The sequence below is a fragment of the Neodiprion pinetum genome, chromosome 2 (genome assembly GCF_021155775.2).
Source record: "Neodiprion pinetum isolate iyNeoPine1 chromosome 2, iyNeoPine1.2, whole genome shotgun sequence".
Taxonomy (NCBI): Eukaryota; Metazoa; Arthropoda; class Insecta; order Hymenoptera; family Diprionidae; genus Neodiprion; species Neodiprion pinetum.
In genome coordinates, this window is record NC_060233.1 from 39,588,944 (window position 1) to 39,694,220 (window position 105,277).

At 44.1% G+C, this 105,277-nt stretch overlaps 1 protein-coding gene across 6 annotated transcripts; it reads left to right on the top strand.

The window, feature by feature from the left end:
- Window positions 1-227: 227 nt before the first annotated feature.
- LOC124212075 (uncharacterized) lies at window positions 228-103,259 on the top strand. 6 transcript variants are annotated; one of them, XM_046611806.2, is made up of 7 exons: window positions 228-368; window positions 7,001-7,917; window positions 45,088-45,202; window positions 69,381-69,505; window positions 99,668-99,912; window positions 100,362-100,494; window positions 101,109-103,259. In XM_046611806.2, exons 2-7 carry the CDS (start codon window positions 7,668-7,670, stop codon window positions 101,885-101,887), a joined length of 1,647 nt encoding a protein of 548 aa, XP_046467762.1. In that variant the 5' UTR covers window positions 228-368; window positions 7,001-7,667; the 3' UTR covers window positions 101,888-103,259. The 6 variants fall into 6 exon arrangements, with proteins under 6 accessions (XP_046467762.1, XP_068989722.1, XP_046467761.1 ...); XM_046611805.2 differs by having other exon boundaries at window positions 240-456; XM_046611811.2 differs by lacking the exon at window positions 228-368 and adding an exon at window positions 1,217-1,385.
- The last annotated feature ends 2,018 nt before the right edge of the window (window positions 103,260-105,277 follow it).

Here is a 105,277-nt window from a genome sequence, read left to right on the forward strand (position 1 = left end):
ATGGTTTCCCAATTTAACGGACCAGCACCTGCAATACCTATTATAACATAATTATATAGAACGGTATACGGGGTGTGTATGTGTCCCCGATGTGCAGCGCGGCAATCGCGAGGCTTCGCCCGGTCCTCCGGATCCGGAGGGTGCCGGGGGTGAGTTTTAGTTCGCTGATTCGTCGGCAGGGATCCCTCGGCAAGACGGGGTTGCGCGTGCCAAAGGCGAACAGTCCGCTTCTGGCTTTCGCGTACGCACGGTGACGACATCGCGTTTCGAAATAATCGCGCGAAAACCGGCCGTCGCGAAAAACTGCATTCGCGATAAGGAATCCCAGCCAACTCGAAATACATATCGGGGGTAGAAAAATTATACCGGTACAAATAGCCTCCAGGCAAAAACATTTTTGACAACATTTTTTTCTCCTGTTAAGGTGGTTGGACCGAGGTCTTCGAGGGTGGAAAAGTAATTATTCGAATCGCGAAATAGACATATAAATTAGTTGCATAAAATTACGTCGGAAAATTTGTGCGAATAAAAAACACACGTGGTGATCAGCTTTATCCGGCGAAGTTTTGCGCTGTGTGACGGTTTTGACGGTTGAATCTTAATCCTGGAACGGAGAGAAAGCGGGATGAATGCTGGAGAAAAGTAGTGGAGAGCGATTAAAATTCAACTCGTTTGATCGCGTGTATACTTTAGTTTCCGCGGTAAAACGCCGCCCCGGATCCCCGTCCTCCTCGTATAATTTGTTTACGTCAGGTTATAACTCCCGTTTAAAGTAGCGAAACTTTCTCACGTGCTGCTGCAGTGCTTAAGGTTCCCGGGGTTCTCGCTGCATTCCCGATTCTCCCGCTCGATCCGTCTTTTTTTTTTTATTTCAGCCCCTCAGGATCGCCTTATTCAAATTTCTCTTCGATCGAACCGCGTCAAAAATGCGAAGACACGGATGGACAATCAGTCACTAAGTGGATAACAGAACCGGTCAATATTGAAAGCTTAGTGTCGTACAGGTGAAAAGCGATAACGGCGAGTCGGATAAAATTTTGCCGGAAGATTTTTTCTCCCCTTCCGACACGTGCGTTTTTCGCTTTAAAATTCGTTCTCTTCCGAGTTCGGGTTTCGGTCTCAGACCGTCGATAAATTTCAATAGTTCCGGGCGATTTGTTTCCGAATCAATTGGGCGGCGCGAAACATTTCTTCCGTCAAAAGTTACACACACGCGTCTCTCGGAGCTGAGTTAGCCCGACGTTAATAGGACGTGCAAATGTCCTCGGGCTAATCTTTCTCTATTTCTTTCTCTTTCTCTTTATATTTATCCTTCTCCACCTCACCCCGTGAATTTCAGCCAAACGTCGTTACGGCGATAAATATCAAATGAAATGGAATCGAAGGTGACAGGAGCTGATGAACGTGGTGATTACTCGATATTGCAATTATCAGCCGATTTCATAACACCGGAATAAAAAAATTGCGAGTCAGTATCTTCGTGAAAATGAATCAAGTGACTCGAATCCTTAGTTCGGTCGACTCGTTAGATGCCTTTTTTTCAAATCCAGCGATTCCCGGAGTCGTTGTAGATTTATGTTAGAACATAGATAAGCCACTCGCAGCTTTATTCGCTGCTCGTTTTTCGCTGATTGCAAATGATCTCTCGTAATCTCTGTCCCATTTTTTTGCCGCAATTAACTGCCTCAGTCTTCCGTTTCTTTTTTTTTATCGTCTCCTCTTTCGCTATCTCTCCGAGTTTCCCTTTTCGCATTGCATTGTACCGTCCGCTACTACGAGGTTGATTTTTTACGATCGAGTGAACGGGGATAGAGATAAAACGGCGACAAGGAATCGCGACGGCCGTTAAAACGTGTGCACCATATTTCTGATTTTTTTTATTTATAATTTTGAATATCTTTTCCTACAATCCCTGCTCTTTCTCTTCTTGCTCGCGTAATAATTTTCACTCGACGATAATGACGTCACTTGGGGACGCAGACAAAAGAGCACCGACTACGGGAACAAAGTGAAAAAGTTGGCAAATAGAAATAATAAAGGAAATGCAAAGCTGGCGCGAGCGATGCAGCTGTCGGTATACCTGCGGTGCATCTAATATACTTGGAACATTCAGAAACTCAAGGTGAAGGGGGTTGGTTCTGTTCGTTCGGGCGCGAATCGTGGTCGCGCTCAAGTTTTAATTAGTACTTGAAAAGAAGGGCGAGCACTGGAGAGGGAGAGAGAGGAAGGGAGAAAGAAGACGGGGACCCGTAAAGACGAAGAGAGATTTTAATCACCGCGCAATCTACAAGCCGTATCGGAGAAAATTATAAAAGTAGAAACGTCACCGCTACGCTTTTCGGACGATAGAAATACGATTTTCATCGAGCATCGCGTCTACCCGTGTACCGTAAAAATACAGACGTGTATCCATGTATCTGAGACGATGCCCGATCACGTACTCGATCGGGGTTTACGTACCCCATAAATAGTAAGTCTACGGTGGAAAATATCGGGCCGATCTGAAAAGCGGCGCTTCGACTTACCGCTGAATTTTTCACTTCTCAGGATCACTCTCATTTCTTATTCGACGGAGCATCATATCGATCTGACTCATTTCCTGTTTTTTCAAATTTTTTCCCCCCCATACATTCGAGAAGATTGAAATTGGATTTGTGGCGGGCGATTAAAGTAACGAGGATTCCCCGCGGATCCGTGAACCCGTTGAGATTGCCTCAGCTAGCTTGTCTATTTTTGCCAATTTCACATCACCGGTGATAATCTACCGTCAATAAAATATCCCCGGTTGAAATTCGACGCGATCTTGATTAGCCGGGGAATAATCGGTCGCTGTATTTTCATATTTCCGTAATGAAATAAATAAAAGTTTGAACGCAACTGATATATTATTATTACTTATCACCACTTTCCTGTTTATTTGATTGACATATTCACGTCTGCGATACGATGGACGGTGAGTTTAAACGATGACGATATTTCCACACCGGGTGCGGAGTGCGAATAAATAGATAAATGAATGAAAGCGGGTGAGAGGAGAAAAAAGAGAGAAATAAAAATAAAATAAAAAGTTCTCGACCCCTCGCGCGTGTGCGGCCAACTCCGAAATAGGGTAGAACGGAATTTGAAACAAATTAGCTAACGAGATCCACTCGCAGAGATCAAAGGGGAACTGCTGCAGGTTTTTACCGGCCAAACGTTTTAGGGGCGGCTGTGAATTCGGCAGCTGGTCATCCCCGTTGTGTAGCATCGGAAGAAAGGAAAATAAACGAATACGATTGAGGAGAAAAAAGGCTCGAAATCGAAATTGGGAGAAAAAGGAAATCAAGCTTCGTCGATATCCAATCGAATTTTCGGTCGTATGAATTATTTTCGTTTTGAAACCCGGATTTTTACTCACTCTCTCTCTCCCTGCCTCGCTTTTTACTCGGCAACCTCGTCACCCGCAAGAATTTATTCGAGCGAAATAAGAAAGAGGAAAATAAAGAAATAAAGAATGACAGAGAGGAAGAAAGAAAGAGCCTCAGATCGGGGAGCGATGAATCAGACCACTTATTACCCCGTGTACATAAAGAAAGTCTTTCTCGTTTCCCTCCTCGCTGACTGTTAAAACAACATTTTTGGTAGCAGATCGGATTGGCCCGAGCCCGAGCTCATTTCTTGTCTTGGAAATACGACGTTGGGTATATACGCCAAGCCACCCTCATAAATTCTCTAGCTTTTCCCTTATTAATGCCTCCCGGGTTGTCAGGGTCGTTGTCGCCCCCCTCGCCCTTCCGAAACTGGTCCGTCAATCCTTTTATTCTTATTTTTCCTCGCTGTCTCGCTGCGCCAACAACAGGTGAAATCAGGGCGCGTGGCGTTTCGGGGATTAATTAATCCGAGACGTGATAGCGCTGATCCAAATACCGGAGAGAGCGGCTTGTTACCTTATTCTTATTTCAATAACAGACGTTTCAACGATTCCGACTCTCGAATTCCACATTTCTTACAATTTACGTGTATTGCGAAAATTTTCAATCACAGATATTCGACGTTACATTTAGCACGGTAAATTAGTTCATACAATTGGTCAAAATACAAAATTATTATCGGACAAAGAAACGCGTAATTCTCTTTTACCATTATCTCAAATACATTTTTATCCACATCGAAACAGAATCCTACCTTGTACTAAAAGCCTCGAATGTTTTCCTGTTCGCTAAATGTTCGCCGAGCTTGAATCGGGCAGATTTACATACAGACACGTGGGTATAATTGTACTATAAGGTGAAGAGCAACAATCGGCCGGCGTTGGTTGCCGTTTCGTTGATACGGTTCGGATTGCAGCCGGGCTGGAGGCGAGGCGAAGCTAAATGTTCAAGGGGTGGGTTTTAGCACTGAATCGGCCAAGTGCCGGCGGTTATATCGCCACTGCGCATTCATAATGTCGATAATATCCCCGGTTACGGGGGCATGTATGCATAATCCGTTTCATCGCGTTGCGGGAATTTGTAACGGTACGACTGCATTGCGTATAAAATTTTTAAACGCGAGTACGAACGTAAGTAAAAAACAAAATGAAATAATAAAAAAGAGAATAACCACGAAACAGGAGGGAATAAAGATAAAGATAAATAACATCCGTCTCCCTCGAGCTTGCAAAGTGAGCTTCTTCGTCCCGGAACTCGGGTTGGATCAGGCATTTTTACGCGTCTCTCGTTGTCCCCGAGCTTGCATTAGCGAGGCTGAAGCCCAACCTTAGGGATTTTTAATAGCTCAGGTAATCCTCGACCTCGGGCTGCAGGTGCTCGTTTCAATTCCTTCGTATTTTATCTTCCCTTGTCTCCTCTCGCCGGGAACTCGAGGCGCGTTGTCACCGGCTCGGCATTGTTCAAACTTTTCCAAAAACGTGATTTTGAAAATGAATAAATTTAGCGAACGGTGAATTATGAAGAAAGGTAAGAGGTCAAAGCTTCGTAAGACGCGAAAAATAAAACGCGAACAACTGTTTTCCGCGTCAGGATAAATCTCCGCCTGTCGTTTTCAGCGCAATTTCCTTCCCTGCGATTCCGCAGCTGTGAGCTGCAGAGCCGCTCGTAAAACTTGCCAATTTGTGTAGGCCTGTTAACCGCGTAAGTGAGTCGCATGGGAATGCACCGGAGTGCAACCGGCGGTCGAGGGTTGCGTTAAAAATAGATAATCCGATTCGCGTAATCAAGTTATCGAGTTTTATTGAGTTTGACCAGCCGCCTCCGCGTGTTGCCTCGGGTTGTCCCGGACTCGCACTTCCGTCACACAATTCCTGCACAACGCCACTGCGGTGACTGCGCGCATCGCAAGCTTGCAAGCACGAAACTGCCTTTAACTCGGTGTTTCCTCCGACTGAGAGTGAAAATTTTCACCGTATACGATAAACGGAACTTAAACGTACCGTTTCTCATGATTTCAACTTGCGGATAAATTCTCGCAAATATACCCTATACGTAAAATACGCGGAAGATCGCCTTGCTGAAAATGTTAAACGGTGAAGTTCGAAACGCGCGGTCCCGAACAGTTCTGCACAGGTGTGGCTGAAAGGCGTGACGAGTAGTGAGGTAAATTGGAACACTGAAATTACCGGCATATGAAATATGCAGGCTAGAATTGAATGCGGAATCCCCCGGTTTTAATGTTAAATAATTCAACACCGCCAATCGGTGAATTATACGAAATACCGTTCGAGCGTATCCCGTGCAGCTCCGACACCTGCCCCACACCCTCGTTTCCGGAAATCGATAATATATTTTCCGTACGCACATACAGGTAGTTTAGTAATTAATCGCGCGGTCAGAATACTCGGATAATGAAATCGAGTGCCGTGAAGTGAGAGAGAAAAAAGAATAAAATAAAAAAATGAAGAAGCAAAAGCGGGAGAAATATATTAGCGTTTGGCAAAGGGTGTATTCACTTCCTGCTTCGTAATAGCTAGTCAAATTGACCGTCAACTTCCGCCCGGCACTTGACCTTAGACTCTGATAATTTTGGTTTAACATCGAGGCGGGCTTTCCGTTTGTTAGCAAAGGGTCAAAGTGGAACGGATGGACGTCGCGTGGGGGGTTTGAGGGTATGGAAAATGTGGGAGGTAGCCGGACTAGGCTCGGGCGAAAACTGAGCGATTGACCCAATTTTAGCCACGAATTCAGCCGCCCCTGAAACCCTGAAAAACCTACTTGTTGTAATTTCCTTCGAGAAAGCTACTCGAGTACGACAATTTTAAAAAATATGCGTATTTTCGTCGCGTCGCTGCGTCGAAAGGAGTGAAGGTTGAAGATTCGAGTGCTCTTTTCGTCGGCGATGGTCAATTTTCGATAATAGGCTGTAAGCTGGAAATTGTCATTGAGATTTCTGTTCATCATTATGCGAAGTAACTCAATGACCGTCTCCTTGACTCGACGCGAATTATAACTGAGATCAAATACGATTTTGTATCACGTATAGATTCGTTTCGCCGGGTTGATTTCCTTGATCGAGGCTGTGACAATTAATCAAACTCCAATTTTCAACTTTGACCGATTCCAATATTGTATAAGCCTCCGAGGAAAGTCTTGACGTTCACTTGACAAATCCCTTTTGTCGTGAACTCTGACGAAGGTTCATTGCTGGGCGAGTTTCGAGCAGGATTATGTAAGAACCATTTGGGATTTTTCTTTTCCTCGTCTTACACAGGAATTTTATCCAAGTTGTCGAGTTTTCGGTAGACGAGAGAGCGCCTTATTTCAACCTCAAATATATATTATAGAAAAGTTTTCCGACACACGCATTTCCATCGAATACTCAATGTTTTTGAGATCAGATCGTTTTTCAGATATTCAGAATAAAATGCTGTTCCCGTTTCTATGCAAAATTAGCATAAAATTAGAGCAAAACATTTTAAAATTGAGATGAAATTAAAAAAAATAATCTTCGAGGTCCTCGGTCCCCGTAACTTAAATGTACCAGCCGCCGATATAATCAAGCCTTGCTAATTTCACGTTATCAACAGAACACCGTGCGGAGGGCAATTAATTCGGGATAATCGTAAACGAAAGAAGAAGGTGGAAGAGAAATAAGAACCTGTTAAAACACTCTCGAGGTGTAAATAAGCTCAGGATACAGCTCCAGGCTCGTCGAGAGTACATAGACGTACATATACATATATACATAGGTATGTACGCGGGAGATTAAAGAGTAGAAGCGGGTCGAAAGTTGGGGAAAAGTTTACAGTGAAAGTACCGAGCATGCGGGAATCCGCGTCAAGCGATGACCGGCTCGCTGCCGAAGGACACGTTTAGAGCCGTTTAAAGTTATAACCGACGGAATAAAAAAAGCTGCGAGCCTAGAGCTTACCGCTATTTTCCGTGGGTCCCAAAAGAGTGAAAAGTGACCGTCCCTCTTTCCGCGTAAAACAGGATGAAAAAATGATGTGCTTTAAATGCGGGGGTTCGATTAGTTCGGAAATGGGTTAAAAACTGTGGTAAAAAAGAGAGAAAAATTTCAAACGAAAAATCCCGCCAGTCCGAGAAGCTTGCAACTTCGAATAAGGGATGGAAAAAAACGTGGCTATTTTACCTGACACCTAGAACGGGTCCTGAGGGATCTCGACGCTGCAGGAAGCTGGAAGACGGACTCTTGTAGGAAAAAGGGAGACGAGGCCAAGGAGGAATCCAGAGATGTGCTGCTCCGGCGAAGGGCCCGCTGGCTCTGGAGGGTCAAACATGACCCGATGCGGCGTCGTTTGCGGCCTGGCTGCCCTCGCCGCCCTGACAACGGCGCTCCTTGGACCGGCTTGGCTCCACACCGAGGAACGTCTCTTCGTTCCGAATTTACCCCAGACCTTTGCAGCCTCCGTAACGGTCCGATTCAAGCTCGGTCTCTTCAGAGCTTGCCCGAGTATCGTCAAGCCCGCAAATTTGACCGCCGGTAAGTCGTCTCTTGTATCAATGATTATTGTTTGATCGCAGGCGAATGGGAACCTGGTACTATTATATTATCGATTGAAATTGAAGGTAAAAAATCTGTAATAAATTCAAGGACAATTCCGGGATATATACAGGACATTTTCGGGTTATTTAAGGACATTAAAGATAGAGTAATTCCAGGACGCAAGAAATATTCAAGGGTAGTTGGATTCCAGGACTTTTGAAGGATGAGTAACATTTAGGGACATTTTCAGAACCTCTGGACACCATTTTAAAGCTTTGGGTGTTGAGCTGTGCTTTCACCTTCGTCACTTACAGCTTACTTTAATTGGTATGACCTTTGCGATATTTGCCAAGCGTGGCAGTGAAAATGTGCCTGATGAATTACCGTTAATTGACTGTCGAAGCACTTCGAGGCTTTACGTTATAATTAGCACAAATAAGCTTACAGTCTTAGAAACGTGATGAAAATCTTCAGATATTTGATTATTTTATACTTGAGGTATACTTCTGCGATGAGAAATAAGGTTTCCAGTTTTCGTGCGATTTTTTTTCACAATGAAGCAAACACCGGAAACAAGAAAATAGTCGAGATTTTAATAACGTATTACCGATCGTGATTACTATTAAAAAAATACCTTACCAGGAACGTTTTAATATTACTAATAAAATTTCCACCAATTTTTCAACGTGACTGAGAGTTGAGATACGGCGAAATTAAGATATCAAAAAAAGATACCTAGTCTTAAAAGTTTGTTCTTATTGAAAGTAGATTAATTCAACAAGTCTGTCTATATACTTAAGTAAATCTGTGCAGTACGTGAAGATTCCTCAAAAGAAACTTACGCAGTACGATTTTTGGTGGTTAGGCCGTGCAGAACAGAAAGATAAAAAAAATAAAAAAAAAAAAAACAGATAAATTTAAAGCTCGGTAGATTTTTCCGAGCAGCGACACCGTGTTGAATTCCTTTAATACAAACATCGTCAGAGGAAAACGACACGTTTCGTTTCGTGTAACTGTCCATGCAGGATCGGGGCGGGCAGGGAGAGAGCTAATCTCATCCTCGCGGCCACGTTTGTTTTGCTCAACTTTTTCTTGTTTGGCGCAACGGCGAAAGGGGGGGGGGAGGGGGGAAGTCGGGGATTTGGGGAAATTTCACGGGGTAGAGAAAAGGCAGCCGAAGCCGGGGGCGAAAGGTAAAAGGTGAAATACAAAAATGACGAGATACGTAAAAACAAATGTCGTTGTAGTCAGCGGGGGGGCGCGTACAAGCCACGGAGCCTCGGCTCAGACGATGACAGCGTATTTTTCTCCCCCTTTCACCCTTCGCCACCCCTTCCTCATCCCCGTTCTCTTGCTTGCGGGATCTCGCAGCGCTCAGACTGCTTCCATCCCCCGCGGAAGCTTTTATTTTCGCTCTTTGACCGCTCGGCCAGTTCGCCGGGACAGGTATAAAGATATTTTCTGATCAACCTCGCGCAGCAGCGATCTTTCGTTTTCTCTCAATTTCCTACCTCCGGTTAGCGATGCCCCTCTACTTCCGTCCAGCTGCTCCTCTTTATTCCCTTTACGATTATCCTTTCCCATAATGGTAGGAGGAAGAATTCCCATGTACCGTATTCTTGTATAAGCGAGTCACCAAACAAAGCTTCGGCAAAGCCGAACACCGATCTGACAGTGGACGGAAAATTTGACGGACTCGACACGCTGTCAAGGTCGAGAGTGAATTCAGACCACTTTTCGGCGTTAATTGCAAGGCAGTTGCGTAATCGAGTTTAGCAGAGTTTCCAAGTTTAAGCAGAGGGCTGCGATCATCGCGAGCGGTCCGAGCTTACAACTTTTATTCCCTTCCCCCTCCGGCAAGTTCCGATTCGCTAAAGTAGCAATCTCTTGTTTCCTTTATTCCTAAACTTTTCCATCTCTGTTTTGTCTCGTTTTTTTTATTTCTTTTGGTTTTTTTTTTCTCCACCCTCCTTCTCCGCCTCCTCGGTCCATCTTCCGCAGGAAGAATGAGGGCAGTTAGAGTAAGAAACTCCTCGGCTCGTTCCGCGACGTTCCTGCATTGTGTATCCGGGTCCAGGTGGAGGTGAATTCTCCGTCTTCTCGGGCGGACCGCGGATTAATTTAAGACACCAGCGAGCAGTGGCTCGCCGGTCAAATTGATTATGCAGCCTCCCCTGAGGGAGGGAGGGAGGGGGGGTGGGGGGCAGAAGAAATCTTGCTTACAATTTGGCGGAGCGAATAATTTTCAGAACAACGTCGTAATTATGAAAACCTCGGTCGCGTCACGCGTGTCGCAAGCACAAGCTCAAGAAGACGTCGCTAATTAGGGAGAACGCAAGCGCTTGACGCCGGGTATTTTAGTATAATTAGACGATTTTGGTAACTCGTGTAATTAACACGAATAGAGAGCGTTCGTCGAAGCGACGACGTTGCAGGGCGTTGTTTCACTCGTAGCTCGACTTTCATCGCCCTCGGCTGATGTTGTAGGTACTCTACGGGAAAAATTGCGCCTCCACTCCCTCCCCCCCAGGAGTTTCGTAAACCTCGGGCGTGCAAAATTTTCCAAGCACAAATTTCCGCCCCTCCCGCCCCCCTTTCCTTAAAACCCTCTTCGTCGCTTCTCTCGAGCTATGCTAAATCCGCAAGTTTCTTCGCGAGGGTGGTTTAACGCGCGCGCTTTGTTGATCTTCCCGTTATTTCCCCGGGGCCAAAGTGGTTTTGTACAGATCTCCGTACCTGCAGCATCACCAAGCGATTGCGCAATTTGTCAACGAATGACAAATTGCTTCGCTCGCTCTTCGCTTTTACCAAGAAAATGTGATAAATTATTTATAGATGCAGAAACAGCGGTGACCAAATTAAGAAAATTCGATGAAGTTGAATTATCCGAGCACACGGACGACGTTCGCACACCGTTCGATATCACCTTTCTATATACCCTTGTGGAAAGTTTACCGGATGGTGTTTCGCTGCCCAGGATTCTCGGGGGACTTCCTGCTGCCCGACGGCGAAGACGCGGAGACGCTATGTTTGGGATTCCTGAAAACCCCACGGGACATGTTTCTTTCGGCTGTCAAGAGGCAAAAAGTTTATTCGATCCTCCAAGTTCTCTTGCAGCGGGACTCGGTCAGCGGCCAAAGAAATCTCAGACAATTAGTATCGATCGGAAATTACTGATCTCGAAAGATCAGCGTTCAAAGTTCGAGTCGTCGCTCCGTGGAATGGAGGACAATAAAGAAAACACGTCATACATCCTGTTCTTTCACATTATTCACTTATCATCGCCGATTTACTGATTCTGACCAAGCTTCGCAGGCTTTCGGGAAAACTTCGTTTTTTATGATCACATTTTATGTCGACCTGACCCAAGCGTGTTATTCGGCTAGTGCACAGACGACAAAACCATTAATCTCTCTCAAGACCACCCCCCTCGTATCGATGGAAGAAACAATTTATTTGTAACTCATAATTCTTTCCCTGATCGTGACAATTTGACAGCGTAATGAATTTTTTTTTTTTTCTTTTTTTTTTTTTGAATCGATTCGTGCATGCGTGGGAATTTTTTTTTATCAGTTCAGTTCGACAGTCCTCGAACCCTTCCGTCACGCACGTAAAGCTCTGCGCGATTATTTCGTTAATCCCTCTACAGCAATGATTTTCTGAATTCACATTGAAAATAAAACTCGTTTTTTTTTTGTAATTCGTCACTGATTTTCCATTCAGCATGGAGGACTTGTTAAAGTTTTCGTGACAAATCTTACTCAAGGATTAAAAATGTACGGGTGGCTCGGTAAAATATACACATGTACCTAGTTTTCGAATTCGTTTTTCCGTTGAGCTGGAGAACGTTATTTGAAATAAAAAAAATAGATAAAAAAAATTTAACAACGAAGGTCTGCAAATCCTAGTATCCATTTTCGTCTAATTCTGAACGATGTTAAAGGTGATAAAGTAAAACAATTGAATCCCGACAGGCTGGGGGTTTAGTTTGAAAACAACCGCAGGGTAGGAGAGAAACACGAGGAGATCGAAGTAATGGCCGCAAAGCCTTTCAGACCTCTCGTCCTTCCTCCAGCGTTTGCAGGCTTGCTCTTCTATCTTTCCTTCCGTTCCTTTTTTTTTTTTTTTTTTTACGGCTCCCGAATCCCGCCCAGAGCTCTGTTAGCTTTCATTTCCTTTTTACTCTCGACGCCCTCGAGCCTATAAGCATCTTCTGTTCTAATCAGCCCGGACTTAAGCCAATTAAACGCATAGCTGTGGATAAAAGAAGAAGAAGAAGAAGAATCGGAGAGCATATATTCTCCGTTTGATTACCGAATAGGAACAATAGCTGATTTTGATATAGCGTGGTAGAGAGTTATCGAGAAGAGGGTTAAATTCCGCTACGACTTTGTCATCTATCATTTTTCCTATCATTTGAAAATTTGTGGAAATCTTGATTATTGAACTCAGGATGCGGAGGATTTTCACAAACGACTGTCTTTTACAGTGAGAGCTGTCAGAGTGAATATAACCTGCAGGGTCCAGAGTTTGTACAAAATATGCAGAATTAGCCTGACGGGGAACCTGAGTACCTAAAAGTTTTCGTCGTTTCAAACGAGAAGGACGTTCATAAAGGAAAGCAGGACTTGTCGCCGTGAGCAACTGGGCGTCTGAATTAAATAAAATTTCGAAACTTTTGAAATCCAGGCACACACCGATACCCGTCAGAGAGAGAGAGAGAGAGGGAGAAAAAAAGAGTGGCGAAGTGTACGGGTACAGCATTTTCTCTTTTTCTCTCTATCCGAACAATTCGAAAAGTTATTCGCAGAAGCATGGAATGAAAACAACAGCAAAATACTTTCAAACAAAGAAGAGAGAGGTTCATAGCTCTCCTTTTTCTCCCCACCTCTCTTCTTCTCTTTCGACGTGACACCGGTGTCAGAAAGGAACGGGAATGAGGGAAGAAAAGACGGTTCCCGGTTAGCGAAGCTCGATCTGTTCCTCCTGGTCAGATGCTCACCACCGCATCCGGTTGTTTCTTGCACCGGAAACCAGAAACGAAAAATAGCGATTCCAAGTTTCCATTAACTTCGAATCTGCACTTCCACAGCTGAATTTCGCGGTCAGCTTTTCTTCTCGACAGATTTTCGTTTCCTAGTTTCAAAACCAGACTTCTCTTATTCGCTTACTTCCGACCAACAGTCGGGGAAGAAAATATTCGAATTATACAAACTTGTAGCATTGTGTTGTAGATCCTCTAGAGGATTATAACGAGTTTTGATTAGCTGTGCTTAAAGAAGACTTTGGCTGGATTGAGTCGTAATTTTTCCACGCTTCAACAGCCTTGGGAGTAGGTTTAAGTACGGATTATTGATCAAGGACAGCGTGTCCTGATTTCGCGTAAAAATTATCGGACGATGAGAAAGCGGTCGTAAACTCGAATTTTATTTCCCAATGCAGAATATCGTTATTGCAGAAAGAAGTGTTACCCGCGGGGAAACGACAACAGCGATAATAACGACAATAAAATTGTCGTTCTCCACTAAAACTCGATTTCAAATCCTGTTTAATGTTGTTTCATAGCTTAGCCCGATTTGCGACTCGAGGTACAGTTTCATTCGCAACGTCACACTTTTCGCTATCTGATTTCTACAATTTTTTTTAATAAAACTTTATTCAATTCGGATACCGGAATGCGCTGTAAATGCATTCTTTGTTCACCTAGAGAAAATCCGTGGTTGGTTCAAAGCAAGTCTGAACAGGGTCTTTTGAATTTTCAAAAAAAAAAAAAAATCGCGACATGTATTTCAAATGACGAAAAAACAAATTTGTTCTTACACCTTTGTTTTCTTGTTCTTGTTTCGATGTAAGAAACTCGGGTTTTCAAATATCAAAATCATATGTATGTAACAAAAGCGACAGGAACCACCTTTCCGATTATCTTGTCGAAAAATATCCCAATGCAGCCAAGAAAATGAGGAAAACATATTTAGAAGTTGAAAAATAATCACTCATTGGGTCCAGTTTCAGTTTTTCAATTATTGCGAGGCCGCACATGATGCGATATACTAATTAACAATATTCAATTGTTTCAAACATTGAACTAGAACTTCAATCTGTAGCACTGCTCGTTCCGATACTTATCTAGCGGCGGAGACACGAGCCATGTGACAACGAGGACACCTTTTCCCTCAGCGACAAAATAAGGGAACTTTGCTCGGAGCTTTTCCCCCGAGAAATTGCACTGCTTCCCATACCGCGGAGGAATTGAACGGGAGAACTGCAGCGTGCGATCAACTCGCTAATTCCGACTCCTACGGGCATCATCAACACCGATTCAACCTCGTCTCTGCAGGTATTTCGGGGGCGGGGGATGTTGTAGCGAGAAAAGCTCAGCTTTTATTCGGTCAATTTGCTCCGTGTTCTCTTTTCCGTAGCCCTGCTACCCCTTTCTTTCCCTCCGCTCGCCATGGTTTCGGCGTCACAGCGAGCTATTAACGTTAAATTTCATCGGCTAGCTTTTAGCACTTAGCGGAACGAGCTTATCGCCGCCGGGATTATTCAAATTTTTATTTGTCCAACACTGGCGGAGACCCGTTCGACTAGCTAAAGTCCGACCCGAACCTCACTGGCAGATCCGCTTTTTCCTCTTCAATCCGAATAAAATCTCGACTAGAAAGCAGCATTCAAACGACCCTCTTACACCGAGTGAAGGGTGGAAGAGAATCCCAGATTTCGAAACAAGGGATGCGATCGCCGTCGCGATAAGGGATCATCGCGGAACTAAGGAACGCGGATATGTGGCTGCAATACGACAAGTCCTGCAGGATCGGATGGGAAGCCGACATTTTTTGCGGACACATCCCCCCGTCAGGAACAAGGCGCCAGGCGTTAAAACCCTCGCTCCGCGCGTCTGCGAAACTTTTTTTTTAACGATCTTCAAACACCGCCGTCTGCTACTTTAGGCACCATAAAATTGGACGGTTCCCATTTCACAGGCTTATCGACGACTGTAAACTGTATCCCATTCTATTCGTAACACTGCAGAGACAGTGTTTGCAAGCCAGGCTTTACAGTTTTCGAGTGTAATTTCCTGTTTTCGTAAATTTTTTAAAATTCGTAATAATAATACTCGTTGTAAAATATTTTTTTCCTGAATCCGAAATGTACATTGTCTCATCTAACTTCACTATCATTGGCGCAAGTAACACGACTGGAGATCTTTTGAACGGTCTCTTGCTAACTTTTGATTCGCGGTGTTTCATCAGATCCAGCGATACAGCGAAAAATGCACTGCAGGGCAGCGGAAAAACTCGATGTCCACTTTTCTTATCCCAAAACACGACGATTTGCTCAGTAATTTCCTCCGCGAGTCGGATAAATTTTCATCACCTTAATGTGTAGCAGCCCTTATTTTTCCCCCCCGAGTGAAGATTGAGATCGAGGATCCAGAATTTCGTTTTCGAGTTTTAGTACCTGTGGCTCGTTACGGGGTTGGAGTTCGTTCAGGTTCCTCGGTCGCACGTAAGGACATTTTCGCAAATGATCCGGGCGCTCCGGGAATTCGTCGGTAGCGAAGTAACTGCAATTTTCACTCCGATCATTGATATTCCGGGGCGAGCAAGCTGGCTCTGTCTTTCTCGAAATTTATTCGGAATTAATACTGTTCTTGCGTGTTTAACATTTATCCTCCAAAAAAGTTCTCCGTCTCTCTCAGCCGGCGCTCGTCGCGACGTCTAGGCTCGGAATTTTAAGCAACCGATTTCGGAAATTAGGAAGATTTGATCAGCCGCTTGAATTACAAATAACCCCATTACCGCTCCCGCATCCCCTGTTCCTCAAACCCTCCGCTTAATTTACCCTTCGAATTTCCGATCCGCTCAGCTGTTCTCCACGAAAATGGAGACCCGTTGTCTCTCGCTAAAGATCATCACCCACGATGAAAACAACTCGTCTTTTCACGTCGCTGTCTTCGAGGCGTCGCGCCGTCGCGGAGACAAGACCATTCGTTGCTTTCACACTTTTAATGCACTCCTCGAACGAGCTTCCGTTTTTTTCTTACACCGAGACGAGCTGGTCTCACCTCAAGTCGAGTTCTCAGAATTCATGTCATCGAAACCGAATCTTAGACGGTGATTATAATTCCTCAGGTATGGCTAAAAATCCAGATTCGAATCGACTTGAACGATTTGACTGACTGATTTAGACGTAATCATGAAAAACTTGAACAACTTACCCAAAGAAACTTTCAAAAATGAAGTTAGAAAATTCGGAATCTCGACCTACGCGGTCATTCCTCAACGTCTCCCCGACAGTATAACCTGAATTCGAGGATCACCTAATTATTCGCATTCAAGTGAACTCGGCGTTTCGTTTATATCCGCCTGTTTGTACTCGTACAGGTATATATAACGTGAGTAGCGCGGTTAACATGCAGATTATTCTGTACCGTATTTACGTTCCGAGTTCTCTCTGCAGACTCCGCCTACCAACGAAGCATTAACATAACATTAGCTGTTTGCATTAATCTGGAATACATCAGTCGGCGGAGCTGCAGAGAGCGAGTGAGAAAGAGAGAGAGAGAGAGAGAGAAACCGCGGCGTTTTTTTCCCCCTCGAAAATCAACGAAAACGAATGCACCGCGTAGCGGTGGCCGCAAAAACAGCCAAGAGCACATCGCACGTACGCTTTTCACCCTCTTTTCTCCCCCTCACCCCACCACCACCGCCATCGCCCCATTTGCACCGCGTAACCGTACCGCCGTGTCTTCTTCTATAGCTGCATCCTCGCTTCTGTTCCTCGCGACTCAAACGAGACTGCTAAAGCCCTCGACCGTTTCCGCTAAGCATCTTAAGTTTCCCAAGATCTGTTGTACCTTGTAGGTATATAAATTGCGGTGAGGGGAAAATTATACCCATTTCTTGCTCTGGTCGACGCTCAGACATCGTTGCTCAGGGTTGTTCGTACTTTTTCTGATCGTCATAAATTATACTGACGTTTCAAGTCCCCTGAATTTTCCCGCTATTTTGGGGTTTATATTCAAATTTTGTAATATATATGCATCGCAAAGTGTGTCAAAATAACCTGTAATCTTCCAATCTTTCAGCAACCACGACGACGATCTATGGATCGAGAAAAGTCTGAGAAAACCTAATCCATCGTCCATAGTTTTTCCCCAGTATAAATCATCGATTCTTTATATACAGAAAATCATCGCATTAATGTGAGAAAAAGATATGGTTCACTTTTCTCTTTATATGAATTGTAGTCAACATGAGCAATGAAGTTTCATGTTACAGACATCGATATGATCTGTCTTCACTTTATAGTAAGAATAACGAAACAGGATATTTTTAGGAGACACGTATTATATCCCTTTTCATTATTCAGTAGTGATTCACCACCGTTGAAGAAGTAACAGCCAGCACAAAGTAGAAACGAAGCTTCTTTGTAGATCCGTCAAAGTTTTCATCGGGGAGTCAATATTGGCTCACGCGTTTCTTGTACTATATATATATATATTTGTACGTATAGAGAAGAGAGGAAGAAAAAGGAGAATCGAGTAGCTGGAATAAAATAACTATAACAACTAAAATAATGGAATAAATGTTCTGCAGGAGGTAATTAGCCGGCGTAACACTGTTCCTCCTTCATCAGCGAGTAATTTTATCATTTCCGTAGTCTCTATCATCCCGAGGCGAGGAAGGACTAACTTTTTTCCCCAATCTAGGGCATGCAGGCGGGTGTTCGAAGGGCGTCAAACGGACGGACGCAGCCCCGTAGCAATAACCAGGTTATCGCGAAACAGATTCAGGGGTGACTCTGTAATAAGACGGGAAGGGCAAAAACAACTCCCCGCGATATGAATATGAAGAAGTAGAGAAAGAAGCCGAACTCGGGGGAGGAAATTTGGCGATCCGCGTCTCTACGTTGAATAAAGTGAAGTATAGCTAACGAGCGGAAGTGTTATCCACATTCCTACGAAAGGTCACGTAGCTCGCGCCTTTTCCTCTTTTTTTTTTCTTCTACTTCTTCTTCTTCTTCTTCTCCTTTGGGATTTAGAAATTCGACGTCGGGTGGTTTTCCCTCCACTTCTACATTTCTGCAGGGTGTGCGAATATCTTTCCCCCGAGAAATGGACCAGCCGTCGGTTCTTATCGCTTAACCTTTTCAGGGTTCAGACTTCATCTTGATCATCTTCCCACGATTCCACGACTTCCTGCCAGACGATTCCAGCCCAATTATCACTCCCACTTGTTAACCATTATAAATTGCGGGTCGAGTAGAAGAATCACTTTTGGGCTGGTCGGAATTACGATTGTTCGTATTGTAGCGTTATTCTCGCGTGCCGAGGTGCTTAAGTCAAAGGCACATTCATTCGTGTACGCACAGCACAATTGAAATTAGCGACGATTATAATTGCTGGCTAAAGCGAGCCGACGTCCCACGTTTTTACACCCTTTTGTTTGCATTTTGCTAATCTCGACGTGACGGCCCCTCCCTAATTCTATATACACACCGACTTTCACAGAACTTTTAACCAACGACTCAAACGCATGCATTTGTCGCGACGTTAAACTTCAGACTAACTCCACTTTTGGATTGTGTAACAATTACACCGCATATTACGTAAATAAACTTTTGTACGAATCCATCAAATTTGTGGTTTCCAAAATTTCTAACACTCGCCGCATAAATCTTTATCTCCGACAAAAATTCATATTTTTCGTAAGCACCTGTCATAAAATGATTTCACGGTACAAATTGCAATACCGGATGAAATTTCGCCGAAGGATCGATACTGCGCGTATAACACGAACGTACACGTATAGGGCGTTCTGCATATTGCTGGATTTTGCAGAGCGAGTGCGTATTGACGGGCGGTGCTATTTGGATTAGCATCGGCGGTGCTGTATGGCAGGGATCCTGGAGAACTGGTCTCTGATAGTCCCAGCGACCAGAGCGCAGCGTTGTTCTCCGTGTTCCGTGCAATCTGCAATCGCACCGAACCTTGTCGAGTACAGACGAGGAGGCAGATGGTGCGACTACATTTATAGCTCATACGGATCTAGGAGCAGCTTGCGCGTTATAAGCACCGTGAATTTATCCCGCTCTGCAAGCTCTTTGGAGTTGGGAATATTTCACCCGCACCGAGGGTTTATTCTCTTTGATCAAATGTAAAACCGGTGCGTCATTACGCTGGAGAGCAAAAACGGATTCTGAATTAGTGTTGATTTCTTTTTTTCTCACACCCTTCGCAGTTTTTTTCGCCTTTCTGAATTGTGCAATAAAAAAATTCCTCCGAATATCACTTTTTCGTTACGTGTATTGCTGCACTGGATATTTTGGCTTTTGTTTCGGATTCTTGCGTATGATTATCCGGCTCTTTGAAATATCGATGATCGCGGTTTGATATTCTGTGACCGATAGCAACACCATCGATGAATGACTTTGAACTCTAGGTACAGACTTAAATATACGTACATAGAATGTTATTATAAGAGAAAATTCGATTCCTATAGGCAAGTAAGTAACTCAATATCCCACTAAAAGCATCGACACACAAATCATCCCTGCCAAATTCGCGACGCGTTTATTCTCCAGAGTTTTTAGCCAAATACGCTACGGAAACCGCGTGATCCATCCGCACGTTCCGTAAGTCGATAACAGACGCGTCAATCTCGAGCAAAAATATGAAAAGTGGTTTTGTGTTTTATTTTTTATTTTTATTCTTTCTTCATTCACTTGAAACTTGGAAGCCGTTTGGTTCATCATGATTCAATTCCTTCTTTCTCGCACCAAGCCACGCGAGACATAATTTTTTTTTCTCTCGTCTGGAGAGAAGTTTTCAAATATTCCGGTGAGATCTTAGGGTTGAAGCTGATTTCTTCCACCACATGCGTCAAGAAAATTCCACACCTACAGGCATCAGATACAATGCAATGTAAAACGCAACGCGTCATTTTCATCTGTCACACGAACGCTGAGGCTTGTGTACCTTTTTCGATCGCGTGTGTATTTTACGCGAGCAAAGTCAGCGTCTCCGCCCGGCGTTACGTATGAAAGGATAATTTTTTTGACGCTCAGCCGGGCGCGCATATTAAAAGGTTTAATATCTCGCGGATGAATGGCGTGGCTGCAGTCCGGAGGGCGGCGGCCGTCGGGGGCTGTAATTTTATTAGAAAACGGAAATTACGAGTCGAGAGTCCCTCGGTCTTCGTTTTTCGTTTTTCGGTCTTCGGCCGTCTGCCGAGGCGACGCCTTGCAGCCGGGCAAATTTTTCCCTTACGCCACTCCGCGACTGGAGACTAATAAAAGCCCTTTTATCCGCCTCCGGTTTCTCTTACTTTTCTTTTCCCGTTTCGGCCGCGCTTCGTCTCTTGATCGAGAATATTTTCACCGATCAGCAGATGTTTTCGGCATCGTTTCCAGCTCAGCCTGACTCGTCTTTCTCATAAAAACGATCGGTTTATACAAATTTTATCAACATTCCCTTCTTGACCCACGCTTAACGGGTTCCCGTAAAGGCATGCTTTCCGCATAGATCTCCTTGTTGCTTTCCAAAATCACGTTTTATCGCTCCCCGAAGGCAAACCACTTCTCCTGCGGCAGAGCTATAAACACACGTTGGACGTGACGTCGGACGTGTCCTCGAACGGGATGCGAATGCCGGATTCGCTTTGCCTGAAAAAAAGCTGACCGATATATTTCTCGCGCAAAAACAAGAAACGAAACAAAAAAAAAAAAAAATCGTCGAAAAGAAATTGTACGCGGTTAATTCTTTTGTGCTGATAATTTTCGATCGGACTCGGTGATTTAAGGCATCTTGTCGAGATCACGTTTTCTTTAATCTGACATTGAAATTTTTAGGTGGAAAAAAATAAAAATTTCTACAAGTTTTCAATCAGCTTTAAATAAATTCGTGGAAAGTCGTGTCATGTACAGGAAAGAGGTTAAGAGAACGGCGGTAGAAAACCGCGGGGAAAAAGCTTGATAAATTTGTTTCTTTCTCTTTACTTTTTTAGGTAAGGAAAGAAAAACGAGAGAAGAAAAAAAAAAAATAAAATAAGAAAATTCCCACCGAGAGAAGGATTCAATATTTGGAGACGGCGGTTTGGCCGGGAATCGAGACGATTGATCCTAACGTAACTTTTCGGGGAAACAAATAACTGTCCGAAAAGCCGAACGCAGGCAGCGTCAGTCAGTAAAGAAAGTTCGCAATATATTTCACCACGGCAACGCGGGGTTTATTTGTACGTTTTTTGCGATGCGTGCCGAGACGAGATCTCGGCGGGTGTGTGCATTTAATACATATTACATCGAGGCAATATCGGTGGTTAACTGTCAGGTACGGTCAGTTGGTACCGGAAGAGCCAATAAAGCCCGAATTCCGGTATATACATATACGTACGCAACGCCGGCTGATTGGCAGAACGGGAAACGTCAAGAGCGTTGGAGTAATGAAATTCCAGACACTTTCCAGGACTCCCTGATCCCCGTCCGTAAATGCCGTTCGCTCATTTTCTCAATGCAGGCGCTTCCAACAGGCCTGAGATCCAAGTTGCAGAAATCGTCTTCGCCCAGCGATCGAAACCACGTTTTGTTCCAAAAGGTTTCGCCCCACTTGTTTTCGTTGGATGTTACCTTTTCACTTCTTTGCTTATCGCCCCCGATATCCACGTACGTGTAAAGCTGAATAGTTAATCGAAACGCGCGCAGATTACTGCGAAAGTAAAATTGCAACTGTAAAAATTACCGCCGCGCTCTCGGGAAAGAAATGAAATTCGAAGGAAGTAGAGAGAGAGAGAGAGAGAGAGCTGGATTATTGGCTTAGCGTTTATTTTATTCTTTCGTTGTTCCTCTTTCGCTTTTCTTTTCCACAGATCCGCGGGCTTAATTTGATCGAATTCCTTTCCTTCTTCCAATCTTGTTTCATTCTCATCCGCCAATTACTGTGTAGATTTCCAATTCACTTCTGTACCCATAACCCACCGAATTCAATTGTCTCACACTAACACGCACCAACCGTTTTTCCGCTAGAGTGGCCGCGTCGACTCGAACCTCTATAAATCGGCGCCGATACGTATACATATACAATATATTTATATACATATACATATACAAATTGAATCACCGGTATGAATATACATACGTACATACATATATATACAGTATATATATATATATATATATATATTCATAACGGTGATTCAATTTCGAGCTTGAGTAATTATTGAAGTTGTACGATCGAATTTTTCCTGGAGGTTTAAACTCGCTATATTATAATTATTATCATATCTATAACCTACACGTTGTAAAATTCACTTTGGAATTTTACTTTTACTTTATCTTAAGACCGTGAAAAACTTTCGCTGCTAAGCACAAAGAAATCAATTTTCGTATGGAAAGCGTAAAAAATGAACAAGTTGTGGAAAGAAGTATTGAAAGCACAAAGTTTGTTTTGCACCGTATGTAATCGAGGTCTGCGGTGGAAGCGGCTCGGCGGCAGGGTTGAAAAAAAAGAAGAGAAGACGAAGAAAAAAAAAACAAAGTAAGAGAAAAAGAGAATGAGAGGCTTAAATTGATTGTAGGTACCTCTGTAGGAAAAGTTTCGACCATGCGTCATCTTAATTGGCTTAACGCTGACAAGTTACAGCTATGCGACAGACGTTTTTAAGTGCGAAGTTGAAATTATTACTGAATTTTTCTCTCCTCGTTTTCCAACTCCTCCCGCTTCTCCGCCTTTACCTCCGACAAATACCCTTGTAGGCACATCATAAGATTTCTCTCAAACTTTTTCCGAACCCAAGGATTATAACGGACGAGAGTTTCGCTCAAGAATCATCCACAGCTGTTCGACATTACGATGCGGTTTGAATTAACTCGCGATTCAGTGGCTTGAGTGTTGAATTTACGTGAATGGAAAAAAATTTCGTTTTACTTTTTTATTGCAAACGCTCCTGGCAGCAGCGGGTAATCGAATTCTATGCGAACTGTGTTTGCACGTAGTGATTTTTATTCATTTTTTTGTCCTCCAGCTTTTCACCGACCCTTCGTCCATCATGCAGGCAAAAGAAAAGTATTTTCCTCGGTTTTATTGGCCCGCCTTGAGGTTTGAAAAAGTCTCGTTTCTTCTTTTATTTCTTCTTATTTTCACCCTTTTTTCACCTTTTTCTCCTAACCCACGGTTATCGAGCTTGTCTTGCAAGTGTCAGAACTTTGGCGCAAGAATCCTCGACGATTCCGTTCCATACGCAGACATGCCGATTCCCCCAATGCTCAAGGTCCCGTCTTTTCCCCGAATTCCCCGGGGAGAGTTTTTCCTTAAGTTTTTTTTATTTTTATTTGCCGATATCCGCCGGACCGATTCGTTCGCACTTCCTGAATCGTCTCAGCAACGCGAATATCTGGTGTCTTTCAAATTACGTCTTTTCACTTCCAAGAGTATAAAGAAACAGACGCAACGGGGATGCAAAAGAAATTAGACGTCTCAAATTACGTCCACCGTAATTTCGAGTGACTTTTTTCACTGATAAAACTTATGGAAAAAAATTCATCACTCAGCGACAAACTCCCTGCATGACGCACAATATGCATAAAGCCCGCGAAAGCTCATAAGCGGGAATTGTTGCCGCCGCTTTCTCGGAGCGTGGCGTCCTTTTTCGATATAAGGATGTATCTGACGTCAGGTACGGTCAGGTGGAAAAATTTTATAATAAAAAACATGTCAAGATTAAGATTCAAAAAGTGCAACCGAAGCTATCTTGAGTTGGATCTATTTAAAAAAATTCTTATCATCTAGGCATGAATTCTATAGGTAAAAATTATTTTACCAAAAAATCTATACAGTTCATCCAAATTTAATAAAAAATAGCGCATTCTATTCATATAAATGAATGTCGTTCGAATCCTGCCACGTGAAAAAAAGTAAATTATTTCGGGCGTGTCAGTTGCTGAAGAAAAAAACCGTCATGTACAATCGTTATAAATCACGGATGATAAATTAACGATTCAAACTTAAAGAAAAAAAAAAAAAAAAAAACGCTTTTGTCTACAATTCAAATCACGACGATTTGTGGGGAGAATCTAGTCACAAACGAAACGAGCTACTGTTCATTGTACGTAGAATCGGACAAACGATACAAATTTATGGGATATAAAAACTGTAGGATAAAGTGATTTCTCTGATGTTGTCGAGGTATCTAAATGATCTCGTGTTTATCGTTGAAATTGAATGTTTAAAATTTTTTTCTACACTACGGTGACGTTTTTTTTTTTTTGAACAAACGTAAACCAGACTGGCATCGTTGACACCTTTGTAACTTTCATGTATTGCCAAGTGTTTTCTTCGAATACCATACCTCACGTCCCATTCGACCTTAAGGATATCCTCGAATAGTCTTGCTCTTAGAGAGGCAGCAGCAGCAGCAGCAGCAGCGGCACTTCGTCAGTCAAGTCATTAATACGGCTGAACTGGAACGCTAGGTATTGTTTGAAGTTAGTCTATTAGTTTGGCTGTGTAATTAGGGCTGTCAGGTCGAAGGCGGGAGTCGCGGCGAGGCCGGGAAAAGGGAGGGAAGATCGGGCAGCGCCTCTGTCCTCCAGGGTTCAACCTGCTCCACTGATTGATGATCCTGGGGGCGCGTGACACCCTTACAACTCCCGAAGGCGGCTGACGGGATGCCGGCGTTTTCCGGGACGCGGACCGCCGGCTGCACCGTCAGAAATTCGGCCAATCTTTGCCGTTTAACGTTCCTCCTTGTTAATTCACGGTCCGTCGTTGATTGATACTCGTGAGGTAATTAAGCGCGAGCGCTGCTCATTGGCTTTAATTGGTACCGCGTATGCGAGAAAGAGAAAAAATGTCCTCTTCGTTCGTTCGTGCATCGAATGCTCGGATGCTCGTCGTCTTGTTCGACGACTTTTATATACACCCCCGTGAAATAAACCTGCGTTTATAACGCATTCCGTTTTATGTATAATTAAAGTTCGTCCCGCTGTCAATTTCCGGGAGATCAGGGATTTCCTCTTTATACTCTCCTTTCAGCCGGAAGCGACATGTGCTTCCCCGCAAGCTTTGGGACGAAATTAATACAGCTTTGCCTCTTCGCTCGGTAAAGGAATTTATATACATTATATCTCCCCGCCCTTTACGTAATTGAAATAACTAACGCCCGTCACAAGCTGCACGCTGCACGGATATTAGTTTGTTTTTCCCTTGCTCAATTTTTACCCGGGAAATTTATATATTAATCCTGCAGCAGAAAAACGGCAAACTGCGTTGAATTTATCACGTCTGAAACGATGTGAAATTATTTTCACGCTGCTTTCGGAGTCGGAACGGTGTTGCGATAGTGGATAGAAGCTTCGTGTTTACTTGAGGCAAAAATTGAACTTTGTACAGGTGAATTTTGAAGTTCACGTTATACACATGGGTAGAAAAGATTCTCGGCACTGATCCCGGAGCGAAGGGCTTCGCTTTTCTCGTCCCGGTTAAATAAGAAAGATGCGATAGTGGTTTACCAGACTGACGTATACGAGGAAATATAGTGAAATTGAAATTGTGCCGCAGTAACACACATCTAGTGGATTGCCTGGATTCAGCTTTGCGCCGGAGATTGTTGTCTGCAACCGATGCGGGGAAAAAGTTCAAGAGAGTGCATCGCAGACAGTAACAAACAAGCAAACAAATAACATACAGACGGAGGAAAGGAACTGATCCAAACTTTACGCGAACGCTGATCCATCGTTTGATTGAATGTTTCCAATACTCGAAGTGTCTGAGTCTTCGGAGGACATCCTCGATCTCGAAAGTTGATAAAAATCGCATTTCTCAATCAACGAATGATCAGTCAGACGAATCGAACTTTACAATGTCAGCTGAACCGCGTGCATAGATTGCTCTGGAATTGAAACTCTGAAATATTCAAAGAAATTCTGTGATCGTGAAAGAGAGTTGTAAGCAAAATGTACTATCCTTATGTCTAACTATAGGTTCATTTCCTAGTTAGATCCCTCATAGGAACACAAAGAGAAGAACGTTAACCCTGCCTATCGCCATTTTGTGATACACACGTTAAAATAGAGTTTCTATTACCCTAAAACATCCACGTCTGAACAACGCTCTCAGATATTACACGAACTATGGTGCCTGCGGCGATAGTTATCGGAAGGTTATCTATCCTTCAGCCTGGTTGGCACGAGAGGTGATCTGTTCGTATGGAATGTCCGCACTCGACGCCACGTCTCTCCAGTAATTATAAACTTTGTCTTTGAGTGTACAGGGCTGGTGTGTCCATTCATCGGACGAGTAATTAGTTGGTAGTTGAACAGGGTCTCTCTCTCTCTCTCTCTCTCTCTCTCTCTCTCTCTCTCTCTCTCTCTCTTCGGTACGCAGCAAGTGTACACGGTATTCCTATTTGCGTAAGGTTAGCGCAGAGTGCGCCGGACCATCGAATTATGTGTAGATACCAACCTATACTATACGAGGGCGTAAACTTTGTGCCTTGCTCTTTGAAGTTTCCTGACGTTATATTTTTCCCGAGAGGCGATCCTGGAGGAAAGGTTACTTTCAGATAAAAGCGTCTATAGCTGTATTGTAAACAACGAAAGGCTGCTTACTGCGCGATGAACTTGATTATTATAGGCATACAACGGAGGGCCGAAAACATAGCCGGGGCGTATTTGAATTTCCTTGCTGACTGGGAGTTACGGACGGGTTATGGGGCGATGACTATTCCGCGTATTATCATAATATCATCCCCTCTTGATTTGCCTGATTCATGGACGGATGCTCCGCATTATCGTGGCAACGTTCCTGCGGCTTTGAACTCGGCGACCTCGGCCTACAACGTCTCTCTCGGATTGTGATTAATTGAGACGTATTATAGGATTAATTATTCAGACCCAGAGGGAGACTTGGGCCCCGAGTTTCGAGTCTGGGAGTCTGGTGAAAACTTTTTGAACCCATTATCAGGGGACCAGATACTCGGATGGTACGGAAATCGGGGCGTCTGATGTGAATGATGAAAAAGTGAAGTTTTAAGATGCTTTGGAAGTCCATGTAGCGAGAATGAGGGAAAAAGAAGACGCGATAGCGAGGGTGAGCCAACTCAAGCAATGTCCTCGTTTCGCAACGACAGTTTAAAAGTTTCCCAATGTCTTGCCGCCTATAAAGAAATGCCAGTCTTGTCCTCCCGCGTTCTCGGCAGAATTTCCATTTTCTGTAGTGGTAGCACCGCACGGTGCTATGTAAACCGAAAAACTTTCTTTCCGGATAGGTACATCCACTCTCCGCCTGGGTGTAAAAGTACATGCATACATAGGTATGCGTCATGTATACATATACGTACGTTGCGTCGGTCCGAAGCGGGCTTAAATACTTTTCAACATTTGAACTCGACTGTTTTGAGAAAAGAGGAGAAGAAAAAACAAAAGATCTCACCTGGCGCGTATTTCCGGTTTTCCTTTCGTTGCCTGGCACGGATTTGGTTTTTAATGGAGCTGGGAACGTGAGAGCATGTGAGAGACAGAGAGAGATAGAGAGAGATATAGAGAGAGATAGCGCGGCCCGTGAGTCCCGGAAGCCTTGAGCGTGGATGAAAGCTTCCCTCCTCCAAGCTCGCAAGGAAATAGTCCACCATCGTGTATCCAGTGACTGGTGGTGGGTTGAATTTCAAAAAGTCAAAAGCTCCTTTGAAGCCGTTGGCCGGCTGGCATGCAAATCAAATTCCAAAGAAGCAGGGATTCAAAGAGCCTTGTGCAGACAGCGCCGTTAACTTTGCCGTAACCTGAGACTACTTCTTTGACACCAACATCCTTCCGACGAATAGAAATACGCGTCTAAGTTGCGCGTACATAGCCTAGAGAAATACGGTCATGAAATAATCCCTCGAGAGTTTGCACGGTTATGTTTTGTCAAAGAATTCTCAAACGGGCAAAAAAACAAAAAAAAAAAAAAAAAACGAACAACATAAATATTTTTATTCCTTCCAAGGGCTCCAACGGAGCCGAATAACTGCGCAAGGATGAATGCACGAGAAGTAAAAGACTGCATAATGCATGTCGAGCGAAGATTTGCTCTCGGACCTGCGGTTTTCCGAGTCAAGTCTTCCCTCTCTCTCTTTCGCGTTTTGTACAAAGATGATCAAAAGTTTGACCCGACTATCACGATCAGTGCCCGAGCATCTGACCCAGAGCTTCGTAAGCATTGAGCCGAAGGCACTTAAGCTGCCACGCTAATCTACTAGCCGCTGTCTACAAACCCGGCGGCATTGCCACTCGACAAAGTTGGAACTTACCCGCCAAAACCGGGAAATTTCAACTCGAGGAATCATCGGAGAAGAATAATAGTGAAAGTCGATTGAGGAAATTTCGTTCGAGTAATTAGACACGACGGCACGAAGTTGGTCAGAATCCGCGAAATAAATTACCGGTGAAAAATGCACTTGCATTAGGGGATTCCGATAGCGACTGGTCATGCACAAGATCCGTGGCAACACTCAGCGAACTTCCGGTTCGGAGAAACCGCTCGAAATATCTTCGTTTCACGACCAGGAAACGTTTATCGATCCATTTAATTCTATGTAACAGATTCCTCCTCCTTTCCTTTGTACGTGTATACATATATTGATGGTATGTATTACATAAAAATTGAACGTCTATCGGAGTGCGGAGAAGAGACTCGACGTTAAGTCCGTAAAAATGTTAATCGAAATCATTTATTTATTCGGTCTGTAATACGAAACGAAATGGACGACGAGCTTTGGACGTTCTCTGAAGTCTCGGGAGAGAGATTGGAAAGTTTTTCAGTTCAAAGTTGCCCCGCCTTTGGGGCCCCTGACTACGTTCCTGCAGCGTTAGCCTATCTCGTCGTCTCTCTTGAAAATGTATACCTGTATTCATCGGGTCCGCAGATTCAGCCGACACTATTCCTGCCCCGTTCCATAAAATCTTCACGGTCCGTAATAAATGATTGAGAAAGCCGCGCAACTGTCTAAGACCGAAGGAAGAGGGTCGGAAAAGGAGGTATGAAAATTTGAAAATATGCAAAGGAGAGCCACGCGACGACCCTTTAATACAGCCTTTCTCTCCCTCGTCTCCTCCTTCTGTCTCTCGCTCTCTCTTCGTCTATCTATCTCTCTCTGTTCGCGGGCCATACAAAAAAATGAATCATAATAAACAAGGTATATAAATTTCAATACATTTGCCCCGTCATCAATTTCCATCTCCCCTCGAGTTTTTCAATGCGGCTTCTCCTTTTCCTTTTTCCTATCCCTCGCTCTTTCTCGCTTCGTTTTCTCGCAAGGATCGAGGCTCGCTTGAAATTTTTCTTCAAATTCCTCCACCTGACCCCCCCTTCGTTCCCCTCTTTTCATCCCCCGTGCCATGTTATATTTTAATAATATTTCACTGCAGGGCAATTGCTCAAGGGAAAGAGAAAAAAAAAAAAAAAGATTCCAAAGGAAAAAACAAATATTTCTCAACAAAAAATAAACACACTCGGAAAAATGTTCAATTCTGACAAGCGAGATTATGCTACCGTGAATAAATTTTCATTTTAAAATACAGCTGACAAAAGTCTGCCTTGACGTCATTGAAAAATTGTCCGTCGATTAATTTTACACAAAACAAATAAAATTCGGTATCCTTTCTGCGAAAATAGTCCTAACGCGATCGCGAAATTGGATCTACGCAATAAAATCACGTGATAAATATTGTAAAACGATCCTTCAGTTGTTTATACCCGTAAATATAACATTCAATACACGCCGTTTTACGATTTGCTTTCATCACATATTATTGCAACCACTTCCAACTCATCACATCTTGAAAATTCATTAATCTCCATTCGAATATAGCGTTTGAAATATCCGTGAGACATATTTTATCAAACAGGAAATAAAATAAAAACGTTGACAGAAAAAAAAAAGAAATAGTAATAAAAATCTGAGTTGGGCATCGGGCTGTTCAGCGTCTCGATAAATAGCGATATTTCTCGTCCGTGAAAAGCTTATAACGCACCGACACGTCGTACTTGCGGAAACCCAGCCTTATTCATTTTTGCGCTCGGGGGTCGCCGGGGCAGCGTAAGACGACGAGCGACGCTCCGAGAGAATATATCAAGACGGATCCTCGTCGTTCTTTTGCCACCGAGCTCCCTTAATATCGTGCAAAATACATTTTCACACCATCGTCTGGCGTCTCGTTGCGCTGTACGAACTCGAAGGGGGTGAAAGAAGGGGGACTGGAAAGCATTTCCTTAATGCAGTTTTCTTGTTTACTAAAAACGCTGCGGTTTATCACACGAGCTTTGCCTGCATTATACTACGCCGGATGCGTTGCACCAAAGTGCTTGCCGGGCTTGCACGCCCCTTCACCCCCCCCCCTCCGCGGCCCCATCCTTTACCACCCTTAGTTGCTGTAAACAACTCCGAAGTGAATTCGCGCCTGTCAATTCGCGATATGAACAATTTTCGAAAGAAAATACAAAAAGTTGATCCGAGTCTTCTGAAATCGATGATTGATTTTCAAAGACAAAGAGTAAACGCGTTATTTGTGAGATATTCATTTTCGGAATATAAAAGCTCCTTTCTTTTCGACTTTCAATTAAAAACAACACACAGCAAACTTTCACCAATCAATTAATATTTCAAGTCTATTGTTCTTCGGAGCGAAAGATTAAAAAAAAAGTTTATCCAATTCTGAATTCTTTCTCCTACAGCAAACGTAATAGAATGAAATTAAGGGTATACCTGTATACGTGGAGAGAATCATTGGCTGATCTCGTGCCGGAGAAAAGTCGTAGTGGTCATATTTCCACTCGCCTTAGAAGACGGCGTCAAAACACAGACGAGGAGGAGCGTAGGTACGAGGGGGCAATGGGACCAAGAGGGGGGTATTGATTTTGCAGCAACAACCGGCGGCGGCATTTCATACCGGCCTAGTCGGCCTACGGCCGGGTTCGATGGCTTGATTAGAAAGCTAGCGAGGTGTGCGATCGTTTTACGATCACTGCAGGAAGAACAAAAAGTAGAAGAAGGATAAGAAGGAGAAGATGAAGAAGAAGAAGACGGAAAAGACGACGATCAGGACCGCCGTCGTCTAGGGGGTGGGATTAATTATCGGCCGGCCATTTTCACCCCTGGAGAACGTCAGCATTGTCTCATAAAATCAAAGACCTCGGGGACCGGCAGAAGCGTTTTTTAGTCTCCGCGGGAACTTCGGAGTCTGCGAGGGGTTCGCAGCTGAGAGTTTTGCGTTACATTATAAGGGGCTGATCGGGTATACGGTTGTTTGGGAGGGAGCGAGTGCCGGTTCGAATCCTTTCCTAGCTCCTCTCGGGTTCGCGAGAGAAGTATGATCGGTAACATAGGAGGAGGGGAAAGAGAGAGAGAGAGGGTTTCGGGCTCTGGCGGAATCGAGGCGGCGAGCGCGAGGCTAATAAGGAGATTATATTAAGCGCGATTTTCCATGCCCCAAGTCACGCCGGGTCGAATAGTTCGCTGTTAACGCTGGGCTGTAGCAAATCAAGGCGTCGGTGGATCGGCTGTAATTAAACTCGGATTTCCGGTTCGATTGTGTAGCATGACGCCATTTTGCATCACGTAGGATGTTTTGATGAATTTTTTGGAAAAGCGGGGCAACCCTTCTGTGCAACGATTAAAGCTCGACCCTAATCGCAAGAAAGTGTTGAGCTCCGGGCGAGGGAGCCAAGACCTTTGATATTGTAGAGGGTCGCGACATCCATCAGCGTCCATCCAGCATCCATCATCTTGGATAATAGAGTCCCGGCAATCCCGCGGCGTCGCTTTCGAGTCTTGGTAATTCTAGATGGGGTGAAATCCTAAGCTGCGGATCAGAAATTTATAGGGTTTTATCATCAGCGATGGTGTGTCGGACGAATATGCGAGGTGGGTCCTTGAACCGACGTGATGCTGAAGAATCGGGACGCTGCATTTTGTAAGCTATCGTCTGGTGTAATTATTCGACAAACTGCAGCCAGCCCGTGTCACAGAGATCGCCCCGAGATTTTCAATTGGTCGAGCATTATTGTTTGAGTTTTATGTTGTTAAAAAGTTTTGATCAAAACTGAAAAGTTCTAGAAATACTCGGGGACGCTGCAGCGCCGCGGCGGAGGAAAGCGAAGGAGTGTAATCTAAGTTTAAGTTCAGTTAAAGTGCAAACTTTGATGGCGTTCATACTTTCACATTATTTTCAGGTAATTGGAAAAATGCAGAGAATGATTCGTTCGTTAGTCAGTCCCGCATTTTCTCTCCTCGCTTTGTATTTCGCCGTAGATTAAAACGAAGTTTCTCAGCGAAACTATAAGTCCAAAGAGAAGAAAATATCCTTGGACCCGCTTAAGTACGAACAACCGAGAGAAAAAGATTCCCACCTTCAACCTCAACATTCGAGCTGTCCCGAGGTTAATATAAACGCAGGATAATATAAATTCCGCGGAGTAAGCAGGATGAGTTAAGACTTGGCGAGAGAAGATTAGGTTAAGCCGCGAAGCCGTTGCAGGCAAACAAGGAGGGCAATTGGAGGCGATTAAATTTGAAAATTTGATAACGCAGCCTTCGAAGAAGACGGATACAACGGCGGGAATCCCTTCGAAGGCGGCCGGATACCGGAGCTCCTATCATATCAGGATATACAGTTTCGCATGCAGGGAGCCCTTAAGGGCGCCGTTAACAAGAAGCAGGCAGGTCCGGGTTTCCTCCACCACCCCCTCCAAGTTTCCCGGGATGACAAAGGGGCGGCGGGGAATCGCCGAGGACGAGCGAGAGGGCGAGAGATCCTTGCCACCGAGACCGAAACTCGCGCCCGAGTCTTCCACGGCATTGTCTCGTATAATTGGCTTAACCAAGCTCCATCTAGCGGCTCGTGCCGACCAACCCTTGACCCGACGGTGACCCCTGCTTACCTCCCTGCAACCCCCTCGGTATCCATTCGCGTTTCTTAGCTGTCCAAGGATCACCGAAACGCCGACTAATCCGCCCTGGAGTTCCTAGAATATACTTCACCCCTGTAGAGTCGGTCTCTTGTTTAGTGAAAAAATATTTCCATTACAAGCTTTCGATTGCTGTGTAAATAATCTCGCCTCTCGGATTCCTCAGACGAGAATGAAACAGGAAAAGACACTCGCTTTAGGTCACATGCGCGGTTTTTTTTCACTGAAAACGAGTCCGGAGATCTCGTTTGGGATGAAATTTCCATTAAGAAATATTTATCGTTTTTAAAGTAGATCAAAAATAAGGAAATACTTCTTCCTGGGGCCTCGGGCAACTGTTCGAGTCTGGATAGCGAGATGCTTCAGGTCGGATGTCGGTTGGACAAATACCTGACGCAGGCCTCTGAGATTGGAATTTCGCACCTGGTTTCAGGGTGATTTACAGGGAGCGTGAACCGGCCGAAATTCCACTGACCATCCCACGAGGTGTTTCCGCATCGCCTTGGGATATCATGTTTCGGGAGAATTTAACGCCGCGTGTGTTAATCCGGGGCGTGAAATCGGCAAGGGTGAAATTAAGCGATCGAGAAGTTGGGCGAGAGGAGAAATCGTTTAACGGAGAGAATGTTTATGAGCCAACAAAGCTAGGGGCTGTTGTATATTGGCTCGAAAGCTCGAGTCGTGCGCGAAGCTCATTAGCGGAGGAGAGAGCTTCGGCAAACTTGAGAAGACTGTTGTATAACTAACCGCGGATGCCGCTGCTTTCTCTACCCTCAAATCTACCTGTGTGGACGCGCCGTTTCTCCTCTGCTCCTTTAATTTTGCTACAAGGGAAGAGCTTGATTAATCAAGGACCAATGTTATCCTTGCGCATAGGCACGCGCCGCTTCGTTACTCCTTGAAATTTTATTTCACTACTTTTTATTCTCCGTTCGACTCAAACAAAGTAGCAAAAAAATGCCAAGCAGAAGCCGACTTCATCTCGAAAATGCTGCGGTTACGACGCGTAGATGTAATCAATCCGTTCAAGCGAAAAAGTTAAATTAGCGTCTAATTATATTGTTTGCTGTCGCAGAGCAAGACGCAAACCTCGGTTTCTGTAAGCTTTTGGAAAGCGGTTGTGACGTAACAAGCACCCTCTCAAATTAGAGTAGATTCCCTTGTACGTTTGATCTCCGGTTTTGATTTACTTGGCAAAGTACATGAGTAGCTGTAGCAAGGTACTGTTTTTCCGCACGAAACGCAAGTGTGATTTAAAGCAAATATGCATTGCTGACGAACATTTCATCGTTGAAATCTGAATCCGCACCAATTCGAGATTTATTTTTTCTCGCTTCGCCGCCGATCATGATTACGGTAGTTACGTACTTCTGATCAAACACTTGCCTCGTCAAAGAGGGAAAATTTTATATCATATTCAAATAAGACTTGAAAAATATAACGATGATAATTTCAGTAGGTAAAGTTTTATTGCTTCTTGGAAGCAAATTACTTTTTTTCAGGCACCTTGGAGCGAATCGTAGCTGTTGAAAGAAATGTTCGAGCTTTCGGAACGAGGCTCGGCAAGGTTACTGATAAAGCATCTACAGCGAAAAGCGACTAAGGTTTTTAGATTACTGAAAAGCACCATATTCTACAGTTTATGTTGGTATAACCGGGTAGGCTGGAACAACAATGAGTAATTTAACGTGCTTTAGAATTGAAGAAACATAAGAGATGAATGTCGAAAGATCGGATCTCGCGGAGGGCAAAAGCTCTCAAAGCCGCACAGAATCTGTAGAAATTTGATGATTATTAGTCTCTCGACGCGTAAGGTTCTTCAGCCCAGGATCAGGAAGTTGGGGTTTTTGAACGTTGATTCCAAGCGCGTTTTCCTCGTATTTGATAATTATTTGTTTACTGCATGATTTTTCACCTTTATTTTTTTATTCTTCCCACCGTCACGATTAGTTGCCAAAGTTCTTTTATTATTGCCCAGGAACGGGAAAAGCGGGGAGGACGAAAGTCCCCGCGAGTCGTTAACGAACTTTTTATTACCCCGATAGCCAGGCCGATGTTTTAGACGGGGAAAAGTACGACCCGGGTTTAAAAATTCCACTCTCAAATTTATAACGCCCTTAGCGATTCCGAGGACGAGGAACAAAAAACTGATTTCTCAAAGCCACGTTAACGCCACGCTCTCGTTAGCCGCGAGACTAACCTCGCAATCAGATTTAGAACTGAAAAGTTGATTTCACGTCAAATTTATTCAACAACTTTCCTCATTGACGCGACGTACCCGCACGTTATTGTGTACTTTTGCCGAATAGTGAAAGAAAAGCGAATTAAGGTATGCTGGTTCGAATTGAGTAAAGGCCTAGCGCTGAAAAAATTTATTTCAAAGACCTATGAAGGTTTTTTTTTACAAAAAGAGTTCCAATTTGTAAATATTTCGACTTTTTTTTTCATCAAAATACATTTTCGAGATAAATTTTTCAACGGGAAACGCGGTTGGAATTCTTCCCCTGTCTTTCAAGCTTGATGTTTTAAATCTCAGTCAATTTTTCAACGAATATCCGAAATAGAAATAGTCGTTTCGGTATAATCTCCGACAATTTTTCATCCTAGCGGTGTAATAAAAGGCCTGCGGTGGTTTCCGAGACGGGGAAATAATATATACCGCGGAATTGTTATTATCGTCGAACGGGAAGGGGATGGAATAAAAAGGTATATAAGTGGGAGAAGTCGAGCCAGAATCACTGTCTTAAATCATTTTAGACCTTTTATTCCCTGCAATTATCGTAAAACCCTTCGCTAGTTTGAATATAGCTATATTCGTACAATACTCATTTATAGCTATCCTACAGGATTACGTACCGAAGCTGTGCTTGCGCAATGTATAATATTATACCTACCCAGCCTCGAACAACTACCGTCTATTCGCTCCCTCATTCTTCATTCTCTGTTACAACGATGGTGGGCTTTTTAATTGCGATCGAAAGTGTCCTCGGCACTTGGAGCTGGCTTCAGTTTCTCAGAACTTCACTCAAATCAGGAGAAATTGAAAATATATTTGTACATCTAGCAGGGTTGAATCAATGATAATGTTCGAGTTGATTGCATGCCGATCTGTGACTGGATTAGTATATGCGTCAAGAAAAATTTGATTTGTTATCGTTACTAGAAAATTAGTCCAAAATATCTATCGTTTCATTAAAATTTCAACTATAGTTGGATTGACTGGAAAATGTGATGCAATTAATTATTTTGATATTATTGGTGTGATTGTAGCTGTCAATACTGCATGGATATTCTGGTTACAGCTTATAAAAAAAGTGATTTTAATATAATGTCGTTCGGTGATGGTAAAAAATGAAATAATCAAGAACCGTGATCACAACTATAAATATTCCCAGACGTGCGTCTGTTGGAAAAAGAGACGGGAAAAAAATGAAAAGGAAATTCAAAGAAAGCGATCTTGACTGAATTCAAATTCTTCGCGTATTCAACAATGCGGAGAAATCCTGAGGTTTTCTCGGCTTTGGTCGAACTTAAAGCGGACTAGACTCGAGACTTCGACAGCTTTGTGATGTAGGATGCGCTAAGTGATCCACGATATTAAACCACGTTGATGCCGGTTCCCGCGGTGTGTTGAGAAATGTTTGCCAAACTTCGGGGGAGTCGGTATTCGGCGAAGAAGAAGCCACACCGATACACGTACCTCTATCCCTGTGGGAAGTCGGCGAGCGATATCCAAGCTACAACTTTTAAGAAGCTTTCTCCCGCGAGGTCTTTGTAGTTTCTTTCATTTCATCGGCTAAACGAGTCCGAGCGTACTTATACCCCTAAATGCGAAACCCTCTCTTCTCCCTCAAGAGAGAGAGAGAGAGAGAGAGAGAGAGAGAGAGGGACCTACAATGGATACTCACCGCCCCCGACTCTTCACTTTGAAGCGGCAGCAGGATCAGACCGACAATGAGAGAATCTCGACAAACAAAAGAGCGAAATTCCAACTGTGCGCGAAATTTTCATTCTGTTGCGAATAATTATATTCCATCTGAAACTTAATTAATTTTCAGACCAAAGTAATCTCAAACTTCAAAAAGCAACGGAATTGATTTTTTTTAAGAAAAAATTTACTTGCACCAAGATGAACGACGGAAAAATATAGCACAGACGGGTTATAATGCGAGTCTTGTTTTGCTGATGATAACTGCAGTTGGGTTTCTGTAACGTTGGATTCGCGATCCATTTAATTGACAGTCATTGTCACCGCGTATCCCGTGGATTTTAAACTACAAACTTCAGCTGCAGCTCGATTGTATTCCAATCGGCGTTTTTATCCACCTGAATTAATCAGAAACCTCTTTTTTCATCGAATCCGGTCGGAACCGGAGTTGCGTGAGTATTTTTACCATCGGTTTTCTCTTCCACCGCTCCGAGCAGTGGGACCGAAGAAGCTTTGTCTCCTTCTACTTTTTCCATCAATCGTACCGTTATTTCATTACACGCCAAGTTTTTGTCCCCTTTTCATGTAAATACACGGAGAGTTGAACGTCGACTACCGAATTACGCCGCAGCTTGCAAACTTTTTCGAACAAGTCCCTTGCATCATCCGCAGGCATCGATTTACCTTGTTCAATGGACGCGAGGTGGAAACTTTCAGAGTTACGAATACTCGAATGAATAAATCGGACAAAAATAATAATCAACAGACGTCAGGGATGAACGAATTTGGCATATAAGCCTCGACGCCACCGTCTGAATCAAAGCGCAATTGGCTGCAACCGAGCATCCCCGAACAAAACTGACGAATTGGGTTGAGGTTTATTTTATTTTACTTTTTTCTCATTCAAGCTCACAAAGGGAATTCTCGATATATGGGATGAACAAAATACGGAATTCTTTCCGCACGGTCGAGTTAAAATAATAAACATTCCCGATCGACAGTGCGCAGAATAAACCGGCGCGTCGCATTTTGGAGATAAAGTTATACCGGAAAGCTTGAAAATGTAGAAACTCAGAACACCGATACTCCCATGTAATTAAAATCAGCCCCGAGCAAGCCTTTTGACGCGGAATTAATTACCGCCGAAGAGTAAATTATTATATAATCGTTACCAGAGCGTGAAATGTGACGTCTTGATGTAGGAAGTAATAATTTCCTGACAGATTATTACGAAAATTGGTTCGCGACTCGATTTCTCGTCGTTTAAAACCGCCCTTCTTCTTCAAAGGATGAAAAATATTTCGCATTTACAGGCGAGCCGGCGTGTCTCGCGTTCGGAGAGGAGGGCTCGAGTTTCGTCAGATAACAGCCAGCAGTCCGCGCACGCCCGATTTACTCCATCAAGTTCAAAAAGTACAATGTAACGTGAGCGCCTTTACAAGGGTGTGCTCGCGGGGCAGGCGCAGCTCGCGTTACGTCGGCGAAACCGTTTTATATCCGAAAATTACGCCTCAGTGCTTAACAGAAGTTCAATGCGTTATTTCCAAAAGATTAGGCACGACCCTCCGCCCCTCTCAGACTTGAAATTATATTTAAACTTTGCCACGTAAACGATTCGCCCGACCCTCCAACCCCCGAATGCCTCTAAGCTCTGCCGCCCTGCACACGCGTATAAAGAATGCGCCCGTCGTTTGGGGTGGATAACGTTTATACCCCTGCAAGCACCCCGTTTCATTGCGCGTCGCGTTGTTTCGTCGGCGAAAGCCTTGCGCTGGTGAAAAATCGTTGTTCGAATTAAAATTGAAATCAATGCTTTTCAGTTGCGACAAAATATTTCGAACGGGACTATCATTGTTTAACCGAAATTAAAAAAATCTAAAGCAATTGACGACGAGCCGTTGACAACTTGCGTTAAGAAACTCAATTCTTTTGACGTTTTATCTCTGTCAATATTAGTAATCATGTGGACAGTAATGTTCATTGATAGCTTTCCAGTGGCTTACTAAATTTTTTTCTTTTTTTTATTCAATCAAAACTGGAACGAGTTTCCTTTCCAATCAAATTTCATGCGCCAATGACTAGTGACGCATGTGACAGGAGAAACAAAAGATACGTTGATTATTGAGACGTAAAATTTCGTATATAACGAAAACTCGTTTCAGTTTTGATTCCAAAAAAATAGCGAGTTGCTGGGAAACTATTAACGAATAATACTGTACAATATTACATTTGTCGTAAGAATTGAACAATTTTTTTACCAAGCAATTTCTCTGCCGGAAGAAACAACTCTGTGGGGAAATTACGTGCAAAGAACTTTTTGCGAAAAATTTTTGGCACGAACGGAATTTTTCAGATATCGTTAAATAGTTGCTGCTACCATTTATAAAGCATTCCTGCACGCCAACTCGACGTAACGAAAATTTCTTTTTTTCAGATGATTCTTTCTCGACCTGTTATGAAATCAATTATTATTGTCATTATTATTTTATAGCTTGAGTGTGAACTTAATGATATTGAAAATGAATAAACAATTGAACAAATGATAGAGGGAGTACGGTTGTACGTTTGCATAAAGAAATACGGATCGGAACAAAATTTCTCTTCACTTTGCGGCTACTCTCTGCGTCATGCACGCGAATTCGATTCTACGCAATGCGCGAATGATCTTGACACTTTCCGCGAATATTACTCGTATTATATGACATTCTCTAGTCGTAGATTATACCTGTAATCTACGTATATAATACACGCCCTCGGGGTTTTCGGGGAGTCGGCTCTGCAGGCTAGAGGAACGATGTATCATATTCACGGGGCAATATTGCATCTCGAGTGGTATCATTAGATCAACTTACGAGCAATTTCGGTCTAGCATGGTAGTTTGTTGTTTCCCCTGTACGTACGTGCCTACACATACACGGAGTGCGGGTCCCCCGTCCCTCCGCACCTTAATTCCCGAAGGGATGCATCCCCCTCGCATAGAGCTCAACTTCTGAGCAATATTTAAATTTTCCTTCATTTAAAAATTTCAAGAAAATTGAACGGCGTCTGTGTGACTATTATTTCGAAACCGATCGCGTTGGGAAGGGAAAAGATAGGTATATAAGAGTGTTTGCATTGTGCAGAGTCGGGTCGAGAGACGGCCGAGAGGCATCGAAGTGTGAGTTGAAAAAATATTTGGTCTTCTTCAGAAGCGATCAAGAGTGTCAGGCAGCCCCGAACAACCGTCGATATAGAAAAGCAACGTCGAGCGCTCGGTTTCACGACGAGCTGGGAAAAATGTTTTAGTATTCAAGAAGGGTTTTCGCGGGTTCAATCCCCCTCAGCCCCGCGTGCCTCCACGAATATATAGTCCTATATAGTCCATTCCTGGGGTGGCCCCTGCAGGTCGTCATATTAATACGTCTTTCACCGTCTGCATGACGAGCGAGTTATCGCGAGAAATCGTGCCGTCGTCGAGTCCGTCGGAAATTCAGGGCGGTGTGAAATATCGCTGCAGGTTGAAAATTGCAAGAAAAAGGAGGTGAAACGAGAGAAAGAAAATCGCGGCGAGTAAAGAAAGAAGCGCGAGATCAGTCGCGGGTCTAATCGAGTTGTCCTTCGGAAGCGGGGCGAAAGAGGGCACCGATAAAAGCTTTCGCGCTGTAAACGAGCTTCGCCTCGTCGGGCGAAACGCTCGGTGACAATTCAAAAGCAGTTCGCAATTACGCGGAATACAATTTGCTGTCCCCGGTATTCCCCCGCCTCGCGTTTTTCCCAAATTCCGCATCCGCGTACGCACGGAGCCCTGCCTTGCAGCCAGCCCCGTTTCGCGGGTTAAAATTGAAGCCTATTTCTCCCCCTGAGGGCCTCCGTCTCTCGTCTCGCTTAATGGTAACGAAGTATTCTCATCTTCGACGGAAATCCTTGTGTACCGTTGCTAAAGGCGTCCGCGATTTTAGGGAGCGTTTTCCCCCTAACTGCTGGACTAATAAAAGCGTCACTTTTTACACGGACTTCCATTTGTTCCTCGGCCGGAAATCACTCTCGCAATTTCGCTGTCCCTCCGCTTGTTTCTCAACGAATAGAGAGAGAAAGAGAGAGAGAGCTGCCGCTGGTGGTCGTTTTTTTTAATCAATGCATTTCACTTTCGGAGAAACAATTCGAGGAATCTCGACTCTGCTGCCTGAACCATTTCCTGGAGAGGAGTAAAAAAATATATATTAAAAAAAAAATGTAATAATAATAGTAATTTGCACACCTCTGCTCAGCCCCTCTGCCGTATCGCGAATTCTGTATTGACTTTGTTTTAATAGGTTTCGCGGCGAATAAAAATTCGAAAATGATGGGCGACGCCAGAGCGCACACCCTTGTTGGCAGCCAACGACTATTTCACTTTCTTCCCTCGGTCACACCTGCTTACTCTCGTATAATCGACGTCAGATTTTTATTTCCACGTTTGAAAGAAGCCAGACGTCGAGGATAAGCTTCGTAATCACAATCGGATTCGGATTTCTGACTGCTGAAATTCATCGCACGCGAATAGAGTCAAGTGCTGTTGTCATGTACTTTGGACAATTTAGATTCAATTGAGAAAAACATCGAAGTTGCGTTTTGGAGTTCCTTGCCGTTGGCAGAGAATCCGGAAGGACATTCGGGCGAACGAGAATTCATTGACCATGTGCATCGTTTCTCTGATTGGATCGCCGCAGCAGCCTCGCGTCGCAAGGCGTGTCAAATGGAATGATTAATCACGCATTATTGGATTAGACGATGAGAGTAGCTTTGACGTTTCACGAGTCCGCAGGGACCTGCATGCGGGTGCCTCCGTTCTATCATTGCAGGCTTCTATTAGATAGAATGATACACACATGCGCCACGCTCGACGTACGTGATCACAGTTAGCGAGTAGATGGATCGCGTGAGATGAAAAATAGGACGAAAATTATACCAGGTGTAACAGTTTGGTATTTTCAAACACCGCTTTATGGAAAATCAAGTTCAAGCAGCTCTGAAAATATTGGAAGAAAAAAAGAGAAGACGCGAGTCGTAGGAAAGTTAAAAAGTATGCCGTCAAAATCAGCACCCTTTGATTAGACCTGCAGATACAGTCATCCAAATTTTATAGTTGTGGATTTTGGAAGAGCCAAGATAACACGAGTAGAATTGCTCGAAATTAATCGACAGATTTCAACATCCTCGCGCGGATGAATCTCAACTTTCGAAAATCAAGCTGTTCTAGCCGCGTCGAATCGCTCGTAAAAGAGGCATCATATCGCCGAGTTGGCACTCGGCAGTCTTCGCGCATATTCCGTATAAAAGCGAGCTTGCATTGGCGAAAATTGCAGTACCTCTACTTGGGGGAGGGTGGTAAATAGGGGATGAGACGCGGCCGGCGGTTGGAAGCTCGCTGAGCGAAATCTGATACAAAAGAACATCGGCTAGAACTGGCTTCGCGAACAAAGTGGACGGAGGGGATGAAGCCGAGCTCCCCGCGGCCCCCGGGGGTGCGAGGGAAAGTAATTTTCCATTCTTTTGTTTTCGTCACCGGCACCGTTCCCCGATTGACTCTCACGCCTGTTCCAGAATCTCCCGGCTACACCCTGAAATCGGCTGCAGACTAGTTTCCAGCAGTTTTACCCCCCGCGTCGTGCACGTCTCCCCGCCTCCAATTTACTCGTCTCCAGGCCACGTCCCCGTTTTTGCATTATTTTCCCATTTTTCCAACGAACCTTTCTCTCTATTTATTGCTAATTTTCGTTTTATTCACTTTCATATATTTTGATCACCTCTTTGTTATTCTTTTCCAACTTTAGTTTTAATCTTGTTGTCGGTTTTATTGTATTTTATATCTGTTCACATTTTACGTTTATATTTATGTTCTACATACTGCCTGAGGGGACTTGTCCCAGGGCGAATAAAATTTCACTCTCACTCCTCTTTTATCTTTATTTCCTTCATATCCTCTATTTTCTATTTACGTTCTTTATTTTTTATTTTGGCACAGTAGTATAAGTTTGATAGCGTCAAGTTCATAGATCGTAAGCATATCTTTAATTTAAATTGTTTCAAACGTTTATATCCGTTACGTATTTTCTTTCATAAATTTCACGGAGACTATCATATTCATTGTACATCGAAACTGTTCTTAGGGTTCTTAATTTCTCTGTTCTCCTTTTGCATCTTCATTTTTATCTTGTTTGTTACTTTCTGCATTCTCTTATTTATCCTATGGCCTTAAATAGGCTATACGGCATCAATAAACGATCTTTTTCGCACACTGCCGATGCATATTTTTCGATGCACAGCCGCACGTCATGCATTCTCTCTTCGAAATTGGGGATTTAATTTTTTTCTTTTGACACACACATTTTTTCACATTTGTTCCGCGAAGCTCGCTGCGGGTTTGTCGTTTTACAGAAGAATTTTCTTGAGCTTCGCCCAATTTTGTCAGCTTATTTTTACGCTACAAATACTCGTCTCGATCGTGAAATCTGGATCGCATATTTCAAGTTCCGAACTCGGAACTCGTGAAATAGTTCGTAATCTGCAGTGAACAATTGACCGATGACCAAATACCTCCGGCTCGAATCACGTAAACTTTGAGGATAGTTTCGAGGTGAAGAGGGTCGAGAATTCGAGCCCGTGAAAGCGATTTCATGGACAGCTGGTGGTTGACAAGCGCGTTATAAATGGCCAAGAAACGGAAGGCAGGATTCAAATTCGCCTTCGCGTCTTGTCTGGTAGAAAGAAAAAGGAAATACGAACACGAATATATTATAGATTCGAGGCTTTCCCCTCGGAAAGTAAGAAACACATCATATTTATGGAGCACAGCGAAACATTCCATCAAGTTTAAGACAGATCATTTTCGGGTTACAAGCTGGTTTATGCCTACCAAGCCGAAGTTTCCATAAATTTCGATTCAGGTTTCGCGTTCAAGATTCTTCGATGCCTTCAAAACAGGCATACGTATTGTATACTTCAGGTGCTTATCGAATGCGCTATTCGCTTTACCCGAAACACTTCCTAGTTACGTCTTGTGACAAAGCGTAGCTTGCAAGCACCGTAGCACGCTACGGAGCTTCACATGCATGAACATCAACGAACGAAGAATTCTTCGAAGTGCCTTATACACGAAAAACGTGCGTGAAATATTTTCACTTTCTTTCTGCATTCGTGTGTTTTCTTTACTATTCAAATAGCAAAGACCTCACTCTCAATTTCTACCCGTAGCGTTATGCGTGACAAGAAAAAGAATAATTCGAAAAGAAAAAAAAAAAAAAAAACCAAAAAGAAAAAAATAAACGATACATAGTCACATACATGCATGAAAATGAGAATATTCTCGCTGACGCAACGCGCCGAGCTTGTCACCTCCAAAGGCAGTAAGTAAACGGGCTTTTTCCATTTCCTCAGATATAAATCCTTCCCCCCATCCTCCCTACCCTAGCAGGCAACAACGTTAACCCGATCTTTAAGCCGTAGCCTTATACATACACGTATGTATGCACACCAATGTACATGTATATAATATGCGAGAAACTCATCTCATCTTCCTGCAGCTCAACGCGTGGGTATTACGTATATAATGTGTCAATATTTCACGTGGTATACATATACGTACAATATATGGAAGCACATCGCTACGAGATACTTGAATTCGTGATCCTCCGGCCTTTTTAGGAGGATCTTCCAGTTTTTTTATTAATTCGAAAAGTATTGCAGTAAAGCAATTGAAGTAATTTTTATGAAAAATTGACCTCGACATGTACTCTGCAGTTTTGTATATAATATGTATACGGCTCACAGAGGAGGATGAATGCTGAGTCGTGTGCCTATTTACGGTGTATGAATCGAATTGATATTTGAGTTTTATTAAATTGCTCGTACATTGATGAAGAAATTGATGAATTTGCATTGGTTTTGGGGGGACGGGATTGCACTCGATATAACGTACCCATAGTGTGCAATCAATTTTAACCCTGCAGCCGCATCAACAAAACTGGGTGTAACATATTTGATATTAACGCAGAGGCTTTCAAGCAATTTATTGCAAAATTTCAACCTCGGTTAATGCACGGTCGTACACATGAACGAAATTACGACCATGTGTGTGTGTGTATTAATTAAATTCTGTTTGCCCACCTTGCCTATATAATATAACGCGCATGCAGGCAATGTTAATAATCGGTCAATAATTTTTGCCAACCGTATCAGTTTTTGTTTTTATTTTTTTTTTATTTTTATTTTCCCTCGACTGTCGTTCCCGATAATTCCAGCCAAAATCCTCGAATAAAATTCACGAATTGTTGTCCTGTTCCAGATATAAAAACGCCGCCGTGCAGCAACATCAGATACAACAGCACCGATGACGTTAAATCGCCAGAGCTGGGCTTCGGTCACTTGGACTTTGCGCCGACGGTAGTTTCTAGAATAAGGTGAGTTAAATCGAACTCTCGCGAAATTACGGACCAAGATTTCCTCGGTCCAGTGATCGCTGTATATTAAAGAAGCGCCCTCTCACAATTCCATGGGGACATTTCTCCTCTCTCACGTAAGATTTGAAAATTGCTTATAAATTGAAATTCGCCGCGGAGCGAATACTTCAAACTCTGCGTGTATACTTTCACTCTCCTTTTCTTCCCGGTTTTTATCTCCTCTCCTTTCCTTCCCCCCGCCCTTATACATCTACGGCTTAATTATAGGGGACGCAGATTGAAGCGGAAGAATAGGTAGAGAAAGCTCAGGAGAAAGCTTCGTCGCTACGTTTGTTTAAACCGAGTGGTAGAAGCCACCGGAAAATTTCATCCCTGTCTCTCAGTCTCCGCACTAATTCTGGCTGCGAGCCTGCTCGAGCGTGAATATTTCATAAGTAATCCTTAATCCCGAAACAATATAATGCCACCCCGAAATGAAGCTCGTTCCTGTCCTCGAGGAAAGAGAAAGAGAGTAAACTTTCAGGGGGTGTTTCACCCCGATTTTGTTCGCTCTAGGAAGCGTCCTCGGACGCCGGGTAAATCGCTCGGTTAATAAAAGTAAATTTTCTAATCTACGCCCCGAACTCCCCTATCCTCGCGGTGAAATGTCCTCGTATTTTTTCAACGGCAGGATCTTGCCGGCGTTAAGGGGAACAAGTGCAGGGGAGAACGGGCGAGTCTTGGGGGTAGAAATAGGAGAAAGTTTAAGAGAACGAGAGCTGCGCTGCGTGGCACTGACTCCGCCGAGGGGATCCAGCTGCGAGCGAGCTTGGGCATTAAAGGATAAAAGGATTTAGGCAGGACGTATTTTTGGTGCAACTTCGAGCCTCCTGATTCCCTACGGGAGAAAATTTTCCAAACGAAAACTTTACCACTGAACACCACGACCTTTTCTTTACATCCCGTGAAGAAGTCGTGATTCACACGCGAACTCGTCCTCAACCAATCGACGATAAGACGTTTCGGTCGACGAACAGAGACTTCGACATGTTTCAATTTGCAATTATCCGGGAAGAATTTTTTCTTGTTCTGTTTTATAAGTGCTGTATGTGTATCGAGTTGTAACGGCAGGTCATAGAATGTAAACTACAGGAGAATGTTACGCCTGGTTATATATGAAAGGGGCGAAAGGGGGGGACGGGATCGGAGGTGAAATATGTGGACAACGGTCGAAGATGTATATTCGCTCTCACCTCTGGACCTCGATGATTTGTATCTCATACCGACGGTTAAGGGTTGCCGTGTCAGAAATATATCACGATGTACATTTAATACGTATATAGCTGTACGTATTCGTTATAATGTATAGTTTATTTAGCGGTAAAAGGGAGATTTTCAGAGAGCGAAAGTGAAATACGAGTACGAGACACGTCGCGATGTCATTTCAGCGGCGACGAAACCAACATTACCCACAAAAAATAGAAACTTTCGTTGATTTCGAGTGACGAATTCTTTTCAATTTACTTCAATTATTCTACCTTCGTTTCTAACAATCGTATTTTCGGCAGCGAGTAACCGTCCGTAAAATTTCAAATTATCTGGAAACGTGGCCGCGATTTCGAGCGCAAGAAAGTATCCTAATAATATCGGAGTGGATGCGAGGTACTATGTATGTACCTACATCCATGCGTTATACGCTCGGGATGGAATCGTATCCGGTATAATCTATTTTCCCCGTAACCATTTCGTCTGCTACGGGTTGTATATTTCCAACTGGCTTATCATTTCGGCCAGAACTGAAAGATATATATATATATATATATATATATATATATATATATATAATATATGTTAGCTCGGCTTCGTGCAGCCTTCATAAAGCTAAGAATGATATAACACAACGGGGGAAACCACATGGCTTCCTTGATGTTGAGACATCCTTTTGTCCGTCCCATCTGCCTCCAGATAAAACACAAGTCTTGAGCACCGGACCATAACGCTACTGCAGACTCTACTGCCGGGTGTAAAAGCGAATAAACCGAGTGTCAAGAACGGTCGATGTTCTCTCGCTTCGTCGAGTAATAAGCGAGTTGCTCGTCTCGTTGAGAAAAAGCTCGTTCTAAAATCGAATAGTTTCTTTAATCGTCAGTTACAGTAATTCGTCGTTCAAGTACAGCGATCCGGATTTTAAAATGAAAACAGGGTTATCGACGAGATCGAAAACAATAACAGGATGATCACCACTATTGGTCATATCATCGTCACGTGGGTAAAACATACACACTTCACGTCTGGATTGCGCCAAGATTTCTTTGCGAATACCGGTACTCGTTAAACGCTTAGGAGGTATAAGATGCCCACGTTTGATAATACATTCAGGAGTGTGAGTATAAAATTGAATCTCCGAACCTGTTGCATCGGAAGAGCAAAGCTCTGCTTTGAAATATACATATACCTACAGGCATACTCAGCCGTGCGTTTTACCCTGCACACTCCGTTCCTTCCTCTCTGTACTCCATTAGCGATCTGCGATATCGATAAGCCCGAGAATACTGGAAAATTCACTCCGACAATGCGCACTGCTGTCCCAATTAGCTGTTGAAAAATTGCAAGCGAAAAGGCGGTCCAATGCATCGGATGCATCGTTATTACAAGGTAGTGTACCAGTTATCGACACGATTAGACCCAATTATAAACCCGTTTATTTTTCAAAAATATAATAGCGAATTTCTCGATAACTAAAACGAATTGCTAGAGGGTTAGACGCTGCGAATTTATTTCTTGATAATTTTAGAACTGAGAGGCTCAAACACATACACAACCCAAGAAGGTCAATAATTGGGACAGGGTCAGTAACGCCACTCTCGTCTTACCGAGAATTTGGTTGCTTCTTGCGGGAAACGAAACAGGCAAATTTCCTCCAAATCCTTGTGCGGCAGAAAACGGCCAAAGGATGAGTGAGTCTTCCGACTCTGGCAGTAATCGCGATACAGGATACGGGAGTTGCGTTGTGTGCAGACGGCGAGGATCGATTTGGTGGAATGATGTTTTTATTGCTGCTAGCAGTGCAGGCTGGAGGGGATAAAAACCGGGTTTCCGGTCGCTGCCGCCTCGCGTCACAAGCAATAACGAAGAGAAAGACATTGCCATCGCTCACCGGCGGTCGGCAAGCTATACTACACTCGCCATGTACGCGTGCAGTTGAGTCCTTTTGTCACGTTAAGCTGCCGGCTGATTTATGTCGCCTGTAGGATTTTTCCCAGGCGGCGTAGACGCTTTCCGAGACGCACGTCGCGTCGCGTCGTTTACCAATCGCCGAGAGGACGAAACGCGAATTGGTGCACCGCGTGTCTTGACAAATTCCAGCGATTTCCGGTCGTTTCCTCGTCTTCGGCACCGTCGCGCTTCCGGTTTGCGAAGGCACAGCTCGGGCCCAAAAACCCGGAAAGTCGTGGGCCCAGTCATTTTTACACCCCCTTCAACCCCCGCGTCGAGTTCAGCGACCGCGGGAGAATTATTGACGTCGACGTCGAATCGATTTTCGAGCGGTGCGTCTGACGATTATTATGCGGATCTTTCCCCGCGTGCGTTTTCGATGCTTGATACTCGTGTTTAATTTTTAATCTCAGACTTTCCTCTCGTCTCGCCCCCTTTTTCGTGGTATTTTATTCGATCTTTTTTTTTTTTTTTTTTTCTACTCACACGCGTCGGATGACAACCAATTTTCGTCTCTCGATTGCATTTGCAATTCCGATTCGAATCACGTATGTTTCGCGCCTTTTTTACGCGACAGGGATTCCGAAAATCTCGTCTTTCGGCTTGCGTGCTTAACGCGCTTTTCAACCCTTCAAGAATTCTGTTGATGTCGTGCATCGCGAACGCGGCCATGTTTCACTTATATTTTATTAGTCCCCTTGCCTCCACCCTTCGTACGCACTTTCAGGGTAAAACTATGTCGGCAATTACGACACAAGTGACTACGTTTTATACACATATTTTATATACGTATACGTTTTATACATTTATTGATAAATGGAACATCAACGGGTGGAAAAATGGCTATTCGATTATTGTTCCGATTGCTATACAGTCTAGTAAATGCCATGAACTTTCGAATCAGAGCCACAGACTTGACGGCTGTATGAACAAACACTATACAAGGATAAGTGTCGGTACATTTATCGTCGAGAGCTCTCCCGAGTTATATTACGCTTCAGAGTTGTTGGGGTTAGGGTTACTTTTTCCCTTTTCTTTTCATAATATGGCATTATATATATATATATATATATACACCTATATAATATCTGTACGCGAAGCAAGCACTAGGATGACAAAGAGCCAGGGACCGAAGCTCTTAAAAATATAATTCCACTTCCTTAAGAAGCAATTAATTTCGTCCTCGAAGGAACAATAAAGGGCGAATAGGAGCGAGGGTGGTTCGTTGGCTTTTGGAGTGGGTGGAATTAGAGCATTTAAATTAAGTGGCTTCCTTCGAAATTACATTGGGGAGAACGGGCTAGAGCAAGACTCGACTCGCGAGGTATTTTCATTTAATTGCGCGTTTCTTTATCTCAAATTTATTCGTTGCCGTTATTACCATTATCATGATGATTATTGCTGTTATTATTATTAGAGTTATTATTGTTATTACTATTACTGCCACACGAAAATCTCAATCTATAATCCTTGAGTGTCTGGACTATTTCACAGTGTACCTCGTCTCCCAAAGTTGACGAAAAGACGTGCATTAAGTAGCGTTAAAGAGAAGACGAGATCAAGGGAAAAAACGACTCATCTCACCGCCGTACAAAGAGTAATAAGATCAAAAAAAAAGAAAAACTAGAAAAACGCGGATCCACTGCAGCGAAGAAAAAAAGGCTGCAGAAAATGTGCAAGTGAGAGAAAAAGCACGAGGGAAGAACGTGAGAGCATATTTCGAAGCGTTTCACAAAGCACCCGTTCGCCACGCGCTTCTACATTTTTCGTTGGTTTATTTTTTAATCAGGTTGCCCTCGTGGCATCCGCCGAAGGCAACGAGCCAGCGGAAAGCCCTCGGCTAGCCGAGTGCAAGTGGAAGCGCAACGCGTGCAACGCGGCGAACAAAACCCCACGGCTAGGGCTGCCCATGCATCACGGCTGCGGTTCCTGCACGGCAAATATGGTGAAAAGTTGAATTTTATGTTGCGCCATACGCGCGCCGTCTGCACGTCTGCGGAAAACGTATACCTACCGGAAACCCGTTCACACGTTCCTGTTTGCAATGGAACGCTGCTCTGCAAAGCTTTAAAGCAATTAAACACTCTTTACGGCTCGACGAACAATTGTTTAGTCTGCTTGTTATGTCGTAAAGAGGACTCATGCGTTATTCAACGATTAATGAAAAACTTTGAACTACCTCGTTCGGCGAAATCGGCATTCTCGCTACTCGATTCCCGTCGAGAGGCCCTCGCTAATCAATATATCGGTGAAATTTTGTTAGTTCCAGACCTGCGACTGGGAGTGAGAAACAGGGTTTATTTTTACCGTTGTTTAGTACCTTTCTTTGTTTACAAACAAAGTGCATTCGGTAATCGGGATTCGGTGGAGGAATGTGAAGTTTACGAACGGAAAATGTAGACAACGAGTCGTTGATTATGTAACGTATTGCAGAAGTGGCGGTAAAACGATTTATTAAACTCTGCTTAGCAACGATCACCAGAACTCGTTTATCATTCGTTTCATGTGTAACAGGGAGAAATGTACTTTGGCACGTTTCGCGGATATTCATACCGAATGATTTACATAAACTCGCGCGGAACGGATCCCGATGCTTATTGGAACGGACAAAGTTCGACGAAGTACAATTTCCCGACTCTCGACTTAGCAAAAATATCGCTCTTAAATTTTTACAGAACAAAAAACCACAAATCTGTGATCAATAGTCAGCAATCTTTGATAAGTTACAGAAAAATGTTGACGCAGCATTAAAAGAAGAGGTGCGTAATCGTTTGAATTATACATCATGAAATATCTGATCGTTTTATCTGTCGGCGATAACTCTGGTTTCGTTTACAATATACGTATATGGGGGTGGAGGTTCCTGGCGAGGGGTTCGAAGGGATGGTGCGGGTATAAACGAAAATTGTTTTTAGTTTCGGCAGGCACCCTGCGTGCATCACGGCCGGGGTTAGGTAAGCTTTCCGCATCTATTTTATGTTCTCTAAGCGATTTATAACGATACAGCCTCTTAACTTTCCCCGGAAGTGAACCTTTGAATTTTTTATTATCACCTCTCACTCCCCGCCATCCCTCTCCTCGATTTTGCCCTCATTGCGGTGCTTTGCACTTTTTTTCAAAGTTTATTCAAAATACTATACTTTTAACGTCGATCTATACCATTCATTTTTGTTACGTCTTATCGCGGATATAAACTGAGGCTGATCACAATTTTCGTCGGACTAAATATGAAATACCCTGCCTGAATGTACAGGTGGACAAAATTTTTAATTCCCGAAGAGCGAGATGTCAGAAAAAATTGAATACGATCCGTTTTACGAAAGGCAGATGAAATATATGGGAAAAATTAACAATCCTCATTACTTATTTTAGGCTATTCGCTCTTTCGCGTTGTGGTAAAATTTTTCGGACAGAATTAAATGAAAAAAAGAAGAACAATTAGCGCCAGTAATTAGATCGGGTAAAATACGAGTGGCTACTTTTAAACTCCAGCCGAACAAGTGAGTATGCAAAAAAAAAAGAAAAAAAAGATGCGAAGCTCGCGTTGTCAGTCAAAGTAAAAAGCGGCAGCAGCTGCTGTTTCGAAGCAAGTATTGTTTTCGAAAATTTTTATCATCAGAGCTTTTCCGCCCCTCTTTCGACCTTCCGCTAAAACTCACTACGCGTTTCATCCCGTTACATATTATTATATCTTTGTAGATTATATGAAACTCGAAATGCATACGACAGGAGTATTCCCGAGCGGCAAGTGCAGCGTAAAATCGTACGAGTTGTTGCAAACGTACCAACTGCAACGCGCCTTTACGCGATGGTACGCAGAGGTGGAACGTATGAATCACGATACCGCCTCGTGAAAGTGCTTCTGGGTTTCGCCGTTTACCAAGTTCAACGTGCAGCTTTCACCGAGCGTTGCTAATTTGAACCTTTACCTTTACTCCCCCGCTGAAACTACGCTCGGTAAACAGAAATGAGTCCCTGCAAATATTTTCATTCCACCCAACTATTATTAAACCTTTTTTTAACAGTAATTTCCCAAGTACCCGAAGCAGTATATCATTATTCCAATATCCATAAATTAAGTATAAATAGGTAGAAAAAAGCTCACCAGGCTGACTCGCGTTCTCCAGAAGCCTTGCCACTCGATCCGCACACTTTACACCGCTCCGCTGTATTCCGTGCACTGAATGTAATTGTCGACGAGCCGTCGAATGGAATTGAATTTTAGTGTAAACAAGCAAACACGGACCCCAGGCCTCCGGGGCGGTGATACTTTGAACAGTGATGTCGACGTGGTCATCGCGGTTGTTTGATTTGTCGGTCACTACGCGGCTGTAGGCAGGTAGGCACACAAGTGATCGTTGCTTCTAACTCACGTCATACGAACTAATATTTATCACCGAGTGTTCTTAAGGTTAAATAAGACCTGAGAATTCCGTCAAGGAATCAAGCACACTTGCGGTTATTGGGTAAACATAAACACCCAGCCGGGAAACTCGGTTGATAGTTACGCAGTGGATTCATTCAGTGTTCGATAAAGTTGAGGTTGATCGAACCTGCGAATATTGCGCAGAATTCGAACAAACAGCGATAAATAATCGCGCTTTTTGATCGGACGAACCCGGGTTATAAATCATCATCAGGTATTCGGTGGAAATACCGAAATCTGCACACGCACCATCGAACCCATTTTTCATTTTACGATATTCTGTCATGTATCACGATCAATGCCCGGGAAAAAAACCTGACAAATTAGAAATCGTTTATTTCTCACTTTATTCGCAGTGCAATGCGATTTTTGCCGGCCGTCTTGTTATCGGCCAGGAACGAGGAAGGGGAATTAATAAAGGACGGATCGGTGATCCTTCACAGCGTTAAATTCGGCCAAGTATCTCCGAGACGCGGTAATAAGGAGAGACCTAAGTATTTCACCGGGGAATGGAAGATCCGTAATTTCGGGCTCATACAGCGGATCGTTTTTGAGACGCAACAGCTGGGTCTAAGTGCCTCGATGTAAATCAATACAATGTGGGAATAGCTGCTACCACTTTGGAGTGGCGCGAGCTGCTTCCTACGCGAAGGTGTAGGTGTAGGTGTACCTACACAATACCGAGCGTGCCTATTCATCCGTCAACGGAAATATATTCATGCCTTATCTCGTTCGGATAGTAAACGGAGCCCGTACGCAGAGTGACTAACGGCTCGTGCCGCTTTGTTAACTTCTCGTTTCTCTGTTTTCAGGGAAAGAACGAAGTTATTGCAATCACACCAAAAATGAAAAGTTGAGTTTTTACTAAATCTCGACGCTTCGAGTTACCGGATTTCAATGATTTCGGCTTTTCGAAACTTGTACCTGATTAGATATTGGCTTTGATCGGTTCGTTACTTTTTGAATCGCACAGATAACAAAATTTCAAAAAATAGAATAACAATTATGGTATCTTGAGAATGGATGATTGGATTCGAATGAAAATTGGTACAGTAAGGTTTTTTGGGTAGCTGATCACGAATCTAAAGTCAGTTCTGCAAAATTTGAAATGGCGAATCCAATATGGCGGGAAAATAATCTAAAAATATTCGGATTTTGGTAGAATCTAGCAGATAGAGGTTTTTTTGGTTGCTGATAACAAATCCAAGGTGGTGGATCCATTATAGTGGTTGAAAATAAGATAATTGTCATATTTTCATTTCGTATTGTACCTCAGGGATTTTAAATCGTTAATCACGAATCTGAGTTTGTAGTTCGAAATTTAAATTGAATATTATTAATTTTTTTTCTGTGAACTTGGAACCTGCAGTGTGAGAACGGGAGGTTCGAGTTTTTGTTTTGCTCTTCACTTTACGTCTAACTTAGACATATTTTCATCGATCGAAAACCGTTCGCTACCAATTTTCCTCTCGCGAATATTGTATCAACATGTGTTCGCACCATTTGGAATTTTGAAAATGAAAAATCGGGGCCAGACATGACGTACCGTTTTCCATCGCTGGATCGTAATTAACAGCATGCGTCATCAGGGTAAAATGTCACGGCTCGGTAGGCGTTGCTAATTTTTAGTTTTTTTTTGCGTCTGCGAACACGAGGGTCAGAATACCGGAGATCACGATTGTTATTCAGAATGAAAAAAGGCAAACCTTTAGCGCCACAATGCAGGACCTTGCAGTACGTCGACGGTCGTGATATAAATTTGGATCGAGTACGTTTCGATTTTCTCTCAAATTCGTTAATGGCGTTCCGCAAAATCTGGCCGCAAAACCCTTTTTTATTTGAAAACGTGGTTCATTACTACGACTTCCGACTACAACTTGGGTGAAATTTGAACATTATAATCTGTAAAAAATCAACGATTCCAACGAATTTCAATGAAGTTTAGAGAAAGTGTAATGATCACTAGGGTCTATGTGTTCTTCTGGATCCTCAATTCTTTGATCGCGTATCGATCTCTCGGTATTATCCTCTGCGAGAAAATTCTTCGCCTATTCGAAAGACACCGTCGCTATTCGTTCGAGGTTTTGCTAACAAGCCGTGAGCCTGCAGTTTGAACAAAACACGCGACGATACAGGGTAGTAAAAGTAACGTTACCTGGAGCACAGGGAGTTCAGAGAGTGCAGAGACGATCCATTTCCCAGTTCCCATTCGCTCGTTGGACGATCGCCGGCGTCAGGCCGAGGAGACAATGAAGCCGAGAGGACAATGCCTGGAAGAGAATCATGTACACCAGGGCATGCTGGGACAGGGAGACGATTCAGTCAACCGGGAGCAGGTCGATGATGAGTTTCGTAGCGCTCGGCGCTCCGCAGTCGGATTTTCCATCCGGGATGCAGTGCCGGCTGCGTTCTGCAGAGAGACGAGAATAACCGTCGTCGTCCAGCGACATGACGCATCGAAATACAGTTTGGAAAACACGCAGAGGATCCAAGCTCCGATTCTTCGCAGGAGCTGCGTAACGATTAAGGGTCGAAGACGCAATGCGACGAAGTTGCGTCTTGTTTGTTTACCGTTGTTGAAGACAGCGCTGAACAACCGCATCGTCTACCGGACGTAAAGATCGTTGGAAATTGATGAAAAATCGAGTCTCACCTCCCGATTGTTCGCAATTGTCGACGAATTTCAGGCGATGGATTTCCGCAACGGACCGATTGACCAGTAATTTGCTGATTCGGGGAACGTAATTGATTCGTCGATTGCTTCAATTATCCGCAACCGATCCCGCGGCAATTGTTACCCAACTACGTATCCTGTACAACCGTGCAACCGAATATCACGGGTTAATTGCTAACCAGATTGTTGTGTACGGTAATTCTGCTCTCGTTCGCGATTGGACCGTAAAAGTCAGCGATCAACCGCGTCGGCTGATTGTCTAAATGGTAGGTTAGGAAGGATTCCGTCGTTCCCTAAGACGGTCGGTTCGCGGACCGTCCCTTGTGTTCGGGATCGAAATAGGTACAGAAGTTTCTTGATCGTGGAAAAATACGAATCCGTTCGATTAAAATTAGCATTCTTCCTTTGTTTGTTTGCGATTGTGAGTTGAAATCGTGAGATACCGTAGCGTGCTTCGGGATTCCGCAGATACGTTACAGCGGAATATTTTGAATGGCAAGGGTTTCCCGCAGGAGCGATGGAGGGTTGCGGGTAGCATGGTTGTCTTAGGGAAATTGGAAAGTCAAGTGACAGGCCTGGCGGGACTCCGCAGTCTAGACTCGACTGCGGAACTCCGCGGGAAGATTCAGGGCGGTTAGGCAGCCATGGCGGAAAGTAGGGTTGGTGATGTTTTGGGTCACGCTGTCGGAGCACTAAGTGGAAGGTCAGGAAAGGTTAGTTGACAACAAGGACACTTTGGAGCGTTCCGCCATTCGAGCCCCGCGACGCCCTTCTTCTGCTCCTCTCGTTTCTCTCCCCGTCGCCGTTACACCCTCGAATCTTTATCCCCTCGTGAAACGCGGCGTTTTCCACGCGTCATGACGGATGACGGACCCTCGAGCTTTGTGCGCTTTGCAGAATTTTCAAGAGCGGAGAGTGGGACGACATTTGACGTATCCGGAGTCGCTCTAGCGTCGGTAATTTGGAAAAATTTTAAACGATCACGTGCGTGTAATCACCGACGTTCGTGCGTGCCTTCCGTGGCACTAATTGCAGCACCGCGAACGTCGAGCGTGTTTCGCTCCGTTTGAAAAGTAAAACCGTAAATACGAGTCGGGAATTTTCAAAGCTTCGGTACTGGCAGGTGGGACGCGATGAGTAGTGGAAAAGAGAAGAAGGCGACCAACCTGGCTTTGACTCGTGGAAAATATCGGATATCCGCTTCCTAGTTTTTTACCGAGAGAGATAACGTTTGCTGCACATAAATTGGCGACGGATGACGCTTTCAAATTTGCCTTTGAAACGATCGCTGCAGTGAGGAAATTTTGTACCGGAATTCTCAAAGGGTTATCGGCTGCTGTTTTTGAGCCGCTGAAACCGCGCGGGCGGAACTTTAATTGCAGTTTTTGCAACAGTCATCGATTGCAACAACGTAATCAATTTTTCAGTTATCTATAATACGAGGTCGCTGAGCCCCCGAAGATCGAAACCAATCAGTGAACACCGATGACGCGTATCCCCGAGGAAACTAAGTTCGTGTTGGTGATTAATTTCAGCCGCTAATATCCCGATCGAGCCGAGAAGATCCTCCTTCGCACCTCGTTAGATCCGAACGAGAAAAAAGTGATACAAACCCCGCAGGCGGCGAAGAGCTGGAAGGAAATGGTGAAAATGTTCCATAAATGAACACATCTCTGTGTTTTATCAAATATACCGTAAGAGGTTACAAATGGTCCTCGGGAGAAATACTTTTCGTTTCTTTTCATTTCTTTTCATGGAAAAATAAGGGCTGGCTCGAGTGATGCGGGGAGATTAATACGATTTTTGAGTCGTGAAAAGCGGCCGGGCACTTCTCGCTCCTGTTACAGGATCCCCGGGAATCCCGTAGCCTAAACAATAAGCGTAATGGAAATAGAGGGAAAAAGTACGGAGTAAAGAAAAACGTTGCGAATTCCTTTCTTTACCTTGCTTTATTATTTTCTATCTCATTATCCAGCTCCTGTCTTATAGTGTATAATTATTTATCTTCTCGATGTAAACAAAATTTTGCATCTGGCGATTAATTGAATGAACAATATAAGGAACCTAGCCGTGAAGTTCAATCATATTTCTCATCCAAGAGAGACTGATGCGTTTTAATCTCGAGCCGTCGTCCGAAATTTACGTCCATCTCTTAATCGCGAGCGAGGAATGAAATGCAAAAGGTAACGCGTAAGCGGAAATTGAGGAAATGAAAAGTACTTTGACTTTAACGAGTGGGTGCCTGCGTTTTTAATCACCATTAGCCGAACGACTTCGTGACAATAACGGTGCTCCGACACTCGGAGTAAACAATTAGGCTTGCAGGCGAGCTTTCGCCCCGAGCAAACACGCCATTACGCAGCTTTGCTTAATTTCCCTCCCTTGACAATTTTTTCCTCTATCATTCTCCCTCCCCCTTTTTGTTTAATTCGACGAACAGTTTCTGGTTTCAATTATTCCTACCGCTCGGCGGAATCTTCCGATTCTTCTCAACTCACTCGTAGCTTTGTTGTTTTCTTGTTCGTGGTAATTTCGCAGCGTGCCGGTACGTTTACCACGTTAATTCGTCGCAGTGGGAGCTCCAGGACCTCTCTGGAATTAGGCGGTACGACCTGGAAAGCGGAAGTGGCGAAACGACGAGGATCGGGAAGGGTTTCTTCTCCCCTCCTCTCGAATCGTAGCCAGAGGCCGCACCATCTTCCCGGCTTCCTATCTTAGCTTATACGGGGTAGTTGTTACGTGATTACGGGCACCGCTTGAAATATCCGTTACCATAAATACACCCTCGGTCCTCCTCCTCCTCCTTCTCGAATATCGAGATAGTACAGCTAGCTGTACGCTCCAACGCCCAGAGCATCTATCTTTACCTCATAGTCCGCTGAATCCTCAGGCAAACTAGCCCAGCGATCCAAGGATCAATGCTCATTCTTGGCAAAGTTCGAAGTTCAAAGTTGGGTATAAACCGGCGGAAAATATGTGCATAAGTATTTTTTCAGCTTATCCGAATCCGTTTCAATTTTGAAGTTTAACAAATTCATACTTTTAATAGTGTCATCGTCGCCCTGGCTTGATTTATCCATAAAATAAAGGGTTCAATGTTCAAGTACGTTTCGTCGCATCCTTTTTCTCTACTTCCACCCGCCTTCTGTGTATACACTCGTAACTCTACCCTTGGCTGAAATCCTTTTCCCATTCGTTTACCCCGCATCTTCGGTGTCGTCGCGGGGTGCTAACAAAGGAAGACAAGAATTGCGACGTTAATCACCCTTATCTCCTGAGAAGCTTAGGGGGCGGCCTGCCGGCAGTGACGAAGGAAAAATCAAGCCGAGAGGCGAGATGATGACCAAAAAGAGGCCTAAGCCTTATAGCCGCACGGTGACGAGCGAGCGGTGGAATTTTGCCGTTCCTGCTTTTTCCGAACTGCAGGCCTCGCCGAAATTGAGATTGATGGTAAATTGGCCGTAATTGTAAGGGTAAAAATAAATAAAGGATTGATGAGGTTGCATCGCGATGATGGAGAGAATATTATCACTCAATAGAATTAATTAATAATAGGCGGTGATCGGCGTGGGTGGAGAAATTTCTCTTCTACCTCGTGGACGTAATTATTCAATTAAATGAATTGTAATTGGCAGGAGGATTTCTGATTCGTTAATACCGCTAGTCGTTACCGAATTCAGAGACAATGACTGACAAGTCGTATCGATTTGGATGCGAATCACGCGAATGGATCAACCGCCGAAGTCACGACAGCAATAAAAGGGAGGAAGAAATTCCTGCCGTTATTACAGCTGCAATATTGAATTTCTTAGCGCCTCGAGCTATACTCTTTGTTATTTGATCAGAAATCGCTGACCCTTGCGGAGGCTGCCGAATACATATCTCGGTATCTATATTCCGGCTGTGACGTCGGCTTCGGAAAAAAATTACCGTGATTCGATAAGAATGGAGGACAGCGTAGAAGAAATAACAGGGGAAAAAACAATTTACCATCCAAGTAAACTATCCGAGTATTACGAATAAATCAATTTACCCTGACGGCGATAAAAAAAAAAAAAAAAAAACGCCTCCGACAAAAACAGATAAAAAAAGATGTGTAACCATTCGAAAAAATTTTTGTACCCCTTTGCCACAGTTAACTTCGACATTGCGCGTAATTTATTTAGAATCAATTTCCGCTCTCCGTATAATCTCGAGTGATTAACGTATTCAATCAGCAGGTAATGCTGCAGTTTATCACCGACCGCAGCACACGTATACGTATATACGACTATTAAAATCGAATGAATTTAATGCATAAAGTAACGTAGAACCGGGCGTGGCATAACCGGTGTAATATTTGATAAGTAAATCGTAAATTTATAGAGTATAAACATAAATTATCAGAAAATGTACGGGACAGTTTTATCGAGCACATGTCCATTCGGTGTACCTAATTGTGAAGCGAAATCGTTCTCATGATTTTCGGCAATTAATATCCCGATGCCAATGCCAAAAGGGCGGACAATTTTTTCTTCATTGCCAATGGTTCCGAAACTGAAAAAAAAAAAATTACGCCCTTTTGGCATTAGCACCACGATCTTATCTTCCGCGGGTTATGGAAAAGGATTTTGGCAGGCTACAGGACAGAATGAAAAAAAATCAGCGTTTTACGGTCGGTTTTGGGTCTGCTAAATTCTTCCCTTAATCGTTTCGCTTATCCCAGGGCATTCGGGAGATAAGCGTGTTGAATTTTCATAACGTCCCTTAACTGCCCGGCGATCGCCGCAGCAGCACACGCCGCTTTTTGACCCGGGTCAAATATAAGCTTGCACCCTCTACCGAACCAACGAACCAGCCAGCCACCCTGCCTTCGAATCCTCGCCACTTTTTCCCAGGCCGAGCTTTCGCGGGTGAAAATATTAAACGATCCCCATTAGACGCAGGCGTAGGACCCACGGCCTCTGTTTTTTTTCCGGTTTATTTTTATTTTTTCATTTCTCTTTTATTTATTTATTTTTTTTTTGCCACCCGTGCGAAATTGCCGCGGCTATTGGCCAAGATCGATCCCGATCGCCCTCCAGGCCCTCCGAGCTAACGACCTTGCAACAGGACACGTGTTTCGCACAATTAGACAATAATAACCGGTACCGCTAAGCTCCCTTTGCACTCCAATAATGCGTTGTGAATCGACTGGAAACATTAAATTGTTCGTGCACTACTATTTTCGAGATCAAGGAGAATTGGGGAGGGGGGGGGGGAGAAAGCGAAGGAAAAATTGACGTGTTTCTTCCACGTGGCAGTGCCACTACCACTTCCGTACTTGAGGGCTCTCACAAGCTTCGAAAAAGTTCAAATACTTTAGATTGAGCTATTTTCGAGAATCGTTTTTTTTTTTTTTCCTACTAGAACGTAGGCTTGAATTCTGAAACGTGACAGTGGAGTAGACGCTGCACGAGTCGTAATTTCACTTTTATACAATTCAGCATTTCCGTATTGCCACTGATCGTGAGACATCCTCAAACAAATACAAACTTGTATGTACAAGTTTTTCTCCCAAGTTTCTAAAACCTAACATTGGAGAGGGATAAAATGTTTCCATGGTGAATTGGGTGGAGTGTGGAAGGTAATAAAAGGGGGAAAACTGAACGGCGTAAATTCCCACACGAGGGGAGAGTAGAGAGAAGGAGGAAATATGCTACTGGGGGGAGATAAATAAAATATGTCTCTTGAATTAGTTGCACTCCGTGGCAAATGCAGGCCAGGGGTATAAATCCCGTTGTTACCAACTTGCCGGTGTCAGAGCTGTGCGTTGAAATTCTGCGTTTTTATTATAATATACGGCGTGGTCGAGTTGCCGGAGCATCGTGCATTGCATGCAGAATAATGCCTGAACGTGGAAATAAATTAGATGAAAATGAGGAGTTTCCGGAGTGCAGGGATCGAAGGAATTCCTTTCCGCGAAGCAACGTTTTACCAAAAATCATCATCCTCGCAAGTTTTTTTTTTTTTTTTTTTTTTAATCTCTGGCTGACTTTTACGCTCTCTACAGCTGCAGTTTTCATCCGACTGCCGTATAAAAATAGCGGAATAAGAGGGCCGATCCCGTTTCATTCAATTCCGAGGTCATTATCGTTCAGGCTGGCCATTGCGATACAGAAAAAGGTGATCGCCGTCTCCCGATTTTTGCCAAAATAGCTCCACCCTCTCGTTTCATCATTTTCAACCCCTCGTGTTTCTGCAAGCTCATACAAGGGCGATTCGAAGAAAGTAAACGAGAGCGAACATGACGAGTGCAGAAACCGGAAGTACAGAATTCGTCCGACCGGACTCAGCCCCGAATATGCGAATCGCAACGCACAGCGCGTGATATCACGGCTCTAATGCAAGTTTCAACCCCATCGTCAGCGTCGTTCACGGTCTGGTGGGTCGTGCAGAGCTCCTCGAGATTGTACACAAGTGCTCGTCGCTATGCATTTCAATCGGCTACTTAACCACAGCCCGAGGATAGCCGGCTTTCGTACCCGGTGCCGGTGTAATTCCGCGGCATTATTTCCGCTTTCCCAGATACAATGGCTGTTTTCAAACTCGCCTCGTCCTTACCGCAACTCGCGTATTTACGCCGCGTATCCCTTCGATCCAGATCCGTCGTGTGGACATTCGGGCAAGGAGAAATCGGGTTTGAACGTTGACACAAGTATACCTGAGATGAACGAAATTGATTGATAACAAAAGTAGTACAAAAAAAAAAAAAAAAAAAATCCGCTTACGAGGCGATTTCGATCGCCTTCGGATATCCCAACAATAAAAGCCAACAAAGAGCAGCTTCAACTGTGAAAAAATTAGAAACGACAAAATGTCAGGATTTCTGAGAATACGTTTTAACGCGTGGATGGATGAGACAGAATTTTAAGGACCCAGGGATAGGAGAGGAGGCGAAATCGTGTCATCCTCCTTGCGAGACGAGAGACAGTCAAAGCACGAGTGTGCAAGTGCCAAGGAGCTTAGTCAGCAAAGCAGAGACAACTGTAAACTGTGCAGAGGTGGTACAACGTCGTCTTGTGTAGCCGGGTTCTGCACCCCTCGTCTTTCCCGCCCCTCGGCCGATCCCTGCATTATTCATTGCAGCCGGGAATTATGAGCTACGAGGCGTTCTACGTTTAACTCATTGTTGGTGCAAACTGCAGTGAGAGCATTCCTTAGCTCGTTTCAAGCGATGATGTTATTTCGCTTAAAGACCGGGAAAAAGGTCCAGCCTTCAAGAACGCCTTGTCTCTTCAATAATCCTCAACGTCTATGAATTTTCTGTTTGTCGTTGAGCAGGTAAACCCTTTCCTGTAATATCAAGCCATTCAAAGTCAAATAATCATGCAAGGGTGTAGTGGGCGAAGAAAGATCAAAAAGATCGTTGATCCAGCGATTTGCAATCCTCTAAAAATAAGTCAACAAAAGTATTTATCGAGAGAACAGAGGCTTGGGAAATTCGACGAAAATCTAGCCGTCGGACAGGTTCGTTTCAGCGTGTGTCGCATGACAACGTTTCTCACAGCGAACCAATTTCCGGGGGAACCGCATACCTACCCCCGGTGACCAACGATATTATTTACTAATTCAATGTTGGTGGCAAAATTGAATTATGCGCACGAAACATGAGCCCGCCTAGCTAGCGCCTCGGGGTTAAATTAATAGTTTTCACGAGGAAGGAACATCGCGCGCCGTTGCTGCTGCTCGACGCAGTATGGATATTGGACACCGACTGCCAGCCACCCTCGACGCCCTGGCAACCCGACCGGCAATACATCAGACCTGTCCAGTGGTAATATACCGCTTGGTCAGCCTGTTTAGTAGTAATAAACCGTGCAGTCAGCCGGCCCGAGTTCGCCGTTCGCATTCGACATACTCTGCAATTCTTTGCGGTCTCTGCAGTCAAGGACGCATCGGCGTACGGTACAGGAAAGAAGTAAAAAAAAAGAAAAGAATGTATATAGTAAAACGACGGAACATGGCCTGAAATAGTAGAATCGAATTCTATGTAGTAGCATTTTTCGACGTGGAATAGAAGATCCAAAGTGTTGTAGAATAATTCGTTAGAAAAATCGCGTCATTTGAAAATTTTTTTTTTTTTAAGTATTTAACTGAAAAAATGTAATAATTTATGCGCTTTTGGTGGATCAGGGCTAATTGTTTCACTTGTTTACGAATTCTTTGCAAACTGCGTGAAATAAATATCTGACGACTTTCGTACGTTTTTTTAAACACAGTAGTTTAGCAATCAATATTTTTATACACCCAAAATATTTTCTAGTAAATACAGGAACTGTGTTAAGAAAATTCGTCGCATACGATTCGAAGAGAATTCGGATGCTAAACAAATGAGCTAGAATTCATGAAAATTTAGAGTTTCTGTTGCCAGAAGAGAACTACAACAGCTACAATAATTCTCATTCATTTTTAATTACATTCAATCGGATTCTCTGCTGCCACATGCTTCGCATCGTTATTCCAATTTTTCTTTTTTTACATACTCTCGACACGTTTTTTTGATCACAACGTCCAGCCATTGCGGCTTTACAAGAGTTTGTTAACCGTGATGACCAGGGAAAAATTTGTCGATTCGACATCGGCGACCGCTGTGGCGGTTCTCTCTCCGTCTCTCCTTCTCTCCTTTCCGCAGCGTTATCTGTACTCTTTATCTCTCCGTTCGGGGCTTGTTTTCTCTGAACTTTTTCACCGTCGAACAAAAGCCTTTCGCCTGGCTGCGATTTGTTTCCTTTCGATTAGTATCGAATCGAACCGAAAGCGATATTTATCGCAAGGCTCTCCGCAAGCCGGGGGCTCTTTTTCCCGGGGATAAATTCCCCCGAGCTGCCGCCCGGCCGTCCTCTCTATACGCGATTTGTTTCCTTGTCCCGCTTTTCCGATCGCTTTAACGCCCCCATCCTCCTTAAACCCCGAATCTCCTAATCTCACAAATAATTGTAGATAAAACAGGTAGAAAGGTCCAACGATCCGCGTAATAAAGATTTTTCAGCACACCTACAACGTATAGAAACAAAAAGTGCTAAACGAAAGATTCAAAGGGTCTGCCCAACGATTATCTACACAGTTAAAATAATTGAACAAAAAAAATAAAAAATTCACGTGGTAACGGAACAAATTTTAAGACATTGTATTTTTCTGTAAACACCTGATTATATTTTTAAAACATTTGCGTTAAATTACATTATTCTAACATTTTTTTCACTGAAAAATTCAAGAGCATGAATTTCTTGAGAAGAACTTGATGAATCACAAGATCGTCATTTGTCAATTGAAACGGTTCTTCATACTGGATTTTTTTTTCAACAATTAACAGGTCCAAGACTAAAATCTCTCAGATAATTTACAGCTAATTTAATTATAAACAAACCGAGCTATTTCTATTACAGTCGAACTGTATTCAACTTATGCAGATGAAATTTTCAGTTCTTTGAAAATTTGTTGATGCAGTTTCGACCGTTCCATCGTCTGACCTTTCCATTTTTCTCCCCACACGAACAACACGATTCCCTGTGATTGTGACAAATGTCTAGAGATTTATAGATTAAAAAAACAAACGACTTTCTCTTATACTCGTAATGAACTTGATCTCCCTCAGTTATCCGTTTAAACTTTTGTCCCGTCACGTATTTTGAGCCTGACTACAATTCCCGCCAACTTCGGAAGCGTCGCATGCCTCTGCAGGGGGATGAAATAGCCGGGGGTGGGGGAAAAGGCCTGTAAAAGTTTCCCGAACACCGAACAACGACGATAGTTCACCCATAGACGGACTCCGCTCGTTCGTGCGTGTTCAGCCTCCAGCCTCTCGGCTGTAATACGTAACCCCGGCATAACTGGTCCATGCATTATGCCGGATGGCCGTGCTGGTGCAGCATCCGCGATTCTGGCGCACCTATGTATGCGCGTATGTACGTGCAGGTACAAAGCCATGTGTTAGCGGGAATAACGTCCGTGTCAACGACTCCGTGCCGTCGGTGCACGAGGGTCGAGTCCGCGGTATGTTTCTGGCTGCAATCCAACACCGGTAACTGTCCTATTAATGAAGTTTTATTATTATTTACTGCCGACGCCCCGTAATTAACGAGCCAAACTCCCACGGACTGGTCACAGTTATTCTCCCCGCGATATCCGACGACGCCGGAAACTAAGTCGGGCTACTCAATGGACTCGCCGCGGTGCTCTGTTACCAAAGTTTTTGTAACAGGGAAATACGCGGCTCATTAAGGGGGGGGGGGGGGGGGTACCTATTTTTACGATTTTTTTTAAAAGGAAGCTGAAAATATTTGGAGGAATTTGAGTTTGAGGGATTTATTATTTACAGTTTGAAGGTCATTTTTTCATTTTTTTTATTCAAGTTGTTGTAATTGGTGTAAATAAAGTGTAAGCGTTGTCATTTACTAAAAAAAAAATTCCTAAAAATAGGTATGATTTTAGAATTTCACCTCGTCGCTCACATTAAATTGTAGGTGCTGTATTAAGGTTAAAAAATAGAGAAAATTGATCAAGAGATTCGTTTAGTAAGCTTCTGTTTCTTTTTTCGGGTTTCGTTTATCGCCACGTTTCCTGCGCAAGTACAGATCAAGAGTTTTTTTCTTTCGTATACGGTGTCGGGAAATTTAGATAAAAAGTTGCGATCTTATCGGTCGTTGGGAGTTTCTTTTTACGACGATTTAACCGAGCGAGTTGTGTGCAGCTGAAAGAAACTTTCAACTAATTTACGAGATGGGGGCTTAAACGTATAATTGAAAAGAATTTCACCTGATTTGAGACTGCAGGAGTTCTTCATTACTGCGCAAAGTCTGCCCTGCAGTATAATGTAAAATTACTAACCCGCTCTCATTGAAATACCAAGCATCGATTTGCCCCCAGCTCCCGAGCCTCGTATTGTGTACTTAACCAAAAAAAAAAAAAAAAGAGAGATGCCTATGTTTACGACGCTGTCTTAATCTCGCAATCAACCGCGATTATCGCGCCCGATCGATACAAAAGTATACAAGCAACCACTTCGTCGGCTTTGCAATCTACTGGAAGGAAGTATTATACTTTGATGACATTCTTTTTTATTGGCAAACAATCTACCGCGTAATGGTCGAGAAGAATCCTCTGGATATACTTCTTTATCCCTCTTCGTGCAACAAACTTTCGGCATAATATCATAATATCCACGGGCGTTGTTTCGCTGGTACGTATAAGCATGAAGCACCCGACGATGAATTGATCGATTCTCGAACGTCATACGTATAGATCGGACGGTTATTTTCAGAATAAACTCCCGTATGTTGATTCAGCATAGTACAGGCTTCGGGGCTCATAGTTTTTTCAATCAGAGATAATTGAAAATAAACCTTGTGTTGATTTTCGTTGAAATATTCATCCAAAACTTCAGGCTTCCTTTTCTCACAATAAAATTCCTGAGAAATTTTACAAATAACGGAAGACGACTTATCACCGAAGGAGTAAATTTTTGGCCATTTTTCCCTTGTCAGCGTTGCCAGATCTCGAACGGAATCCCGGCTCTCTGCAATATCGCGTACACCTCCAAAACGCGAGTACATACTTATCTGCCACTTGAACGGAGATATGGAGCTGAGTTATGGGGGTGGGGCAGGATGTACGCATATTCCCATTTAACGTGGATGCACATAGGTATTGCATATCCGAAGCAGGTCTGGAACTTGGCGTTCCTGTTTAATGCGGCGTGTCTAGTCTCTGCGTTATAAGCGCGAGTGCCAGAAGCCGTCGATCAATCTTTTCCCGTTGCTGCTTATAGGGGAGTTTTGATTTCCGCGGCTCTCGTAAGTCGAGTCATGAGCCATTCGACGCAATTTCATTCCGGAATCACTGCCAGGATCGGGATTAAAATGTTCGAATACCGAGCACAGTTATACTCCCTGATCATTGCCTTCCCCTTGGTTCGAATTTTTTTAATTAGATCAAGATCGCGAGCGAAATTAGATGATCGGTTCCGTCAAACTTCTCCGAAGTTTAATTGCCGCGTGATTGTACTTGCGGGGTGAACTTTCCAATCGCGGTTGTGGAACACGTGGGTTCGTGTCACTGTTTTGCAACTAACTAGCTGTTGGACCAACCGTCAATTAGCAGGGCTGAGTTGACGTCAATTAGTCACCTTTTACCACGCTGCAACGAAGTAATTAAAAAATTAAATTGATTAAACTCCTCGGAAACTGAATACCGGGTTTAAATTCTCGGGTGTATCTCACATGTCAGGTTGAATTAAATCGTTGCAGCTTACGCTTGGAGCTTCCACCTTGAAATGAGTTATGAATATGAACGAAAAATGGCGAACACCTTATCCCTGTAAGCTCGCGACTGCGTCACGAGTGAAAAATGAGCCTCACACGAAATTGCATTATTTCTCTGAGAAGATGCGAGATATGCTCGAGTCGCGACGGGCGAAGGTCGCGTGATCGAAAGGCGCATAAGCGTGAGTTACTCGCATGGCAGCAAGCCATCCTGACACCCCGTCGTCCAAAAAGGACAGGAACAGCAGCCGAGAGAACCGAGTTAGGAAAATAAACATTTTCCGACGATTTACCACCGCGAGTTTAGAATCCGTCAAATTCACTTCCACACGACGTGACGCTTCGCGGAACCTCGTACACTTCGGAGTTTCCCTGTATAAACTCACTCGTATCGCACGGCAACAATTGTTTCTATTTTAACACTCCGGAAAGTTCACCCTCGCTTTTCCAGCAACGATGTTAACGCGACGTTAAACTCGGCATGATGCTTCAGTTGTGCCCTCACGCATAGTTGCTTCAAAGATTTCAATTGGAAGGCAGCTCTTTCATTACACCGTAAAACATGTCACTGTTGAAATATTGTAAAACGATCTTCTTGTCGACTTGGTAATTCAACATCGGATAGCGGTGGATTGACACCGTGTTACAATGATCCACAGGAGTTCCTAAAGATTCTGAGGAAATTTACCGCACTGGTAGCGTCGTTGAGTATTTTAATGATAATGATCAAACCTTGACCGTAACCATAATGCAAGAGCAATTTATCTATGATCAGCGATACCTTGAATGATGGAATTTTGTTTAAATTACGAACAATTTCTTGGTCCAACGGGTGAAAAATGTGGATGAACCTGCGTTCCACTCTGCTAAAGTTCTTCAGTTCCGCTACCATGTCTGAGCTCAATTTTCCGTACCGATAATTATCCGTCGTAGACACGTCATGTTACACTGATCACGAGGAAGAGCACGAGGCTCACCCTCGTCCGTCCCTTCGTCGATTCACTCGGTCGAAAATCCCTCAGAGATCCTCTCCGCGACGCCGAGGGCAGAAATGGTTAATCAAGATTTGTGGGGCCGACGACCGAAGGCTGTACGGTCGGGTCGCGGAGTTGACGTTGCGGCATAGGGTTGAAGGCGAGAGGGCAGGGCGTACACGCGTGATAAATTCTGATTGATCTTCTCCCCGCGCATCTGAATCCGAAGAGAGAGATAAGAAAAAAAAAAAACAACGATAACGAAAAAAAGAACTCCTTCCGCTGTTAGGGGGGTGACATGTTTCCGGAAAGTGGCGGCTCGGGGATGTCTAAGTTGGATTTATCACCTTCTTACCAAGGCCACCGTCAGATAACCGAGACGCGAAGTGATGTGGGAGCTTCGAGTCTCGGAGTATGGAAACTCCATGGGGAAAACGAGGAGCTCGTTACTTTCACGGATTGAATGCTGGGAATTGGAATTGAACCCGTCGCCGACTCTGAATCTAGTAAAACTCAATTAATATCGTCGAAGCATAGAAATGTGGAAGGGCTCTTTCACTCCATCAGGATCATTCCTCGACTCCGTGCAGATTCTAACGGGTCTTTTATTTATTTTTTTCTGTTACAGGATATCAGCGCCGTTCCAGGTTGTCGCAGTGGCCCTGATCCTCGCCGGTACCATTTCCGCCCTAATTGGTCACTGCTACTCTGATTACAGGACCCTGATTGCCTGCGGCCTGTTTCTTCTCGGCGGTAAGTGATTACACGTGCTCTTTCAAAGCCGGGCTGGTACCGGCTCTTCATTATTCTCTCTATTGACGGGGAAGATTGGATAAACGGCTTTCCATTACCTCCAGATGCGTGAAAAATGAAGCACGATTAACGGTAATGCCAGCGAATTTAACCATTCGTTTTATCTTTAAACGGAACCTACGTTGCGGATTTTCTCCCCTGGGATGGAATGCGTCGCAACGACGATGACGCGGTAAATTACTGCCTGCAACTTTTTCGTCACCGGGGAATTACAGGAAGAAGAAGGAAAGAACAAGACGCGTCCGTTTTCAATCGGTGTTATGGTGTAATTATTTTTACACGAGATATCTTCTTCGACGAATCAACGACACAATTCCCTAAGGGATTCATCATCGGCGGGTCGATTAATGAAATGAGAATGATGATTAATGTCTGAATTCCCGTAATCGGTTCGTCGACTCTTCTCCACCCGAGAAAGAAGGTTACGAGCTGTTCGACGGCGACCATCACGGGCAGCTCGAGTTGAAAGATAAAAGGAACTGCTTCCGTCTGAGAAGCGAAGTAAACCGAGTCCAAAGCCAAGTGAAAAAGCAAGCGTCTGGGCAAAAAAGGAGTCGGTGGTCGTTGCGATCGGGGTGCTGGTCACGTTCGGCTAAAACTCGACCCTCCGCCACCTCCACCAGAAACGATCCGTTGTATCAGGCTCACTTTCGGTTGCGGTGGTGGCAACGATACAATACTTGATCTTTCGCACCTACGGTGCCCAACGCGAACTCTTTTGTATGCGAGGATGTGCCTTCGCGGCGTTAACCGTCGGTGTGTATTTCACCGCGTTCCTCGTAGCCGCGGCGGGTCGAGCCTCCTGCAGGAACAATACTTAATGGCCCGACACCCTGCGCCCCGTACAATAGACGAGAAGAGTTAACCCTATGAGATAGTGTCTTCGGCGTGCGGTCGCACAATGCGAGTGAATTCGTTCGCAGCGCCGGAAGCACGGATACGTTGTTATAACTTATCCGGAACGAGGCGTCTTGGCGGGTGAATTTTATCTCGAGATCGGCGGACGATCTTGTCCCGAAGAATCGGATCCTCGCTGGGAAGCCTCGCGGTTTCGGCGTCGCGTCATTGCCGTTATTAAACCTGCTTCTATTCGCCTTTTCGTCGCTCCTAGCTGCTCATTGTGTTTAATTATTAATCAGGAAACTCGGAGGGTCTTGTTCTCAACTCGACGCGCAGTCGCGTCGCTCGCCTTACGATCGAATATTATCGCCTCTACGGGCAGAGAACTACCCCTTTAATTAGTAAAGCCCCGCGGATCATCGGCGCGGCCTAATTACGCCGGCTGCAGGGCGAGACGGGGCGAGATAGTCGGAGGGATGGGAATTGAAAATCTCTTGAATCGGGGTATTCTTACAGCCTGCAGCGTCCGCTTCGACCTATTCTTCATTGGCTTCGATAAAATGATTAACGAGCTCGTTTGGACACGTAATGCTCCTGCCGTTCTTTCCAACTCCAAGACTTACATTCACCCGCGGAATTAATTCATCTAATCTCATTTATTCAAGCTCCTTCAAACCGAACACTCCACTCTCTCTCTTTCCCTTTTTCTCACTCCAGATTTTTCAGTGCCACATCGACTATGGCGGATTCTGCATTATTATAACGTAGCTGGGCTTAAAGTAGATCCGTCGCTGTTACGTTTTTAAAAATATTTGCGAAACCAAATCAGTTCTAAGGTCAGGGTCAAAAACTTTTCCCTCTTTATTTCGTTTTACACCGAGTTATTGGAGAAGAAATTAGACAGAATCGATTTTCCGATTGCTCCATGAATCCGTGAATGAATCGAGTGAATATTTTTTCGCTGAGAATTCAGAGCTAAACGCGACCAACGACATTTACTTCCTGCAGGTTCCTATATCCGTGTTTCCGGGGCGAACCGAGGGATCTAGTTGGAGTACATGTCGCCTATCTAACTCGATAAAGTTAATCCTCGGAATCCGAGAAATTCGGACGCAATTCTTACGCGAGGAGCAAGGAGGAAGGTGGAGCGGAAGGAGAACCGCCCACCCTTTGGCGGGTTGTAAGCTCGTTATAAATCAGTCCGACTGAAGCCCCGACGTCTTATCCAAGTCCGGATACAGTCCAGTTTCCCTAGCTTTGCTGCCGATAAGAGAAATAATTACGAGGAACACCCCGCGGGGCTGCGGGACCTAAAATCCGATCCTGTAGTGCGAAGGGGAATGGTTTGACCTGGTCCCTGCAGCCTAAAAATCATAACTTTCTTGTCGTAGGGGAAAACACAAATTACGGGAAGACTAAAGAAACGCAGCGAGCTGACGGTACGTGAGCGCAATTTGGAGCGTGTATCATCTTGCGCTGCCATAACTTTGCATTACAATAATATATATTAGCGAAGACCAAGGATTTCCCACCGTACATTTATATCCTCATGAAAGCCCCGGCTGAACTGCCCCCCTTGGGCTATCCATTTCAGCCCATATATTTCAATGTGCAAATGTTCCGGACCAAAGATAAACGCGAACATTTTCATTAATTCTTTTTCTCTCTTTCTCACTGCAGTGCGCTTGTTACCCCATTTTTGTTCCCTTTTTTTTCACTCTCCGTCTCTCTCTTTTTCCGCCTCTCATTATTATTTATAACCACAGTACGCCCGTTAAAGCCGAAAACATTTCTCTCCTTTAATACGATCGCGTTACATTGCCACAGACCGCAAAAACGTTAGTGCGGAGGTAATTCCTGTGGAATCGATTCTGGTCCTTTGTAACTTCAACCTTATAGAACGGTAATTGGAACGGATGACCGACGGACCGATCGAATACCTCGAAACAAACCGAGATAAGAATGCTTGTGCGGTAAATCCCTGGGAGATATCTCGTCAAAATTGGTATTCACGAATGCCGGAGGAGTGTGAAATGACGTAATCGAATTTCGGTACGGGAGAAAGCCGGGATGACGAAGGAGCCGAGGGACGTGGCAGGTAACCGAGTACATCCTTGCTAAGTCGATTAGTATTTGTTAAGCGAAGGACGAAGTTATTTCACGGGGAACACACGCGGTCCCGAGGCTTGAATATCGTTACGCACACCGCGTTCCTTCAAATCAGCAAATCAATTTTACCAAAGTTCGTAACGTCGTTAGAGGAACAACAAGCCGACTTCGTCCCGCGACGAGGAGACGACGACGCCTCGTCCATGCAACGCGAGTATGAATAAGAATACCCGATCCGACGGGAATTAGGTACGCTCGAGTCTAGCAAAATCTCTGTTTCCCCCCGGCTTCCTTGTTCTAGATTTCCACTGTACGTTTGAAAGGGAATTGGCATGCTCCGAGTAGCACAATGCAACAGACGCACAATCAGTTCACAATGCAGTCACAAGCGGAGTCGGGAGGACAACGACCGTTCGTTCATCAGAGCTTGCATTCCTCATTGCGGGGGCACGGAGCTTACCGAGTAACCGAATAACACCGGCGTTTAATCGAGCGGGAAAATCGAAATCGAAATCGAAGTCGAGGGAGAGTCGATATCATTCGCTGTCCCGGGACGTACGTTTCTACAAGACCGAAGAAGGAGGCGAGCACAAAAAAAAATACGAGAAATTCACTCGGCAAGGAATTCCCCAAGGAGGAGAAATTCGAGATCCGATCGAGAGCCGCGACGCTGAGAAATCGGACGCTAGACTCATTTTTGCGTGGGTGGGTGGCTGTAACTTTCCAGCTGACCTGTATACTATTTCAGTATTTCTGCTCGTTGGATGCCCGGTCTGTTTTCTCCGTTACACAATGAAACCACCGTCGTTATCCGCGATGCGAAGACGAATGCGGGAGCCGGAAGAGTGCTGCTGAAGTTTGGAAGGGTGGGCACTCTACTCGATTGTGAAGCTTATACGCGGAGATCCGGCTTTCAAGTCCCGTTAAAACTGCATCGCCCTTCCGACCCTTGAACCTTTGTTCGAGCGGAATCGAGCAAGTTGGTACATCGATGCGAGTAATATCGATCTCGCAAAATGAGGGGAGGAGATAAAAGCTGCACAGCATCGACGGGGTAAAACCGTGCGAACACATTCTCCGTACGGCGAGGATTTAATTAACGGGAAAATTTCGTCTCTGCAACTGCAGCAAATTGCATGTCGCGTGATAATAAGCCTGCAGTTAGCTGGCGGGACGAAAATATGGAGAAACGAGTTTCCCTCACCCTCGCCCTTTGTTCGTGCCAGGTACGTACACATAGGTACACGTCTACCCACTCGGGGCTCGGAAAGCTTCGCGCTGCGCGTTAAAGCTCGTATTAAAAATTTTAAATACCATATACGGAGTCCAACTGCTCGTTTGGTACACGGTGAATTCTATGCGGAAGAGAACAAGGAGATAATTCCTACCCTCCGCAGTCTTTTCACAAATACCTCTACACGCACGTGCCTCTCGTGCTCCTGCCATCGACAATTGGCGCTCTCGAGTCGCCCGTAAAGCTTCGCGTGTACGTATTTTTTCATACTCGATACGGATAGGTAGGTAGGTATGTGTACATGTATATGGGAATTTTTTTCATTATGCACAGTGGGTAATAAACGTCGGAGGCAATAACGAACGCGAAAACGATATGAAAAAAGTGGAGCACACACGGCGATATATCGAGACGCAAGTGCGCGAGGGCGGGGGGAGTGAGAGGGGGCGCTTATAGTCGGTTACGCCGGGGTTAAACGGGGAAAATTCTATATCTGCGGGCGGTTGGGCGAGTGAAGTAACGGCGTTTAGCCGGGCATCCCCGGCGGAGGCGTGGAATTATAAATTGTTTCAGCATAGTTACAATTGTTTCTGCGAAGGGTGCGAAGGCGAAACGGCAAGCTACGCGAACCGCGGCCCTCTCGGAGTCTCGCTGATTTCACCGGAGTGCGGTCGCACAAAATTGATGTCTGTTTGCTCGCTTCTAATACCCACCATCTCCTAATGATAGATCCACGGGTCAGATTCACCGACTGTTATGGTTTCGACTTGACGCGACGCAATGAGCCGCCCTGAAAATTATCCCCCTGACGGAAATCGTACTCTGAAGATGTTCGACAGACCAGTTACGGCGTTTGAATGAAGATCACAAATTCGTTACGATATAAAGAAAAACAAATATGTATTCTACCGTTGTTCGTCGCCTGGAATTGAGTTAGAAACGTCAGGTTTTTGAGAACTCGATTTTTGGAAGTTCGGTGAAAACTCAGACCAAAAGAAGAATATGTCTCTACGAAAAAGAAAAATGAGAAGAGAGAACGATTGGACGAACATCCAACAGTTGATGCAACGTTCGGGGATGATTTCAGTCGAACGAGCAGTTTCTGAGAGTTGATCGAATTAATTCCTGAGATCCGATTCAGAGATCGTTGTACCGAATCCTGCTTTGCGTACATATAACGCGATCGAAACTTGACGCTGATATGTACGATTCGATGTGTAACGAGCTGGGTTTTGACTCTGGCCGAATATAACTTCCCCGGTTTGTGTTCGGCTCGGATAATCCGAACACGTATCACTGCAGATACGTACGGATGAATAATTATTTGCAGAGTGTTGCGGATCGTTATCTGAGCCTCAAACTCGGATCAGCTTGTTTGTTGGTCTATAATCAGCCGAATATAAGCCGGGTGAAATCAAGCTCACGTATGATGGTCCATGCGGGCGGCTGGCGTTGCGGTCAGGATGCAGGGTCCACACAACAAACCCCTAATTTCGAGGAAATTGCTCCGATTCACGATACCGCCCATCAACCTCGGAGGGGTTCCTCCCCCGACGGGAGTCATGATATCTCCATTACTGCAACTAACGTATTTACCGAACGCTGATTTCAGCCTTGTCTCTGCACGCAGCTATAATCATTGCACGTGGTAGAAAATTAATCGTACGAATACACACACGCGTGTGCAGCGTAACTCGATTTCCGTCATCTGATCAAGCGATGTATCCAGCACTTAATATTTGCATGCACGTTTCAAACGAATTACACCCAATTTTTCCCGTATACAGTTTATTCCCGGCAACTCGAACTTCCTGCAAAGTGGTTTAGGGAATAGAATTACTCCGAAAGTCTGTTACTCAGTTAATCTGTACCTACTCTATCACCTGAACACTCTTCAACTATTATATTTTCTACTTGTGTTTTTTATTCGAGTATCAATTTAGCCGCGATAATGGACGCGGACTTTCTCCACACTAGCCTGTTCTCATTGCGATATTTTCATGCGGTATTGTACGGGGCAAACGCAAGTTGGAGGTGACGTGGGTGCCTGCTCTGTTGGCCGGCGAACGCTTTGAAAACTTGGCTAATTACTACGTGATTGGTAATTGCGGAGGTGAGTGCACGGCGAGGCAGTTCCAATTGTAAGCGACGAGACATCGCGTGTGTGAGGAACCTTAGGTTACGTGGAGGACGTGCCAACATTTTACGATTCGATTCTTTGCCTTTGGAAAAGCTCCGGCGTTGCGTTAGGCGCGTAAAAATTTCGTCGAAAGACTTTTTCTGCGTGGGGTGATCAATGCGACGGTGGTGAAAACAAAACGAGCAGAAAAATTCGAAGGAGAGAAAAAAAATTCAGCCGGTACCGCGTCGCTGATTTACGCCCGGGTGAAGTTAAGCTTCCAGTTTAATTCTTCCATGGTATAATTTTTCTCAAGTCAGGCAGGTACGCCGAGTCGTTTCGTCGTAATGATTCTTGATCACTTTGGGTTGTTCGGTGTCATTAAGCCCGGTCGCGATCATTAGGGATCACGGTCCATTAATTTATAAAAACTTTCCGAATTGCTTCTCACGGTCGCCCGTCGCGATGACCCTCGACTCTAACGACTTCCCACCGCAAACTTCACGCGGTACTTCGCGTCAAAGTCGAAGGAAAATACATTCTTTATCGCTTAGCGCGGTGCGCCATGATTAATTCTCGGAGGACAAACGCCGCCGTCGTTCATTGTCGGTGAGAATTTCTCAAAACGACGACACCGAGTCGCAAAAACTCCTCTCTCGAAGACCTCGAGCAGAAATAATATACCGCGGGTGTAAACCGAATGGCTCGGGAATTCGATCGCATCAGGGTTTGAACCGGGCCCGGCAGGTGGCGATGAGGATCCTGGCTCGGCTGGTCCTTGTGCTGCTCCAGATCCTCGAGCGAAAGCTGCAGGAGAGACTGCCCTGCGGTTCTCCAATGCCCGATAGATAACTGCTTGAAACCGCTTGGTCAGTAGATATTGGGAATTATTACCCCGGCGGTGGTACAGTTCGCCAGAAAAGCACCACTCACGTGCCAAGGAAATGCGGTTTCGCCCCGTCTCTTATTTTCCCTTAGCGGGTTGACGGGGGTGGGGGTAGACGTTGCTGCGGGCTCCGTTTTTACGACGGAGAAGGAAAATCCAGTTTCGTACGATTACAAGGAAACGAAAAATTCCCCGGCTTAAGACGCTGCGCGATTCTGATCGCTGCTTGCGAAACACTCGTGGGTACGAAGTGGATGGAAACCGGTGTTGTAACCATAGAAACCATAGCGTCAGTCCGATCCTTCCTCGTCTCTTGGATTTTCGTCCTTTGTACATTAATCCTTGGCTCTGGCGCAATGATTTTAATGCTCGACCCACATTTTTGAATCTTTACGGATCTGGGTATATTACATTCCCCTTCCTGATTCGCGAGAAACGATCCGCGGAACTCGAGTCGATTTCGAAACACACTTTTTTTTTGGACTTTGCAAACCTTTTCGGCACCTGAGCTACCCCTAAAATATTATAAGCAATTTTGAATACAGTGAAAGATTGAACGCTACCGCTTTTTTATCGTTGCGCTTTCTCCTGCAGCGTGACGTCATCCGCGTCGAGCGAATCGCGAATGGGTTTTAGTTAAAAGGCGGGTAATCAGAGGAACACATGATCTGTAACTTGTATATGAGAAACTCTACAAATATGAGATTGGGGGACGATCATTCGCTCGAGAAAGTAAATTTAACCGTCGAAAGCCAAATTGTAATTCTATCCAATTCTGAAATCACTGGAGGACATGGCCTCGACCATCAGGAAACGATGTTCGGAAATCGGGAATAATATTAAAAATATATGACAAGGTATGACATAAATCCACATAGATCGCTGGGAATCAATGATAACGAATTGAAGTCATTCATTCAATTCCCACAGAGCACAGATCGCCTATCGGCCGAGACAAAAGGGAATTGAAATATACACGGTAAAAAAAAAAAAATGTCCCAGCAGGTCCGCTAAAATTTTTCGGTCGATTTAATCATTTTTTCATGTATCACTAAGTAAAAAAGAAAGTACTAAGTACAAATTAAATTCAGATATGACAATTTAAATGTTAAAGTTACAATAATTTATGTCACATTTACTAACAGATATGTAACAAATAATACTTGTAAACATGATATGGACCTGCCGGAACATTACGTTTAGTTAAATTTTTCCAACAGTGTACGACCCATACTATATACTTGTTACGACATCATTCGTGCCTGATACAGCATAACGTATTACTGTAAGCCGTAACTCGAGTCGTTGCGTTGGCTCGAAAAGAGCAGCGTAAAAGCCGTCACGTAGTTCTGTTAATCTTGCCGGAGTCATTACCAATTTTTTCCCTCACTTTTCACTCGTCCCTGTCACCCCTGAATGTATCCCCACCCGCCCCTCGTCCCATCCGTCTCGCACACTCCGCCCGCACGCTGAGCACTCTGGGTAATGCGCTTCTTGGTACATTAACCTCGGGCGGCACACAGGCGCACCCCCACACGTAGGGAGCCTCTGGGTAGCGGAAACCCACCCCTGATGCGGAGGAACGGCACCCCTCGAAACAATCGGGGGCGCTTTCAGGGCCGAGCAGTCCGCTTCGCTCCTGGTTCTGTATCCACGTGTTCGTATTATGTAGACCGTATGTATTACATGGCCGCGCCCTCCGCCCTGGGCGTCCGAAACGAAATCCTCCCCTCCAACGGGGGGAACGTTATGTTCCCTCGCAGGTGCCTACATGTGAATAACATGTTTGCGTTAACTGGGTTTAATTGCTCGCGGAGAAAGGATATTACAATGAGGAAAAAAAATACCTTGCCAGTTCAGCTCCTCCTCAACATTGACCGTGATTAAATACAACCATCGTTTTACTACCGGCGATCAGATTAGACGTGTTCGATCCTTGGCAGGAATCGCGGCGAAGGAGCAATGTTTTCATTAGTCGTTACGATTTAACGGTACGCGTTAAATTTGAATTAAAAATGTACCGTCAACTCGCTGGACGATCAGTTGATTTCAAGTACCTTCGCATTCATTCTTCACTTTACGATCGGCGAGATTTGATAACTTTTATGAATGTCTGCGTGGAGACAGCGTCGATTAACAAGGGGGGAAAACGGAATAAAAAAATTTACATCATCGGGGTTATCGATAATCGACTATCGGATCCTTAACGACAGGCGGACGATTTAACGTTAAACATGCGATTAATCTCCCTTTTCCAGGCTTGAAGTACATCCTTGTCAATCACTGAAAAATATCAGTTCGCAAAACTTTGCACACCGAGGATGATTATGCATCGTATACTATCGACTATCGATTACAACAATGACAGTGAAAAACGGTGTCCAAATTGATTAAACGTTCCGGTATTAATCATTTTGCGACAATCGTTCGAATGCAAATTTCTGATCTCCCTGTTCGTTAATTTCATCCGTTAAGTAACAGCGAACAGTGATGTGGGAGATCATTCGTTATTTAAGACGTTGCACACGCCGCGGCAGCTTATAATGGCTTCAACGATGCTATCCGCCAAATCTCTAAAGCCGGAGAGTGACGATCTTGGCATATTTATTACACGACTTTATTCCCGATTTATTTATTCCCCGGCAACTAGGACTAGAAGCTCTCTGAAACCACTCACTTTCACCCAGCAATCATCTAGTCGTATAAAAAATCCTGCTGAATAAGCAAAAAAAAGAAAAGTGAAGCGTTTCAATCAAGAAAGACTCGCGGAAGTTTGTGCGTGAACACATCCGCACATCCCCGGGACTAAAAACTTCAAGATCATTGTAATAAGCGACCTCCACCCCCCATCAACCCCTTAATGAAGTCGGCATCCTTTTTTTTTTTATAGCGATTTCTCTAACCAGCGTAACTTTTCCTCCGCGTGGCAAAAATCTGCGAGACATGCTTACGCGGAAATAAAGAATCGAATGTGTATATGAAAAAAAAAAAGTAATGAATTTGACAAAACACGGACTGCGTGATAAGTTGAAAAAATATTTACCACAAGTGGAAAATTCTAGGCTTATATTTATAAGGCAGATGCCGGAATCGGGTAAGCGGCGCGAAACGACTTCCTTCTCCCACCCCAAGTGAGCAGCGCGTTTCTCTCGCCCTTCGAAGGGCCGTTGACGTCAAGAGTAGGTAGGTGTACAGGACTCTAAATCGTCGCCTTTGTCGTTCGGATGAGGGGGTGGTTCGTGTAGCGGAGAAGGACCTGAGCTCAAGGACCTCGGGATTTTCGAGGGTTTATTTTCACCCCGTGCATCTCCGGTTCACTCTGATATTATATGACGCTGCAGAGTTGCAGGCTGCTTGCCGGCTGGTGGGAGGCGACGCGGAGAAAACTGTTCGTGCAACGTTCCTATAATCGGGGTGCGAAGGTGTGGCGGCGAACCGCAGAAGCCAACGGGGGTGGAAAGTCGCGGGGGGACGGAGAAGCTCTAAAAGCAACGTGCAGTCGACCAAAAGGGCTCCCCGTCTACGGACCGGAGATAAAGTACGAAAGGAGTTGGGGGAGGATAAAGAGGGAAAAGAAAAGAAACGAGAAGAAGAGAAAAAGAAAAGAAAAATGAACGGAAAAGTAAAAGAAGAGAAAGATAAAAAAAATGTACGGCAGACCGCGGCATGGGAAAAACTAGCTTCAACCTTCCGCGCGCGCTCGAGCTCCGGAATCGCGAGGGAAAAGTTTTACGCTCGTGACCCATCAGCTCTTCTTCCTTTCGTTTTCCTTCACGTTTCGTGTAAGAGAATATGCTGGCGTGTGCTTTGATCGCTACACGAGTAAAGCTGTGTGTGTAGATTGGAGAAAACCGGCGAAGAGAAAATTTTTGAGAAATCGTTTAGTCAGAAATAATCGAACAACCAAAATAAGTAAATAAAGAAATAAAACGCGAGATGAATGGCGGAAATTTCTGGGATCGATAATTAATTATGTACGAAGATAAGGGAATGTTCACAGTTTTGTGCTGCTCTACCGGTGATGATTCGAGGGAGGTGGGAAAGAATGTTTGGAAATTATATCGGAAAAATGTGGAGAGAAACGGTGTATACTTATACAGTTGATTTACAATGTTAGGCGTCGAATATTAATTTAAACTTCTCTCAACACTTGCGTCTAAATGGACGCTCGGCTGCTTCCGCAAACCGAACTTCGGCCGAGTTCTGCATAATTGAACATTCTTTCAGGCACTCGGGTTGAAAACTAAAGAAAAAAAAAAAAACACGGTGGAAATAGAGTAAAACGAAGATGAAAAGAAACTGGTAGTATTTCGATTCATTATACGTAGACGCAGAATTTTCTCTACAATTGAAAGAGAAAAGAAAGAGAATGGAAGGAAAATCCTGCCAGAGAGGAGAGAGGAAAGTATATAAGGGGTACGAACGAATGCGTGGAGTATCGAAGGTTCGAATATTAATTCAACCGTTGGGACCCTTCGTTTTATTTCTATGGGATATCGACGGTCGGACGCTTTCGAACCTTTTAATTAGATACTTCCCTGAAATCTGGTGTTTTCAAGTAACTCGGGTGAATTTTAAGATCGAATCTCGGGATTGGCGCCCGCTTTATAAGACAAGTTGTTATTATTAGAGAAAGCCCCGCGTGTAGCTGTGTGGGTGAAACTCGATTTGATGTTTTAATTACACCCGGGTAATTATACCCTCGATATACGGTGCAGTGTATGATCGTATAAATCGCGTCGAGAGTATTCGCGGGGTGCCCTGATTTAATAAAAGCTCGAACAGCGAGGTGCGACTGCATCAATCAAAGCGAAACTAGGCAAGAAGCCCTGCTTAGCATAGGGAGCTCATTTCTGCGAAAAGACGAGAGCATGGCACCCGAGGCCGAAGTTTGGCTGGCTTCTCGGCGGCGAAGGGATCGCTTCATCGGGGGTGGTTTTGCCCAGGGTGCCACGGACGCGAGCGAAGGAAGACGAAACCGGCGCCTTTTATTAAAATGTTAAATCCAAGGTTTTCATATCGGCCGCGCGACTCCTCGAGAAGAAACCGCCAATTCGTTTCGTCTTCCTCGCGTCCCTGTTTTTCAATTTCATTTTCCTCTCCTCTATTATTTCAGCCAATTTCTTCTATTTCCCCACATACGCGTATACGGCGTTGCGCTTTATTCGCTGGCGCAGCGGCATCCACTTTCACCTATAACGCGGCCTCTGAGGCTGTAACAATGATCGATGGAGCGCGAGGCGAAGCTTTCCACTGTCTCCGACGGTCGGGGTGTGTTAAATAAGACTCGGATACCGGGGGGTAGCAGAAGAAATAACGCCGTACTTGAGGAAAGAATTTATGTACGCGGTATATGTACATCTGCACATTATATACAGTATATTATTTCAGAAACTGCTGCCTGCGCATGACTTTATCACTGCGCAAGCAAGAAGAGGGACTCGATCTTCCGTTCTGCAACCGGCCTTCTTCGAGGGAAATACGGACGAAATAGCTCGCGGAGTGATTTTACCAGTCGGCAAAACACACCGTCCCTGTATACGGAAAAGCCATATCTCTCACCTCACTATCCTACCGTCGATGTCGCAAACACCCGTTTCTCTCCGCAAAGTCAAAACGGACCGTAAACGCGGCTAATCAATTTTGGTTTTTACTCTCCATCCCGGAACACAACGGCTTTCATGCTTCTGTAGAACGAAAAAGAGACGCGCATTTATCAATGGCTGCAAGTCCGACATGACGTGACGGCCTATTCATGTATGTTTGGGGTTTATTTCTTGTAAAATTTGAAAGAATAATCACGCCTCACGACGTTTTGTTAACTCGATACGTGGCGATGCGAACTGGAACATCCGCTTTACAATTTTAGAAAAGCAACGTCAGATATTTTCGCGGTAATAATCAGGAAGAGTCGTGGACAGACAGATGGTCTGGAAGTGGCTTCATTTCCAACGTCAGAGCGGGATTGAAGTTCCGAATTTGAAAAGTTCCGAATTATTTGGCGGCGAAACTTGACGTAAATAAATGAAACTGAAGAAATAACAAAGTTTCGAATCGTCAGAGACCCGACGGCTCATACTTTCGAAATGCAAGATTTCGGAAATTCAAGTTACGATACAGCAAAATTCCGAAAAATAACGTCTCGATAGAGTAGAATTCCCTAAATTAAAATATACTCACGCAGCGTAGTTTACTCATCGAATGGGTGTAAAAAATGAGAAAACCCGAAAATTTGAATGACTGGGATTCCGAAGGTGAAAATATCGAGAATCCACGTCAACGAAAGATCAAAATTGAAAACTTTTCACTTTTCGAACTTTGATCGTCTGTTTTCGGACGATTCGAAACTTTGATGTTTCGTCAAAGTTTGATCTCTTTACTTCAAGTTTCGCCACGAAAAAAATCTGATTTCGGCGCTTTCGGAACTTTTCAAATCCGGAATTTCAACCCCACCGTCCAACGTCCTCATTCGCTCTGCCGCCGAATATAACTCTTTCGTTCACCGTATCTCGTTGAGGCGAAAATCGCTCACCGGAATGAGATACGATTTCAAAGAAGATGACTCGACAAGTGGAAGTCCGCGATAGGGGATGACCGCTCCGTTTTCGAGGGTGCGGAAGTTCGGCGACTAATTACACCCCGAACGGCGTAACACCGGCGGGCAAAGCAGCGCCGAGACTTCATTACTATTACTACTTGCCAACTCCACTCGACGCGAGGTAGAAGTGTAACCCTCTACCTCTACCCCTACCCCTACCCTCTCTCTCTCTCTCTCCTTCTCTCCTGTTGTAAGCTGACGGAGCTGAAATGCCTCGTTAAGAATTGCGGGAGTCAACGGTTGCTGTGCAGCAAATTTTCTAATTAGTGTAACCCTCACGCGAGCAGCTCGGAGCACGGCTATCGATCCTCACAGCTCGGTGAATGTTACATGTCATCTCGGCGAGACACAATTTACGCTGTTATTCACAGTTCCGAACAATCAAGTACGTTTCAGGGTTTTCAAAACTGTCAAGTACTTTTTTCGCATTCAAATTTTTTCGAACCGTAAAAATAAATCTAAAAAGACTGTGAAACTATTGTTAATAGTTTTTAAATAGTTGATATTAATTTCCATCCAAACGCTTCCGATTCCATCTCAATCACGGATCTTATAATCACGATACGCATGCGATACCGGAATTCTTCTGATGAAGCTGAAGAAGCTTTTGCTAGTCAAAGAGGTTACCATTATAGTTTGAAATTGGGTGAACTTTTTTGAACGGAAAAAAAGATGGCGTACATTATACATACACATGTCTGGTTCCCGGATGAACGCAGACCGGGAAAACTTAGCAGGCTGGATCCTACAGGACGGCGCGGACCTGGCGAATTTACATGCCCGCGACTTGTTCATGAATTTGGTATGAGACTGCAACTTTGAATCAGTTCACGTGGACGAGACCGAGGATCTTCTCTTTGTGCGCGTGTATGAATTTGGGCATAAATTTCCCCCCCACACTGGTAGACTTTATGGTCGACGGGTTAAACAACTTGACCCAGGAGCTACATATCACAGGCCTATAGGTGTACCCACCGGCTTTCATCTTTGCATACACCGGCTGTGTAATTTATGCCCAGCTCGGCCGGGACCCCGAAGACTCTTGTATCCGATACCGCCCGCTCCGATACGTCTACCCTATTGATAGTTGCCGCAAACTCGAGCCAAGCCACCCGATAGCAGGGAGCTTTTCCCGCAATTTGAGGAAACCGGATATACATGGTCTATCCGTGCTGCCAATTAGTGCAACTCGATGCTGAGCCGGCGCTGAATGTTTGATCAACCACCGCAGCATTAGCATTACCAATCAAAGGCAGTCTCGATCCAAGGTATAAGCTTCTTGAAAAACGCGCCTTGCGTCTCGACGCCACAGTTTCCGTGTCCGTGAAACCAGGCGTGCTTCCTTCTATCGAGTAAAAAGCCGGACGATGACCATATTGCGTAGATTATTCCGTTCACCCAGATCCCCGGAGAAGATCGACGATCATCGACGACATTGGTGGTCTGTACTTCTCGTCTGTGTCCTCGGGAAGTGCGCGCAATGTTTCCCTGCAGCGTTTCTGTCTGTGTGGGAGAACCGGGCGAGTTCTCACCCTGCGGTTTGGGGTCGAGGCGAGGTTCCCGTGGGAGATATCTGCGGCTGGAGGGTAGGCAAAGCGGAGCCCGCAGGGGGCCGTCGGGGGGCGGGGGCAGAGGGCGAAGGCTGCATTGCTCTGGCATAAAACTGACCACGCGGCTGCGGTGCGGCTGCTCTGCGGTTTCCGTGTCTGCACAGAGCGGGCGTTATTTGGCGGAGAAGACGCCATTATTCAAAAAACCGGATCAGATTCGGCGGCCGAAAGGCGCATGTCTTCGGTTTTGCCATTTTGGAAGATTCGTCCTTCGTCCCTATAGTTCGTACCGGCTGGTGTGCCAAGCGAATTGGAATCGAGATTGCGGAATATACACGCGCCCCTTTCGTTTTTGGATATTGTTTGTTTCAGAATATTCAAGCGTCTCCGTGTTGCGGAAGTTTGCGCTTAAGGGAGGTTTGAAGCCGCGACTTTACCGACGGAAATCCAAACTGGGAATGGATTTCAATTTTTGTTATTGTTATTATTTTTTTTATGTACTGCACCTTGAATTAAAACTACAAATCGCTTGACAAGCAATCAATGACCATCGCATGACGACCATTAGACAATCATAATAACAAAGTGAAAGTTCTTGGCAAAATGTCTGATTCTACTAATTTTGAAATCTACTAATGTTGTAGCAATCGAGAACACGTGAAAATCGAAAAGAAAAGTGAAAAATCAAATTATCTGAATTTTTGTAACTCTGGACGAATTTTGGGATGGTAATAAAACTGGAGGGCATTCAGGTTCGAAAACTTGTAAACTAAAAAAACTGTTTAACGTGTGAAAAATTTCGAAAGGGTGAAAAGCTGTGAAGGAAAGTGCCGAGTACAGACACAGAGGAATGTGTTATATCCCTGTTCTATATAATATCGACGGGGTCTTCCGGAAGTCCGGTGACGTCACAAGTTTGATTAGGTAAGATTGCCGTCTGCGCGATGTCCCTTCGATACGATGGCGTTCCTCAATCTACCTGCGCGATATAAAGGAGCGATTCGAGAGGGCGAGGAAATCAAGTTTGTCAACTTTGATCGTGGGAGTACGTTATATAGACGGAGCTTTTGCAACCTGGTTTGTGTGCATCGAACGATGCTGCGAAGGTGGCATCCACCACCCAATCGGTGTGTCTCTCAGTCCCAGACGTAAGAGTAATTTGATTCTATCGGAAAATAAAAGAAAAAAAGAAGAGAAGCTCTCTCGCTGCGACAGAAAAGTTTTTACCAGTAATTAAATGGAAAATTATTACGTGACGATGTGTCGACACTTTTTCAAACTACTTCGACGTCAAGTCATTAGTCGGGTGTATATGTCATTGATTAAACGATGAGCTTTTGGTCGATCGCTCGATTTCATCTGGGATCGACTAGTTACTGAGATTTGTCGGAATGACTTGTGTTTTTTCGTCTGTCTAAAGAGGAAAGAGAAAAGAAATACATTTCAAGTGTTCAAACAATTTGAAACACATTGATGCGGTTGAAGTGAAATTTTTCTCTAAGCTCACAACGTGGTGAATTTTTTCATACACAGATGAACTTATTCGTTATATCCCGCAGCCGTTTCTCCGCGGCTTCATGTTGAAATGAAAGTGCGCAAGAAATATATGAATTGTGATTTGAAAAGCGTTGAACATGTAATTTCGAAAGGGATTTATCGATTCTGCAAATCCAGAAAACGAGATCGAGATTCGTTATTCTTTTGCTCCTCAACGAAGGAGATCAAAGAATATTTAATGGTGGATTTTAATTAACGAGAGCTCACGCTCGAGAGTTTTATCGGTTCGTCGTAACGAGTTCAACGTGACACGCGGCTTACGGAACACGTGCGACGGAAACGATAAGTATCGCGTTGCAGTATCAGCTTCAAAACGGCGGATCATACGCAGTGAATATACAGATCCGCGTGTACGCAGAACGAAGGGAAGTTTCGAAGTCCCGAGCCTTGATTAATTTCCGTTTGCCTAGGTACACTCAGCTCCGGTAATCTCGAGTTGATTGATCCAGAGGCCATCGAATGAAACGAAAAAATTCCTCAATCAGCGCGCGCGGGAATAAATAAACGGAAGGAAAGGAATGAAAATGGTAAGGGGGTGGGGGGTAAAATAGTCGGAGGTGAAAATAAATGGAACGGAAGAAAAAAGGCAAAGAAAAATTTCAATTACCCGGATGTCCGTGGAAAAAAGAGGGATATACGAACTGTATGATTGTCGGGATAATGAAATCAGTCGCTGAAGCTCCGCCGGCAAGCGTCCAACAGATTGAAACTGCGGTTCGCAGGCGGTGCAGCCCTCGACGCGGGATACGCAACGCAACTTTACTGACGCAGCTTCATCCCCCTCACCCCCGTATCTATTAACGCTATCACGAAACATCCCGTTGGCTGATGCAGACTCGACTCGCCCGCTGGCGGAATTACAAGGGAGACAGTCAACACTCCTGATTCTCGAGACATCAAATTCACCTCACGCAAGGGTAGCAACGCTCCCCAATATCCTACCCCGAATGGACTAACGTTACGCAGATCATTCGGGTGTACTGCGAATTATAAGAAGGAAGAAAAAAAAAATGCAGCTTTCGCCGAAGCTTGTTGCAAGTACACATGATACAGGGACTGGGACATCGATATTCCCGAAATTGGGTTGTTTTCACGGTATTTTCAAAAGCTTTTCGTACGGATTTCATCTCAATCGGCCAAGTAATAATTCGCCCGTGACATACGGCAGAGCACAGAAAATTGTTTCTGCGTTTATGTGAGAAAATACACGTCGAGCTCCGGGGGGTGAAAAGCTGAGTTATACGGTTGGTGGAAAAACGCAAGGGTGAGATTGGAGGAAAGAGAATGTGGATAAAGTTTGAATGACTGACGGGACGGCGGCGGATGGGGTGCGGGAAGATGGCGGGCCGGGGTGGTTATTCGAATTGAATGTGACGTGGGCCGAGGGCCGAGGGTTGAAACCCGAATGTGCGACTTTCACCACGCTTGTCAACTTTCGCTCTGCCAACTCTTCCTCGATTTCCATTTACCCGCGTGTACCTGTCCCTAACTTCATATGGCGGGTGTTACAGCTGCGTGTGCTGATTACAAATGCGGATCGGTGTCGTTGCGGATTTCGGACCGGATGCGTTATTTTACTGATTAATTAAGGGGTTATGCTACCGTAATCAGCATCCAACCAGGCTAATTTTTGGAAATTTATTTCGGAAAAACTGCAAATGCAATATTATCAATTTTTTCACATGTGATTATGTACATTTTAAGGATGAGCATTTTTAGAGACGCTCCGTAAAATGTACAGAAGAACATATACAGAAATTAATGATATTGCGTCAGCAGTTTTTGAGGAATAAAATCTCGGCAATTGGTCTGTTTAGACGCCGGTAACGGTAGAATCACCCCTTAAGAAAGCCATTATTCGGCACAAATGATTGGGTGAACGGTGAGCGGTTATTAAAAAAAAAAAAAAAAAAAAAAAAACACGGAATGCTGATACTTGACGTGTAATGAGATTATCGTAAAATTTGTGAAACTTGCTACGAGATGACTCATAGACGCAGAAATCTCGACGACAATCGACACGCGACACGTTATTTATGCCAGAAAAGTTCCACGGTTATAAATCACGATCCAGTCGCTGTATATAATATATAATATATAATATAACCGCTTGCCGGAATACTTGGCGTTAACTTGGCCGAGTATCTCTAGCCTTTGGCGACCAGACTTCCATAATTAATGAATTAGCAAAACTCGTGACAAAGTTTCCTCCGCCCACACGGTATATATCCTTATTAAATTCTGTCAAGTTGTACGAATCCCGACGGCCGGAATTGGAATTCCGCACAATCGGCTTAACCCCTACGTTTTTATCATAAATTGCGTCTGGTTTTAAGGAAAAATTGAACCTCCGTAAGTAATTAAATATGCAGCCGTCGTGCATCGGTGATTAACAATAAGGATCCAGCCGTGAATTCTTTAATGCGCTACTCGAAGCTGCCGAATCGAAAAATCGTTTTCCGGTATTTTCCAAGCCCTCGAGTAGCGCGAGTAGTGCGTCAACTGTTGCGGGGCATTTTATATTCCCCTTCACACTTTCGCAAGCTCGAACACCATCGCACACGGGTTATAAATGCACTCGGTGAACCCCGCGGCTACCGGCGGACGGGTATATATTTTGCAACAAATTGCATCCCCGACAAAAGATGCACCGGCGTGGGCACGACGGGTTGTGCAATTATTTGCCTGTCATGACTCGTATTATACAGCAAGCTGACGTCGATGCTCCCGCGGTTTACATACTGCGTCAAAACACCCAGTGCACGCCTCACGTCGCTGAGTATTTCAGCTCCGGAGGGTAAGAAAAAAAAAGTCTGCGTCAAAAATGAATACAAAAACAACCGTTTGAAATACCATCGTATAAAAGTCAATCGCTGTGACGTTGATATGAGAAATTTTCTTCCTCGTATTACGGTGATTTTCTGGCCTACATTTCCCCAAAAGCTTTTCCATTTCTGACCGGCGTATCGAATTTTTTTACGGTTCAATCGACGCGTAATCCAGTAGCGAGGTAAACTTTCGTCTAATTACTGCGAGGGAAGAGTTAAATATTAGATCAGTAGACGCGTCGCTGTTTGATTACACAGGTCTCCCCTAATTTCATTCAATAGGTAAACCCAGGTAAGTGTAAAGCGCGTAAATAATTGTGTAGCGAGTTAATTTCTCGCTTTTCGAGTAAATGGCATTGGTGTTGGTATCCAAACCGGTCGCTGTGTTGAAACCAAAAATATTATATTCGGGCGAGGATCGTCGTTGATGCCGATGGTACGGCACTATATGTACATATGTAGGTGTGTATGGGAGAGAGTGAGAACGAATGAATTTCGTGAAAGCACCTTGTCAATATGTAAACGGTGCCGAGATATATGCGTATGTGTATGGCATCGACACACCGGCGTTCGTTTTCCGCACGTATCTACATCATTCGCGATAAGCAGACGCCGTAGGTAAAGATCGAACTCCTTTTCTCCCCCGCACCGTTTCGCTGTCAATATTCAAAGAGTCGGTGGCAAAAAAGCACTCAAAATAATTTTTGCGTCGTTGATCGTCGCGAGCGACGCGCTTCAGGCGAATATGAGATGTCTGCAAATGTATACGCGACTCGGGCAACAAAGTCTGGAAAAAAATTTGGACAACCTTGTTTTACTACCTATTCGAATATAGGATTATCTATCAGCCAAATTGTAGTCGTTAAAATACAAGCTTTGGAAACCTAGGTAGCTATAAAACTTTCAGTTTATTCGGTTAGTGATGAAAATATCACGAAATGAAGACTAAACAAGTTCAAATGAGGTTATAATATAGTTGAATTAGTTCAAAACAATGTCTACTGGGTATATATATACATATACATTATACATATATATATATATATATATATGTATGTCAAAACAAACAAAAATCTCGGTTTAATAAAAAAAAAACTTTTCAGACATCAAACTATTCAGCAGTATCTTAATGAAACAATTACATCGTATGTTAAACTTCAAAAAAGCATAGCTCATTTTACTGGTAATCGAATTATCTAGAAATCTCCAAAATTAACATTTTTATTGAGCTCTAGAATCGTTGACCGGAATAACAAGTTTCGTAAATTCAACACAGGTTGCATATTGTATAATTTTTTAATGCTTCATTTCAAAATATATTTACCCAATCGAAACTCAATGTCAGTTGATTTGTGCGAACAACGCTACGTATTCGGCATTGATAAAAGGTAATGTAAGCCGTCAGAGATTATTAATCACTAAATTATTTCGATAAGAATGCAGGGTTTTTGATTCACTTTATACCACAGGTAAGGATAAAGCTGATCATTTTTTGTTTTTCAACTTTATTGACCGACCTGTATACCTGAAACATCCCTTATCGGTGGTAAAAATGAGTTATTGCGAGTTCGCGAGAGCGGGAGAAGACTTTTGATGATCAATAAAGAACGGAGGCAACCGTCTCCTCTATGAGTAGGAATTTTCCTGGATTTAGAATATGTGCAGCCGATGGCAAAAGCCTCGAGATATTATGATTTAGGGGTTGAAACGTAGGGTGGCGTTAGGCTGAACGCAGGCTGCCCGATGCGGTGATATAGACGGCGGAGCGGGGTCGGCTGCTTGATATTCAAAACGAACCCTTACCAACTAATAGCCGTAAATCTTGCCCCTATTTACCGCAGGGGAGGATGGCCAACATTGGGGGCACCTGCACATATCGACTCAAAACCGGCCGCGCGACTAACTCGGTGGAAAATGTGCCGGACTGATAACGAGCCCCCGATAGCTAATTGGCTCCGTGAATTTACATTCGCGTATAGTTTAGACGCGTTCATACGAATCGTGAATCATTTTTATGCCAGCTGACGGTGCCTGGTTCGTTTCGCGAAAATAACGGGCCCAGTTATCGTAACATTATTGCAAGCTTGAGAGCCGCGCGGGGGAAAGAAGGGCGAATAATATCAGCGGCCATATTAACTTCTTCTGAAAGCTTAAATCTCGAACTTCTCTCCCGCAGCTGTATTTCAGAATACCTCGAGTTCGTTTTTACATAATAATGCTTTATACACTCTTTTGTGCCGGTAACTTACACACACACACACACGCACGCACGTGTGTACAGAGGCTGAAGCAGACGCGGTCACAAAATCTTGCTCCGCAAATTCCCAAAGCCGGTCACGCGCCTCTCTTACAACTTTTCACGATGACAAATTAAAATCTTACACACTTTGTTCCCTTTTGTTGCGCTTAGGCATTGATATTCGGAGAATTGTTACAGTTAGAAAATAATGTAAAATCAGCACGTCCGCTTGAAATATCCAGTCGCACGTTGACGTATTTTTAAATAACACTTTCTTCCCGGACTCGACGAAATTTCTGATCTTGGAAATAAATATGGCCACGAGTTGGCCTGGAACGGATTTAAATGGAAGCGAAATCGTGTCAAGCGGAAAGGTGAGAGGCACCGTTTTGTAGATGAAAGAAGCCGTGCCGAGTTCACGCCATTGTGACGATGAGATGTTTCATTCGATTTGCGCGAGTACACAGACTCCGTATATATGTTATACATAAATACTGTACGCATTGGGGATTAAATTCTGTTTGAGAACGATTATACAACTGTTGCCGTTTTTACGATTTTTTCAGCGAACCATTTTTGGTAGAGAAAAAATTCGGCGAACTGTTTGATTTTCATTCGGGCATACAAGAGTCGGGCTTTATTTTTTCGCAACGCGGACGTGCATTCGCGATTTTGTTTGTTTTTTAAAATCGATACCCTTTCACGTGAGTTGTTTAACAATGTTCACCCTTATTGTCTTGATTGATACCGTCAGTGAATTTTGCATGGATTTAAATGAGCCCAATTTGGTAGACTGCAGGTACATGCGTACAAACATGATTCCATTATTTAAATGCATAGAATTTTTGATTCAACCTCCACCCTGCAACGCGTACGTCGAGTACTGTTAATTTCACCTTTCCAACTATTTCCGCCCGCGTATACTCGGGAATTTCCAGAAGGGTTTTTAATTATCATCTGTTATCCTTTATTACGAGTTCGCGGCGATATACTGCAGCGAAACATCGAGTCCATATAACGCTGCTAACAACATCGGACCAACTATTTTACGTCTTTATTGGAGGCCGCTGGCGAGAATTACGCTCTAATTGGCAGTACGGAATTTCTTTCATATTTCACTACCGGTGGAGCGATACAACGGACCGATTAATTCCACGGATACAATTCCGTCGGCAGAAATTGAAACGATGGAAATATTTTCAAACCAAACATGTGTCTGCGATCGAATCTCGGCTGTTGACAAATCGAGTTTCAGCTGCAGTATGGGTATGATACCTGCGATTACCCGTTTGCACGGTGGATGGAAATCGATTCCTGTAATTCCATTCTCTACGTTCAATGTGAAACGACTAGTAGGTTATTCTGAAATCAAACCATTCCGTCGTGCTCTGCTAGTAGAAGTTAAATTAATTAATCGGCCTCCTGGGGACGCGCGAACAAACGCAGTTAAGCCAGGAATTCATTCGATCTTAAAATTGTAATAAATTTCCCGATTGCATGCATTAATTACACCGGTGTGTCGCAGAGCGATGATTTGGAAAACCTCGGTGAAAGTCGTATAAATTGAAAAAATACGACGACACTTCTAAAGTAGGAGAAAAAAATTTCTCGTCTGTATTTGACAAATTTATTAACATCGGGAAAAAAAAAGAACATTCCTATAAACTAGTTTCAGAGTGTCTGTAACCGATGAATAAAATAAAACATCGTAATAAGCCGAGTGTTCAAATAGCCTTTAACATTATCAGAAAATTGACAATATCCCCGAATACCGAACGCAGAAACAATGTTGCTCGAGTCGGGCAGCAGCAACGACGTGGTCGTTAATAACTCGGACAGGACAAGCAGCCGCAGGGTGCAGCAGAGCGGAGAATGCGGCTAATTATTCATGCCCATAATTAAAATGACACCGGCGACCGCAATCAATTAATAAACGTGGAATCTCCGCTCGGCTGCAGGGTTACAGCTTGCAGGCCTTCGGAGCCGATGGGTGAGGGATGGGGGTTCATTGATGAATACCGATAGGTATGAGGTGGCGAGGGGGGTGAGGGGAGGTTGCGAACCCGCATTATCGACAGGCGGGTGTATTAATCCGGACGGAATTGAGCTCGGCGGTGATCGAAGAATCGAACCACATTCGCACCAGCCGCATCATTCGATCCGCATACAGCTTCTCGATCCCCCGTTAATCTCAGCAATAAGCTCGCCACGCTGTCGGAATCGGAATTTCCACCTTCGACCTTCCGCGTCGTCATGTGGACAAGAGGCGCGTTCGAAATGTATTAAAAGTGTTTTTTTCTTTTTTTTGCTCCTCAGGTTAACACTCGGTGCAATTCGAGGCTGGATATTAACGCTGCTGCAAGTCCAACTCGCAGTAACAAGTTCTTACCTAGAGAAAATCTTACATGTAAGAAGCGTCCGTCGACTCGGTATTCAAACTCTGACTCACCGCGTTGCCGTTTCGAAGCACAGTGAAAACGGAAACTTCGAGAGGATAAAGGAAACCGCGTAAAAAGATTAAGATACCCGCTCTATAATCGCAATGACAATGAGATCTTTAATCGCATCGGCTTGGACTCTGATGCTGGGTTGCAACGCCCGTACAATGGAAATTCGAATTTCTGGAAGGTTTTCGAACACAAATTTTGACGGTTCTCGACGCTTTGGAAACGATTTGAAAAGTACATTGTCGGAAGAATTTTATGTTCCTGCGTCCTTTTGAAGTTTCAACGTCATCCTAGCTTTGATGCTTTTCAATTTTCTTCTCGACAATTCGATCTTCCGATTGACACGTTCCTCAACATTTTTCACGAGGTTTTGGGGAAAAACTTTCACCACGGTTAGTCTCCGCGTTGCCGGAAGTAGCTTCATTAGCCACGACGGCTGGTCGAGGATCTTATAGAAGAGCGCGGTACTGACTTAATCAGGTTATCAGTTAATTGAGTGTAACTCATATTGACCGTAGGGCCAATTTGCCAATAATTAACTTATTACGGCTTAACTCGGCCGGGTGAGGAAATCCGGTTTTATTCCGCGACGGCTGATTCTTACATCGATCGAAAGCAGGGAGTCGGACAAGTTGAATATAGTCGGGACAGTTGAGATATAGATACACGGTCGTTGGGAAAGTTGGGGGGCAATAATTAGCGTCTTCGGTGTATCGTATTGAGCATTATCGAACCGGCGTGGAGTTCAGGGCGCATTAACAGCTTAATCCTTCTTCTTCTTCGTCGTCTTCTTTTCAAGCTGCGCGGTTCGTTTTTTTACCTCCTCAAACCCTTCTTTTCGCACGAATTGGCAAAAAGATGTATAAGGGGAGGTACAAATTGAAACTTGAATCGAGCTTTCGTTTGAAAAGTGATCGATCATCCTCGAGAGTCTAGAAACGACCAAAGTTTGTTATAAGAACCCTTGAACGGGACTTGGAAAGATATACCGTCTACATTCTGCAGGGGAAGGGGGGGAGGGAAATAGTCATCGGGGCTTATACTATATAGTTGTGTAAATATACGTATATATATATTGTATATACAACGAACACGGAACCCAAGCCCGCATATAATATTGTATACACTTGCGAACGAACGAGAGACGCGAGTGCTCAATTCTGAGGCTGGCAGTTGACTTGCAAAAAAAGTTATTTACCCTTCGCGGAGAGGCCGGGCTGCTAAGGTCGAGGGTGTTCCACCCCCGGCGGCAAATATTTGCCCTAAGATTGGGGTGAAAACGGGTTGGGGATGGCAACGAACAAATAAAACGGAATATACGAAACGTGTGAAGAAAATAAACACTCCTAAGATAAAAGGAAATCGAGATGTGTCAGGCACGGATCTACTTTCAATAAACGAGACTCGTTCGCTCTGTCTCGCGTCGAGTCGACTCGGCAAAAATAGCAATAACCCCCACATCACCCTCGAGTTTCATTCATTCTATTTTACTCGACCCAAGTGGTGAGAAAGAAAATTACAACGGAGCTGAACGGACGTCGCGTAAAATCCGAGAAACACAACGGCTGAGCTTGCGAATTGTGTATAACGGATTCAACTTTGCCGATAACTCATTTCCCTCCAATCTAGTTATTTCTTCTCTCGCAAAAAATAAAAACAACGTGTTTTTTTCTGATCATTATCCTGTCTCCGTTCTATTTTTCCTAAGGTTGTTGCTACTTTACTTTACGATTGCGAAAACATTCAAAATAGTCGAAAATTATCTCGTACACTAATTGAGGTGCATCTCCTCAGATGACTTGATTGAAGATTCTCACTCCGCCGATTCTCGGAAATGTTCTCCGACGAGCTGCTCGATTTCTTGTCGTACAATCAGCAATAATCAAGAGGAAACTGTTTTACTGACCATGGGACGGAGTCCGACGTTTCTCGTCCTTTTGACCCTGCGAAGACGTTTCTTGCCGGGATTTCACGAGCTCCCAGAATCCTCCGGAGTCGCGGAAACGCCGCCCTTCCGCATTAGAGGCTCTGGAACACGTGTATCGCTAACTAGAACTAATTGGTAAACAGTCTGAGAAACGCTCGCCTAATCCATATCATTTCCAACCCTACCGTGCCGGCACAAACATGACGTTTGGATTAGCAACAGTTACCCGAAAACCGAGAGACAATTGCGAAACGTGTTTGGTTAAGTTTACGCATTCCGTTCCCTGATACTGATTGCACTTGCAAAAGTTAGCGTTCCTCTAATCAGTCGATTCACATTCCAAGCTCCCTCACATTTCTTCTCGCTGATTGAAAAGTCCGGGTATTCGGAATTAAGCAGCGTTTTACAAAATTCGCCTCTTCGTTTCCGACTATACTTCACCTTTTTTTTTCTCCTCGATACTACAACGTACAAAGCTCGATTGCTTCCTGCCGAAGAAAAGCAGGAATTCACTGCTTTTACTCTACCAAATGGTTTTCCGTTATACATATTATACATGTACGAAATATTTCTCGGTATAGCGAAACGATCAACGACTTCCTGCAATTTCTTGAGAAATGAGATATATTACTTACCAAAAAATTATTCTCACGGTCATCGTTTCTTTTATATTGCAAAATACGAAGAGTGTCTCAGCCTCGAAAGTTCCGACCAATTATCCGCTTTGCAAATCCGAAACGCGTTAATTTTTATCCGCCTGCATTACTGGCCGAGTTTAAGGCGCGAATTTCTCCTTTTGACACCGCTGAAGAGGTGTAAAAATATTCCTAAGCGACACAACAAGTGATGCCTGCTATACGGGTAACCGGCAAGTTTTACTGGAGGGTAGATCCTGACGATGCCTATAAAGATATACGAAAGCGACGGTCGGAGGGGTGGCAGGCTGGAAAGTGTAATATTCGAGATAAACAACTTGAAAATCGATCCCCCGGTGATATTCGGCGGCAAGTTAGGCGCGCCGGAAAATTCTCCATTATGTGCCCGATTTTCCCAAGTTGTAGTAAAAATGCCTAGTTCTAGACTCGGGCGGGGACTCGAGTGTCTGATGTGGAACATCCAGGATCCGAATAATGCAAATGAACGATTCCCTCCACCCCTCCACCCCCTCTCAACCCCCTGATCTGAGCTGAAAAAAATATCCGATATCTGAAGACGAGATTGATCTTGAACCTGATTCCGAAACGGCGCGATTTCGTCGTAAGCTCGGCTTGACGCTTATGCAAATTTCGAGTTCACCTTCTTTTTTATATACGTCAGCTCGGCTTCGCTCGCGACGAGTCGACGGTCGGATGTGGCGTTCTGCGCGAGGACGGGGGTGAAAATCGAGCTTTCCGTTTGCTGTAGGGAGCTTTTTGTTGCCCCCGGTTTATTGGCTCGTTTCGAGACGGAATTAAAATTGCAACAATTTATATTCTGCGCGCAGAACGACCGGCCGATGACTGATTCCATCGATTGATGTCCCCGCCATTTGAAAGCCAGTTTCCTGGAAATTTTATCGGAAATTACTTAGCCCCACCCTGAAAAACTCTGGACGAACGTATTCCTTCCATTTCTTCTTCTCTCTCTCTCTCTCTCTCTCTCTCTCTCTCTCTCTCTCTCTCTCTGCCGTCTTTGAATTATTTTCTCTTCTTAATTCGAGTCTGACAAACCGTCACCAATCAGTGACAATCGAATCTGCTGTTAAAAACTCACAACAATTCTTCACAATTCCTGGAAATTCTAGTCCACCAATTAATTCTAAGCTCCAGTTAAGGTGTGTCGTAATTAGTTACAAGTCGCACGATGTGTACGCCACGTTCTTGGTTTCAATTGCGACGCGAATTCAAATACTACGCTTGAAACCCTGCGGAGCTTGCGCCCTTTGAAATAGTCTCAGCCAAGAGCTTTTCGGATGAGAGAAGCGGAGAAGCGATGTACCGAAAACCGCGAATCAGGGCTTCTTCTGGTTTTTGCTCGTGAGACGATGAATAATTTCCGTTGATTAAAATTGTCGCATGTATCGCCATGAGAGATTATGCAAGCTCTGAAGTTATGAATATTGCAAATATACAATAAGGAAATAATAATTTTATCCCGATTTAATACACCGAGTTATGTTATGTATTCTTTGATCCTCCTTCTCCATCTTTCAACTCTGAATACGTTTCCTACAAATATCATACACGTTGAGAATGTAAAGTAATTTTATGTTTTGTTTACGCAAGATTGTATAAATAAAGATGTTAGCCGATAATAACTGCTCTGTACCGTGATACTAGGTTAACAATTGAGGATAAAGAGCTGTTCCGTAAGGGTGAAAGAAAGTGAAAAAAGAAAAAGAAGAGAAAGACCACGGAGCGGTTGAGCGGTAATTTCGTTTTATTTTTTATGCGGTGTTTTTTTTTTCTTCCTCTTTTTATATACCTTTTTGTGTGTACCTGCGGCTTGTGTATACATTTGTGTAGCGAATACGCCGAGGGTGAAACAAGCGAGCGCGGAAACGGGGGTTCACGGAAAAGAAGGAGGAAAAACAGGGGAAGAAACGAAAATAGTACTAATCAAATGAGAAAAACGTAATTAATGAGAGAGTAAAAAAAAGAAGACTGAGATACGTTGGCATTTAAACCGCAGATTGATTGTCGTTGGCTGAGAATGATAAACATTCCGACATTTCAAGTTCGAATTATCTTTGTATGTTATAATTTTACGCGACAAACGATAAATAAATAAAGTGAAAATCACACTTTCAAATCTCATGTATCAGTAGAATTTTTATTTCATGTAATAAACCGATGAACGAATTACAATTTATGGAATATAAGATTGCAATTAGCTGTGCAAACACAAAACAAAAAGGAAGAAATCAGACTGCAAATAACATTTCCAACCAGGATGTTGGAGATTTTTTGTTGATGTTATTTCTGAGCTTATTCCAATAGGAATGTATTAAAAATATTCAAACACCTTGAACATCAGGGTGTAATTAAGTATACGGTGTTTGTTTTCTTGTTTGAAAAAATTGTTTTCAACTCACATAACGGAGCAATTTTCCAGCTCGTCAAGTTTCCCATAACCGTAAAACAGTAGCCCTGATAGATAGTCGGTAGAGGGTTATAAATAACCCGACGAGATAATTACACGGAGCGTGGGTCCGCAATAAAATACTAAACAATGTTTGTTTTTTTTTTTTTTCGTTACCAACGACTGTATTAATAATGTAGCGAACAGATTTACATCGGGGGTTTCGGGGCAAAAAATAGCTCTTCGCCGTGGACCGAGATGGATAGCAGTTTCCCCTCTTTCCACCCTCGATCCTCTCGTCCCAAATCCCTCTCACCCCATGGCTTACCCAGGGCTGCAAGGCGACTATACGACCGACCCACTATACGCCTAGTCGCTCGGCCGGCTATATACTCGGCCTGGAAACCAAAGACCCGTATTATATTGTAAGTCCATTAGGGTTTTTGTCATATCTTCCCGGTGCCTTTTTATTTCCCCGCTGGAAGAATGGAAGGAAGCAAGGAAACCCCAACGGGGAAACTCCATCGCCTTATTCGCACACCCCCGTGATACAGATGTCCGTGAAAACGGATGACGCATCCCTGCAAAATTACTCTCGTTAGTTTGGGCGAAACGCGCGAGAGAGGAAACGGAAGTTGACGCGGTTTCTTTTCCCTTCTTCGCACCCATCAATCTCACCATGAAATTTTGACATCGCCCATGTTCCAGGACTCTCCCTGGGCGGCGGCCTCTTCGTCCTGGCCTCCGCTCTCTCGGATGCCTCCCTCGAGCTGCCCCGGAAGTACAACGTCTTTCCCTCGACCTCCAGGTCGCAGTTCGACGAGAACGGTCTTCCGCAGTACCAGTACGGCTGGTGCCTCCAGCTTTCCGGCCTCGCCCTGATCCTCGCCGAAGTTGCCGCGCTGCTCACGGTGTCGGGTTACATGGCCCGTTTTCCCACCGTCGAGGACATGGTGAGTGGCCTCGCATTTTTTACGCACGAGAACGGACTGTTTCCGGCCTTTTCCGCCAAATCTGCAGATCGCAAATTGACGATGAACCGTTCGCCGGCCTAACTGCGTTAACCGCCGTGTTTCACGAATGTATCGATCATTATCGAGAGCGCTATCCGGTCGGTTAACAGCGCGCCATAATCCGTCTGGAAATTCGATTTCCCCATTTCGATCAGCCGGCACCAAGCCAGCCTCGACTAATCACCGGCTTAAATCGGTGGTCCGCATATGCAGTCGCGTTATAAAAACTCGAATGAGACAAAAAAGCCGGCTGCTTGAATCGTAGCTATCCAGGCTTTAAAAAATTTCACAAAACCCATATGCAGGGGGTGAAACGGCAGCGCGTGTAAACGATGCCGTGGTGCGACGTCACTGTTAAAAAACATTCAAACTTCCACTTCGTTCTCCAGGTGCGGGTCATGGTGCCGGGGGCCGAACGAAAGCTTCGGGAACAGCGAGGCCTCAGCTCCGAGTACCTCGTTAGAGCTCACCAAAAGTCTCCGGGACCACCGCAGAGTCGCGGATTTCACCAGGCAACAAAAGGTGAGCTCAAATTGCGACCTAGCCCCGCATACACGTATCACTTCGTCCGGACCAACTCGCCCTCTGTCCGGCAGAATCCTTTTCTCAAGATAAACAAGAAGAGAGGAGGACCGTGTACCCAGGTACCACACAGGTACCTACGTACACCGATGCATGATCCTTCTACGTCCTACGAGACGTGGGGTTGAATCGTATCGTCGTCCCGTTTCGTCTCTTCTTGTACTCCCTGAAACGTGTTTCCTCTCAAAATGCAATTCTAACGGAGTCGGGGTTGTGCCAATAGAAGGTGGATTCGTTTGATGGAGCTTGGTGAAAAGTTTGCGTACTTGACGATGTTCCGCTGATATTTGGTGAAAGGACTTCGTGAGAAGCTTATTCGCCAAGATGGATTTTTGATATTTATTTAAACCGTTATAAGGTGAAAACCGAACAAAGTCTGATTCATTGTGAGAGCTTCATCGAACTTCGGATACCTATCGGCGATACTTTGGCACGAAAAGACCGATTAGCGTGCTCACAGAAGTCCTAAATAGCGTTAGCTTTCGCGATTGACACAGCATAGGTAATCACCCGTCAATAAACAGCATTCATTAGAGCTTTAAATCCTTTTACAGGCCCGCAACGTCTGCCGGAAGAGGGTACTTCGCTGCTGTGCAAAACGGCCCCGGACATATGCGCGTCAAATCCGCAGGCGATAAGTTACGTGGACAAAACGGACCTGTCGAACATGTTGCCGGCGTACGGCGACAGCAACAAAGGCGTCGATCCGCGTTTCACGTTCGTCGACAAGCCAGAACAGAGCATAATCGACTCTCGACTGAGCGGATTCGCCGATAAAGAGAGTCTCATGGACTCGAGAATACTCTCGGGCTCGCGGCAGAACATGATCGCGTTTACCGACGGCAAGGATCACGCCGTCGGCGCCGAGCCAAGGTACACGGAATTTTCCGGCCGCGGTGAACAGAGCGTGGTCGATTCGAGACTCAGCGGTTTCGCCGACAAGGAAGGCCTCCTGGACTCGAGACTCGGCGGGTACGCGGAAAAGGGCGAGTCCCTCCTGGACACCTCCTTCGGGTTCGACACCCAGTACAACAGCCTGGCCGGACAGACGGTGCCCATAACACTGAAGCACCACCAGAACACGACGGTATCGGCGATCCAGTCGCAGTTCATATACCAGAACTTCGGGACCATCCACTCCGGCATCCTCGGGGTCTCGGAGCCGGGGACCAGCTCGAGTTCGAACTCGAGTCAGCGGAGCATGACGCTCCAGAACCCGAAGAGGAAGTCCCAGATCGCCCAGAACACGTTCAGCACCCTGGAGTGCGAGAAGCGGAAGCGTGGTCCCGGGGTGACCGGGAAGGGCGGCTACCACGCCGGAAGTGCCGTATGACCGCCGCCGCCTCCCTCGACGCCCAGGTAACTCCGCGAGGACGAAACGCCGCTCTAGCTTTCCCGTTTTCGAAGAGGGATCACGGAGGGCGGTTCGCCTCGGATCGAGAATTTGCGGATGACGGAGGGGGTCGAAGGTCGGAATTACTAGCGGCACGGCATTGCGCTCGACAATCGCTTACTTCGCTTGGTTGCGTGAGCAGGGATCGTTACGATCCGGCGATCCGCGCGCTGCGACACGTTGGAATTGCGACGATAGCTACTTCATCACCGAGGACGTATCGCTGTACGATTTGCGTCGTACCGGAGTAGGTACTCGTAAGAAGGTCGATTCTGTTCGACCCATGTGATAATTTGAGTATAACGAGTCGAAAAACTCGCGGCTAGATACCTTGTGTAATTTACCTATTCGTATATTCAGTTTACGTCCGGCGGGTTTACGTTAAACATAGGTATACAGTGTTTAAGGAATGGCTACAGGTTAAGTGTACATACGTTATAACATACTTGCATAGTTGTACGGCGTTCGGATTAAGGAGAGAAAAGATGAGGTAATAATCAAATCCTACTTACGGAGCATGGTGCAGGAAATGAATATAAGGGTAGTCGCTAACTCTCTAGAATTAAGATCGTAAGACCTATAGCGAGGCGAGAATAGATTTAAAAAAAAAAAAGAAGCTAAAAATATATAAATGAAAATTTACAGATAAATTCTAATAAAACGTAAATATAACCACAGATTTCGATTGTATAGATAAAAAGGTTCGAATTAAACTCGTATAAACGTACCCCAATATAAAATTGATTAATAATCATTAACTATATATATATATATATATATACATACATACATAGAATATAATACATAATAATAATAATAATAATAATAATATCAATCGATAGACACGAAAATATTCAATATATATATATACATATACATTTCATGGGATGCAAATTTGGTTGAATATTTTCGAATCGGTTAAGGGAGTCAGCGGCCCGTGGAAATAACCGTTGTTGAATAACGATTAGCGATACATATATTTGTTCACTATAACCATCAACATATCAAATTGGGTGAAATGAATAAAAGAGTAATGCAATGATACACGACTGATCAGAGGTCACTCGGGATCTGACACTATCACGGTTTCGTTTTGGATATTTCCTCTTCGTTTTCGATACTGTCTTTACATCCAAGGGGGGAAAACGTTCCGTATTTCACCCCAGGCCGAGCTCAACCCTCTCCCGAGCCGAGCTTCTTGCGGCTTTCACCACATGGCGACGGTGTAAAATTATCGGAGGGCAAGGCTGTTACCGCACACACACACACACACACACATATATAAATATATACACATAAAATTAAACCATGTTCGTAGATGAATGTAATAAAATGTTTTTTTCTATAACAAAAGAAACGAAGGTTTCATCTACGTGTGACAGCTTCAATTTTACTCCCCGTCAAGTCCTCCTTCATCCCTCGCCTCGTTAATTGTGGTACGAAGGCAGCAGCTGCGCGCTTCTCCAAACTATCAAAGCGCTAATTTAAACCCTACGGTTGGTAGGTAACCTCGAATCTGAACTTTGAAACGACGAAATGGAATCAATCGAGTGTGTTTGGTTTGTCCTTGATTACAAAGAGCTTGTAATGTTCGAAGTTGCCTTGGATCGATTCGTCGAATTGCTGAGCTTGCGGGAGCTAAATTCAAGATCAAAGTTCAACGGGAAAGAGAAGAACAATGAATTTCTTTTCTCGATAATAACGTGATGATTTATCTTTCTGTTCCAAAACGCGTTTCTGCTCTAACCGTAAACCGATTTTTTATACGATCGTAATTCAAAGGTCGAGAGTGAACCACTTTAGTGAAGTTTATTATTCGAAACCCTGTTTCTCGCACAAATTCACCCCTTTTTCAGTCGCGTATATTGCACCCGGATGAAAACGCCTCACTGAATATTTTCACAGCGAGTCGCATTTCTGTACTATTAAAAAAAAAAATCAACTCATTCCATCCCCAGCAGTGATATAACCGAACTTGTAATCCTCGTTCGAGAGATAAGAATGTATACATATTCCGCGGTACGGGGTGCATATTTTAACTCGCTTTTTTTTTTTGCGGCAAGAATCTGTCGTATTTTGCCTCAAATTCGAACCAATTTTTTTTATCTCCCTTTTCCTGTTTTTCACGTTTAATATGCATGAACATATAACCCGGTGCATACGTGACTGGGTTTCAGCTGACAGTTTCATACATATGGAGATGGGAAAAAGAAATGTTGTAATTTAACGCAACAAGCCCAGCTGCAGAAATTTCTCCGGCGGCAAACGCATCCCGGTAAATCAATGTGGTCGGTTTTCGCTAAGCGCAGGCGCCGCTGTTAGTTTCTGAAGAAATTTCAGTCGGCAGCTCTACGCGCCCTGTTGAAATGGAAAACTATGCCCAAGATCTCATGCAAATCAGAATTTTCCTGAAACATCTTCGAAATTCGTAGTTTAAATTTCAATATGGCTCTGAAATAATAATATATCTGTTTTCACTTGAGTCTATAGGAGCTTACTATCGAAACTAAAATAGAGGATACTGAAAATTAATACATAAGATCTATATACTTAACAGGTTTCGTCTGTTACGGCATTTCGTTCATCAAACAGCCAATTTAATCAATTTCATCAATGGCTCAAAGAAACATCCCTGAATGCTGTGAATAATCGAGAAAATTCAGAACGTTCGATCGAACGGCTGCAGAAACAATTTTAGCAAAGCAAACGAGAAAAGAAAAGGAAGCAAGAATAAACCGAATAGTTTGTCCGATAAATAAACTTGGCGGAATTTTACGGTTCCGCGACTTTGTCGCAACAAATATGCGAAGAAATTTTTTTGTTTTTTTCTACCTCGCAGAAATAATCAACCTGTCGAACCGTGAATATGTAATACAGTGTTAAAACTCGACTCGACGAATAAATTTCTAGTTAATTAGTTTTTGTTCCACACCGCATCCGTCAAACACTGATGTAATAATTTATTTTTTCTGCATAAAATTTCTGGCGTCTGACTTATTTCCAGGCTCCTCTTCTTTACGACACTCGTTTCTAGCCGGTTGAACGGTTTTATCACCATCTCCATTATCCTGGATTTCTGCGATTTCAAGGCCAATTACCAAGGAATATTCGCAGCCTTGCATTTCTTTGTAAACGTCACAACTTAGATGAAAACTTGCGTGAATTCCGCGGTCACGTGTACTCCACGTAAGGAACTGTTATTCAAGTTGCATAGTTCAGAACTATTCCACTCGCGACTAGGAGCAATAAATCGCGAGCAAATATTTAGCGAAATGATTAGGATTGTCGCAGATATTCTAGGTAATCGTGAAAGGCCAGTCATAGATATAA

What these genes read in the sequence shown, in the direction of transcription:
- LOC124212075 (XM_046611806.2), top strand. Translation starts at nt 7,668, where the DNA reads ATGTGCTGCTCCGGCGAAGGGCCCGCTGGCTCTGGAGGGTCAAACATG. An exon ending in GCCCGCAAATTTGACCGCCG is followed by an intron (nt 7,918 to 45,087) that starts GTAAGTCGTCTC and finishes GTCCTGTTCCAG; the next exon opens with ATATAAAAACGCCGCCGTGC. An exon ending in TTCCCACCGTCGAGGACATG is followed by an intron (nt 99,913 to 100,361) that starts GTGAGTGGCCTC and finishes TTCGTTCTCCAG; the next exon opens with GTGCGGGTCATGGTGCCGGG.